The sequence below is a fragment of the Nannobrachium achirus genome (genome assembly GCF_963921795.1).
Source record: "Nannobrachium achirus genome assembly, chromosome: 6".
In the NCBI taxonomy this organism is placed as follows: domain Eukaryota; kingdom Metazoa; phylum Chordata; class Actinopteri; order Myctophiformes; family Myctophidae; genus Nannobrachium; species Nannobrachium achirus.
In genome coordinates this window covers 34,685,551-34,829,729 of record NC_137815.1, presented here as the reverse complement: position 1 = coordinate 34,829,729, position 144,179 = coordinate 34,685,551, and the positions used below count along the sequence as shown (strand labels likewise).

The 144,179-nt window shown below is 43.1% G+C and overlaps 1 protein-coding gene across 2 annotated transcripts; it reads right to left on the bottom strand.

The window, feature by feature from the left end:
* Nucleotides 1-26,520: 26,520 nt before the first annotated feature.
* On the bottom strand, nt 26,521-138,202 carry srgap3 (SLIT-ROBO Rho GTPase activating protein 3; the record flags this gene model as incomplete). Of its 2 annotated transcripts, none has more annotated exons than XM_080727508.1 (22): nt 26,521-27,021; nt 29,242-29,563; nt 29,950-30,096; nt 36,469-36,649; nt 39,392-39,465; nt 40,601-40,828; nt 44,370-44,475; nt 47,766-47,900; nt 48,831-48,908; nt 50,558-50,618; nt 52,902-53,004; nt 56,518-56,545; nt 60,165-60,249; nt 61,633-61,830; nt 63,238-63,339; nt 65,120-65,341; nt 70,426-70,554; nt 74,219-74,404; nt 85,934-85,996; nt 96,740-96,902; nt 115,601-115,796; nt 138,139-138,202. In XM_080727508.1, the coding sequence occupies 22 exons, from the start codon at nt 138,200-138,202 to the stop codon at nt 26,521-26,523; spliced, it is 3,372 nt and encodes a 1,123-aa protein (XP_080583634.1). The 2 variants fall into 2 exon arrangements, with proteins under 2 accessions (XP_080583634.1, XP_080583635.1); XM_080727509.1 differs by lacking the exon at nt 52,902-53,004 and adding an exon at nt 51,305-51,335.
* Nucleotides 138,203-144,179: the final 5,977 nt, after the last annotated feature.

Here is a 144,179-nt window from a genome sequence, read left to right as displayed (position 1 = left end):
TCAATGGGGGTGAATTTACTCAAATCAAATTTTTGTCTTAGGAATGTGACAAAAACCAAAAAATATTATGAACTCTAGTCTCCATGGCGTGACTAATCAATTGAAAAAGTCATTTGGAGGTGAACTACTCCTTTAATCCAAAGCGAGAACCATCAGTCTCTACTAGGCCCATTCCCACTATACAGATTTAAAAAACTGATATTTTCGGAGCTGTGTGGAACACAAGCTCCCTATACGTGGCCGTGTGTGTAGGTATGTATGTTTGTATGTGGGTCTGTCTGTATGTAGCCTCAAGCCTGTGGTGTAGTACCTTTTATGACCACACATGTTAAGGGAGGGGCGCTGTTTTCAACTGCAATACACACACACACACACACACACACACACACACACACACACACACACACACACACACACACACACACACACACACACAGCTCCACTTCGAACAGAGGTTCGATTTTTATCTGTATCTTACAACAACAGAAAAGAAAAAAAAAATCATGTGTATCTTATCAAAAAAAAGATCCAGCCATTTTAGTCCATGGGCCATACGAGTTGTCGGTATCAAAAAGGTGGCAAAGGTTACCATGCATTTTATAAAAGCTCTATATCTGTAGATTATATTTTGGTATGATAACCCTTTCTTTGACACAGCTAAATTGGTGTTATCAGCCGCTAGAGTTGGTGTCCCATTAACTTTACATTACAGGGAAAAAAAGCAAAAAATTAATCTGCTTTAAGTAGCATAAGAGGGGTCAAACTAGGGGGTTTTCATGATGCTGAACCCATTAAAAGCATCTGTTTTGCACGAAAAACATCCGTGGGGCTAAAACGCCCCCCACAAAAGTGTGAAAAGTGATGACTCATCACTTTTCATCACTAAACCATAGTCTTGTGGGACAGTTTTTAGCCCAAGGAATGTTTTTTGTGCAAAACAGATGCTTGCAATGGATTCAGCATCATGAAAACCCCCTAGTTTGACCCCTCATATGCTACTTAAAGCAGATTCATTTTTTGCTTTTTTTCCCTGTAATGTAAAGTTAATGGGACAACAAATCTAGCGGCTGATAACACCAATTTAGCTGTGTCTAAGAAAGGGTTATCATACCAAAATATAATCTACAGATATAGAGCTTTTATAAAATGCATGGTAACCTTTGCCACCTTTTTGATACCGACAACTCGTATGGCCCATGGACTATTTGTCCAGCACCTGGATGAGATGATTAGATTAGATTAGATTGAGGACACTCCTTGAAGACGAGTTCACCTGTGTCTTATTCCCTATAAGTGATGAGTGGTAGGCTACTCAGTTTTGCGACCGTTAGGTCGCAAGTTACTATGAAAAGCTCCACCGGCTGTCTGTCAGTCCGTCCGTCTGTCTGTCTGTCCGTCACGTCACACTTTTGGCCCTGCTCTCATCTCCGGCACCGTTTCCCCTATGGCAAACTTTGCATACACACTCCTTGGCTGGCAAACCACAACCTCCAGTCCTGATTTCTCACATGGCTCTCTTCTAGCGCCACCATGAGGCCGATTTTTGAAAAACACATTTTTGGACACTGCTCCTACAGATTTTGCCCAAAAATCACGCAAAGCGGTACACACTATCTCTAAAATAATTTCATCAAGTTCTGTCCAATTTCCCATATTCACTCCTGATTGGCTATGACTGCCTTCTAAAGTTTGTGAATGCGACCTGATAGTCGCTTATATCCCGATTAGGGAGTCTTACTGGTGTTAAACCCTAAGGAAGATTATCTTGTCGAAACGTTGGTTTCTTGATTTTCTTTGAATACATTTTGGCATATAGTGTCTGAGCGGTGGCGGGCTGGCCGCCCTACTAATTCTCAACACTGTAATCTGTCGGGGTCAGCAACTCATCAACCTTGATGTACACTCCCTCTACTGTGTTTGCCTAATATGGCACCATATTTTTTTGTCTATTCACTCTGTGTGCCAGAGTGCAACTTTATTTTATAGGTCTACAAAATATCATATTGGGGGTCCCTCGTCTCTCTCAAAGGGGTAGCCTATGTGCTGGCCTACAAAACATAGGCTACCAAAGATCCCTGAATTAAAGTGTTCAACTATTTTATTGTAGCCTGTGGGATTTACATTGGCATGCAGGATTAGTGTGTGTGTGTGTGTGTGTGTGTGTGTGTGTGTGTGTGTGTGTGTGTGTGTGTGTGTGTGTGTGTGTGTGTGTGTGTGTGTGTGTGCGTGTGTGCGTGCGTGCGTGCGCGTGTGTGTGTGCACATGCTATAGAGTGTGTGTGCGCTTGTTTTGTAGGCTACTGTACGTACGTACGTGAGTGAGTGTGTGCGAGACAGAAATCTCTGTCTCATGTGTGCCTTGTGCTTATCAAACCAGACAACATTAACCTCTTTCAGTCGTGACGATGATTCCTACAATGAAATCTGAGAGCGGAAAATTAGCTGTGTGATGGCTCCACCTTGACAGCCTTGTTGCTAATGCAGTTCAAACAGATAATGTTTGAGCTGTCAGGCTTGAGGACTGAAGGTTACTGCAAGTCTACATTGATTAGAAGAAGACTTGATGATAAAGCATTAAAGGGCCATTCCACATTGCTTAGTCACTGTGTGACTAGGATATTATGTCAAGAACAATGTCATTTTATTAAATCCACCGTGTGGTTACTTACACCTAAACCTTTTAGCTAGAGTATAAGGCTTTGAAGGGTCACACTCAAGGTCTAGAAGACTACAAAATTCCCCAACATAATGCTCTTACAAGTAGCCTACTGTAGGTAATAGTCTACTATCAGAAACCCAAGCAGTTGTCAGTCTGGGCGTGTCCAGACAGTGAGAGACATTTTGAAAAAAGCCGATCTACAAGCTCACAAGTTGTCACAACGCTCAAAAACATTTTATTTTGTATACAATACAATTTTGAGGCAACAGTTGCAAGGGCTGTAGACAGTCACACAGCACTGTTTTGCAGTTGGTTACTCAAATAAATTGAATTGAATAATGTTGTTTATAAATGCCTCCTCATTGACGTCATATAACTTTATTAAAGAAAACACATTATTTGATAACCTTTCATCGTGCCCCTATGGCCGCCGCTTGCCATTATGGCGTTTTACTTGTTCTATTACTCCTATCGTATTGCTGTAATATTCTACAAAACGCAAAATGCCAGACCTATCAGTGCCAAACTTTGTATGCACTCTACCAGTAGTAATCCACAGAACGATTGCCCAAATTTGGTGTCATAAGTCATAGATTTGTCATAGACAACTGATAGGCTTATAATATGACATCTGCAGGCTGGTTACATGAAATGTCTGAGATCCCCAATGGAGCCAAGTCAGAGGCTCCACTTTGGAGCCATGTCATTTCTGTGTGGATCACTAGATCAACATTACATTTTTAAAGAAAAAAAGAAATCTGCTTTTATCAAAATAGTTGGTTGGGCAGTCAAAACAAATCAGTCAGAATCAAAATCCAAGTTTGACTGACTATTTAAAGGACAACTTTGTTTTTTTTACAAGAAGGGTTCATATTTTAGATTGTAATTAGAGAAAAGAAAAAAATGTGTTAAAATGTTTTCATTTGCTTCGTTCTATTGTTTTATCATGTTTACCGTGCTAAAATGTGGGGCATGCGTACGCATGGGGGCATGCGTACACAACAATAAGCCAGCAGTTTCTTTATTGCTATTTGCAGTAACACTTCTAGCCCCCATAAGCCACATCCAACCATGAAAGGTTGCGTTGTATCTTGGGAATGGGCTTATTCTGTGTAAAATGACATATTTTGCCACTTTTACACATCCCCAACCACTGAAATAAGAATCTTTTAAACAATAGAAAGAAGTAAATTAAATCAATTTAACACTCATCTTTTATATTCTTTAATTACAATCTAAAATACTAGAATTTCGTCTAGTCGGCGCCCTGGCCAAATCGGGAACAATGTAAATAGGGGATGAATGCCCTGCCCTTTAATGCAAACCCCATTATACCTGTTGTCATAGGATCTGTTTTGACCATCTGTTTGCGTGTGTCCATTTATGCCCATATATGGGGATATCTGTCTGTCTACGTCCATTTTATGTCCATATATGGAGATCTCTGTAGGACCCGTTTTGACCATCTGTTTGCCTGTGTCCATTTATGCCCATATATGGAGTTATCTGTCTGTCTGCGTCCATTTTATGCCCATATATGGAGATCTCTGTAGGACCTGTATTGACCATCTGTTTGCCTGTGTCCATTTATGCTCATATATGGAGATATCTGTATCTGTCTGTCTGCATCCATTTCATGCCCATATATGGACTTATGGAGATCTCTGTATCTGTTTGTCTGTGTCCCTTTATGCCCATTATGGAGATCTCTGTATCTGTCTGTGCCTCTGACTGTGTTGCAGACACAGTGCTGGTTCCCCTTTAATGCAAACCCCATTATACCTGTTGTCATAGGACCCGTTTTGACCATCTGTTTGCCTGTGTCCTTTTATGCCCATATATGGAGATATCTGTATCTGTCTTTTTGCGTCCATTTTATGCCCATATATGGAGATCTTTGACCATCTGTTTGCCTGTGTCCATTTATGCTCATATATGGAGATATCCGTATCTGTCTGTCTGCATCCATTTTATGCCCATAAATGGAGTTCCGGAAAACCCTGATGTCAGACATCAGAATCCGAACCTTTCGTGCTGGTTCCAGAAAATCGCGTATCGGATCGGGTCGAGGCCGGGCACTGCACTACCTGCTACGGCGGGGAACGCGCGTGCCGAATTTGAAATAGGGAATGAATGCCCCACCCTTTAATACAAACCCCATTATACCTGTTGTCATAAGAGCCGTTTTGACCATAATATGTTTGCCTGTGTCCTTTTATGCCCATATAGGAACATCAGAATACGTAACCATGGCATTTTTTGTTGACTCATGTGGCGTACGTGATCTCAGAGCCTTTTATGATGTGATGTCACAATGAGTCAGCGCTTGCGCCGATTTCCTCCGGAACAGCCTGATGTCAACAATCAGCCCTGCATAAGGAGATTCCGAACGTTTCGCGCCGGTACGGGAAAACCGCGCGTCGGGTCGGGTCAAGGCCCGGCACTGCACTCCGCACCGCGGCGGGGAACGCGCGTGCCGAATCTGAAGCCGGTGGGACGAACGGTTCTTGAGATACGCGGATTACAGACAGACAGACAGACACACACGCAGACAGAGACTTCTCGCATTTATAGATAGATGAACCCTTGTTGTAAAAAACTAAAGTTGTCCTATAATAGTTAATTTCTCAACTTTCGTTTTTACATTCGTTCACAAATTCATTGTGTTTTTATATCTCAAAGAACACTTGGCTAATAAGAGACAGAATAGACAACCCACTTTGATATAATTTATGCAATTCTCACTGGTGGGCTCAATAATTCATCATTCATTACTCTACAACTGTATAATTATAGGTAGTGCTTAACAAAATCATAATTTTGATAGATGATAACAATCCTGCTGGCAGACATCTCAAGTGTACAATATAACAGATGTGGCAGGGACGTGCTGGCCATTGGGAAAAGCGGGGATTGGGAAAAATTGGATTGGGTCCATTTTGGGGGCTGGGTGGCCAACAAAGTAAATCGTCACTGTCGCACTATCTCCAAGTTTCAAATTTGAACATTTTTTCGCAAAGCAAAGCCCTGCTTCATCATACAAGGCCGTCGCACAAAAGTAGTGAAAACAGCAGATCTACAAGCAAGTTGTGTGCTTGTAGATCGGCTGTTTTCACTAGTTTAAATCATTTTTAAAATGATAAATACAAAACAAACGGACATTGGACAGGTTTCCACCTGACGACGAAATATAACTCATGTAATTGGCCCTCTGGCTTGTCACTTTGTCACAAATCTTTGAGTAGCAGCAGCGCTATAGAGAGAGATCTCTCTCTATAGCGCGCAATGAGGGCCTCTACAACTCTTTTTCCCGGGCTGAATCAGGGGCCCAGAATGTCCCTGAGATGTGGTATATAGACCTATAATCCTCGATGAGGCATCAGAAATGTTAAAAGCTTTTCTCTGGCCACAACAGCACGGTAAGTTCACATAAATCTCACATTTGGGATGGTAACTTGAAATGGGAAAATAAACGCTATCAAAGATATGCTCTTTTCAACTGACACAGGCCAACATATCAGTGAAAATGTGACTGTAGGAACCCTAGATAACACTGATCTCCTTATTAGGTATTATAGGTGAAGTTCTGTAGCCTACAGATGGAGGAGCCATGCAGAGAGAGAGAGAGAGAGTGATGAAACCCTGACCTGGGAGTGTAAGCAATCTCCACAGTTTACTTGACATGTAAGTGGAAAGATAACTAGGCAGCAGTCCAAAAAGAAAAGATACCAAGGTAAAGTTCTGCAGTAGATTAAATCGCAATTTATTTATTTTAACGTATTTTATCTTTTTTTCATCCCGGCCTCGAAAATCTTAACGTATTTTATATATTCTTTTCATCCCTCGACTCGAAATGTAAATAAACACAAAATGTGTGGTCAAACTATTGAGTTTCAATGGACTCGTAAATGTCAAAACCAATCTGCCCTCTCCCTGTTATATTTATTGTGTTACATCCATTTGATTAAATAGATTGCAGCCAAAGACAATATCTTGCTGAAAGAATTTGACCTGATTGAAGGTTTTATGTCGGAGAAACCACACCGGCCATGTGTTTTTAATCCCTTGCACTGTGTTTCTTCTATCTCTATAGATCTTTAATCAACTACAATAGCTTTGAATCCTGTAAAAAGTACTGTAATTTATTGTGTGTGTGGACTTAAGTGAAGTACATGCTGTTCCAAACCCATGCAGTCAGAACATACTGTAGGTAAACAGAAAGATGGACAACACACATGGACCAAATATACACAGTCATACTCCTACATGTACAGACTATGGGTCTGTTTTTTTTCTCAGATGTTGTAACTGTAGCAGGGATACTCATATAGCTGAGCCTGTGGATCACATTACAATAATGGCAAAGAGCCAGGGGCCAGTTGATAAAATGCCAACTTGATACTTGATAACTTCTGTCTTTCATTGATGCCTTACAGTATGTTGTCGATCTTAACAACTGTCACTGTTTCCTGGCAAATAGCGGTATTGAATTTCAAGAGATGGTAAAATGGAAGCCAAAGCATCCGTCCATTTTGGGTTAAAGTGCTGGTTTTCTGCAGCAATTGTTCAGCGCTTAATTGCTGAGGCTCATCTTTGCTGCTGCTCTGAATGAGTGCATGCAGTTTTCCCTAATCCTAATCCTGGCTGATTATTCATGTAATAGTAATGTAATTAGGCTAAAGTTAAGATAATAACTTCATTCTGTCCATGTTATTTGTTATTGTCTCCACCAGCCGAAGGCAGGGGGAGAGTGTGTGGTGTCTCGTTAAGAGGAAGGCCGCAAGGTAAGCACGTCACAGGAGAGAGTGAATGGGCGAGAGGCAGAGCCAGGCCCAGGGGACCTCACCTTCAGCTAGGAGGTGTGTTTGAGGGGCGGTACGTGCCGGCCTACCTTCTATCAGCCTGATAGATTACCAGCTGCAGGAGCTGAGTAATTTGGGGACACACCTAAGAGGAGCTCGCCTCTCTTCTCATTCACTCTCTGTATCTCTGTGTGTGAGAAGACCTGTGTGGGAGTCCTGTGCGTGTTGGCGGTAAGAAGCGATGTCACCACTTATTCCCTTCCCAATGTTTTATGTGTTGAACATGACAATGACACTGCGTTGTCCTTTTCTCATAGGCAAAGTATGGAGCACGCTAAACTAACCCCTTAACCCATGGCCAAAGTGAGGAGGAGGAGGAGAGAGAAGCCAAGGGAGAAAGCGCTTCTTTATAATGGCCCAAAATGACTGAGTAAGAAAAGCCACCGGAGCTGCTGGTTAACCGGGCCCGATTCTGAAACCCACCTGAGTACTGGGTCCTCCGCTGCTTTCTGGAACCCACCTGAGTACTGGGTCCTCCTCTGTTTCCGAAACCCACCTGAGTACGAGGTCCACCGCTGACGTACGCCTACCTGAGTCCCTGGCGCTCCGGTCCTCGTCCCATACTCACGTGTGCCACGGAGCCCCGCTTCCCCAAAGTCCGGTAACAAAGCAGCCCTGTGATTCCCCCTGAATAACCATGTTTGGCCTGTTCTAAAATACTTACCTTTGGCTACGCTAAATTACTCACCTGAGGCCCTATTCTAAGTTAAAGCCCTTTGCTAAGTTAAAGCCCTATTCTAAGATACTTACCGTTATACTCACCTTACCTGGCCCGGTCCTGGAAGAAGAATAGTCGGGGATCCACATGCCCAAAAGCTCAAGGAATAGGGTTTAACCTGTGATGTTCTGCCGCACTTTTTATTTCACATTCCTTGGGCTAGAAAACGAACCAACAAAAGTGTGAAAAGTGATGACTCATCACTGTGATGACTGTGAAAAGTGATGACTCATCACTTTTCACCCTTTTGTTGGTCTGAGTTGTAGAGGCCCTCATTGCGCGCTATAGAGAGAGATCTCTCTCTATAGCGCTGCTGCTACTCAAAGATTTGTGACAAAGTAATGTTTTTTGTGCAAAACAAATGCTTGCAATGGATTCAGAATCACGAAAACCCTTAAATTTGACCCCTCACATGCTACTTAAAGCAGAATATTTCTTTTTTATAATATATTTCCTTTCCTGTGTAGTGGAGTCAATGGGACAGTGAATATACAAATGGCCATAACTTTTTTTCGCGATGTTTCCGGCAGAGCAGGTCTCTCATTCTGTGGACCTTAATGACCAAACTAATAGATAAAACAGAAATAAAAAGTGCGGCAGAACATCACAGGTCCTATCCCATTTTGAGGGACTGGATCCCCGGCTAGAAGAAACGTTGGAAAACCTGAAAGAAGAAAAGACTATTATTATTATTATTTAATCCTTTGAAGAAAGTTGAATAACATTATTAAAGAAATGTGCTTACCTGCTGCTCCAATGCAACTCCTGCCCATGTAAACTCAACTGTTAATAAACGCGCCTGTTGGCCGCACTTTGAAACTGTTTTGTGTTGGTTTTGGGTCTTGACACCACAGTATGTTTTCGCCTCCGTCCGTCCGTCCGTCCGTCCGTCCGTCCGTCCGTCCTCCGGCGCCGTTGGCCCGATCGCTGCCAAACTGAGCACACACTCCCTGGATGCCAATTCAGAACGTCTGCCCCACATTTTTCAAATGGTCCTGTTCTAGTGCCACCATGAGGCCGATGTTTGCAAAACACATTTCTGTACACTACCCCTACAGATTTTGTACAAAAATCCTACAAATCGGTACAGTATCTCTACAGTCATGTGATCATCATGGATATGTCGGATTTTCCATATTTCATCCTGATTGGCTACAATTGGCTTCCAAAGTTTTCAGGATTGCTCCGTTTTGAACAAAATGCCTCAAATCATGAACACAGCGTGCAATCTTGGTGAAATCGGGCGTGCACGTTCCCATTAGGTAGAGGAAGAAATGCCACTTCTAATTTCTCAAATCAGCCTCATGGTGGCGCTATAATAGGGCAATTTGTGTTGCCTGGTGGAGAACTGTGCCCGGAAGAGCACTGCTTCTAGTTTTTTTATTGATTCATTAATTGATTGGTGGGCTAGTCAAAAATTGCCACAGTCCAGAAGTGGCCAGTGGGCCTGAGTTTGAGTATCACTGCTGTAGCATATCCACTATAGCTACTGTCTTATACTGTACAGTGAGATACAATACAATTCAAGAATACGTTATTCTGGTGAGGGGTTGGCAACAGATAATGTTCAATTACTCAACGCACAGCAGAGCACTAATGACCTTTCTCACATTAGCAAGGTGACATCCCGTACACTCACAATGTGAGTGCAGTGTGGGTTTGCAGGCAACGGAACAACCTGCTTTACCCTTAGCAGATAAATATGCGCTGACACACTCAAACACGAACAGCTGAAACTCTATCGCCTCTTGAGAAAAATACAGGATCTTCATGCAGGAGACTTGATTATTTCAAATTAGTCTGACTCCTTAAAGACCCAGTGAAATGGCTTTTTTGGGCATTTTATTTAGAAGTTTCAGTCTGAAACGCAAGCCTGTCTGTTTCTGAACCAATCAGAAGGGGCCATCCCTTCAGGTGATGGGACGGCTCACGTGTGCCCAATGTTTGTGTTTGTAGCTTCCATTAGCCTGCAAACGGCAGGCAGAGGGTCATGGCCAGTGGGCCAGTTGTACAGAATGTTTGTTAACAAGTTGCTTTTTATACCAACCTATAATGTTTACGGTTACATTTTATTGTGCTCATTAAGTTTACAATGAGTAATACATAGTTCAGACATCATCTTGAATGAGATTCAAAACAGAGTAGCTCTGTAATTAAAATCAGCTGTGTTTGGAGGAATGTGCAGCAATGGGAATCAAACAGGTGAATGTAATCAAGGTTCATTTATATTCAAGAAGACCTGTCTGTCATCGCGCAGCACGTTTCTGTTCACAGGAAATAATTAAGAGTGGGTTATTTAGGGACTTCTTTATATAAAAAATTAAAATACACAAAAAATGTTTATTGTCTCCACCAGCCAAAGGCTGAGGGAGAGTATGTTTTCCCCTCCGTCCGTCCGTCCGTGCGTCCGTCCGTCCGTCCGTGCGTCCGTGCGTGCGTCCTCGCAGTTTGTGAGCGCCTAATCTCAGTCGCTGTTGGCCCGGTCGCTGCCAAAGTGAGCACACACATTCCCTGGAAGCCAATCTAGAACCTCTGCCCTAAATTTTTCAAATGGGCCTTTTCTAGCGCCACCTAGTGGCCGATGTTCGCAAAACACATTTCTGTGCACTACTCTTACAGATTTTGTCCAAAAATCCTACAAATCGGTAGGCAGTATCTCGACAGTCATGTGATCGACACGGATCTGTCCGATTTTGCATATTCCATCCTGATTTGCTAAGATTGGCTTCCAAAGTTTGTGGGATCGAGCCGTTTTGAACAAAATGCCTCAAATCACAAACGCAAAGTGCAATTATCATGAAATCGCGCACACACGTTCCCACTAGGCCGAGGAAGAAATGCCACTTATTTTTTTTTAAATCAGCCTCATGGTGGCGCTATAACAGGCCGATTTGTGGTTTTACCTATAACTCCACCGATCAGTTTCAAACTTTGTAAGCGCACTCCCTAGAAGCTAAGGATAAACCTTTGCCCTGCATTTTTCACATAAGCCTTTTATAGCGCCACCTTTGGGCCGACTTATGTAAAACACATTTTTGGATATTACTCCTTGAGATTTTATCCAAAAATCACGCAAATCGGTACACAGTATCTCTATAGTCATGTGATCAAGTCCGATCCGTATGATATTTCATATGCCATCCTGATTGGCTAATATTAGCTTCCAAAGTTTGCAGGATTGCACCACCAGGACGCACAGTCTGGTGGAGACCTGTGCTCAGAAGAGCACTGCTTCTAGTTTTAATTCTTTTGGGCATCTAGTGGGAATGCCCATATCATGATTACCACGGATACGCTCTAAAAGTGTGAACAACATATTTTTCATTTCACTGGGTCTAAAGTTTGGAACAAGTGCATCATGCACATAATCACAGGGGGGTTGTTTAATAGGCCTTGGTCTGAGGCACTAGAGCAAAGAGAGCTGCAGTCTCCATAGTATCGACAAACTATATATATACCCTGCTTTGCCCTGCTTATCTTCTTCTATATGCATTGATGCTTAATGAGGCCGTTAGCAGGTGAGTCATACAACCCATTAGCATCCGGGGAGGGCCCCTCCTTGCACGCATTGAAGCCAAAGTTATGTACAGTACTGTATGTCAGGCGTCGTCTCCATGTTTGGAAGAGTCATTATTTATGGACTAAAATATATGATTCATGACCTTTTGTTCAGTAGGCTTTTAAAAATCCATCCAGTCTTTCCAGGGCAATCGTCCATGGCAAAGCAAAGCCTATATTTGTTCTAGGTTAAAGATCAGGTGTCTGTTTATCTAACTAAAGCGTGGCTACTTAGAGTCATTTGTCATGTACTTCCTTCCTTGGTGTACAACCAACTGCCAACTTTATCTATGCTTTTCTTTCTTTTCTTTTCTTTTTTTTAATCAAATCAGTGATTTATGGCAGAATTAAGCTGTCAGACTGTCGACTCAATTACATATAAATACACAGCTAGCATTCATTTTCTGACAGCTAAATTATCGTGTTCCATTAGCCAGGAACAAAACACTGAATGGGTTGTTTTCAAGATCTGGAATTATTATTTTCAAAACTAATTGCAGACTCACATATAGAATCTGAAGTTTCTAGTTAGAAGCATTTTCCACTGCATTACACATTGTTCATTACAATATGTAATATAATTTAGACTATAAGGGTCATGATTAAGATACATTTAATGTTAAGGGTTTTCTGCTCAATTAAACAGGCAATTAGAGTCAGACTTACTTAGAGCATCATTAACTTAGTGCACCTCGGGGGTCACTAATGGGGGCTAATAAAACAAACAATAAACAACTAACCAGGGGGACTTTAATATCATTTAAAGCTCAACTGATACTTTATTCTGTTACATTTTGGAACATATCCCAGACATCCTTCTGCATAGATTGCTATTAAGAAAGAAAACTCCCCATTGTCTACTTTGGAATGCTTATGGGATTTCTTTAATATTTAATTTTATTTTAACTATTATAGGCCCATGCCAGGAATAAATGTCCATTATAGCCGTATTTGTACCCTTTCTTTATAAAAAACAACTTATCAAAATCAGTAGGGTCCTGTCATGAAAGAAGTACACAAATGTTTTACTTGTAAAAGTGGTTACAAGTAAAAGTTCGGTATTCAAATGTACTTGAGTAAAAGTACAAAAGACTTGTCATCAAAATGTAGGCATACTTAAAGTACCCAAAAGTAAAAGTACTCATTGTGCAGAGCAGAATGTCCCATTTCACCTGTATTCAAAATCCACAACTTGTTGCGAGTAAAATGTATACGTTAAAAAAAAGTGTACTTAAGTACAGTACTTGAGTAATTGTATTTTCTACCACTGGTTGCGGCCACCATTCCATTGCCCCCCAGTATTCCAGAATTGGGGTGAAAATGTCAGGTGACAGTGTGGTAAATAACTTCAATAGCCCAAGGAAGCAATAGATTCTAAACATCAGATTTGTTGTCCCAATGTCTAGTCACATTTCATTACATATTTCATTACAATACACACTCATGCTGAACCTTTCATGTCACTATAGTGAGGTGGTAGAGTGGCTGCTTGGGAACCAGTTCAATCCTGGGCTCCCCCAGAGTTAGTGTCCTTGAGCAAGACTCTGAACCCCTAATTGCTCCCGATGAGCAGGTTGGTGCCTTGCATGGTTTCCTCCGCCATCGGTGTGCGAATTGGTGAATGTAATGCACAATCTATGTAAAGCGCCTTGGATACAGGCACAATATAAATACACCATTTACTATACAATACAGCTATTGTGAGTAAACATAATTAAAAAAAAGTTTCAAAGAGAAATGTAAGCTCCAAATTAATAATTTAACAACAAATAATTCCAGCAAACTGCAGTGATCTTCTCAGGGCCATGCATTTGTCTTTGTTTAGTCCGTTATTTCTTATCTAAAGCACCACAAATGTCACGGAAATAGTTTTAGTTGTAGTCTGACATGAGGTATCTGAAAGCTCCTGCTGTTGTGTTACAATTACATAACTTGGTGAAGATGAAAAGGGAGGAAAGATGTTTGGCATGAGCAAACATCTTTCATTCAAAGGCATGAAGTACAGAAGGCAAAAGATAAGCTCTCTGCCATAAGCAACAGCTGACATTTCACCAAGGTGGAAATCTTATACTGTTGTGTAATCATGGAAATCAGGGATGCAGCTATATGGAAATTATTGGCATTTACTGATACCGTGCACAGTTGTACAGTAGTTATATAGAAGGTTCATGTTTTTATTATCAGGTGCTTTATCAAAGAGAGTGTTCTGGCCTGGGTCTAGGAACCTAGGCTGGTAATCCAGCCCTTGCAGCGTCGCGGGGTCGAGTCCCAATCCTGGCAACCTTTGCTGCGTGTCCCCCCCCCCCCCCCCCCCATATCTCTCTCCCCGTTTCCTGTCAGCCTACTGTGCACCTATCAATAAAGGCAGAAAAAGCCCCCAAAAATATCTTAAACAAAAGAGTGTGTTCTAATTTGCTAATTATTAGACAACCCAAATAAAAGGGCAGTGTAATTTTGTTACACTGCATACACATTCAAAAGACTAAAGTTATTATCTTCGCCAGGCCACCAGGCTGTAGTTTGCCCGTGTGTGTGTGCGTGTGCGTGCGTGCGTGCGTGCGTGTGCACATTTAGGGAGTCATCAACTTACCGGTCAATCCCCAAGACCAATGCCACCCAACAATGGTGAGTGAAGGCTTTACAGTGGGTGATAAACGAGTACTGTGGTACACAGGCTATGTTCAGGCTGGCAGCCCAAGTCCAATTATTGACCAGACTGTCCCCATTGGAATGAGATTGTTTTTAGCCAGTCTGACTCTAAACAACAACAGAACACTTGGATTTGGAGACGGATTTGTATTAATTAGATTTAAACCACATTCCTAGATGGTTTGAGATGTAGCTCTAAGCTTAAAGTTATACTATGTAACTTTTTTTATAAAACAAATCTTAAAGTTGTCCTAACTATTAAATCGCTAAAGTTTTAGAACACCCACTCCGTTAATTTCAGCCCCTAAAGCCTTCTGTAAATATGTTTTCTATGATCCTGGCCGGGGTCCGGATTTCGCAGGGAAATTACATCATCTGCATCATCTGTATACGTTGTGTATACGTTGGCCAATCACATCGCGGATCATACACACATGATACACTACCGGCCAATCACAGCGTGTCTTGCCGTCTCTTCAGGAAGTAGCCTCCCTCAGCAACAGTGTTTACGATGGTGAAGGATTCTTGCCTCTAAAGGCCTGTCCATACTTTGACCGAAACCGCTGTTTTCGGTCAAAAGGTAAGGTTCGACTACAAAATGACATCACTCGCGACTTCTGAAAAGCATTAGACCGAATGAGAGTTTGGAAATTTGCACGTTGTAAAGTCCAACTCGCCGAACATTTCGGTCAAAGTATGGAGAGGCCTTTACTCCCCAAATCCTGGTCAGAAAATTACGTTCTACTCCTCTACGGATTCGTATCGGTCGCGGTGGGTCCCGCAGTGGTTTGCAGCCCCGCTCCGGTGGTCCGCGGCGACACCGGGCGAAAAACGGCAGAAAAAAGTAATACCGCTACTGACCACTAGTTTAGCAACTTACACAGTATAGCTTTAAGTTAAAAAAGGAAGATCACTTTATCACTTTCATCTTCATTGCTGGGGATGCTTCACAAACATCCTGCCATTCACAGTTTGGAGTGTGAGCACTTTTAGCCAATCTGCAGTCAGCCAATCAGGCGAATGGACTCTGCCTTTAAATATCACTGCCTCTGACCTTGTCATTCACTTTTCAGCAAGCAACAAACAAACCACCTCCATCCCAACTCCAGCGTATAATTGCCAAAATGTTTTATCTTTTATTCAATTAAACTTTTCGTTTGCAACGACTTGCACTCAAACAAACAAAAGCAGCACAGTGAGGGGCGATAAGATTTCTGACAAAGAAATAGAGAGAGGTCTCTTTCTATGAGTAATCACTATATGACAATTTGTCCTTGGAATTTATAGGAAAACCAAACAATGTGCAACATCAGCATCAATCATCCCCACTTTTATTGTTGTGCAGCACATTGTTGAAATGCTTTATATTTTATTCAATGACACTTTTTGTTTGCAACAACTTCATCTCTCTTTTTACTGAAATGTGATTAAAATTGAATTTGTCTCAGTCTGGACTCCTGAACACTGTCTGAATACAAACATGCTATCTGATCACTTGCAAATAATAGTGTGTACACTGGATCGTCAGTCCTATAAAGATCCTATTTCAGGAATAAATCAGATGTTCCTGCAGTCTGAACAAAGTCCCAGCCAGCGAAAGCATCTGTGTCCCCCAGGGGTCTGTTTAGGTTACAGCACTTGGCCCCCTCCTTTTTTCTGTCTACACCAGGGGTCTTCAACAGGGGATACGGGACACCTAGAGACAACCTCAGAGTTACTATAGGGGCCTAACCACTTGAACCCTAGAATTTCTATTCTGAGGGGAACATTAGACGAAGTGTTGTGCAGGGCTTGTAGATCGGCTATTCTCGGCCAAGAGGTTTGGTAAATGGTGCATTTATATAGCGCCTTTATTCAAGGCGCTTTACAATGATTGTGCATTACATTCACCAACACACACATTCATACACCGATGGCAGAGGAAATCATGCAAGGCACCAAAGGGAGTTGTATTTATAAAACGTAGGTTCAGGAGTAGAGGCCACCCTCTGCTCATCTCAACCACTCCCCCTCGCTATCACCTCATCACAATCACCTGCCCTCTCTTAGCAATCAGCCAATCCCCTTCGCAATCACCACACTATAAATACACCTGTGAGCCTTCACTCACTTGTTCTCACTGCATTCGTAGTTGAACAACCCCTTCCATCCACCCCAGCTCCTCCTTCTCCTCAAATTCGCCCTTCTCATCCTTGTTTTCTCTACTTCTCCTGGAACCCAGGGGGGCAGTGTCGGAGCAGAGACGACCGCTCCCCGAGCGAGCACCGATGGCCGTCCTCTCCAGAGACTACACCCCCACCCTGAGTCTCGCCCTACCTGGGTTCCTCATCGTCCCCGCATCCATCCATCCATCCATCCATTCATAATCATTGTTCAATAAAATCCGTTAAACTTGAGCAGAGGTGTGGTTTCTTACTAGTGAACCTGCTCATCGGGAGCAATTAAGGGTTCAGCGTCTTGCTCAAGGACACTTCGACGCTAAAGGTGGTTGCACTGCTGCGTTTTTCGTTGCGAAATGCGTTTTTCAGGGCAAGGAGAGAGAGAGAGATAGAAAGAGCAAGGGACCGAGTGGTGCGCGAAACGGGCGGCAGTGTGCAAACGTGACTGACATAACGTGAGGTTGATTTTTTTATTTGCGTGCTCCGAAATTCACTCCGATATTCGGCCCGAAAAACGCAGCAGTGTGCAACCACCTTAACTCTGGGGGAGCCTGGGATCGAACTGGGAACCTCCCGGTTGCCAAGCAGCCACTGTAGGCTAATCCTGGGCCACTGCCGTTTTGGTGTAGAGAGCAGACCAAGTACAAGTTTACTAAGCACTGAAGGTTTTCTGTGGTTAACCGTCTGAAAATACACATTAACATGAATCCAACACAACGCTACACAAGTCTACAGTATGAAGCTTCCTGTGAAAACTATGAAAAATATAATCTCAACACAATTTTATACAATATGTGGGGGGGTTCTTGCTTCATCTCTCTCAGCTAAGGGATCCTTGGCCTGAAAACATTGTAGACTGCTGGCCTACGCCAACGTTAGGAAGAGAAACTAACATATTCTTGTCTGGCATTAGAACAACAATATGCCGCCAAAAGTCTCATGTGTCCAAAGGGGTCCTTGCTGGGTGACATCATCATACTTCCCCAGACTTACCAAGACTGCACTCTCTTGAAATCAGCTGTGTTTGAGCTGAAATTAATTATTTTGCGTTAATTCGGGCATGGATGCCTCCCTAGGGAGGTCCTACTCGCTGCACGTCCCACTAGGAGGAGACCCCTATGGCAGACCAAGGACCAGATGGAGGGATTACATCTCCACATTGGCCTGGGAACGCCTGGGGATCCCCCAGGAGTAAGTGGCTAGTGTTGCTCAGGAGAGGGAAGACTGGAAATCTCTGTTGGAACAGTTACCCCCCACGAACCGATTCCGGATAAGCAGTTGAAGATGGATGGATGGACCATCTCTGTGGCCCCTGGAATGTAGCACACACTGCACTGTAGGTACAAAGCATAAAAGTGTAATATACAAAGGTTCCAATGATTCATGATGACCTGAGTTTAGTTGCCTCTTTTCTATAGTGAGCTTCAGTTCCCCTCCTATGGGGCCACAATGTACTATTCCCATGCACAGCAGGGGGCCACTCTGACAAAATTGGTTCAGTTGCTACTGTGTTTTTTTGTTTTCAATCCACCAAAAACGCCTCACATTGTGAGCTTGTAAGATCCGTTATATTCCAAAATAATTCTGAAACCTTTCATGTATATACCGGTAATGACAATAATAATACAAGCTCCTGTATGAGGAAATAAAAAGGGTGAGCGAGTAAATAGCAGCCAGGACAATGAGACTATAGCAGGACACTGCCAAAGTGTAAAAATGAGACATGCCAAAACAGGGATGCCAGAATTTAAGTGGTTAAAGGAAACAAAAATGTTTTTCTCTGTTTAATGACACTTGAGTTTAAAGGTGAAGTTCGATAGAGTTCCTTGAACTAGGGATAGTTGGTTTGAACCAATTAGGGGTAGGCCCCACACTATTTAAAGCTCCTGAAATTGAGTGTCAGTTATAATTCTTGTTTCTGTGAGGAGAGAGGGAAGTTGGGGGCACAATGTTCTGAGAACTCTGTCCTTAACAATGATATGGAAGTCAGTAGTACTTTTACCTTATGCCTGCTTTAGGTATGCCCTCGTCTATTGTTTTCATTTTTGGTATTTTTGTCTAATTTTTGAACTTAACAATTTTGAACTATATTTTGTCAACTATCTTCAGAAGAGAATAAATCTCAATTTTTAAGTTTTTGGTCTGACTTGTTCTGTACACCTGCCCTCATCGAAACAAACTCATTTAAAGGGACCCCCTGGAACTCCCTCAAGGGCCTCTGGGACCCACTTGAGAATGAGAACCACTGCCATGGTTGATACATTTTTATTTTTGTATGCCCTTGCAGCTTGACCATTATGGCTGTTTAGTGAAAGATGTGTGCGTGGGTCTAGATTACAATGTGGTGCAATAAAAGTAATAAACTTTTGCAATCCCTTGTTTCTAATTCAAATTAAACAAAAGAACTGCAATGAAACTGTCCAGTGTCTACTATGTTTGTGTGGTCCATGCTGCAGTTTCTCCATCATGTGGCCACATTAGGAATTACAGCATTCTTTCTAGAGTCTCACTATTAAGCTAGCTTTAACCCATTTAGGCCTGTCAAATATTATTCAAAAATTATAAAAACAAATATGTTGCTACATACTGTACATGTACTGTACTACACAAAAATGTGTTCCCAACTTCCCGGCCTGAATGGAAAAGGACGACTTCACCACTTCTTCATATAATTGGTCCTCACTTATGTTCATGATAAAATAGCAAAATAAATTCTACTGGGTCTGTGTCTGTCTCATAGGAGGGCTCTGGGGAGTTCAGAAAACTATCTACACTACCAGTGACATCATCGGTTGGATTTTTTTTACAAGATTAAAAAAATACATTTCTATTATCGCAGAGAACAATGGCTTCCATTATAACATTGTAACTTTTTGGGGAATAGAAAGCCTACAGTTTCTATTAGCTTATGGATTCCCCATGGATGATGTCACTGGATTTCTGCACAGCCTTCCTATGAGACTGAGTAGAATTATCTTAAGCTTTTTTATCATGAACATTTGTGAGGACCACAGGTTGAAAAGTGGTGAAGTCGTCCTTTAAGTATTTATAAATAGTAAATGAATTAAGCCTCTCTTGATTTGTATTGATAATACATGAGCACAATTACCTTTTGATAACTTCCTCTGTCCATTGTTTACAAAGATAAACTAGCCTTTACTGATTCAGAATCATTTTAAAGATGAAGTCATGGTTGTCATAGTAGGTGGTGACCCAGCTGAAGTTAGCCACACCCACAGTGTTGGGTGAATGGTAAAAGGGGAGGGGATGATTATATGATGTCATTTTATCTGTATTTTTGGATCGGCACTTTAGACCCACAAGGTGTCAGCCTCCAGGAAGAAATCCCAAATACAAGGGAATACATAATTGCTCATAACAACCACACCAGGGGGTCTAATGAAGACACATGAAAACCAGAAAAAGTACAAAACTATGGCACCGCCTCTTTAAACTCATGGTTTGTATTATCGTTGCTGTCTCCATATTCTTTTCTATTCTTTTGTGAATTTGTTTTTGAGCGGTGATCCTGGAAGGAGCTAAGCTCCAACATCTGGCTTTGTCCGTTTGTCCAAAGTTTGTTGTTCGCCCATACGTCACATTGGCCAAGCTTCGCAGGACGCTTAATGAAATTAACTCATAAATAGCACCGTTTACTTCACACTGGGTGTGATTTTTAATTAACGCCCGGCCTATACTTGATCATATACAGCGTCACACAAAATCATCAAAAGTAGCAGATCCACAAGCTCAAAACAAAGCGACGCATTTTGAGCCTATAGATCTGCTACTTTTGATGCGTTTGAAATTTGAATCCTGAAAAGTACATTTTGGACATAATGAGATTTCCACCGGACAGAGACCAAATACTATATTTATAGTGTGGTTGCCCGACAAGGCAAAACCCTGTAGTTCTGGGGAAACTTTATTTTCACCACTAGATAAACTCAGATACAATTGGAAATTGAAGGAAAAACATTTGAGGAGTGGTGCTAGCTGGAGTATTGGTCGAGCTTCACATGATAGTTAACTTGCTGCAGAATATAGTCACGGCAACCACACTTACAATTTCCAATTGCATCTTTATAGTGGTATATTACTACCGGTAACTACATTGGCATGGGCCTTTTAATCGTAACACAATGAAATATAATTCCTCAGCAGAATTGGATCATAGAGCAATTATGTTTTTATTTAGACAGGGAACTTCTCAACATCCAGACAGTGGTATTGTGTACGTTTTACATCACAGGGGTTTCCGACCAACCAACCAACCAACCACACACTCATGAAAAAACTAAAAAACTAAAAACGACAGCATCACTAGACAAAATGTTTAAAGATCGACAGTATGACAATAATAACCTCATCATACTCTGGATTCTCACGGCATATAACAGTCTCTGCTCTCTCTATGGTCACTGTTTCTGTTGAAGCTTGTATTCTTCTGTCATATTAATAAACATACAATAATGCACATAATCATCAGCATACATTCCATAAACAAAAACACACAATCCTTGTAACGTCACATGTGACAAAGAAAAAAGAAGATTGGACCAGCAGGTGCCTTATAAACCATGCAGGAGGTTATGATCCATTCTGTCCTGTTGATACCAACAATACTGCAATTATTATTATTATTATCATTATTATTTTAGGGGTAGGGGTGGGGGTGTCACGGCTCAACCACAGGACTGGCAGTTCATGGGGAAGAGGAAGAAGAATAAAGGGCTGAAAGAAGAGTTAAGGTGGTTGCGTTTTTCGGGCCAAATATCGGGGTGAATTTCGGAGCGTGTGAATAAAAAAATCAACCTCACGTTATGTCAGTCACGTTTGCACACTGCCGTCCGTTTTGCGCACCACTTGGTCCCTTGCTCTCTCTATCTCTCTCTCCTTGCCCTGAAAAACGCATTTCGCAACGAATAACACAGCAGTGTGCAACCAGCTTCACTCTGAGATGATTCTCTGGACCGTATCAGTAGCATGTGTAGTACAGTACAGTACAGTACAGTACAGTACAGTACAGTACAGTACAGTAGTCTTCATCATGTGAGGCCTTTTTTTCCGTTTCAACGAAAATACTGATAATAGGACCACGATGATGATGATTCCTCTGTAAAGTGACACAAAAACAAAATGTGTTTCTTAACAAAGCGCATACTGATTATTTCACGAGGGTGTTTCTTTATCCCAACAAAAATAAGCACTGGAGAATGAAAACAATCAATAATCATGAAAAACCTTGTTTTTATCAAACATGACAACTAAGAAGGGACAATGTACTGCAGTTAAAAAAAAAGGAAATATAAAAGTCCAATAAAAAATGATGTTGTGCACAAAAGGCACTTTGAAACATACTCCTCCTAGACATAGGGAATATTACTGTAAATTAATACAAATACCAAAAAACATCTCTATGTGAAAACAGTCGAGTCAAACATGATGCTACTTTTTATGTGCTTTCTTTGTAAAATAGACATATCGCTCTGTTTTTGATAACATTATTGTCATAGTTTGTCATCAGGTACACAACATCAGGTACAACCTTTTATTTCATATGAATAATTTTAGGTTGTTTTTTTTTGCCTTTAATTATAGGGGATAGTGAAGATATACAGGAAACAGGGAGAGACACGCAGCAAAGGTCGTCGGGAGAGGCACTCGAACTCACGACTCGCTGCAGGCTGCACAGAGCCCACATGTGGTAATATTGTGGTATGCACCTGGACCACTAGGCCAAACGGGCACCCCTTTCAAATGAAAGAGTTGAGTTTTATCACTTTTGATATCAGCTCAAGTCATCATAATGCCCATAAGAAAGGTTTCCATAACCACTGGCTTATCAAGTTATAGAAGTAGAAATACCACTAGGAACCAGACTGTGTTGTAACTGTACCGTACAACTTTAAATACAGTATCAGGGGTCATCAATATGTCCGTACACAGACAAATGTGTCTGTAGCAAGACTTGGACTCGTCCTTGGCAAATTATATAGCTTTTACGGCACCATTATAATATTCAGTCTCCAGGTTTTTTTTTTTCAGAATACTGTACGTGTGACACTGATTTTCTATGACACTATGTATGGCACATTAGGAGTCCACTAGGACAGCAGTTCTCAAATGTTTTATTTTCAAGGGCCCCCATAACGCTAAATGTACAAATGGAACCAAATGGACCCTTACAGGTCCATTTGGTTGCATTTGTAAATTCTGAGTTACAGACCTGTAATGGTCCTTTAGGGCTAGCTCTTTGTGTTTGTGTACTCATTTTGTATGTTCATGGCAAAGATAGATGACCCCTGTACAGTATTGCTTGTCTCTAGACAGGCATTCCCAGAGTCTGTATATTAGCTGAGCTCTCTATTCTTAAGAACAGAGTGTTAATGTAGCTACTGTAACTTTTAAGTTGCTGCACACATGCTGCTATAAATGCTTATTTCAACTAGCTGCTGATTCAGGCGGTTTTGATATTATGATTTGTCCTCTAAAATCATATTTTATAACTGCGACACAGGGCATCATTCATCATTCCCTAAATACCCGAAAGAATAAGCCCTCCTCTTTAAAAAAACAACAACAGCAAAGAGGCCAATAATTAAGTAATTTGTACCAAGGCAAGGCACCACATACAGTACAGCATGTTGCTTAACTGCCACATGGTATAAGTCAGATAGTACGGCACGAAACATGCAGAATCAGGCAGGCTCTCTTTGGGATGCTGAGTACAGGTCTGTGTGGCATATGGGCCTGAGAGGCAGCAGGCTACGCTAGAGCTACCAGCAATTCAGAATGAAGGGAGCTACAGTAGATATAATAACATTTATTACTTTGATATTTTAGCTAGCACTTCTCTAGAAAAGTATTGAACGCAAGGAGTAGGAGGAAACCACAATAAAAGAATGTCACATCTCTCTAGGTATCACATTTGAGATTTTTGAATACACCATGGCTGAAAAACCTACAGTACCTTCCAGCATATATTTTTTTGCACTAATGGCATTATATTATATAATGCAATCAAACTGGAACAGACAAGAGTTGAACCGAAGAAGGGCCATGGGTCAAAAAAAGCAATGAAGGGAACAGTTATACTCAGCTTTCTGCTACACTAAATTGACATGGAATGGTGGTTCAAGCTAAAACTGTATTATCTACAGTACAATTACAGAATGCGATCGTTACATACAGTCCAACGTACGTGGTCCTTTACACCAGTGGTTCTCAACCTTTTCAGGCCGTGACCCCCAAAATAATCATATTTTAACTGGGGACCCCCCACCCTGACGAGCACTAACAGTTGAGGCATTACATTTTGTATAACACGGTTCTATTGTGAAAATAGCCGATCTACATGCTCACAACGCCTCACACTGCGAGGCGTTGTGAGCATGCATATCGGCTATTTTCACAATATCTGCCTCAAATATTTGACAATTTGGCCAATGTTTAATTTGTCATTTTAGAGGTATTAAAAAGTCCTTAAATTGACACTTTAGAAATGTGTAGATACTCTCTCTATACACTTCTACTGTTGAGTGAGAAAACAACGTTGCACATTAAGTTAATCATCTGGTGACCCCCCTGGGGGTCCCGACCCACAGGTTGAGAACCATTGCTTTACACCAACGCAGTCAGGGAATGTATCTGCTGTGTATTGTAGCGGGTGAAAATAATACACGTTTTTTTGGGGTGTTGCTTTGAAACTTAAATACCATTCATGGTCTAATAAATCCCTTGCCTGTTTTGTGTTGTTGGCCTGTACAGGATTAACACTTACAAATATTAATAAAAAAGACAACAACAAAAACACAACCTACAAATAAATTATGTACAAGTTTAACTACAATTTCTCTTTTACCACAGTATTCCTACAATCAGTTGTTACATTAGTTTTTCTGCATTTTCATGTACAGGTTTATAGACACATTCTAAAGACACAAGACATAAATCCTCCCCCACAGTCCAATAAGTCCAGGTTCTGTGATGGTTGAGGATGCAATTTTGTCACAGTTCTGCCTATATTTATATTATGTCCACAGAGAATAAAAGTAGGCTTTATTCGCCGACAACAACCCAGATTAATCCTATTGTAATCCCCAAGTGTTGACCTGATGCATAACATAAAAGAACAAACAAAAAAACACAACAGCAATTTCAGTGACCTAATACGATACACCCAATACCGTAAGTATTACGGGAGGATCCTGGAATGGCTTCTGAAACAGCATTTACTCATTGTTTTTGTTGTGATAATTAAAGTTCAGGTGATTGCTTGGTAATGATGTTTGCAGTGATTCACACTGACCTTGTTCAATTAGGAGAAGATTGAATCGAAACCATGACGGATGAAATGGCATCCCACACCATTACCCATCTCCTGTCGCAGAGGGGAATCCTTTATAATCGCCCATATTCAAAATGGCTGCTATTTTGCCGTTATGTTATACTCAGGCACTGGGGAAAACCCAACCACAATGATAACAAGAGCAAAATGGCCCGCGTGTGAATATGGTCAATGGTGTTTTCATGTTTTTTCCCCCTCCTCCATACCCTGCATTCAGGAGTTTATAACATTCTCACGTTGTTACTTTGCTGAAAATCACTTACGGTATGCTACAAACAGAGGGCACGACAACTTCAAGTAAGTCTTTGTGTACACAGCCAGAAGGGCCCGACTTGCCATAGAGAGACAAACAGTATAGTCTCCTAGACTGAAGTGTTCCAAGTCGGCCCAGATGATGTCTTTCACCGCAGCCGGCATGGTGGGGCCGAAACGTCATCTCTAACCAGTCAGTGCAGGGAGAAAACGTAACACCAAAAAATATTGCTTCACTCGCATTCGACGCACGTCTGAAAGAAGAAGCCGGGCCACATATAGGATTTTTTTTTAGTTCATCTTGAGGTAAAACTGATTTTGTACTTCTACGCACACTCTTCTTCACGGCTGTATTTAAATCATGTTTCACGGAGGGATGGGCTGAGGAGGTGATATTATGTTATCAAACCCATGCAGCTTCCACCGGCTGCTCTGTCACCATGGTAACAGCAGGCTCACTTGAGGAGCTTCCTGAATTCACGAGTCAAATCAAGACGGGTAGGGGAAAGAACAAACGGCTGCTTTCTTTCCCACACACCAACCACCAGCGCCCAGCGTTTCTCACAATGCTTTCATCTCACTTGCTGTAGGAAAGCTGCACAGTCAAATCCTCAGTGTTAATTAAACCAGTGGTTCAAAAAACCTTTTCGTGTTAAGGACCCCCGGATTGATACAGTATATGTATACTGTATATTTGGGCACGGACGCCCCCATCTGAAAATAATTTGTACCAGGGAAGGGAAGATGTGTGTTGTTTAAAATGTTTAACCAAATTATTCCACATATTTAAAATAAAATAAAATAAAAAAAATTCAAAACATTTTCAAAATCAGACAAAGTATAAAATAGGGTTAACTGACTATGATGATAATGAACCCATTTTGCTGGGGATCTCCCTCCCGGACCACATTTTGAGAACCACTGAATTGGCCCTTGGCAGCATAAAAAAAGACCCAAATTGGGACCCTTAGGGCTGTATTTTGATTGTCTTAAGTACCAGCTCTTATGCCTTAACTTAAAGGCCTGTCAATACTCCGTCTCCGACCGCCAAACTTTTCGTTGGAGAGTTCCGACTTTCCGACGTGCAGCTTTTCGAACTCTAATTCGGGGTAATGCTTTCAGAAGTTGTAAGTTGAACCGGACCTTTCCGACGAAAAGTGCGGTGGTCTGAGAAGAGCTGGTACTTAAATACAATCAAAATAGAGCCCTTACAGTTTCAAATAACACTGAGGGCTTCACTGTATGTTTGCGTGTGCGTGCGGGAGTGCGTGAGTGTGTGAAAACCGTTTCCCCTCGCTACAGCTTCGGCCTTTGCTACATGGTACCAGACTTCTCGCCCGCGCCGTTGGCAGTGTTTGCGCCGGCGTTAGCGGCCGAGTTGTTGCCGCCGCTCGTGGGGAACATCTTCTCGGTGGGGGTGATGGCGGGGCTGCCCACCCCCGAGGAGCTGGAGCTGCTGGAGCCGCGGTGGTGCCCTCCGGTGGTGGCGGGCGGGGGGCGCGCGGGCCTCATGGGCGGGGGGCGGAGCTGAGCGCCCGCCAGCCGGGCGGAGAGCGCCGGCTTGAAGGTGGTCATCATCTCGCTGGTGGAGGAGCTGCTCCGCCGCATGGCGGCGTCCGGGTCGTGGCGGATCATGATGGTGTGCAGCGGGCTGGCCGGCTCCGAGCTGACGGAGGAGGAGGACGGGTTCTTCATGGAGGTGTTCTCCAGGGTGTCCAGGACCACGTCCGGGGCCTGAGGCTGCTTGGCCGTGTTCTGATGGCGCTCCAGTTCGCGCAGCTCGTGGAGAGCCGTGGTCATGGTCTTCTCTATGTCCTTGGGGGGGGGGGGAGAAATTCGATTTTAGGCATTCAAATACTGGCTATCAGTGGGTCTCAAACATTTTCACTTCAAGGACCCCTAAACTGCTCTGTATTTGGCCCCGAAACCCCATCTGAAAAAATGTTGTGCCAGTAGAGTAGATTTGTGTTAAAACATTTCTAAATTATTTTCACACCCAGAGTTATAAGTTAAAAACTGGCGATTAAATAATTGTTTAATAGCTGGCACTCAATGTGTTTTAATCGTCCTGTGAAGCTTGGCCAATGAGCCAAGTGTGGGACATACTGTACAGTATGTACAAAGCAATCTGGCTAACCATCGTCAAATAAAAGGGAATGCCCTCTCTGTTTGCTCCTCTTCATTTGACTGATAGCTATCAGAGTCTGTCTTGAGAGATTAGTACAAACAGACAAAGCCAGATGTACCGGTAGAAGCGGTTAGCACAAAAAAAAAAAAAAAAAAGTATAAGCTATGGTTAAAGTGGTCAAAATGATTTTGATGCTATATACTGTATATTATCTAATTTAGCTGGGAACCAACTCAAAGACCCACTGGGGGTCCCCAAACCATCTACTTTGAGAACCAGTGATCTACACAAGACATCTGAAAGAATGCACGATTAGTCCTCGTGTCCGCTAGCTAATGAAAAGAGAGCGGCGCACACGGCACTGCAGCCTGCGCAGCCTTCTAGGCTCATTAGCTTGTTATTCAGCTCCATGACCCCCATGTCCCGGAGGTGTGTCTGTCTCAGCTGCAGTCTGGCCCTGACATTTACAGCCTCTTCCAGCTGCTGCTCTCAGACAGTCAGACAGCGGTGGCAGGCAGCCAGCCAGGAAGCGTTCGCTCACCCCTCAGACCCACTCGTCATGGCTGCCTGCCATGATTGTCTCACACTTCTCAAAACGCAGCCACCGGGACGGAGATATTGGGGACGAGGGATATCAAAATGTGACAACTTCCATTCTGTCTGCAATCCGTTCTTTTGTGCACTTACAAACACGTTTGCAAAAACACACTTTTTCATTTTTTTTGTCTGGTGAACAGGTGGGTGTGGCAACATAAAAACATAATTTTAAGAGTTTCTGTTTCTGCAACGTTTCGGTCACATTGACCTTCTTCAGGCATCTCTAGTAGAATAAGAAACGACCAGATAAAACATAATGTTCCCACACCTCTGTCGCCTGAAAGTAAGATCCTATAGCTCTGCCAGAGACCACGCTGATGGCATAAGGCTCATCATCATTACAAACTCATCGTTCAGCCATTTCAGAACGTTCGTCGGCGGCCACAGAGTTCATAAAGTCATTATCGACGATCATTTGGCCTTTCTTAGTTCCAGCTGGCATTTCAGAACAGTCACATAATACTGTCTGGCTCATTGAATGACATACATTTTTAGACCTGGAAAGCATCTGTGTCATGTTAGATTTGAACCACTTTAACCATTATTTTATACTTAGCTACTACATAGCTATTCAAAAATAGCAGATATACAAGCTCATAGTGCAGCACTGCGCTATGACGGCTCTGTAGATGGAAGTATACCTTAAGGCAAAGTGGTGACCGACTTTTCAGCTTTAACATCACATTTAAAATGAGCTTGTAGATCTGCTATTTTAACATGTGTAACTCATCTTTCTTTCTCGTGGTCCCTGGAACAAAATACTTTGAGATAGGGGTCTGCAGTCAAATACATATAATTCTAGGGGTCCTTGACATTAACAACGTTTGAGCACCACTGATATAGAAACGTACGTTTTTCAGAAAACCATTAAGGATGAAAGGAAGACATTTTTAGAATCGGCCTCAATGGGTTAAATCCAAGCCCCCAGAACCCTGGGGGCGCTTTGAAGCAAAAAGTACATGGTGGCCGTTTGAGGTACTGCAGTTGGGTCTACTATTCATGAACCGTAATGAACGACGCGCGTTCATGAATTAGAGCCCGAGCGCGTCCATGAACACAAACTATGACGCAAAACGTGTCAGAGAAGTCAAATAGTAGACCCACTACGTCACGTTTCAGAGGCGTTTCAAACGCGGAAGTACGCTTCATGCGCTGGGTGAGCAACTCAATGCAAGTGGACGGGCGGGGATATCAGTTGCCCTCTCTATTCTTATTATAACTCTATGGTTAAATCCCTCCACCATCTGTAACAATGGCTATCAATCAATCAATCAATCAATCAATCAATAATCAATCAAAGAGAGCCTCACCTCAGCCAGGGCCTCAGCCTCCAGTGACTTGTGGTCCCCTAGGCTACTGTGCCGAGTGGCCCCTGGCACGGGCCTCAGCGGGTGGCCCTCGGGGTAGGTCTTCCTCTCCGGGTAGTTGATGCTGCCCGCACTTCCAAACGTGCCCAGGCGTGCCGCCTTCTTCTCCGGGCTCTCCATCCGAGCCTTGTTGATGGGCACTTTGTGTGGGCTGCTGGGACAGGCGGCCGCCCGGGGCGGCGTGTCGGCCCCCCTGGTGGGGCTGTGGGTGTCGCTGCTGCCCCTTCGTCGCGGGATTGCAGCTCCGTCAGACCGTAACCTCACTCTGGGTGTGAAAGATTGCACGCAAACGGGTCAAGCTACACAGCGACCGTGGAGATGGACGCCAAGCAGACGTCTAACAGTGGTACTACTATACTCGTTGTCGTCGGGTGGAAACCTTCTATGTCCAAAACCGTTCGTTTTGTATTTATCATTTTAAAAATGATTTAAAATAGTGAAAATAGCCGATCTAAAAGCACACAACGTCTTGCGGTGCGAGGCGAGGCGTTGTGTGCTTGTAGATCGTCTATTTTCGCTAGTTTTGTGCGACAGTCTTGTGTGATGAAGCAGGACTTTTACTTAACGAAAAAACGTACACATTTGAAACTTGGAGATACAGTGTTTCTTGCCCGACAGTGATGTACTGTACCTCTTGAATGCTGTACCCACCTCCCCATAACGCCAAAGTTGTAATCGGGTGACGGCTCGCACGGTGACGGGGCGTCATTTTTGGACGAACCCTTGTCGTCCAGCAACGGACCACTGCTCGCTTCACTGTCTGCTTTCTGGCTGAGGTTGTCTGAGAAAGCATCGTCGCTGAGAGGTAGGAAAAACACAAATGGAAAGTAAAAGACTGTACAAATTCATGTGTGTACACATTTTGGTAATGAAATTGGCCCACTAAGAAATAGTTTATCAATCATATCATTTCAGGAGACGATCACTTGGGTTAAGATATACTTTATTGACCAGAATGAAGGCAGAAAGCAAGCATCACACAGCATGGCATATTGAGCACCCTACTATAGAGACAGCATAGAATCTAAGCCTATATCTAAGCGCATAGTATTGGCAGCCTACCTTAGCTCTACTATAAGACAGCATAGAATCTATAGCCTAAGTTAGCATGGTTTGGCATGGGGTTCTGCCTCGGGCCATGGCTCGCTGAACCCACGATCCTCATGTTACCATGAGCATCGAGGGCATAATTTAATTACAGCGAGCCCTGGCCCGATACCCCCCGAGGGGGATCTAAGGCAGAACCTGAAGGTGGCGCTGGGGTGGTGGCGGGGCAGTGCTATGCAACAAGACTGAGTCCCACCATCTGACTTCCCTAAGAACTATGGGTAAGGGGGGGGGGCAGGACCTAGTGACCCACCCCCCTCCGCGCGCGCGCTCCCTTGGGACCGCCCCCTGAACTAGCTTTGATCCTTACGAATCGTCGCACTATTTCAGGAGACGATCACTTGGGTTAAGATATACTTTATTGACCAGAATGAAGGCAGAAAGCAAGCATCACACAGCATGGCATATTGAGCACCCTACTATAGAGACAGCATAGAATCTAAGCCTATATCTAAGCGCATAGTATTGGCAGCCTACCTTAGCTCTACTATAAGACAGCATAGAATCTATAGCCTAAGTTAGCATGGTTTGGCATGGGGTTCTGCCTCGGGCCATGGCTCGCTGAACCCACGATCCTCATGTTACCATGAGCATCGAGGGCATAATTTAATTACAGCGAGCCCTGGCCCGATACCCCCCAAAACTACAAACCCCCAAAGCACGCCAAAATCTCAGAATCCCATGCCAGTGCTAGCCAACTGCGAGGAAGGCAGCTCTGCTGTGACTCTAGCGATTAAGTTATCATTACTGCGGGGCAAACTATGAACTGCCTTTCCTGCTAACGCAAAAAAATAATAATTAAGCATATTAGCATCTGGCAGAGCGAATATTACTAAGGCAAAATACTAAGCAATGATATTGGCAGCTTGCCAAAAACGCTATAAGTACTGCTAAAGCAATTTAATAATTAAGAATGTTAGCAGCTGGCAGACCGAACCAACGGTGAGGAAGGTGGTACTGCTGACTATAACGATATACTGCAATCTGACTGAAGCCATACTAAAACACCCTAGAGAAAAGCGGGAGCAGCAACATGGACGTATATATATATAGACAGCAGAACCAGAAGCAGCGATGAAACCTTTAATTCATATAACTACAGCGCCATACAGCTTCACATCCTACCTAACTAACACCCCAGCAACCACCTAGCTTTTGCATGATAGAAATATTGGAGCGCGCAGCAACGGGCCACGCAATGCAATGCGTGGCCCGCAACCTATCAGGGGCGCATGCCCCGAGTAACGCAACAGAAGCAGCAATAAAACACGCAACCTATCAGGGGCGCGTGCCCCGAGTAACGCAGCAGAAGCAGCAAAATGAAACCCTATGGAACAACCCTGCCAATAGTGCCTGCAGCACTATTAGCATCAGCAGCAGAAGCGTTAACTGAAATGCGTCCAACTCCAGCTTGGAACCATTACGCTTCGGTCAGTCCTGTGTTGTGTGTGCTTGATAGCTTGGCGTGCAGGATCTTGAGTTAGCTGAGGGCACCAGAAGTGCTGGTGGTGTGGCTGCTCCGATCCGGAGAGAATGCAGAGTGAAGAGGGGCGGGCCGCAAATCTGGCAGCTCTCTCCGGGGGTCGTGTGACGAGGACGTCGGGCAGACAGCCCGGTGTTCAGCATGGACATGAAAGGACAGAAGGGAGAGTTAGTTCTGCGACTGACACTGGTGTACCTTCCCTGCTTAAACTGCGAGCTGCAATCTTCAGAGGCCATGTGCTAGTCGCATCTTAAGCCTGGCCTTGGTGACCGCATGTGCTTGCCGCAGAAATTACAATCTTAGCTTTAGCTGACCATAACAATGAAACCACGCCTAAGGTCGCTGACTTTTAAGATCACAGAGAAATTTTCGCAGCCCACGGAGCGCTCTGCTGCAGAGTCTGCTGCTGCACATATGAGAATCTCCACGAGATACCCGTCTTGACCTTTAAAGGCAAGCTATGCAAGCCTAGAGAGCGGCTAAAGCCCAACATTCAGTACAAGTAAGTCGCTGCTATGTAACTATGGTTGCCTATTATTAGCAAGCTTAGAGAGCGGCTGAACGCTCACAGAATCGAACAAGCAAATGCGTTGCTATTTACCTGCTAGAGTGAGGCTCCTCAGGGCATCTGGGAAAGCTGCAGCTGGCGCGAGGAATGGAGTTCCCACCGCTGGTGCTGGAACTGCAGCTTCCCATGTTCCCTTGCGACCTGGCGGTGGCGACGACGGTCGCAGCCTGACAGCGCCTCCGGAAGATGGGCCGGCACCACAGGCTTCCAGCACGACGCAGCGCTGGTTCATGCTCATGGTAGCAGCAGTAATAGCATTAACTGATGCTGTAGCGGGCGGGCGGGCAGCCGGACGGGAGGGCCGACAGGCAGGTGGGAAGGCAGGCGGGCGGGAAGGCAGGCGGCGGGCTGGCGGTAGGCCCTTCCGTCTGCTGAATATGGCGCGTGCAGGCGGGCAGGCAGGCGGGCGGGAGGGCGGGCGGGCAGGCTGGCAGCTCATGGTAGCGGCAGAAGTAGCGGAAGCTGTAGTAGCAATGCCCTCTCCAGTGCTAACCGACTCCTGACTGATCTCATGGAATTATGCAGTAATGGACGAAACTATAAAGAGAAACATGTTAGCAGAAAACACTCAGCCGCTGCAGCGCGACGCTGCAATGATGGCATGCTGTAGCAGCCGCTATGCAGCGGCTCCGGCAAGAAGCTGAAAGGACAAACATGATGTTAGCAGCAACATGTAGCAGCCGTGGCCCGAGCTATAAAGAAAAACGCGATGTAGTGGAACATGAAGCAGCTTTATCATGAAGCTGCAGTGCTAACCTGATGCCGTGGCAGGGGGCATGCCGCAGCTCCGGCCTGGAGCTGTAATGATAAATATGTTAGCAGAAAACCTCAGCAGCTGCAGCGCCATGCTGCTATGGCGACCTGCTGTAGTAGCAGCCAGAGCCCTAGAATGGAGAGTTGCGTCACTCCCGTTCACTTCGTGGGGCCAGGTCGTCTACGCACACATCTATTGGCGTATAGTGACAAACGGCCAACCGGAAGTTTACAAAATGCATTGAAGTCTATGAGGTGTAAAGTGACAATGAACCACGTGACCAGCGCTGTTTCTGACCCCGCGGTGACACCACTCTCTGATTATACTGCTCTGGTAGCAGCTATGCAGCATCTCCAGCACGAGCTGAAAGGATAGAAATTGTGTTAGCAGTTAGACATGTAGCAGCCGCAGCAAGAAGCTATAGGGTAAAACACGATTAGTGGAACATGTGGGCCTGCAGCCACTCCGGCCTGGAGCTGAAATAATAAACAGATGTTAGCAACCAACAAGTATTAGTTTTAGCATGAGCTGAAAGAAAACATGATGCAGCATTTTTACAAGCATCAGCCTTAGCTGTAATTATTAGCAGTTATGCTAGCACGCAGCCGCAGGTTGAGTGGAGCTAACAATAGCTGAAACTATAGGAGACATTGTGGTATCTGACTGTAGCAGCGGCAACAAGAGCCACTAGCACCATAATGTGACCATTTTTGCCTCCAAGATAGCAGCACAACGGATAAGGAGAAATCCTGGATATGAACATGATGTTACAAACGGACATGTAGCAGCTTAAGCGTGAGCTGTAACCAGCACTGAAGCCAAGTGCGGCGGCTAAGGAAACACTACTAGAAATACAGTGTGCTATGTGACCCAATACTATAACCATCCCTTTTACTTCTGATACACTGGTAGCAGCTTTAACATACAGCAGTACCGATAGCTTGATGGTGTAGCAGCACACTCGCAATTTCCCAAATTGCACATTTCTAGTTTAGTAACAGACGCGTGGGAGCTGAGCATGCACTGCCCAGATAAGCATGGTGTCAGCATCCTACAAGCGGTAGCATCAGTTTTAATTTATTTTACTTAGCATTTAATAAGCAGAACAACTGACAACTTAGAACTTATCAAACCCTAACTTAAAGCTTGCGGTGCGAAGAAAGCTGATGAGCTGCAGCTGATGGATGCTGAAACTGAAGAGAATATTTAGCTGGAGCTACCGAGCATTTAGAGAAGACTACGATTCCCTGCATGCACTAGCGAGTTCAACTGGTGACGTCAGGACAGACAGGCACGACCTGCGTTAGCGGAAGCAAAACATTGTTTGCACGTAAACTGTGGCACCTATGAGCTTGCTGGTTTCCTCCTCTCAGGAGCCCATGCAGACAGACATCCTTTATAGGCTTCTCAAAGAGAGGCGATTACTGTATTTAATAATTCATCCCGCGAGGGCTTCTACGCCACGGTAACTGGCAGCAGCCCTACTGTGGTCCAAGAAGCGACAGAAACCATTTAGCTGCTATGTTATAGCAACTAGCACCTCATAAGCAGCAGCTGTTAAGACGGCCAGACAGTGCAAAAAGAGGAAAACATACACATAACCCGAGGCGAGGCAGAAGCAATATAGGCCCCATACTAACTAGATTAAGCACGCTGCGGGCGAAGCTTGCTACTAGCACGACGCCGAGGCTTGGCATGATAGAGAACTACATTTCCCACACGCAGCGCTTAGTATTTGCTGCCGAACGTCATGCCGTAAATCACCGCTTGACGTGACTCGGCTAGCTCAGGAGCTAGGTGAACGCTGCCGTTTACAGACACCTGCACCCTACAAACTGAATCCTCCTAGCGTGATTCATTACCTGCTACGGGGCTGTGTTTTCACGCGGGCCGCCGCTCTATGCCTTGACATGGCTAGCACATTGATTTACCAGCTAACAGCATCCTTACCGAAATAGCCGGCTAGCAATAGCCACCAGCTAGCTCCTAGCTGACTGTACATTAAACCTGTTGTTCCGCGCTAGCCGATACGGCCCGCGCCGTTGCAAAGTACTGACATTGTTATCGACAAACCCAACGACTGAGATTACTTTAACTCATGGTAGCCCAGTAAAGGCCCACCAGGGCACGAAATAAGTTAGCATTTAGCCCGTAGCCACAGCCAACTTCTATGATACTGAGTTTACCTTGCAACTTTAGCAAGCCTGTAGCACCTTTGAAATAGCTTTAGCAACAAACAACTGAAAGTACAGAAATCAGCTAGGCACCAGCAACGATAGCAAGAAATCTGAACCTTGAAACAGCAGTTTAGAATTCAGCGATTACCAGAATAACAATCTCAAACTTCCCATACACCTGGCCAAGAACACAGCTTCTTAGTTTGGCAGCTAAGAACATGAATTGAGCGATAGTAAAATAGCAGAAACAGCCAGAAATACTCAGCCAAGTTAGACACCCTGTCCAAGCGGTGGGCAGCAGCACAGCTACCTGCAAGCAACAAGTGTGGCACTTGTGTGTGTACTGCAGCGTGGTAGCAGCAGCAGTGCTATGCAACAAGACTGAGTCCCACCATCTGACTTCCCTAAGAACTATGGGTAAGGGGGGGGGGCAGGACCTAGTGACCCACCCCCCTCCGCGCGCGCGCTCCCTTGGGACCGCCCCCTGAACTAGCTTTGATCCTTACGAATCGTCGCACTATGCTCTAAATCAGGGGTAGGCAACCTTAGGCACGGGTGCCAACATTGGCAGAGGGGAGGGCGATCACTGGCACAATCGCGTAAGTGTGAGAGAGGCTTTTTGTTTTGAAATCAAATATTTTAAAATATGTAGTCGGTTAAATTTGGTCCCCTGATATCTGTATGCAGATTACATCCTGCATATCATTCTACATTCATTAAAACTCTGACTGGGGAGAGTGCTGCGCTATGAGCTTGTAGATGCAAAAAAGCCAACATTTGTAACTCAAATCTTTCTTTCTCGGGGGCCCTGAAACAAAATATTTTGAGATGGGGAGTCGGCATGCAGGCAAATACATATGATTCTGGGGGTCCTTGATTTTAAAAGGTTTGAGAACCACTAATGTAGAAACATGTGTTTTTCAGTTAAACGGTTATGATTTAGAAGACATTAAATGTCTTCTAAATTTAGACCTGAGTGAGGACCCGATTCTATAAATTTTATAGAATCGGGTCCTCACTCAGGTCTAAATGAGTCAAAAGGTGACCGCTTGTGATCACTTCAAACAGGTCATTCACTCACAGGTCTTGTACCACGATGTACTGGTGTGGAATGAGTCCGTCGACGCCGTTGTGGCGGCCCTCCCACCAGTCCTCCGAGGCTCTGTGGTAGAGCAGCAGAGACGCTCCCTTCTTAAAGGACAGCTCCCGGGGGCTGCGGCCCACGTAGTCGAACTTAGCGATGGCCTCGATCTGCTCCACCTCTGCACACATGCATGGACACACAGACAGAGAGGCACAGGAATGTAGCCTACTGTAAGTATAGTCTATACTTACTATAGACCAGGGGTCTTAAACAGGGGGTCCGGGACCCCTGGGGGGTCCTCAGAGTTACCACAGGGGGGCCGTGAAATCTTTGTGATAGGATCATTCTTTTAAATTAACAACTTCATCCCTATTCTGAGGAGAACTGAGCCAAAAATAGCAGATCTATCGGCTATTTTCAGCAAATATGTTTGGTGTAGAGGTAAAGAAAAAGAGCAGACCAAGTACAGAGTGAAAGGTCAACTTAACTAAAAACACGAATCCAACATAGACTGTGCTGTCAAACAAGTCTATGAATCTATCTGTGAAATCGATGAAAATCTGCATCACGCATCTATAAAATATGTAGAGGGGTCCCTGCTTCATCTGCTTCATCTCTTTCAGTTAAGGGGTCCTTGGCCTGAAAAGGTAGAGGAGAAGAGAGGATCCTGTCTCATCCCTGTGCAATACCAGCTTATGTCCCCCAGGGTGGGCTATTGTTCCCATTGCTCTTTGTCATTTGCATCTTCAGCATTGATTCACGTCTCCCTTACATTATTGTCTAACGTCATGTACATAGAGTCATAATAGACTCTGTCTGTCCATTCTCACTTCATATAAATGGCACCAAGTGATCTTTATCCCCTTGTTCTGGCTTAACCAATCATGTCTGGCCAAAGTCATTTAGCAAGAAGCTCTGAGCTGCAGACGTCCCATGGGGCCTTGTTTACCAACCTGAACAAAGACACACTCTAGGGGGGAGGAGGGAGGGATGGAGAGAGCAAATCTTTTACTCCAGTAAAAGTATCTATACTGCAATAGAAGTACTCTGTTGCAAGTAAAAGTCCGGAATTCAACATTTAGTTGAAAAGTAAAAGCACTAAAGTACTGGTATTAAAGTGCACTTATAAAGTACCAAAAGTAAAAGTATTCATTTGGGAGAGTGTCCAATTTCACAAGTTCAAAATGTATGAAAATATTTTGAAAATAGGAGATTTACAAGCTCACAATGCATTGCGATGCAACGTAGATCGGATCATTTCAAATGGCCGAATATAGGGCTGAAGTGGTTACTGTATATTTTGTAATAATAATAATAATAATCAAAAAATAACTAGTAACTAGGTTTTCAAATAAATGTAGTGGAGTAAGAGAGAGAGAGAGAGAGAGAGAGAGAGAGAGAGAGAGAGAGAGAGAGAGAGAGAGAGAGAGAGAGAGAGAGAGAGAGATTGATGCAGTGAAAGAGGAGACAGTGTAGCTTGCCAACCGTAGTTTGGCTGACACGTCTTCATCTTCAAACACAATGAAAGCCTTTTCAACTGATGTGAGCTGTTGTTGTTGTTAACTACATGGCAGGCTCACTGTCAGTACGAAGTCCAGCCTTGAACGTCGGTCACCGCTTAACTTAAGGTATACTTTCATCTACAGAGCATTCTATGATCACAACACAAATAATATTCCCATGTGAAACCAACATAATCCTTTTTGTCACAACATAAACTGCTTGGATGCAAACGATCTAACAACGAGGTTCCAGTTATCATGCACTTGTTCTGTTTCTAACCGGTTTTTAGAATTTGCATCTCGACCACGGATGCTGTGACTGTAAATCCTCATGCGCACTATTCATATGCAATCTTTATGTCAATCTATAACGCTACAAGCATTATGATAACACTGGATTTAGTCTAAATGACAGGACAGCCTGACACATGGATGTGCAGTTCACATGGTCACCACCAGGGGAAGCTGATGTCCACTTACTGTACCACTCATGACCACTATACAAAGGCCCTTCACTTGAAACAACAATACCTGCATTTACATGGACACCTTTCTTCCAATCTGATTCAAACTAGAATTGACATATTGTCAATAATTGATCTGTGTTGAATCCAGATATTATTATTGTTCAGATATTATTATTGTAATTATTTTATTATTATGACAATTGTTATTGTTTTTATGTTATTATAAATTATTGTTAGGCCTAGTGATGCAACTGATACGGACTCCGGAGATCTCTATCTTTATCTATGTATCTATCTATGTATCTATCTACTGTATCTATGTCTTTCTCTCTATTGATAGATTTCTCTCTTTCTCTCTCTCTCTCTCTCTCTCTCTCTCTCTCTCTCTCTCTCTCTCTCTCTCTCCGTGCTTCTCTTCTGCCCACAACTAGCCATTCTACCACTTTTTGTGGTCACATGTTCAGATACTGGATTCTGATTGGCAATGATAAAAAAGGAGGGGCTGCTAGAAAGCGACTAGAGTCCCCCAAAAGAGGAGGAGCGCTGGAATTCATATCCTCTGTAACGCCGACGGGAGCGTTCAATTGAAACGAACTTGCTGTGAGCCTAGCTCCGCCTTATCCTCCGCATTCTGTCTAATTTATCGAGTGCTCCACGATCACGTGACTTTCAGGGCAGTTTCGCGAGCTCATATTGGATCTGTGTTTCACAACGCAGATCAATAAACCTGAAGGTTTTGTTTACATGTTGAGAAATCAATCTGATCTGGTGTTTGATCGGGTTGTAAAAAGGTGTAGACCACCCCTCTGCACCCGATTAGAATTAATTGAGTTCAGCTCGATCAGGTTTATTTAGGAGTATAATTTATATGGAGAATTCTAATCAGGTTTATTGTTATAGATAGAAATAGAAATAATATAAAGGCCTAGGATGAAGAACCAGGAGTATCACCTTCATCACTGGTGTGTGGTTCAGTTCCGTTGTCAACTTCATCAATAGTTCCTGGTTCACTGTGGGGACTATCACTGCAAGAGAAGTAGACACGTGAAGAGGATTATCAATCAATAGGTCAACACATATAGAGTCAAAGCCAACATGTGCCAATCGGGACACACTTCGATAAGATCCTAATACAGCATTCACTCGTCTGGACATGAGAAGCACTATCTTGTCTCTAGTTTCCAGAGAGAGGATTCATGTAAATCAAATCGGTACTTGAAACCTACAATACTATTGATCCATTCCAGATTTAAGACGTAACTACTGGCCTCAAGTAAGCTGTTCTGGTTGTATTAAGAGATCTATAATTATGCTATTATTTGTTTGACGAATATTAGCGAGATTAATCCATACGGACGGACGGACGGACAGACAGACAGAAAGATAGGCAGGAAGGCAGGCAGGCAGGCAGGTACTGTAGATAGGTAGATAGACAGTGAGTCATATCTATCAATGAGAATGTTGAGCTAAGAATGTACAACCAAATGTCTGTATGTCATATTATACGGACTATCAATTTTCTTTTTAAACTTAATTTTTATTTTGTCACATGCCAACATAATCACAGGGTCAACATTTTCATCATTTTCATTATCATATTACAGTCCTTTTCAATCCTCCGTTTTTGGACTATCAATTTTAAAGAACACTTCACTGTTTTTCACCCATGTCTGTACAATGTCTATACAAGCTCACAGCGCGGCTGTGAGCTTGTAGATCTGCTATTTTTGAAAAATCGTGAAAATGTGTGCAAGAAACCTATGTCAAGGACCCCCAAGATGATATGTATTTGGCCACGGACCCCGATCTCAAAATATTTAGTTCCAGGGACCCCCAGAAGCAAAATTTGAGTTAGAAATGTTCGCTTAAAAAATACATAATTCAAAGATTTTCACACATTTTCACAACTTTTCAAAAATAGCAGATCTACAAGCTGGCAGCGCGGCACTCGGTGCCGCGCTGTGAGCTTGTATATCTGCTATTTTTCAATAGATAAAGTTATTAGGGCCCCTCCACCTTGGGCCCCAGTAACTCAGTCCCACTTTCCTACCCCTTGTGACGCCCCTGCTTAGACCCCACCATTTACCCGCGCTTGATTACATTTCTTCACTTTGCCATTCAGAGCACTGGGCAGAAACCCATGACTCTAACCACTCTCACCAGTACTCCTCTCCCCCAGCCATGCACTTCTCATACACAGGGCCGTCCAGTTCACGCTGACCGGGGAAGATCGCCTCGTGATGGATGATGATGGTCTTGATGAGCTCGTTAACGTGCGCCTGGCAGGCCACGGGGTCCTGTCCGTCCGGGATGGGCATCAGAGTGGGACCGAAACAGATGGCTATGTTGTAGGGGTCCATCATGTTCTCATCACTGTACTGGGACAGACTGGAGAGGAGAGAGACAGAGGGGGCATGAGGAGGTAAAGGGGAAGGGATGCGGAAAACATGATGCGTCATGTTTTGATTGATTTATTGAATATTTCTTTCATCAGACAGAAATGTAAAACAGCAAGTACAGTCAAAACACTTAGAGCAAGGGTTTTCAACAGGGGGTCCGGGACCCCTAGGGGGTCCTCAGAGTTACTACAGGGGGTCCTCCAAATCTTCGTGTGATAGAAACCTTTTTCCTCCTTTTTTTATATTAACTACTTGAACCCTAGCGTCCATATTCTGAGAACTTTAGCCAAAAATAGCAGATCTACAAGCTTGTAGATCGGCTATTTTTGGCAAAGAGCTTTGGTGTAGAGGGGGAAAAGAGCAGACTAAGTGCAGAGTGAAAGGTCAAGTTCATTAAGTAATGACGGTTCAAGTGGTTAAATATCTGAAAACACAAATTGACATGAATCTAAAATACACTGATGATTGTGATGTCAAATGATGAAACTATATAGACCCCTGACTTAGAGATATATTTCCGTCCATGCCTTAACCCTTATCCCTAAACTTCTTTGCCTTTTTTTTTTTACTATTTTGAAGGGGAAAAAAACATTTTAAAATACTTCAAATAGCCGATCTACATCGACGTTGTGAGCTTGTACAGTAGATCAGCTATTTGAAATATTTAAAAAATGTTTTTCAAAATAGTAAAATGGCAAAAGAGTTTAGGGATAAGGGGTAAGGCATGGACGAAAATAGTGTCCTTGTCTAAAAGGATTACACCAAAAATGTCCTTGCTGTCTTGTTTCCATTGGGGTCCGACTCCTACCTGTAGGTATTCAATTCATCAACATATAAAGTAGGAAGTAGCTTCAATAACATTCAATATCATCACAAACACTGTATATATGTATGTACAGAGTAGGGAAAAGAAGGGTTGAAGTAAGGAGGGGGGGACGGGGGTGATCACTTCTCGCCTGTCTAAGGGAGAAGTGATGACTACCTCACCCTTTGGCCTCCTGAAAGGTGCATGTTCAGAGCTGTTTTGAAGGAAGCCAGTGAACCACATTGTTGATTATGTACAGTATCATGAACAGCGACATTCAACAGTCGCACCCACATTCATGTCACAAATACTATACAGTACGGGAGGCAATTGAAAAGGAATTCTACGCCTGTTAAATAACCCTGCTTCATAATTATTCCATTAAATAAATTCATCTGAGACCTGCCTATTATAACTACAGCGGTCCATTAACTACTGAGCAGTGTGTGTGTGTGTGTGTGTGTGTGTGTGTGTGTGTGTGTGTGTGTGTGTGTGTGTGTGTGTGTGTGTGTGTGTGTGTGTGTGTGTGTGTGTGTGTGTGTGTGTGTGTGTGTGTGTGTGTGAGCGAGACAGAGCAAATATGAGACCATAAACAGGTGTCAGAGGAGGAGCATCATGAAAATGCGCCGTCTGGTATTTTTATTTATTTTTTGTTCCTCAACGCTTCTGACAGCCTTCTAGTCTTGTTTTCATTACACTGCAGATTCCTGCAGACTACAGCTTCCTCCCGGCGTGGAGTTATTTCCTCTCACGCAGGAGAACAACAGCGCCATCAGCCTGTCTGAGTGTGTGGTGTACACAGCGGCATACACACACACACACACACACACACACACACGCACGCACGCACACACACACACACACACACACACACACACACACACACACACAAACTGATATCCCAACTTTAGCCTGGTCAGACTCAGAACAGAGAGGGCACTGTTTTTCCCTTTTTTTTTTACAATGGGTCTCCAGATTGTGCGGTCCTTGTGCACTGACTTTTTGCATCTAATCCCATGTACAACACACTGACGTTTTTTTTTTGTTCAAGCACCTTAACTAATGTTCATAAGTATATCATGCACAGTATACATCTGCTGCTATCTACGCACCTTTTATATCTTATCACAGGTCAAATAAATGTAGATATCTATTTTATTTTTCTTGCTTGATCTCCTTCCCCCCTACCTCTTCTTCTTCCATTTCTTTCTTCTATGGAAAAAAAACGATAGAATGGGAACAATGCACAAAAACTAATTTCACCCACTTCTTTATTTCTGTAAACCTGGGATGTGATAATAAAGCTGGTTCTGATTCTTCTGTAGCAGGTGGCGTATTAGGGGTCTTTATTGTATCATTGGCTTCAAACAGAGTTCAGATTTTGACATGGTCAATCTGCGTCATTGCACAGCTTAATTGTACATTATATAGAGAGACATATGGGGGGGAAAGGAAATAGCGAAACCTAGCCGAGCCTGTTTCATGCAACCATCTGTTTGGAGGAGAACTCAGGACGTCAGGCTGAGTGCATACATGCCAGAATGCCGGGGAAAGAAAGCGTTAGAAAAGCTACAGCTGGCATCGATCCAACACTGGGAGAGGCTTTAAAACATACGAGTAAAACCCGAGACGTGAAATCAAAGCCTTAGTTCTGGCCGTGGAACCCAAATAAAGGGAGTATTAATGTTATTCAGTAAAAAAAAAAAAAAAAAAAGAATAGGACAGGTACATTGCTTCAGTGAAGGATGAGATTGTGGGGCTTGTAAATTACACCTAAAGTAGGGGTAGAGAGATCATTAAAAAATAAGGAAATTGTGGAACTGTTCAATATATCTTCATTAATGAACTTTTCCTCTGCAGGTCTCGGAAGTTTTTCTTTTAAAATTATTGTAAGGTGATTCATCCCTAGAGATTGACGTTAATCTAAAAACTAGCCTTAAAGGGATAGTTGACCCGCAAAATGACTTTTTTTTCCCCTGATCGATTACCCCACCCCATGGAGACTTGAATTAATTTATATTTTTGTCGCATTCCTAAGCCAATCATTTGAGGAGACGCTTTGTGTTTCCATAGGGCAGGGGTTCCCAAACTTTTTTGTCTCAGGGCACCCTATAAATATTTTTTTAATCCGAGGCACCCCTACATTATAATTTTCACTCCCAGCACCTTACATTTATAGAATATCGTCGTTGTCGGGTGGAAACCTTGTACTGTATGTCCAAAACCTTTCTTTTTGTATTTATCATCTATAAAATGTACTAAACTATTGAAAACAGCAGATCTACAAGCACACATGCTTGTAGATCGGCTGTTTTCACTAGTTTTGTACGACAGAGGTTTCTGCCTGACAGTGACGATATTTTAGTGATTATGTTGCGAGGAAAACGTTGAGATAATTGCCAATTTGGTTAGAACTGACTGAAAATAACTTTGTACTTCAAGTTTAAAATGATACTAAATATTTCTTCAAGTGTCCAAATAAATTCCAATTTATCCAAATATTATCAAATGATCTCGCGGCACCCCTGGACTGCCGTCGCGGCACCCCAGGGTACCCCGTCACCCACTTTGAAAACCCCTGCCATAGGGAACAAATTATTATTATAATTATAATAACAAATTATGGTCATCAAATTATTGGCTAAGGAATGCGACAAAAACTAAAAAATACCCATGAATTCAAGTCTCAAAAGTTTGAGAGGTGTACCGTTAGTCAAGTACTCACTGATTGAGGAAAGCGAAGAGGTATCTCATGACGATGATGATGGTGCGAGGAAGAGTCACAGTAATCTGCTGGACGTGATGTGCTCTCTCAGCTCCAGAGTCCAGCTCTGAAACACAGAGGAGCAGGGCGTGTAAATCACCACGGTACCAATGTCGCACATACCGGTAGTACCCAACCCCAGTACCAATGGTGGAAAAGGTACACAACATTGCTATCAAAATGTACTTAAAGTACCAAAAGTAGAAAGTACTCATTATGCAGAATGACCCATTTCACATAATTTTCAAATGTATAAAATATATAAAAAATCTTTTGACATTAGCAGATATAGAATAGCAGAATAGCATCTCACAGCTCACAATGCATCGCATCGCAACGCATTGTGAGCTTGTAGATTGGGTATTTTCAAATGGCCGAAATGTATAGGGTTGAAGTGGTTATGTTTTGTCAAAAACAAAAAAAAAATCTAGTAACTAAAGTTTTCAAATAATTGTAGTGGAGTGAAAGTACAATATTTGCCTCTGAGATGCGGTGGAGTAGAAGTACTCAAAATGTTACTTATGTAAATGTACTTAGTTACATTCCACCACTGCTCTGTACTTATACCGGATACTCATGGTCAAAGCAACTACAAGTGAAAGTAGCTCAGAAATGAAACGGTGTAAATAGTAGATCTAACATGTCGCAGTGCAACGTGTTGTCCTTGTGTGAGCTTGGAGCTAGGCATTGTTTTGGTATCTACAGTATCATATGACAAAGGGTTAATGCATGAACACAAATACTGTAAGACTAATGTCACCTTCTAACATAGAACATTTTAGAAATGACCAAGATGCAAGCATTTTGCATGTCAGTCAAAGACAGGCTGAAATACTGAAGCTGAAGACATCGTCGTAGGGCTGTCTGACTGACACTTGATATTTTAATACCCCCCCCAGAACCTTACAGGGGGGGTTCTACAGATGTGTGGTGTGCTGCTGCCTGCACACACATAAGGCAGACTGATGTGGCCCTGTGCTCTCTTCCCAGAGGGTCTGTGTGCTAAATAACAGTCCTTACAGCCACGGCGTTGGGATTGTTTCCATGTGCCGTGCTGCTGAACTCCTCCTTCTCCATCGCTATCCCACAAATTATGCACTTTGGAATTTCTGAAGACACTGGAAGGTGCATCTGTGTCGATGCTGCACGCGAGACGCGACCACGACCAGTCCACACACAGCTCATATTTTATAGAGCACCGAAGTCTGATGTAATGTATACGCATTCCTACCTGGGCCAAGTTTTCCCCCCCATAGAGACATGTTTAATATCGCTTCATATAAGAACTGTGTTCCAAAAATAAACACTGACTCATAGCATCAACTGACGGAAAGAACTTTTTATTAATAATTATCATAAATTATTTACAAACACAACGATACAGAGCCATATACCTCCCTGACAATACCGCCGGGACAATTTGTTTATTTTTGGACCACAATGTTCAACGATTCTAAGATGACCCAATGTTATTCTCCATAAGGGAAAAACTTGGAACGAGTGACGTCAGGACTTCGGTGCTCTATGGGAGCATTAGTGGTTCGTATGTATACATTAGTATACTGTCCTTCATATACTACTGTCTGTATAGAGGGTATGCGCGTGACATCATCAATCATACCCGGAAGTTATGCGGGAACGCCTACTGAGTGGCAAAAAAACTACTTTCTGGCCTTGACTGCCCATATATCCAAAAAGGAAAATCCTATCTGATTGCATTAAACGACGTTAAACGACATTAAACTCACTTTGCCATTCACTTTGCCATTCACTTTATGCATATGCATACCCTCTATAAACACTGACAGTATGGCTAAGCAGCACCAAGGTTTTAGCATCCGGCTTGTAAGTTGAGGCCTTATAGGAAGTGACAGTTCATATGAATGGCTGCCAGTTTTGCTGTTTCCCCACTGCTGGTGTCAGAAACAATAACTCTCTATTCGAGTGGATTTGCCGAACTTTACTTGATTTTATTACCATAATAAAAATGGTCATATAATACTTTATGCTTCCAGTCGCTAGTTTAAAGCCTTTCAATCGCCATGAGTCATTTAGTTAAAGTATGGTCCCATTTATTTTTAAACTGATGATAAAGTATGCTGTGGGAGGGGCATGGCTAGCTTGATTGACAAGCTCCCAACCAATAGCAATTATTGACCCACCCCCTGCTCTGTCCCAACCAATAGCATTTATTTACGGATTTGAAATCGCTCCAAAATATGCTTAATTCACGGTCTGCAGAGTCTATTTGCTGTCCATGAACGTTTACGGCCTATGGTCAGCACAGGCATTGTACGTTTTTGGAGCTGTGTGGAACACAAGCTACCCTATACGTGGCCGTGTGTGTAGGTATGTTTGTATGTGGGTCTGTCTGTCTGTATGTAGCCTCAAGAATGTGGTGTAGTACCTTTTATGACCACACATGTTAAGGGAGGGGCGCTGTTTTCAACTGCAATACACACACACACACACACACACACACACACACACACACACACACACACACACACACACACACACACACACACACACACACACACACACACACACACACACACACACACACAGCTCCACTTCGAACAGAGGTTCGATTTTTTCCATACACCGAGCACGCAACCCTGTTGGGGAAAACCATGCAAGGGATAAATAAAAAAAACTATCGGCTGCAAACTGATTTCTCTCTTTGCCATCATCACACAGAATCTAAAACCCAGGCGGCACAGTGAGCAAAGAGAATCCCTTGTTGGGCGAGTTCAGAATGTGACCGTCCCATTGTCATTACCAGGGGTGTCGCACCAAATTCTGGGCCCTGGGTACAAGGATTCACTGTGGGGGCCCCTGTGCTTTAACTATTGAAAAATAGCAGATATACAAGCTCACAGCGCGGCACCGAGTGCCGCGCTGCGAGCTTGTAGATCTGCTATTCTTGAAAAATCATGAAAATCTTTGAATATTTCAAATCCTTCTGAGGTTTTTTGAAAAACCTATGTTTCTATGTCAGTGGAGCTCAAACCTTTTCATGTAAATTAAAAGGACCCCCAAAATGGTATGTATTTGGCCACGGAACCCCATCTCAAAATATTTAGTTCCAGGGACCCCCCAGAAGCAAAATTTGAGTTACAAATGTTCGCTTAAGAAATACATATATTCAAAGATTTGCACACATTTTCACGACTTTTTCAAAAATAGCAGATCTACAAGCTCGCAGCGCGGCACCTGTGCCGCGCTGTGAGCTTGTATATCTGCTATTTTCCAATAGCTAAAGTATAAAATAATTAAGGCCCCTCCACCACCTTGGGCCCTAGTAACTCAGTCGCACTTTCCTACCCCTTGTGACGCCCCATTGTCATTACTCACTGATGGTGGAGATGAGGTCCAGGAAGCGTTCCTTTGGGAAGATGGGGTTTTCCAATCCCCTGAAGTAGAGCTTCAGGACCCCCGCCACTGAGTTGATGTCATGCTCGTTCTGGTCGTCGACCAAGGGGTCTTCACCTGGTGAAAAGCCATAAAGTGTGTGGTCAGACAATAGGTGATCGAAGATCACAGTGATGCAGATGTTTGAGTAGGGAGAAAACATGGGTTTATCCCGCAATTAAATAAAGATGTACTTTAGTACAAAGGTATTGGCATCAAAATGTACTTCACAATTGTTCAAAATGTATAAAAATCTTTAGAAAATAGCCGATCAACAAGTAGATCGGTTATTTTCAAATAGCAGAAGTACAAAGGGATAGTGGTTAATAATAAAGTGGTTAATGCATGTTTTGTAATATTAATACAAATCTACAGTAAGTAACTACACTAAAGTTTTCAAGTAGTTGTAGTGAAGTAAAACATTTTAGATGTAGTGGAGTAAAATGTAGAGAAGTAAAAGTACTGAAAATGTAAAATACTCCAGTAAGGGCCCGGTCTGTCTATGAGGGCGGATTCGGCCAATGCATTTCAATGGGAATGGAGCTGTTTGCTGCCATTTGTGGATTTGCGGACGCAATGGCAGAACCCGTCCTCACTGGTAGAATAAAAGTGCACACCAAAGTATGGTTGCCAGCAGATAAACTCTTTTTGTGTGCGGCAGACTAAAAACGCAGAGAGCGCATTCTGGCCCAAAGCCTGTGACGCACCTGTCACTCACTTCCAGGACCCTCCCCGTATCCAGCACCGACTCACCCGATTGGACAGAGGGGGGAGAACAGAATCTGTGTGGAGAATTGATCTGCTCCAGCATAAATGCAGGCACGCAGGAATCCCCTACTGGCATGAAACCTCTCCATTCCCATTGAAATACATTGCGGAATGGGGAATCCACTGTCACAGGTACTTTGGTGTGACCATGCCCTAACAGAGTATGTCTATATTGCAGTATTGATACATTTACTTAAGAAAAACATTTGACTACTTTGTCCACCACTGACGATGACTCACCTCTCTCAAATGAGTTTTTAATATCGTTGACCTCCACCTGGGAGCCGGGCACCCGGAATATGCCCTGCTGCTGGAGTCCTGAAAGGAGGAGGAGGTAGGGAGACAGAGAGAGAGAGAGAGAGAGAGAGAGAGAGAGAGAGAGAGAGAGAGAGAGACAGCCCACAATTGAGAGATTCAGTGTTTAGCCCAACCATTATCTCCACACCCAAAAAGGCCCGTACATGAAAGCCCGCTGGAAACACACAACAGAGAGCAGGAAATGTAATCTAGTCATAAAGGGAGATACTTTTTTCCCTCTCTCTTGTTTTTTTTTTCTCTCTCTCTCCAGGAGAGCAGGGCCCCTCGGCTAGGCTGCAGCATGTGGTTTCAGTTAGAGAGCCCCTAATCAGTTTTCTGGAGTTTCATTAGGTCCAGATCCAGAGGAAAAGGCTCCAGGCTAACAGCGGCGGTGGGATGCAGACAGATGTGAAGGTAGACAAGGTGGAGGAATGAGTGGGGTGAGGTGGGGGGCTGTACTGATTAACCACACATACCCTCGAGCATGGGGTCTTCAACAGGGGGTCCAGAGCCCCTAGGCGGGTCCTCAGAGTTACTACAGGGGGTCTGGTGAATATTTGTGTGATGGGGAACATTAGCTGAAAATAGCCGATCCACAAGATCACAACGCGAGGCATTGTGAGCTTGTGGATCGGCTATTTTCTGAGAGTTGGTGTAGAAGTGGGAAAAATGTCAATGATCTTACCAAGTAGGCCTACAGAGCCAATGGTCAAGTTGACTAAATGTTGAGGGTTTAAAGGGTTAACTATCAGAAAATATATATGAAAAGGCTTAATCTGCAACACTATTTTATGCAATATGTAGTGGAGGTCCCTGCTTCATCTCTCTCTCAGCTAGGGGGTCCTTCCTTTGGCTGAAAAACCTTGAAGACCCCTGCCCTAGAGTACCTATTCTGGGGCAAACATTTCTGCGAAAATAACAGATCTGCAAGCTCATGACGCATTGCTAGCTTTTAGATTGGCATGTTTTTGGCAAAAAGATTTGGAGTCGAAGGGGGAAAAAAGAAGGGGGCCTAGTATAGACCCCTGGGTCACTCAAGTCAAGGATGTATATACTGTAGGGTTGAAGTGGTTAAACAAAGATCAACAGCACTGTCAAACCCTCCCACGTGTGATGGCTGCCATAACACGTTGCCATGCCTTTAGCAGCCAGCTGTGAACCCTGAAGCCTAATTTATGCTCCGTCGCACGACTAGGGTTGCATGCCGAAAATAACTACAAACTCACAATGACCAGCTCAGTGGCCTTGTGTTTAGAGTGTCCGCCCTGAGACTAGGAGATCGGGGTTTGATGGTATGGGTCATACCAAAGACCCCTGAAAATGGAACTACTTGGCACTCAGCATGCCTGCTTGGCACTCGGCATCAATTGGGATAAGTCCCTGTGACATACTTGGACATCATGTCCAGGTCATGTTCAAGCTGCCTCACGCAAAGGAAACAGGAAAAAGGTTTCTGCCCTGTGGGCCTGATGAGAGTATAGTAAATGGAACCAAATGGACCCATATGGGTGCATTTGGTTCCATTTTTTCCATTCTCACAGTTACAGACCTGTAAGGGTCCATTTGGAACACCCTCAGCTGGATGGTTCGACTAGACTTTAGCCCCTATAAAAAGGACAGGTTGGATGAGGGATTTGCGTGTCAGGGCCACTACGGGCCACACAACTTACCATACAGATTGATGTATCTAACACAGCTCTCTACAACAAGAGGAATAGGTTGGCCTGAATCCTGAGAGAAAATAGAACAAGCAATAAGGCATTAGAAACAATAAATTGCACCATAACTAATCCATAGATATTGATCACGTATTTAAAAAAAAAAAAATCTTGTCTTAAAGGTATCAAATGTATTGACCTATGCAAGCTAGTGTCTGTTACAGGCAGCACATTAAATGATTACATACTGTACATGTCTCAATGTGTGGTGAAAGTAAATGAGTAATTAAGCAGCACATTGAACATTTTTGTTCAGAACATTGAAAACGTTATAATTCACAGGAATGTCACAGTAAGCAAATAGTCATACAACAACAGAAGCATGCGAGTGTAGCTCATTAGTAGAAATGTGCAATTATTAGCAGAAGGCAACATTACTGCTATTAGTCTTTTGGCTTTTACACAGCAAAACCTTGAGTGCAAATTTAACTCTGACAGTGCAAGAGTGGACAATAAGTGGGTCAATTTGTACACCAACACTCTCAGATGGTAGTGATTTAAAACTCTCAAAGCGCAGTGACTTTTGGCAGCGCAGTGCAGTTATTATTATTATTATTATTCAGTAATACATTCTCAGAGATAGATCAGCACTCTGGACTTTAATGGTGTCGTTGGTCTTCTTCACCCCCTGAACCTGTCCTCCTCCCCCCTAACAGTACCTGAATACGAGCACGGGCATTCTCTTCCCCCTAACAGTACCTGAATACGAGCACGGGCATTCCTTCTCCCTCTGAGACAGTAAGGACGCAGAGCAATGAGCAGCGGAGGAAAGGGAGGCAGAGGAGAAGCACACAGTTAGAAAAGCTCAGATGACAGACAGACAGACAGACACCCCCTGGCCTCAAGGTTAGAAATGGATCTAAAGCAGGGGTTCCCAAACTTTTTTTGTCTCAGGGCACCCCATAAATATTTTTTTTTAATCCGAGGCACCCCTACATTATAATTTTATACTCCCAGCACCTTATATTTATAGAATATCGTCGTTGTCGGGTGGAAACCTTATATGTCCAAAACCGTTCGTTTTGTATTTATCATCTATAAAATGTACTAAACTAGTGAAAACAGCAGATCTACAAGCACACAACGCCTCGCGATGCGAGGCGTTGTGTGCTTGTAGATCGGCTGTTTTCACTAGTGTTGTGCGACAGTCTTGTATGATGAAGCAGGGTTTTGCTTTACCAAGAGACGTACACATTTGAAACTTGGAGATACAAGGTTTCTGCCCGACAGTGACGATATTTTAGTGATTATTTTGCGAGGAAAACGTTGAGATAATAGCCATTTTGGTTAGAACTGACTGAAAATAACTTTGTACTTCAAGTGTAAAATGATACTAAATATTTTTTCAAGTGTCCAAATAAATTCCAAATATTATCAAATGATCTCCCGGCACCCCTGGACTGCCGTTGTGGCACCCCAGGGTGCCCCGTCACCCACTTTGGAAAACCCCTGATCTAAAGCACAGGGACTGGCAATGGACTGGCTCGCCCTAAAACATGCTCGCCCCGGGTCTAATCCGATGTCCTCGCAATGGTCGCCACCAGATATTACTAAACGCAACCTCAGTAAAACTATGCCTAAACCTAGCTTTATTCCTAAACTTAACCTCGGTGAAACTATGCTTAACGCTAACCCTAAACCTATTCCTAACCTTAAAAAAAACCTAAATTGTAAAATTGTTCTGCAAACAAATACAGAGACAGCTCACTGCCATCCTGTCTGTCAGAGGCAGAGGAAAAGGGGAGCGAGATTATGGCTCAGAAATGCGACCATATCATACGATAAAAACTAAAAGATGCATTTCGTCGTTGTCGGGTGGAAACCTCGTATCTCCAAGTTTCAAATTTGTACGTTCTTTCGCAAAGTAAAGCCCTGCTTCATCGTACAAGGCTGTGACACAAAAGTAGTGAAAACAGCAGATCTACAAGCACACAACGCCTCGCGGTGCGAGGTGTTGTGTGCTTGTAGATCGGCTGTTTTCACTAGTTTAAAACATTTTTAAATGATAAATGCAAAACGAACGGTTTTGGACATACAAGGTTTTCATCGGACCACAACGATTTGTAAATAAAAGTTAATAGAATAGAGGTACTAAGCAGCACGACTTATTTCATTGTGCGGTCGTTCGACAAAGCGTGAATTTGTGTTAATAAACACAGACAGCATGGACACGAAAGGCAGCTGGAAGAGGAAAGAACAGAAGGCGAGAGCAAGAGGACAAGGGAAGGAGAGGACCTTTCTCCTCAAGCCTCTACAAGGCACAGGTCAGTCACACAGCAGCACTAAAGGGGGGTACCTTGATGAAGGTCTCCATATTGCCATTAAACAGCTTATGGTTATACATGGAGCGCGGCCTAGGCTTCCGCATTTTCTGTGGCTTAGGGGGTAGAGTGGGGGGCCTGGGAGATGATAGACAAGGGGAATGAGTGAATAAATAAAATATCAAACACACACTGCGAGACGGTAAAGACCGTGGCATGCTGGTGGTAATACAAGAATAACAAGTTTCACTAGAGCAGTGGTTCTCAACCTGTGGGTCGGGACCCCCAGGGGGGGGTCCACAGTTCTATTTTGGGGGGTCCCCCAGATGATAAGCTTAATGTGCAACATTGTTTTCTCACTCAACAGTAAACAAACCTGGTGGGTATCTGCACATTTCTAAAGTGGCAATTTAAGAGCTTTTTTAATACTCTAAAATGACAAATTAAACATTGGCCAAATTGTCAAATATTAGAGGCAGATATTGTGGAAATAGCTGATCTACATGTAGATCTGCTATTTTCACAATAGAACCGTGTTATGCAAAATGTAACTCTTAGTGCTCATAGGGTTGGGGGGTCCCCAGTTAAAATATGATTATTTTGGGGGTTGAGGCCTGAAAAGGTTGAGAACCACCACAATAGAGCACAGGGCTAGGGGGTCAAAACATCTTCCGTGTAAGTGCAGAATATGTCATGTGTGGACGGCAGCGCGGAGGAAGTGATATTTATTCAAACGTTGAAAACAAAATCAAAAAGGAGAGACGTTTATATCCTGCCGGCCTGGTGTTGTTTAAAACCAATTGGTCTGCCCTCTAATTAACCCTTAACTAGCGCTGAGGGATTTGGGGGCCCTGCAAAAAAGACTAGAGACTGGCTCTCTAATAAGCACTGCTCTTGACAGATTGAAAACACAGCACTGCTTAATGACTCCTAATGCATACCTGCATGAAAAGACATTTACTGTAGGCAAGGAAACTAAATCAAGGCCACCAGCCGACATATGTCATGTCCAGTGTTGAATTAGTCTTGGGCCCCCGCCGCCCCATATCTTTTCTAGGCAGGGGTCACGCCTCTCACACAAACAGACATGCATTGATGCCAAAACCCCCCAAGTTCACACCTCGCCAATGCTTTAGTGTCACAACAGGGTGTTTTAACAGAGAAACAAGCCTATATCAGGGTTCCCAGAACTTCCCACACATCTTTACCAATTAATTTCCAAAACTTTTCCAAGACTTTTCCAGAATATTTAACCAGATTTCCAGGACTATATAACAATAATTCGGCTCAATAACAAGTCGCTTACTCCTATGCGCAAATAATCATATTTGAACTGGGGACCCCGGCACCCTGACGAGCACTAAGAGTAGAGGAATTTTGTATAACACGGTTTTATTGTGAAAATAGCCGATCTACAGGCTGCATGTAGATCTGCTATTTACACCATTTCTGCCTCTAATATGAGACAATTTGGCCAATGTTTAATGTCATTTCAGAGGTATTAACAAAATCAATAACCAAAGACAATGCATAGCTATTTTTTCCAGGACCTTCCAGGACCCTTGATCAATTCCAAAACTTTTCCAGTACTGGAAAAATATTTTTCTAATTTCAAAATATTTCCAGGAATTTCATGACCGTGGGAACCCTGCTATATGCATATCAATACACCTGTATAGTAGGTGTCAGTGTAGTCGATGGTTTTCATTAAATGGATAGACTGCTGATAGCTACCGAATGAACCTATACAGTATTTCAACGGCCAAACTTTGAATGATAGGGATGAATTTCAAAAAATACACTTAAGTTCCCTGCATTCGTCTATACTACAAGATTCCCAGTAATGATATATACTGTACTATAGAATTGCCTATGGAACCCTATAGCATTATTTCTGTCTGCTCCCCCCCCCCCCCCCCCCCCTCTCCCTCTCCCTCTCTCTCTCTCTCTCTCTCTCTCTCTCTCACACACACACACACACACACACTTGTATGGCACACAGATGGCTATGTCTGGACAATGGTCAGGTTTCAGGCTTTGAGCCATGGCCACACACACACGCACGCACGTACGTACGTACGTAGCGCACACACACACACACACACACACACACACACACACACACACACACACACACACACACACACACACACACACACACACACACACACACACACACACACACACACTAATAACACCCCTGCTCCATCTGCAGTTCGAACCCGGTGACAAAGCAGAGTGGCAGCCATATTTCCGCCTTGCTATCTGAACTCCCTGAGCACAGAACCACATCCAGATACACAACTCATTTTGACAAGCAAGCAGCCTAAAAAAAAGAGAATGCTGCTCAGATTTGTGTTAACACAATCTCTGTGAAAAGCTACATTATTGCTTTCTGAACAGACGGCAACGATTGCAATATGGCCCACAACAATCACGCTGCATAGGTGTGATTATTATGCATTACTCATGTACGCCTGGCAGTCAAATATGTAGCGAAATGTAATAGTTTTGTGGTGTCTTCACGGAAACTTACATTCTGAAACTACATTCTTACATTCTGCTTTCAATCTGACTTCCTCCCTTTTTAACGGTAGAATTTTTACCACTTTTAAACCCATGGCGTCCCTGTTTTGGGCACATAGGCAAAAAAAAGTGAGTAACACTTGCTCAGTGCCATGTCTATAATGCATTGTAAACATACGTATAATGCATTATAATCTGCTTATTACACTGTATAATTATAGTTATAAGAACTCATAAATACTCCTAATGCTTCATAAAAATATCACATTATAAAGCATTCTATAAGGACTATAAGGTCATGGATAAATGCAATGTGATATGCATATCGTCGTTGTCGGGTGGAAACCTCGTATCTCCAAGTTTCAAAATTTGTACGTTCTTTCGTACAGCAGTAAAGCCCTGCTTCATCATACAAGGTCGACGCACAAAAGTAGTGAAAACAGCAGATCTACAAGCACACAACGCCTCGCGGTGCGAGGCGTTGTGTGCTTGTAGATCTGCTGTTTTCACTAGTTTAATCATTTTTTAAAATAATAAATGCAAAACAAACGGTTTTGGACATACAAGGTTTTCATCCGACAACGACGATATAACATTATATAATAATAACCAGTAGCAGGCGCGTGCACACATCTGCCTGGGTGACAGCAGACTGCCGGGGCGAGCGCTGGCGCTTTGGCATGGGACCAAAAGAAATGCACAGTTGTTTCACCACTGCTTGCTAAATTACGATTGCATTTATTTTAATAATTGATGATAAAGTAGGGTATTCTGTAGGAGGGGCGTGGCTAGCTTGTGATGATTTTGATTGACAAGCTCCCAACCAATAGCATTTTATTGACCCACGTCCGCCCTGTCCCGTCCAATAGCATTTATTTCCATGACTCATTTCAGGACTGGATGTAGAAAAATGGCAGATTTGATGTCTGCAAAATAGGCTTCATTTACGGTCTGTAGAGTCCATGGGCGTACCGCTGTCCATTCATTTTTACGGCCTATTGAACAAACGACTGATGGTGTTGATGGACTGTGGAGTGGAGAATTTCTCTACCCCTCTCTTTTTTCTTTTGGCACCCGTTGTCTTGTTTGTGAAAAAATAAAAAATAGATAAAAACATAACCTTACCTTGTCGTTCCACACTCTGCCCTTTCACCTGTGGACCAAAAAGAAAGGAAATATAAGGAAATATCATTAAACATGCAAGGGCATTTACAATGGTGAGAGGGGGGACACTCTAAACTATGAGGGCTGTATTTTGATTGTCTTAATTACCAGCTCTTATGCCTTAACTTAAAGGCCTTCCCATACTGTATCTGACCACCAAACTTTTCGTCTGAGAGTTCCGACTTTCTGACGTGCAGCTTTCCGAACTCTAATTCGGATTAATGCTTTTCAGAAGATGCAAGTGACGTCATTTTGTAGTTGAACCGGACCTTTCCAACAAAATGTTGGGTGGTCGGAGACAGTATAGACATGCCATAGGCATAAGAGCTGGTACTTAAGACAATCAAAATAGAGCCCTGAACAAAAGATGGACCCTGTGTCCATCTTCCATATTCCATATTATTCACACTCACTCCAAGTTAAATTGACATCAGTATTTTTAAATTGGGATAAAAAGGCTATTCATCAGCCAGTCGCTGTAGAAACCTCAAACGACCCCAGGGACCCCTGCAGGGAAAGGGAGTTCTGCTCAAGTGTTGCCAGGTCTGCTCCAGTGTTGCCAGAATCTTAGACAGAAACAGGTAACCATGGCTATGAAAGGTAACCGGCAGGCTCCACCCAAAACACTAGCGCTGGATTTGCCCCGGGTCGACTGTGTTTTGGGGCGACTGTTTCGGTATTCCTATGAAAACAAGCCCAAAATAAGCGACTACACCACATGAGCACTACCTACTACTAACATCTTGGGGAAAACAGACACATACTGTAAATATCTGGAATATCTTTGAAACATTTGAACTACACAAATCCTGTACGGGGATCCCTGGAACGAAATATCTTCAGTCGACGGTTCGCAGACAAATACATATAATGTATATTCATTTAAGGTCCAATTGACGAGAACAAGTTTGAGAACAACTGGTTTAAACAACATTAGGAGGATGGAAATGCCTGTATCTTGACTCCTGTACATTGCCTGTCTTTCGGGTGAAACTTGGCGCTGTATTTAACGGCCCATATCTAGAGAACCGATGGTTGAAATGGCTGCAACCTGCAACTACCAATATTTACAAGCAACTTTACAGAAAAACAAACCCAACGTCGCTTATAATAAGCAAGACCTGGCAACACTGGAAAGGGGGTCTGCTCCCAGAGCAAAGAATGGGGTGGGGGCAGACAAGGGGGGGGACGGGGGGTCATCTAACACTGGTGTCACTGAGTGATGTCTGCACTGGCTCACTGACTCCTTTGTTCCAATATGAACCACCACACATGATGCATATTGAAATGTGCACATAGAAATGCCACACACACACACACACACACACACACACACACACACACACACACACACACACACGTTTGTATTACCATACTTGCGAGGACATCAACATTAGGACGTTGCGCTGCGACGCGTTGTGTTGTGTGCTTGTAGATCTGCTATTGTTGGTGCACTGCAGGTTCACCCCCTAAACCTCTAATCTTTCCTAACCCCAGCCTGAATCTCTTCCTCGTTGTAAGCCTAGTTCTAAAAATGTAATTTAAACCATAAAACATCCATTTCTCTTTTGAGGAAAATTGTCCTCACAATCGATTTCTCAAATGTGTTCTTTTTCTTTTTTTGTTCAAAATCCTTTTATTCCGATTTTTCAGACAAAACGAGACCAGGAGCAAGAATATACACAGCATCATAAGTCACATAAAATATGAAAAGAAACACAATAAGAACAGCCCTCACGCATGGTATTGCGATTTTCAAATTCAACCACATTCAACAAAGACATTTGGACCTCACAAGTATAGTAATAAGACCACACAAACACGTACGTACGCACGCAGGCACGCACACATGCACACGCGCAGGCTTATGAAAATGCATGGTACAGTACAAAGACAGTGAATCAAACTCTACCACGCTGCGTTTGTTAGCTGGATATAATGTGTGCAAATCTAGGCAGTTGCTGAGGCCAACGACTTCTCTTTTCTATTTCTGATAGCACGCATTCTTACCAGCGTTTCCCCCCATTGAGAGAATAATAGCCATGCCTCTCGCAACCGCATAAATTAAGCCATTTCAAAGAAGAGCACAGCTTTATGAGTTAGGGCCTAAAAGAAGCTGCCTTTGTCCCTTGTCTATTGACTTGACCATTGACTGCAGTGCAGTCACTGGACACATAGTGCACAAAGAAGTTTAGAGCCAGCACACTATCCCAACAGTTTGTTTGAGTTCCGCTTTACAATGGACAAAGAGACTGAAGGCTTGACACGTTTCTCTTATATACATAATTTTGGCATTTGGGAAAAAGAGCTCTGCTGCGGTCTCTGGAGCGTTCATGTGAAGAAAAAACATTACATTTGCCACTTGTCATTCCAATGAGTGATAGTTCTCAGCACTTCCAACATTTACACTGGCTCTCTCAAGCAGAAACAAACACTGAGATGGCTTTTGCCATCATTTCAGTTCCCAGTATGACACACGCACGCACACACGCGTACACACGCACACACGCGTACACACACACACACACACACACACACACACACACACACACACACACACACACACACACACACACACACACACACACACACACACACACACACACACACACACACACACAAACACACACACAAACACACACACGCGCGCAGTGTACGGACACATAAACACCCACCGTCTATTTTGGTCTTGAAGCAAAGGGCTAATGAGCTAAACCCGCAGTCCCTGAATGATCACCTGAATAATTAAACACGGGCAGGAGCCCCACATGCCCTAGCTGTCCACACACAGCAAGCACTACGGTAATTCAAACCCATCTAGCCACTTACTGTAGGAGTCAGATTGATACAAACAGTGTTTGTGTATGAAACTAAGTAAGTATATATAACGAGCCCCGTTGCTTTCCACAGAATAAGAGAAAGGAAACCAAAGGATACTTGGGTTTGGAACAAAAGACCAAAGAGATTTGGAAGGCATATATACAGTCTTGTTGTGTCTGTCTGTGCACCTTGTCTGTCGTACGGCCTCAGCTGTCTCTGAATGCTGGCCTTTTCCATTAGGAGAACTCCTGGTGCTGGAGTAGAGGGAGCAGCTGCTGACATGGGCCTGGTCCGGGCCAGCTGATTGATTGGGCGTAACCCGTTCACGGATGAGGTGACAAGGGTTCCCCCCGGGAAGTGAGGGAGGGGGAGCCGGGGGGGCAGCATTTTCTCTTATGGCCTGGAAATGGGATCATGGCTCCGCGGGACCCCTCCCTGAGGCTATTCTATATCAGACACCAGCCAGATCATCCCAGCACCAGTGGACATGAACAGAGAGGGCTTCCAGAGTCCAGACCTCAAAGGAGATGTGTTTTGATGTGATCGCCTTCCTCCTGAATATTAACTCTGTCCCCCCGCACCCGCCCCAAACCACAAGCCTCGATAGTGTCCCATACCTCTATCACTGCTGCTCATTACGGTATATAGGAGCTAAATCATGAGCCTGAGGGCCATCTACTTTACAGACTCACTGATCCCCGGATTCTTTGGGTCATAATTAGAGGATAACACACTGGACTGGTCTGCATTAACAGACATCACAGAAAAACAAAGAGGCCCTTCCTTACCTTCACCCAGAGTCTGCTTCAGTAGGTCATGCTTGGCCTGCAGTTTAATGATGAGGTTGCTGCCGTTCAGAAACTCCTTGAATTTCTGCAGAGGACAAAATGGAGTCACGAGTGAGTGAGCAGCTCACTGTGACGACGTGAGAGCCCCACATAACTCGGCGTCACTCATAACGACAGAGGCACAAATTCAATTTGTTCCATTTAAGTAATTTGATTTTGTTTACAAATGATGTACAGTAGCAATGATGGCTTGATTTTTTTTTATATGCAGAGCATTGTTTCCCCCACCAGGGCCATAGTTTCTTAGTTGGTTCTGCCATGCATGCAGATCAGTTGCCATGTTGAGTTTCACCTATCTGGAGTCACTGTTCCATGCAGCTGTCAAATGGTCAGCTGTGAATGGTCTGAACAGGTACTGTGAGCTTTTTGGAGACTTTTTGGTCTCAGTGAGCTCACGTGTTTGTTGAACTGGTTGATTCATAACATCAAGAAACAGGTAAAGACCATAGAGTTATAAGAAGAATAGAGAGGACACCTGATATCCCCGCCCGTCCACTTGCATTGAGTTGCTCACCCAGGCCAGCGCATGAGGCGTTTTTACCCCTTCTTCCGGGTAGTAAAACCGTGACGTAGTGGGGCCACTGTGACGCATTTTGCGTCATAGTTTGTGTTCATGGACGCGCTGGGGCTCCTATTCATGAACGAGCACTTCCGGTATGAACGCGCGCCAATACAAAGAAGCCTAGTGCGCGTTCATGTGTTAGTGGCCCCAACTGCAGTACCTCAAAACAGCCACCATGTCCATTGCGCTTCAGGGCTCCACCAGGGCTTGGTAAAGACCATTTCTCCCATTTTTCAAGAAACAACTCTTCCTGTATCCTGAGTCTATGTGTAAATCTCTCCATTTCATACATTTCCTCCACAATGCACAGCCACTGCTCACAGGTTGGGGAGTCACTTCTATACCACAATCTTGTTATTGCTTTTTTGCTGGCTGCTAGCAGCACCATGACCAGATACATGTTGTCTCCATGTGTGTTTTCCTGTGTCAAGTTCCCTACATATAACACCGCGGAGGATTAAAAAGGACTCTAATATGATAATGAAAATGATGTAAATGTTGAGCCTGTGAATATGTGTGCATATGACAAAATACAAATTAAGTTAAAAAAAAAAAAAAAAAGAAACAGGTAAAGAATTGATTGCATATTACATTTAAATTTGACCCTGACTTCCCTTACGCATATTGGAGTCTTCCAGGACCAGCCAGGGAGATGGGCAAAGTCCATTTAATGTTTATTTTTCTTTCTTTTTTTATTACTCTGCACATGCTTCCACCGAATAACATTGTCCATTGAATATCTAACTAATGGATAATCAGAGCTCAGGTTGACAAAAATTAGCTCAATTCCTCTTCTAAAGTACACATCACTGTAGAGAGCATATAAAAACAGCAACATGAACTCACAGTAAAGTAGAAGACTTCAGTCTCCTGCTGGTTTGCTCTCCTCTTGGCGATGTTCATCTTGCTCATGTACGACTCCGAGGCCACTGACTTGATGGACTCGGTGGAGCGGCTGTGTGAGAAGGCGTCCGACACGTCGAAGTCTTCCACCGTCAGCATGTCCTGTAGCGTCTGCATGGTCGCATCCAGGGTCTTTCTCACCTGAATGACATTGTGTGTGAGTGACAGAGAGAGGAATGTGTACCACTTGACATGACATATTCTCAATGCACACGTCATCGCTTCATGAGGACTAGGGCCTTTAGTTTGGGGGGGCTTGAAACAAGGAGAAATAATAAGCCCCCTTTTCACAGAGCCAAAGTGCTGGAAGTATAGTGGAAATTTAGAAAACGGCCACTGATCTTGTGTGGCAGCGGTTTTGGCGTTCTAAGTTTTACGGCAAGCTACCTAGTAATTTTCTCCGAAAAGTACCGGGAGAATAAATATGTTCCTTGTTCAAAGTACTGGGAGTCACACACTGCGATAGTGTGACAACGTTGACTGAAGAGAAAAAGAGAGTGTCGGGTGAGAGAGTGTTCCAACAGTCATCGAGGTCGAGCCAAGCGAGCTATTGATTTGTTATTTGTCTAAATCAAATGAAGGTAGGCTACAGGAGAAATGTGACAATTGAGGCAGTTTTACCGTGAGGGACAATATGTAAAATCCTCAATGTTAATCTGTTCATGAACCATTTTCCTGTCAGCCCCCAAAAATATCATTAAAAAAAAGAAATAAAGGGGGGGTTAAAAGAACGGGAGAGTGTTTTTTGCAGGTCTTTCAGTCAGTCTGGGTGTATCAAAAAGGCAACTGGGTTAAGGCAGCGGAAGCTTGTGATTGGCTGCACGGAGGTGCCGAAAGTCGGGCGGACGGAGATACACCTAAACCTAACCTTAACCCTAACCCTAACCTCAGTAAAACTAATGCTGGTGAATGCTAACCTGGTGAAATGCTAACCTGCCGACGCTGGTGAATGTTAAACTGGTCGGACCAACGGGAGGTCGTCTCCACCTTAACCAAGGTGCTTTTTTGATACACTCGGACTGAAAGACCAGCAAAACACTATCCCTTAAAAGAACACTGTGGTTTTTACAATATTCTGTATCTCCCCAGAGCACATGCAGCAGGAGGGCCTTTACTGTACAATGCAATCTGTTCTGGCAACAACCAACTCCAATGACCCTCTCGCTCCACAGGAGCTGAGAATGTCTAGGTTGTGATGGCACTAATGAGGTGATTTCTCTAAAGACACATGCATGTATAGAAGGCCTTCTCAGCTGCAGCAGCAGCACCAGCAGGCAGGGGAGTAGAGAATGCAGGTGCTAATGGTGATAATAATAGCCTGGCTTGCCAGACCTGCCTTCTCCGATGCCTCTGTGTCCTTCCTATCTCGTCTGCCTGTTTCTACTTTCTGGTGGGTAATGGAAGAGCCATGCTATTATTTAAAATGGCCCCTATCAGTGTCTGCCTCAAAAAAAAAAAATTAATTCATGCTTGTCCATGAAACTGTCAACGACTTGAGCTCAAGTTCGTGGGAGGGGAAAGGATGCTGAGCCTCCGTGGGAACCTCACCTCCTCGTTCTCAATCTTCAGCGTAGCCAAGCGGGACTGCAGCTGGTGGTAGCGCATCAGCAGCTCAGTCTGGACGGGCTGCTGGGCACTCACCTGGCACACCTGGCATGGGAGAGAACCATTGAAGTGCGTGGGACTGGTCTATCTAGGGCAGGGGTTTTCAAAGTGGGTGACGGGGCACCCTGGGGTGCCGCGACGGCAGTCCAGGGGTGCCGCGAGATCATTTGATAATATTTGGAATTTATTTGGACACTTAAAAAAATATTATTTAGTATAATTTTAAACTTGAAGTACAAAGTTCTAACCAAAATGGCTATTATCTCAATGTTTTCCTCCCAACATAATCACTAAAATACTGTCACTGTCGGGCAGAAACCTCGTATCTCCAAGTTTCAAATGTGTACGTCTTTTGCTCTGCTTCATTCATACAAGACCGTCGCACAAAACTAGTGAAAACATCCGATCTACAAGCACACAGCGCCTCGCGATGCGAGGCGTTGTGTGCTTGTAGATCTGCTGTTTTCACTAGTTTAGTACATTATAGATGATAAATACAAAACGAACGGTTTTGGACATACAAGGTTTCCACCCGACAACGACGATATGCTATAAATATAAGGTGCTGGGAAAATTATAATGTAGGGGTGCCTCGGATTAAAAAAATATTTATGGGGTGCCCTGAGACAAAAAAGTTTGGGAACCCCTGATCTAGGGGTTTAAAGGGCGACGTTGCCTATTTTCAACCTTAATCCCATTGTTCTACTGTGTGTGAGGCGGAAGTGACGCCAGGCCAGCCTACATGAGATGTGGCTTATTTGGCATATTTTATGCAGGCTGGTAGAGTTTTTCCAGCATCTTTGAGAGAAAGCTCTCAAAACAAAGAAAGCATTTGCCGGTTTTACTGTACAGTACATGCCTTTGCGGCGCTGCATAAAAAATTATAGCTGAATCCAGTTGAAGCAATAACCCCTTTCTCATTACAAAGGTAAACATAACCTAAAAGCGAGACAAAAAAAAAAAAAAAAAAAACATATGCTACATTTACCTGGCCACACGATACTAAATAATATAGGTAATTTGTATTTAGATTATTATCTGCCAGTTTGGGACACACCTCAGTCCCAGTGTATACTGTAGCATTACTATGCAAAACCACCAAAGAGGAATGTTTTTGTTTTACAGTACTTTAAATAATTTTCACAAGTACTCCCAATTATAGAACGGAAAGTCGACAAAGTCGCAATTGAAAGAGCAAGGTTTGACACTAAAGTCTCAGTGGCACTTGCCCATCGGGCAAGTACAAGTCATGTTCTACTTTCCCAAAGGTCATGCATGCCCATATTAGTGGGTTGTTGATCTAACAATGTTATAATGATAATAATGATAATGAACGTTTTATTCACTTAACACTTAACCGTTAGTGTCAACCGCCGAAAAGACAGCGCTGGTTAAATCAATGTTCACTAGTTCAGTGTTCATGTATCGGAGCTGTAACTGTATATAATTGTCACTCAAATAATTGCGATTAACGATTTAATTGTGTTTTTGTCATTGACAATTACATTTCCGTTTGGCTTTTAGGCTTTGAATTACACATGGTAGATATGACACATACGCTAAATATACAAAGATATTACTGACATATTTGACAAGTTTATACTTAAAAAAGAACATTGATAGTGGAAATAGCCGATCTACAAGCTCACAACGCGTCGCATTTGCGACGCGTTGTGAGCTTGTAGATCTGCTATTCCCACTATTTTTGACATGGAAACGATTATGACGATTATGAAAAATAATCACGATTGACGATTATGTCCAAAAATCGCGATTAGACGATTATGTAGAAATTGTGACAGCCCTATGGCAAAGCCTCACTCACCTCGTCCGCCATGTGCGGCAGGTACTCGAAGCGCACGGGGGGACAGAACACCTGGTTGTGCATGTCCATGATCTTGTGCTTGTCGCTGCGGGAGTCCAGGTTGTCCACAGCGTTCTCTATGATGTCCAGGCCCTCGTGGCGCGACGTCTCCAGGTTGTACTCCGCAGAGAGGTAGGTCCTGAACGTGCGCGCCAGGCTAGCGTGGTAGCCCAGGTCACAGCACTGCAGAGGATGAGGGAATGAGTCATGGACGTTAGGGCTGTGCTCAATTAATCGATGCGGCAATAATCGTATCGTTTTCCTTGCCGATAATCGTATCGATACAGAGGCTACCATATCGATACAGCAGGAAATGCTGTGTGAAGTGGCTTTAAAAAAAACATCAGCTATGGTGTGTTTATGTGTGACTGAGACTCAGACATGAGTTGCAGTAAAAACAAATCAAGAGAATATTTCATTTACATTTATTAATGATTAAATAGTTTGCATTTATCCATCAAAACATTATTTATTTGAATTTATTTCCTTGCTTTTTTGTTTAAATGTTATCAACCAAGTTTTTCAAATTGATTTGGAAACTTAACCTTTCTGACAATACCGTATATTGGTCATAACATCGGCAATCAGCAGTCTATAAGTAAATTCAGTAGGACATGAATCAACGAGTGTGCCGATACATATTGCATCGTGGCCTCCGTATCGTGGTACGTATCTATCGTGAGGTTGTAGGCCATTGGTTCTCAAAGTGGATTTCAGGGACTCTCTAGGTTCTTTTATGTGGGTCTAAATTGACTCTTGCATGTCTGTATCTTTGACAGTGTACAAATGGAACCAAATGGACCTGTCAGGGTCCATTTGGTTCCATTTGTACACTGTCAAAGTTAAGGGGAGCCCTTCAAATGTCAAAGTTTGAGAACCAGTGTTGTAGGCAATACCCAGCCCTAATGGATATCCACCTTAACATTCTGTACTCTGCTGTCCTCATCTATGCCCTCATTATGCATGGCAGTCAACCAGTGGGTCAAACAGTCCGACGGCCCTTTTCGCAAGTACACAATTACGTTGCATAATTAGATTCCATTCCATCACCTGCCATTGTGTTGTTAACCTGACCTCAGCCATGAACTAAATTCCAAATTAGGTTGAATAGATTCTGCTGGAGGTTCCTGTTCAGAAGAAGCAGTGTACACTGTACACACACACACACACACACACACACACACACACACACACACACACACACACACACACACACACACACACACACACACACACACACACACACACACACACACACACACACACACACACACACACACACACACACACACAGCATTACAGGAGCTCCGCACAGCAGGACATCGAGGCTAATTACAGTGGCTTATCACAAAGCGTTGAATGAACTAACCTAATTAGGCTGCTGGGTGTTTAGAGTGAGGCTGGAGGCTACTGACAGTTAATCATGTGAATAACTTATTGGTCTTTAGCGCAGAGGAAGCTTCATTTTAGCATTCAAGTTGTCTTTCTCTTGCTTTTACATAAAGGAAAATGTGTAAAAAGATCTGAACAGCGCATTGGTAATTTCTTTATTTAGCAAAATTACTAACTTACACTGTACTAACTAAGGCCAAATTTTTCTCAGTTCAGTCAACCATTCCTGCATGGAGGGTCCCCTTTACGTTACTTTTGGAACTAAGTTGTGCATAAAGTGCAGTATTGTGTTCAAGTAATACAGGATACGCTGTCAAAGTGCACTAGACTATTAGACTATACATGGACACAGGTTTGGTTATCGAGTAACCTTTTTTTTGGAGCGGTGAAAGCGCTCCCAATAGACAGGTATGTCCGTGGGTGGCTATGTGGCTGGCTATGTCTGTAGCCTGGCAATACCTTGAGTGGCCACACAAGTTAAAGGAGGGGTGCTGTTGTGCAGGCACACACACACACACACACACACACACACACACACACACACACACACACACACACACACACACACACACACACACACACACACACACACACACACACACACACACACACACACAGACAGGGTATAGCTGCTCAGATTCACCGCTCCACTTCGAACCGAGGTTTGATTTTTTTAGATTAAACTTAAAGGATGGAAACGAAGGACAATCCCTTGTTGTTTTCCACACCCTCAGTAGGATCTGCTTCCCTAACATGATAATAGTCTGGATCTATTCAGCATCGTAACCCTTACAATGTGCCAGTAGCAGGATCACCCAACATATAAAGTCTATAGAACTAAAAACAGAATCGCTTCATTCATAATTTCACTTGTATAGCAGAGCAACACCACAACATGTGTTAAAGTGTACCGGCCTCTGCCATCTCACTCCTCCAGCAGCTTGTAGTGTCTATGCAATCTTGATGTTATAAATATCGATAAACACTCTCACAGTTTAATTTAAATTTCAATGATGCTGATTGACAGGGCTGACATCTCACTGGCTGCATGTGTGTTTTGTTGACTGGGTCTGGTATGGGTCTGGTATAAGGCTCTGACATGACAGAACAGGCCTCCTCCCCACTGCTAGTGGCAGGCCCAGTCAGTCAGGCTCACAACAATACCATTCACCACAGCCAGGGGCGTCACAAGGGGGGGAAAGTGGGACTGAGTTACTAGGGCCCAAGGTGGAGCCTAATTATTTTATACCTTAGCTATTGAAAAATAGCAGATTATGGCACCGAGGGCCGCGCTGCGAGCTTGTAGATCTGCTATTTTTGAAAAGTCGTGAAAATGTATGCAAATCCTCTAATATATGTATTTTTTAAGCAAACTTTTGGAAGTCAAATTTTGATTCTGGGGTTCCCTGGAATTAAATATTTTGACATGGGAGTCCGTGGCCAAATACATATCATTTTGAGGGTCCTTCACATGAAAGAGTTTGAGCACCACTGACATAGAAATTGACATAGAAGGATCTGAAATATTCAAAGACTTTTCAAAAATAGCAGATCTAGAAGCTCGCTGTGAGCGTGTACATCTGCTATTTTTCAATAGTTAAAGCACAAAATAATGCGTAATAATGCGTTCCCAGTCTAAATTGGAGAGCTCCCCCTATAAAGAACATTCATGGGGGGCCTGCAGTGAATCCTTGTACCCAGGGCCCAGAATCTGGTGCGACACCCCTGCCATTCACCACGGCTCAACAGGATTTGGGATGACGTGCCCTTTTTAGTTGCCAGACCCGGGAGCCATGCACTGCAGCCAGCCTCATCAAAGTTACTCTGTCATGGGGTTGGGATTTGGCCACCAAATCAGGGTGTCTCTGAAGTCAGATCTCAGTGTAGAGCTGCCCTCCAGAGCTATCAGTCGTCATAGTCAGTCTATAATGATCATTTAGGAAGCGTCAATCTCATTTCCACCTGACTGAATTTACTCACTGCTTTGCGCTGCTTATGTGCATGATGTAATATTTATGGTTTTACTAGTCAGCGCGTACAAGGGGATTCATTGAACCAACTAGCCCCTTAAGAGTTAAGACCTGAGGCAGATTCTAAAAACACCGTCTAAATCCTGTTTTCTGACAAACTTCTAAATCCAGTTTTCGGACAATCTTCTAAATCCAGTTTTCAGACAAACTTGTATTTTGGATTTAAGTTTTTATTTTATTCTTTAAAATCATGTTTCTATATATATTGTTGTTGTGAAAATTGCCGATCTACAAGTGCACAACGCCTAGTCGCCTCGCATCGCGTTGTGCACTAGTTTCACTACTTCTGTGCGACACTCTTGTATAATGAAGTATATGGCTTTAATTTAAAACAAAACCTTTTCGCTAGACAGTGACAACATATAGTAACAACTAAAATGACACAAATGCATCTAATCATCCTGTCAGTGGGTTACCTTTCAATAACGGCCAGCGCACTGACAATTCCTTGCTTATTGCTGTGGAAATGGCAATAGGTTGCAGCTTGGCGCCCAGTTTTAGGATTCTGTTGTTGCAAGTGGTTGCATACCTTTTCAGTAGATAAAAGCAAACAGTGACTGTGATCGTTTTCTATTGTGTGTGTAGGAAGGAATCGATGCACACAAGTTGTTTTTATTTGTCACAAAACACCAGCAGCAGCATCCTTAGTAAGGTTTACTTTACAAAGACTGTTTCCTCCCCACTTCCATGTAGTAGCATGAGAGTGTAAACCACAGTGGTGCAGAGGAAAAGAGAGAGTGTGTGCATGTGTGCCTGCGTGTGTGCGTGCGTGCACGTGTGAGAGGGAAATAGAGAGAGGAAAAGAGACATAGAGATACAGAGGGAGAGAGAGGTACTCTGCGTCATGTTTCCATATTGCCTTGCTTGCCACTGCTGTGTATTTTTCTTGGCTCAATCTTCTACAGCACTGAGTTGGTGACCGTGACAGGCAGACAAGCACAACACAATGCCAGCTCTGTGTGTCTCAGCAAAGATCCACAAAGCAGTGTTACCAATATATTGGATGGACATATATACCGGTAGGAAGAGGAGAGCAGAGGAAACAGGAGCAAAGCAGGACATGTTTCCTCCGTCAAGTCCCTTAAAATGAATTATTACGTTTTGGAAGAAAATACCAGCATTGTCTGCAGGGTACGTAGCACTCCACCACACCATCTGACTCACTACTGTAGGGCAGTGGTTCTCAAACATTGTTGGCTCAGGGCACCTTGGTAAATCGCTTTTTCATCCACGGCAGCCCTGAATTACATTGTTACTTCACAGTACCTTACATTTATGTCAAATATGTAAATATTTCCCCCTAAGATACGTACGCCGCAAGGAAAACTAGACAATATTTGTTTCCATTAGGACAGATCAGAAAGTATCTTTTATACTTGGTGTTTAACCACTTAAAACCCCAGCATCTATATTCCGGTGGGAACATTCACAAGCTTGTAGATCTGCTTTTTTGGATGAAGTGACTTGGCGTACTGTAGGCTGAAAAAGATTGCACCAAGTACAGTGCAACTCAGGTATAAGTGGTTAAACTGAAGTGATATTGATAAATTCCAAATGTTATCAAAGTATTCTGAGGCACCCCTGTATTCTATGTCACAGCACTAACCTGCACTAGGTTACTGTCAAATTCTTTCAGCCACTGGCGGTAGAAAACAGAAGAAAACGGGGTAAACACATTTAGTGGTAACGACTGAGCAGCTTGTTGGAAACAAGCCGCCAACAGGCTGAAACGGAGAAAACAGGAACAGATGGTGGAGAGTGTCTACAGCTCGTTGCAACGTTTAAAACAACATCAGAAAAATCCCAGCTGAGAGGCAAACAAACACATGGCTATCACATACTTACATCAATCATGTCGGAGACGTCGTGTATGTAATATTTCGCCACCACAGCATTTGTTGCAGCCAGGTTCAACAAATAGTCGTTCCGGGCCTTTGTGCATTTCAGCTTATTCTCTGAGTACTTGGCTTGCCTCTGGGGGAAGGGGAGAAGAAAGAGAGAGAGAGAGAGAGAGAGAGAGAGAGAGAGAGAGAGAGAGAGAGAGAGAGAGAGTAGATAAAGGAAAAAACATCAGTGTGGGAAGCAGTGTTGATTTTGACAGCAAATTTTGAAATAGTTTCAGTCATGTTTTAGTCACCCGAAAAGCTTTTGTTTTAGTCTAGTTTTAGTCGAAAAAATATCCTACGATTTTAGCAGATTAAGTGTACACTTAATCTGATCGGATCTACAAGCTTGGCTCTTCTCCACTAGTCCCTCTTTAGTCCACTTTAGCCCACATTAGTCATGCAGTTTTTATCGTCAGTGAAAAAAGGTAGTCAACAAAAACAAAACTTCATAGTTTTAGTCAACAAAATTAACAATGGAAGAGAGAGAGAGAGAGCAGATAAATGACAAACCATCAGAGTGGGAAGATTAAGCAATGGTGGGAGTTGGGCTATTTTCAGTAACATTTCAGTATTTCAGTAATAAGCCGGACTTGGAACAGGTCTTACACTGCAAACATATAGTCCAAGCGTGGCACTAGAGGTGCTGCTGTGCTAATAACATGTTAAATGGACACAGACAGGCTTGCATGCAGTCAGTCGCTCCAAGCCATTCTGTCTCTAAGCATGGGAGCACAACAGGCTGCCGAGCACAGATGTTAACAATGAAACGGCTATAAAAGATGGTTTCACTCCAGTGAGGTCATGAGAATCTCTCCATCTCTCCATGTGTGTGTGAGTGTGAGTGTGTGTGTGTGTGTGTGTGTGTGTGTGTGTGTGTGTGTGTGTGTGTGTGTGTGTGTGTGTGTGTGTGTGTGCGCGCGCGCGCGTGCGTGTAAATACGAGTAAGACGCCTCAGGGCGACATGCGACCTCGCCCTAAAGGCAGAGGTCGCGCCAATTCTTGGCCATCTGGCCAGTGATGTATGTCGGACCAGTTACCAATATATGGAGACCCCTGCATGATAGTCAACAATGTTATGTCAAAACATGTCCATACTGTATATGGGCATTACCAAATATGGGCATTCCCAGATATGTCCTTAATATTGATGACAATGGGACAGGGATCTCCATAATATGGGCATAAAACGTATGTTAATTAGTAAAGCCAAGCCTTGGCAAGTTAGGGCCTGGGTTTGATGCCTGGGGATCTCAATATATGGGCATAAGGGGTACCCTAACAGGGCATCATAATCTGGGAATGCCCATACTGTATATGGACTTTTTATTTATTTTATCCTTCATTAATATATATCCATATACATATATGGACTTAAAATTAACGTTTTCGGGGAAGGTAGAGTGTAAATCAGAGTTGAAAGAGCTACTGGTTTAGAAGGCATTTGTAGAGTCGGCCTCAGGTCTCAGTGGGTTGAAGCGCTGTAGATCAAGAAGATGTACGTAGTTTAGTGGAAGTCATGGCCAAACAAAGCGACCTATGATGACGGTACACAGAATGATTATAATTGCGGCCCGTCAGCAGCGCCTGCTGTGTTCTCTATCTGCTGCCAACTCCCTCTCCACACCATCAGGAAATCCCAGCGGGACTAACCACGCTCGCCAGGGCATTTCCTTGTGAACAGTGATGATATTATCTACATATTTTGTTGAATTAAAGTGTTGATCAAATGCTACTTTCTCTACATGTTATATTGCCTGGCATTCATCATTGTTCAAGGCTATCCAACTTCTATCCAACCAGAGCAGCCGTGTGTCAGTCGTGTACTGTACATTATATTATGGATATAGTGTAGTGTATATACACTAAGCCATTACATTACTACTAACAACAAACTCTAAACGTTGTAACAGAAGTTGCTGACAGATTCAGCTGCAGAGCGCTGAATCTGTCTTGAGAGATTAAATGAACACTGACACTCCATGGTGGACATCTTCAAGTCTTTTAGGCCAGTGGTTTTCAACCAGTGGTCCGGGGACCACCAGTGGTCCTTGAGGGGATTCCAGGTGGTCCCCAGATAAAAGATGGAGAGTCTGTAACCAAATGGACCCTTATAGATCTTTAACTCTTGAGAGCATAAAATGAAAAAAATTATAACATGGAGTTAAATTATTGTTAAACACGTTGTGCATTACTTAATTTATTTTACACTATTCTACACTGTTAGAGAATGTAGAAGAATTATTATTTTGATCAACGTTTGCCTGTTATCTCTCCTATGGCACCACATCAATATAGCATGGAATTGTAGACAAAATCCTATCCAACGACAACAAAGTCTTCTAAGTTTTGGGTCTGAGAGGCTAAATCTCATCAAATGGTGGTCCGTGGCTCAAATGCCGAATAAATAATGAAATGAAAATGGTTGAAAACCACTGGTTTAGGATAAAGCCCTTCAGCATTGTCTTCAAGACCTGGTATAATGGTAGCGAGGAGGCTTGTATAGATGTGGTCACAGTGCTGTTATGTGTGAGCACACACTCACACAGCGTAGACAGAGAGGGACAGAGAAGGGAACAAGACGCAGCAGTCTATAGACAGGTCTGCAGCCAGACACTCCTTCGGGCAACTGCAGAATTTCAGGTCAGTGACCGAACTGTGTGGTTCTTCTGGTTCCAGTTCACCATTCTACAGTAATTCATGTTAATCCTCTCTCTCAATTACTCCCCTCCCTCCCCCTATCCAGGACAACGAAGGGTTCTTGCTGTACTTCAGATTACACACATGTAATGCTGCATATTTCCATTTTTTGGGGGGATTTTCACCAGGAAGTTCCTCATGCAAATTAAGCTCCTTTTTATCCGTCAGGCACAAAGAACCAAGACAAAAGAGAGTCAGACCGGCGACAGGTTTTCCTCCTCAGGGCTGCCATGCAAGGAGACGTCGCTTGGCATGAGATGAGAATGGAGCACTATTTATAACGGCGGCTATGGATGTTCATTCTCTCTCTGTGTGCCTTGTGACCTGATTTTTTTAGGCAGTTGAAGGAGCAGCCATATTACTCCACATACACCTTCCAACAGGCTTAAAGCAGGGGAGGAGGACGCAGCAATGAATGAAAAAAGAATCCCGTCTTTTATTCTGACACGACTGCTGGAAATTAGCATCATAATGCCCGCTGTGAAATTGGAAATAAATTGCTCATGTGTAGTGTGTTGTGAAATAGCAGAAATGAAATTTCTGTACGAATTGCCTTAACATTACGGTACACTTTGATGTGCCTCCACCAATCATCAAATCAGTTTTGTATCCCTCTCACCATCAACGACACACACACACACACACACACACACACACACACACACACACACACACACACACACACACACACGCACACACACACACACGCACACGCACACGCACACGCACACACATACGCACACACACGCACACACACACGCACTCTCTCTCTATCTCTATCTCTATTTCTATCTCTCTCATATACGTATAGTGTAGATACAGTAGATTACACTTTCTACAAAAGTAGTATACTACACTAGCCTGATTATCAGACTGAACCGGCAGTCAACTCAGTGAGTATGAAGGGCCTATGTACTGTTTTTGAAAATGTTTTAAAAAAATGTAGCAAACAAAAAAATAAAGGGACCCATAAAAATGTGTCTGCGACCCACAAATGGGTCCCGACCCAGTGTTTGGGAACCAGTGCTCTAGAGGTTACACGAGGCCCCGCCCACCTTCTCCTTCATCTTCTCGATCTTCCTGACGGAGCTGCGTCTCTGGGGCCGGTCCTCGTGGCGCAGGAGGTTGACGTTGAGGTCTCCAGACTTGCTGAACTGCTTTTCCTCCTGCTTCTCAGCGTCCTTCAGCTTGCTCTCTGCACTGATGCTCTCTGTGTGGTACATGTGGTACGTCTTCATCACCTGCAGGAGACAGAGAGAGAGAGAGAGAGAGAGATGTAAACAAAGATGTGAGTTGAAAAAGATAACCACGGCTCACAGCTAGAAGGTCCTGGGTTCGATTCCCGGTGGGGGACGCTGTGGGCACTGGTGGCGTGTTCTCTCCTCCAGTCATCAGCGCCCACATCCACAGAAAGGGCCTTTCTGTGTGGAATTTGCATGTTCTCCCCGTGTAGGTGACCTCACAAAAAACATGCAGTAATCCTGGTTTCTATGATGCCTCCCCCTGGCCGCCCGGGGCGCCTGATGGAGGGTAAAGGAACTGGTTGGATAACGTGTTCCTTCCATGCACTGCATCTCCCTGGTTAGACGTAGTATAACTGGGGTAGTATTTTTATTTTAAACATGTTGATCCCTTTGAAAGCTAACCTGCAGCCTTGTTCATCATCACAAAAGGCTGTTTCAGCTTCACATTCAAACATACCGTCAAACATACCCTAACCCTATTATAAAATATAGTTATTTTATCTGTTCGGATTTTAAGTCCAACATACAATACCAATATGATGACCGATTTATTGTCCATCCGTACAGCAAGCATTCTTCAGATGTAATCAAAGCAAATAATGGGAGGGCGTTCCAATACCTTGATGAAATGAACACACAGGACCACAATGGAAACATGCCCCTGGGGCTTTTTGTGTTATCCTTTTAACAACCATTGTAAAATGGTACCTCTGTACTAATTGCAAAGTGCATGTCTGTCTAATTCTTCGACTCATTCTCTACACAAGTCCTTTATGTTTTCTTTGAAATCTTGAAAAGTGAGAGGAGACCCCTTCTGTTTCCGGCAGAAATGCACTGACGTGACTAATGATCTAGAAAAAGTGAGCACCCAGCCACCAAATGTCAGGTGCACAACTGCACATCATTAGTATTCTTATCAGGAGCACAGCCTGCCATGAATATGTATAGGAGGACCACTGCTGGGAACAGGGGGGAAAGTGGAGAGAGGATATTAACCAAGACTCTCCCTCAGGCAAATCAATACTAAAGCTGTCTGGAAGATATCCCTCAAAAACAAGAGTCGACATGTACTGTAAACGTGTATCAAGATGATGCAAAAAAAACAAAAAAATACATATATATACATATATACATATATATATATATAGTATACATGCGACGCATTGTGATCTTGTAGACCGGCTATTTTCAAATGGCACAAATGTATAAAGGGCTGAAGCGGGTAATGTATGTTTTGTAATAATAATCGAAATCTACAAAGTAACTAGTAACTAAAGTTTTCAGACTGTTATTGTGGAGTAGCCTCTGAAATGTAGTGGAGTATAGAAGTAAAAGTACTGAAAACTGGAAATACCTCTATATAAGCAAAGTACAAATAACTCAAAATGTTACTTAAGTACAGTACTTGAGTAAATGTACTTAGTCACTATCCACCACTGCTCACAGAGGCGCCGTTGGCCTCCATACTGAGGAAGAGTTCATCACCCAAGGCTTTCGCCTCTCCAGTCTTTTTGTGTGGCACGGTGACAACATTGTTCTCCACATCCTTTCTGGTCATACATTTCTACTCCATACCCACCCTAGGGTGCAGAGTGCAGACAAAACGTGGGCGACATGAAGACCTGGAAAGGACTTGTTAGCAGGGACGTGCTGGGCCCCTGATTCAGCCCGGGAAAAAGAGTTGCATGCCATAGAGAGAGATCTCTCTCTATAGCACTGCTGCTACTCAAATATTTGCCATTTCAGATCATGACAAGTGACAAGACAGTGGGCCAATTACTGTACATGAGTTATATTTCGTCGTTGTCGGGTGGAAACCTTGTATGTTCAAAACCGTTTGTTTTGTATTTATCATTTTAAAAATGATTTAAACTAGTGAAAACAGCCGATCTACAAGCACACAACGCCTCGCACCGCGAGGCGTTGTGTGCTTGTAGATCTGCTGTTTTCACTACTTTTGTGCAACGGCCTTGTATGATGAAGCAGGGCTTTGCTTTGCGAAAAAATGTATAAATTTGAAACTTGGAGATACAAGGTTTCTGCCCGACAGTGACGATTTACTTTGTTGGCTGCACAGCCCCCAAAATGGAACGAAGGCCGACATTTTATTTTTTCCTAATGGCCGGCCTGGACTGGCCGGGAATGAACCGGCCGTTCGGGAATTGTCCCGCTTTTCCCAATGGCCAGCACGTCCGTGCTTGTTAGACATATTATTGTACCACCAGTCTGGTACAAAGACGAGAGACACCAGTTCCCTCCTGTTTCCTGTTTAACACCTCCCAGGTGCTCGGAGAGAGAGAGACAAGGCTGTTACAATTCCAAATGTAGGGCAGAGGCATCCAGGACAGCTGTCCCCACTGTGTGCGGGTTCGAGCCTTCCCCCCAACGGACTGGCCTGGGCGGGCGGCATGTGCAGCCCCCCATTCTTAATGGCCGTTAAAAGAAAGCCCAGATGTGGCCAGTCAGTGTCTTTAAATGCCTGAAACGCTTGGAAGCTAGAGTGCATTCACAGACCGTCCATGAACACCTCAGGATGTTGCACAGCCGGCATAAATGCCAGTTTGTTTGTTTGTTTCCCCCCTGCAACCCAGGTTTCCGGTGGTTAATGTTCACTTGGAACTGCATTTAAGCAGCAGGGTTTCTTTTATCTCTAGGAATATATAACCCAGCCCAGGAGCATCCCACGAATGCAAATGGGCCAGGGTTATTTACAAGAAGAACCTAGGGGAAAAAGGCCAATTATTTCCAGTTAGGGTTAGGTCAGATCTACAGCAGCTCTACAAGATCACAACACTTAGCGACGTGTGCTTCTGAGCTTGTCAGTTGGTTATATATTCACTATTCACAGTGGTGTAAAGTAACTACATTTACTTAGGTACTGTAGTTTTTAGGTATTTGTACTTTATTTGAGTATTTCCAATTTCAAATACTTTTACTTCTACTCCACTACATCTCAGATCCAAATAATGTACTTGTACTCTACTACATTTAAACTCTTCATCCCTATATACATTTCGGCCATTTAAAAATAGACGATCTACAAAGCTCCAAGATTTTTATACATTTGAAAACGTGTGAAATGGGATATTCTGCACCACGAGTACTTTCTACTTTTTCTACTACTTTACGTAAATGTTGATACCAATACTTTTGTACTTTTAGACAAGTAAATGTTGAAATACGGACAAACAGAGTATTTCTATATTGCAGTATTGATACTTTTACTTAACCCATTTAGAACGGGTACACATATTGTGTATCATTATTTTATGCTTTAACTATTGAAAAATAGCAGATATACAAGCTCACAGCGCGGCACCGAGTGCCGCGCTGCAAGCTTGTAGATCTGCTATTTTTGAAAAATCGTGAAAATTAGAATTTTTACCCAATTCTATAAGTGTCTTTTGAATCCTTCTAAGGTTTTTCGAAAAACCTATGTTTCTGTGTCAGCAATCTGGCCAGCCATCGTCAAAGAAAAGGTCCTTCACACTTAACTGGAGCTCAGTTAGTCGATTCTTGAGAGACTACTATGTCAGTAGTTCTCAAACTTTTTCATGTGAAGGGTATTTATTTGGCACGGACCCCCATCTCAAAATATTTAGTTCCAGGGACCCCCCAGAAGCAAAATTTGAGTTACAAACGTTCGCTTTGAAAATACATATATTCATAGATTTGCACACATTTTCACGACTTTTTCAAAATAGCAGATCTACAAGCTTGCAGCGCGGCACTCGGTGCCGCGCTGTGAGCTTGTATATCTACTATTTTTCACTGGTTAATAAAGCATTCAATAATTCTAGGCCTAAATTGGTTAAGTAAGAAATGTGAGTACTTTTTCCACCACTGACTATTCGTCGTACAATGAGGCGTATCAGGCGTAGGTGGTTAAAAGGCTGCAGTAGGCTCTTTTCATCTTACAAACCCTTGGCTTCAACAAATACTTTCCACCGTCCACACTGACACTTTGGGAACAGCATAAAAAACCCCATCATAAATATTGGTACAACAAACTCTCTACTCTGGTTCAGTTCATACCTCCATAGCAGAAAACAATGTGTCATCATACAGGACAATCAATCTGATCTGGTAGTACAAGAACGAGGTGTGCCGCAAGGTTCAACCTTAGGCCCACTCTTGTTCACCATTTTTATCAATGACCTTCCAAAAGCTCTCTCTGGCTGCAAGGTGCAACTTTATGCTGACGACACAGTTATTTATAGCTCACAACCAAATCTATTACAAAATCAATCAATCTTGCAAATTAATTTCAATAAACTTGAATCGTGGCTCTCAGCTAATAGACTTGTCATCAACAAAACCAAAACCAACACTATGCTTTTTGGAACAAAAAATAATCTCAACAAACCCGAAATTCTAAACCATTCTTTTAACATTACCTGTCTGGATGGTACACACTTAAGTAGAATAGATCACACCAAATACCTCGGCCTTTGGCTTGACTCAGAATTATCATTCAAATGCCACATAGACAATATTGTAAGAAAAATCAATTACAGCACAAGTGTACTGTACCGCAACAAAAATTGTTTCACCTTCACAGCCAGAAAGAAAATAGTGCTACAAGTCACATTACCCATCATGGATTACGCTGATATAGTCTATCAGTCTGCTACTAAAACCAATCTCCTACCTCTAAATACCATTTACAACCGCTTATGTAGATTTGTTCTCGACTGCCCTTACATGACCCATCACTGCATATTGTATGAAAATCTCAATTTACCATCTCCCACAGTAAGACGACAGCAGCACTGGTTACAGTTCATTTTCAAATGTATTCATTTCAATTATCCTCAGTATTTAAAACAGTATATGGACCCATACACCTCTGATCACAATCTTAGACATTGTTCACAGATTTACTTTAAGGTCCCACCAAACATATCCAATGTAGCTGGCAAAAAATCATTTATGTTTAAAGCTCCCTCTGACTGGAACAACCTACCTGCTTACATTCGGTCAATAACTTCATTTAAACTGTTCAAAACTGCGCTGTCCTCTTATCTCGAGATTACCTGTTCGTGCTTTGAATAATTTATCATTATAACTTTATAACCATATGATCCATCATGTGCTCTGTACTTTGTGCACTCTGTACTTTTCTATTACTGTTGTTGTGTTGTCCTATTTGTAGTATGTTTTGTTTTGGTCTTGTTTTGTTTTGTTGTTGTTGTCTTCTTGTCTTGTTGATGTTTGTCTTTACCTATATGTGAAAGTTCTATGTGTATATGTATAAAATGGATGATGTTTGTCAATCTGTGGGAGCTCCTCGAAAACGAGATGATACATCTCAAGGTGTTATCCTAATAAAGAATTTCTATATAAAGACTTCAAAGTAAAATGAATAAATATAAATGTATATATTTATTGGTGGTCAGGGCTGACAGTGGAAGTAGCCACTCCAGTAAAAACTAGGCTAACTCTACAGGCTGTCAAACATTTTCTCTCCAACTCCCTGAGTAGCTTTACGGATGGCGACACTTTGAGTCGTGTCAATGTGTAAATGTACAGACTCACAGCCAAAGACACGAAGTCATTCGCTGTAGTAGTGAGTCCACCTCGTAGGAGGTGAGTAGAATGGGTTTGAGTCGATGAAATAAACCCCAGCCACAAAATATTTTCTTCCTGGAATAATGCTTACTGTATAAGCAGCTGTGAGTAAGTTCATAATCAGTATGAGCATTCTCTGACTTTGACTCTCATAAAATCCCACAGTGAACAAAAAGGGATTGGTAATAAAACATAACAGGCCATATCTTCCGCCCGGCACAAGCCGCTGCGAAGGAGCAACGTATTTATCATTGCTGTTTTCTGACCGACGCAGTTATCATTTTTAAGAACGGCGCCGGGTGTTTCCCAAACAGTGGGTCGGGACCCATGTTTGTGCCGCGGACCAATTTTTACGGGTTTGCGAGAAAATATCTCCAGGTGAGTAGAGAGCTTTCATTTCCCCCGCGTCTCCTGACATCATTATATGACGAGGATATGCATTTGATATGGTCGAAGGCAATTTTCCTCAGCAGAAAACTGTTTGTGTCTCTTCCAACTTGCTAAATCTGTCATTTAAATAACATTGCACTATAATGAAGGCGCACCTTCTTCTTAAAGGTAATGAGAGCTGACACTCTATCTAGAGCTGTCAGCTCTAGATAACATGCCGTCTAAGTAGCAAAGATTGGCGGGGAGTGGGGAAACACCCACAACGCACACCCCTGTGTTCTATCTATCTATGTATCTATCTGTCTATCTATGAATTACAGAATAAGATTACATCTTGACCTTCTGTATTTCCTCTGTTTTTTAATCACCACCGCTGAGCTAAAGTGGCGCTTGCCTTTACGTTAACCTTTTGTATGAGCCATGCATCCTGAATGAACGGACCTCCTGTAAATGTACATTATGATAACATACATCAATGGAAGAGACGTTCATTTAGCCATTATTACACCAGAAGACAGAGCTGCACTGCATCCTGACAGAAGAGCTGAGCTGAGTAATGACTTAAAAGTGTCCATGCAATATTAATGGGTGTGGGGGGACCCGACAGGGGCGTCAATTGGGTATGGCAGGGTATGCAGCTGCCATACCCTGGATCCAGGGGGGGAAATAAAAGTTACTTTTAAATATAAATCCATGAATGTCTCTTTGTCTATCTGTGCTGGTTATTATGTTGCTAAATTACAGTAAAATAACTACAAATGCAAAATTTAACAAAATCGTCACTTTAATCTCCACACTTTTATTCTCCCCATCTTGACAAAATGGTATATTCCCAGGTTCCGCAGGTCAGCTGCACTGGTGCAATGCATTAATTGTTTACTAACATGCCAAGTTTAGCTGCACTTGAACAACCGTTCCAGGCTGCCATATCCAGCCCAAGAAACCGTAGAAACAGGAAAGAATTTTAATGTACTTCTTAAAATAAATTTGTATCATGCCTTTGCTAAGATATGGCGAAGGCGCGCGTGCAAGACACCAGTCATGTTGCCATACCTTAGCTTTTGCTGAACTGACGCCACTGGGACCCGATAGCCAAATGGTCAATTGCAATCAAACTATAAACCTTACAGAACCATGTTTTGAGGAAGTGAGGAAACAATCATCTAATCTAGATGAGGGCCAGTTGTTTGTTTCCATTTTTGTCCATTTCAATTTAGTGCACATAATTTGGATCACAAGCTTCAGGCTACTTGCTCTCAAATCAATTAACGCAAGCAGCAGCCCACAATAGCTTCCCACAACAGCTTTAACCCATTAAGACCGGGAACGCAACTGTGTCACCTAACCACTTTTTTATCTTTGGCTATTCAAAAATAGCAGATCTACAAGCTCATAGTGCGGCACAGAGTGCCTCGCTATGAGCTTGTAGATCTGATATCTTTGAAAAAAAAACATGAATATTGGTGCAAATCTTTAATATATATTCTTTTAAACATTTTTAATCTTTGCTTCTGAAGGGTCCCTGGAACAACATATTTTGAGATGGGGGTCCGCGGTTCAAATACATATAATTCCATATGGATTTTAACCCGGTTAAAGTTAAGTTATATTGTATTAATACTCTGCCACACAGATTGGACAGAATAATATGTTATTCACACAAAAAAACTAAGTTACATAGTGCCGCTTTAATACTAACAGATTTAAAGAAATCATAAAGTATTCTGCAGCATAGAGAGGCTGATGTGTGAAACAACAACAAGACATCGGTTGGTTGTATAACATCAGAGAATGCTGGTTCAGGATCAGGAGTCAGGACACAGCTCTATTCCCCAGCGTATCCGACGACCTTGAAACACACACCGCCACCACTGCTGGAACAACGAGCCCCAACGGACCCAACACGCCACACAAGGAGAGGCAAGCAAAGGCAGGCAGGCAGGCAGGCACCAGCCGACAGAGAGAGAGACAAAAGGCAAATGTCTGTCTGCCTCATTCATAAACATTACATCCCGGTCCTCATAGCAGAGGAGGAAACCTGTCAAGAGTCAAGGGCAGTTGGAGCCACCAATAAACCAAGTATCTCCGAATTGTAACGCAAAGTAAAGCCCTGCTTCACCATACACGGCCGTCGCACAAAAGTAGTGAAAACAGCAGATCTACAAGCACACAACGCCTCGGCTGTTTTCACTCGTTTGAATCATTTTTCAAATGATAAATGCAAAACGAACGGTTTTGGACATACAAGGTTTTCACCCGACAACGACGATTTGTGAGCTGTCACATAATGGGCATGTCTGATGTATAACGCCGCATACAGGAGAGGGTCAAAGGGCACTGTGCAGACCTTAGATTGACATGCCAACTTGCAGTGTTTGGTCGATCAAATGTATCAAAAAAACAACCATGAATCTAATTAACATAATATTAATTTATTGCTAATTATCAGCCCCTGCCCTCCCCAGAACACTGTTCTGTTGTGCTAGCCAAATGGACAGATGGCGCGATCACAGAGAGATGGCATCTGCGCCAGGCATTGTCCTTTGGTAGTTCCTCTCTCATGACATTGCTGAGATGAATAAGTCATATAAGGTTGCTTTCTGTGCCATCATCTCTCTACTGTCTGTCCCTCCTATGGGGGGCAGCAGAGTCACTGAAGTTCCCTGGAGCCTGGAGCCGGTCCAGACCTGAGCACCACCGTGCTTACGCAGGGATTAAGTCTGTCACAGCGGGGCACCGGCACAGTCAGTCCTCCTCAGCCCTGGCACTGCAGATAGCGTGCAGTGTGCGACGTTACTAAAAGGCCACAGTGAGAAGAACTTAATATACAGCCGTACTATCCAGAGAGAGATCATGTGAAGCAGACCCGATGTACAGGACCAAAGCGCTAGAGGAGCTTACATTCCTGGGACTGTGGGTCCCAGCCACTGGCACCAGAGCAGCCTTCAATGTGGAAGTGATTTCAGCCTCACACAACTAGCTGGCCCACTTGGAGAGAGAGACGCAATGTTCCATTCCATCACATAACAATCGCCCTACAGTACCTCGTGCTTCCCTTATCGTCATCATCATCGTCCGTACTAAACACAGACACAGCTCTGCAGGAGAGAAAAAGAAGGAGAGATGAGGCGTGTGTGTGTGTGTGTGTGTGTGTGTGTGTGTGTGTGTGTGTGTGTGTGTGTGTGTGTGTGTGTGTGTGTGTGTGTGTGTGTGTGTGTGTGTGTGTGTGTGTGTGTGTGTGTGTGTGTGTGTGTGTGTGCGTGCGTGTGTGTGTAAGAGTGAGCGAAAGCAAGAGCGAGAGCCAAGCGCGCGCGCGCGCGCGTGCGCGTGCGTGTGCGTGTGTGTGTGTGTGTGTGTGTGTGTGGCATGCGTGCACATGCACATACATGTCTGAAAGAGTAAAGAGTTTTGAGACTGAAAAGCAAGGGGAGATATACATGTACAAGTGAAATGAATTGAATCGTTTTTTTTATTGAACTAATGCAAAACATACGTACACAGACTACACACTGAATCAATTCATAAACAACCCAGGATTACATCAACAAGGCCTTTCTCCTACAGCAGGGGTCTTCAACAGGGGGTTCGGGACCCCTAGGGGGTCCTCAGAGTTACTGCAGGGGGTCCTCCAAATCTTTGAGTGATATATATATATATATATTTGTTTTATATTAACCACTTGAACCCTAGCGTCCATATTCTGAGAACTTTAGCCAAAAATAGCAGATCTACAAGCTCACAACGCTGTAGATCGGCTATTTTCGGCAAAGAGGTTTGGTGTAGAGGGGAAAAATAGCAGACTAAGTACAGAGTGAAAGGTCAAGTTTATTAAGTATTGACGGTTCAAGTGGTTAAATAACTGAAAACACAAATTGACATGAATCCAAAATACACTGATGATTGTGCTGTCAAACAATGACACTATATGGAATCTATGAACAGGTTGTGGGGGTCCCTGCTTCATCTCTCTCTCAACTAAGGGGTCCTTGGCCTGAAAACGTTGAAGACCCCTGTCCTACAGTGAAAAAAGCAAGCCAAATCCCAGGGTTGAAAGGCAAAATGTGCCGTCATGTATTCTAGGATGAAAAACCGTCCGCAAGCTGGCCATCAGTCTGCTGTGTGCAGCGAAATCCTGAGTGTTGACCACTCTGACATGAAGCCTATTTACTTCAGCCACAAATGATTTATGAGAGATGAGATTGGCCGGCCGGTCATCGATCATGGATGATCAGCTGAAAACGGTCCAGCTGATGCAATTGCTTTGGTGCATCTCTATAAAAAAAAGGTTTCAAGGCTGTAAGTCAGCCATGGGGAATGGGTTATGCTTCCATTGCTATAGTCTGGAATCCAGACTGAGGCCTTCGTTCACCATTTATTTTTTATTTTTTTCACTTAGCTACTGAGTCTGGCAGTCTTTCATTTGAGCCTGATTCTCTAAAGTAACATTTATGTAGGCACATCATTGCTTATTGGGTGGTGCCCTCCGAAGAGCAACGAATAACAATAAAACTAGGGTGCCTACGCACCTGCGGGCATTAAAAAAAGATATAATTCATCATCCCGCCCTAACCTAAATCTAAAGAAGCATGAGACAAAGGTACTGTAGCAGGCAGCAAAGGAGGACCTATAGTACAACATTTAAGTGAGCAAAGTGGAGAAGGGAGAAAATGTAAGCAAACGAGGAACAGTTCAGAACTGTTAAATTGTGTTAGGAAGAGAGGGAAAGTGTGAGAAAGAAAGAGGAAATGGGAAACCTGGTTGAAAGATAGGATGTCGTCGCTGTCGGGTGGGAACCAGCTTGTACGTCCAAAGCTTTTCAGGAAATGGCAAAAAATAAACCTGTGTTCCATTGTTTCCAATGTAATTATTATTTAGTCACAAGCTTAGCGGGACACACTTAACCAACTTTCACAGATCCACTGTCAGGTCGCAGTTACTATGAAAAGTTCCACCGGCTGTCTGTCAGTCAGTCAGTCTGTCTGTCTGTCTGTCTGTCTGTCTGTCTGTCTGTCTGTCTGTCTGTCTGTCTGTCTGTCTGTCTGTCTGTCTGTCTGTCTGTCTGTCTGTCTGTCTGTCTGTCTGTCTGTCTGTCTGTCTGTCTGTCTGTCTGTCTGTCTGTCCGTCACGTCACACTTTTGCCCTAGTCATATCTCTGCCACCGTTGGCCCTATCAATGCCAAACGTTGCACACACACTCCTTGGATGGCAAATCACAACCTCATTTCTCACATGGCCGATTTTTCCAAAACACATTTTTGGACACTGCTCCTACAGATTTTGGCCTAAAATCACACAAAGCGGTACACAGTATCTCTTCAACATGCATCTGTCCCATTTCCCATATTCCCTCATGATTGGCTACAATTGCCTTCTAAAGTTTGTGTATGAGACCTGACAGTCGCTTATCTCCCGATTAGGGAGTCTTACTGGTTCAGTCACAAGCTTAGCGGGACACACTTAACCAGCTTTCACAGATCTACAATGTCACAACACATCGCATTCGCATCGTGGTGCGTTGTGAGCTTGTAGATTTTGTGAGGCTTGAGAGAGATTAGTCGTACTTACAGTGTACAGTTCATTTGTCACTTTCACCAGCTCCTCGTGCATCTGGATCCCAATGTCCTTACTCTGGAAGACAAAAAACAGAGAGTGGAGGAGTGAGAACGCAAGCCAGCAGCTGTTGATGAACACTGTAAGTCATTGGTCTTCAACGTTTTCCGGTCAAGGACCCCTTGGCTGAGAGGGAGATGAAGCAGGGATCTTTTTTTTTTACCTCTACACCAAACCTACAGTATTTGCCAAAAATAGCCGCTCTGAGAGCTTGTAGATCTGCTATTTTTTGGCTAAAGTTCTCCTCAGAATAGGTTCAAGTTGTTCATTTAAAAGAATTATCCTATCACCCAAAGATTTGGCAGCCCCCCTGTAGTAACTCTGAGGACCCCTTAGGGGTCCCGGACCCCCTGTTGAAGACCACTGCTGTAAGGGTTTTGACTATGTTTGACCTGTTATGATGATGAGTGTACGCTCCACTGGAAACATGTGATGACACTGATAATACAGCCGACGTACAAAGTGTCATTTAGTTTGGGACGCTTTTGTCGAACCAAACTAACCACAATTCCAAGTTCATATAGGGCCAACATAAACATACCAGACCAGTGGTTCCCAAACGTTTAAGCTCAAGATCCAAATGCAAAATTAGATGTTTGCCCGGGATCCAAACAAGTGAAAATGGCAGATCTACAAGCTCTCGAACGGGTACACATTATTGTGTATCATTATTTCATGCTTTAACTATTGAAAAATAGCAGATATACAAGCTCACAGCGCGGCACCGAGTGCCGCGCGGCGAGCTTGTAGATCTGCTATTTATTAAAAATCATGAAAATTAGAATTTTGACCCGATTCTATAAGTGTCTTTTGAATCCTTCTAAGGTTTTTTGAAAAACCTATATTTCTATGTCAGCAATCTGGCCAGCCATCGTCAAAGAAAAGGTCCTTTTCACTTAACTGGAGCTCAGTTAGTCTGTTTTTGAGAGACTACTATGTCAGTGGTTCTCAAACCTTTTCATGTGAAGGACCCCCAAACTGATATTTATTTGGCCACGGACCCCCATCTCAAAATATTTAGTTCCAGGGACCCCCCAGAAGCAAAATTTGAGTTACAAACGTTTGCTTTGAAAATACATATATTCAAAGATTTGCACACATTTTCACAACTTTTTCAAAAATAGCAGATCTACAAGCTTGCAGCGCGGCATCTGCTATTTTTCAACAGTTAAAGCATTCAATAATTCTAGGCCTAAATGGGTTAAATAAATACTTTACTCTCAACCCCTGCTCCGCGACCCACACATGGGTCCCGAACCACAGTTTGGGACACAGCGCACACTAGACTTCATCATCAGCAGTCTGACTGAGCCTGTTTGCCAGGCTGCAAGTTTGGGTTTAAAGGTCCAATAACCCAGTTAGAAAATTCATGTTAAAATTCAATTAAAGTTTGAAATCCCACACAACCCAAAACGTCCGACCACTTCCTGTGTGTGTGTGTGTGTGTGTGTGTGTGTGTGTGTGTGTGTGTGTGTGTGTGTGTGTGTGTGCATTTGATTGACAAGAAAAAGGGAAGACCACAACTCCAGTAATTTGCTCATTTCTAAAATGCTCGAATGAACTACTGACATTATGAGCTATTTTGCAGATTTCATGCAAAAATATGTATTAAAAAATCCTCTGCCTTTGTCAGCCTCTTATCCTAGCTCTGCATGTGCAGATAGGGGTCTGTTTGTGGCAAACCATATAAAGTTTTCATTATTTGTTATTTCAGTTGTTTGTCCTTGTCCTTGTGCGTGCGTGTGTGCGTGCGTGGTGCTGAATGTGTGATATCATCTTACCAATGAAAAGACACAGAGGATAAAAATCAGCAATAATACTGTAGCAATGTGAACAACAAGTTCCCTCTGCTAGCTCCACTTTTGTGTGTAAGAATCATAATTCTCCTTTGCCCTCAATTTCCGTTGCTTCACCCATCTAACATATAATTCACCAAATGTCTGAGTGAGTGTCTGAGTGAGTGTCTGAAACAGCGTTTCTCCTCAGTGGCTGGAGCAATTGATCTGAAATCGCATCACCATTAGCATATGAACACACCTGACATAACTGTGAAGCCCGTTTGTCACTTTCACAAATTGGCCTCATGGTGGCGCTATAACAGTCCACTTTACGTTTCGGCCTGTAACTCTTGAACCGTAGGTCGGAACATTAAAATTCTTTTTTCCCTGGATTCCTTGGGTCAATACGCATCTCCCGATATAGGCCCCGCCCATTTGCGTCAGGATAGATTTTCCGCCATTTTGAATTTTCTCCAAAACACACTTTTTGCTCCTTTTCCTACATATTTTCTTCAAATGTCACGAAAATGGGTACACATGATCTCTGAACCCATGCAATGAACATAGTCAAGGGATATTTTGATAGTCCATACCGTTCGTTCGTAACGGGCCTCCAAAGTTAGCGGGAGGGGCCCGTTTTGCAAACAATAGCCATAAATCACAAACAAAACGTCGAGTCAACACTGAATTTCTGCCACAGGTTGCGGGTGGCTTACTCAACGAATCCCCAGAAGCATTTCCAATTCGACCCGTAGAGGGCGTCACAAACGCGCAAAACGTAACCGTTTTGTTCCAAAACGCGTTTTTCAGGCGGACCGACCCTCTCAAAAAGAAACACAGACCACTCTGCGGATGGTCTCACGGTCCAAACCGCTGCACACACACACACACACACACACACACACACACACACACACACACACACACATAGCCATTAAACGAAACGGGTATTTCTTACATTGATGCTCCTACATATTATCATGCAAGTACCAGTTAAAGTTACTTTCCATCCCTCATATACCGTGTGCACAGTGCACATCCCATAACCCACACACTGCACATCATTTCGGAGCTCATATCTTTGAACGGGTAAGGACTAGTAATAATATAATTTAGTGTTGAGCCTCAAATGAGACGGTGATGCTCCGTTCCTTCTCTTTCCAGACATACAATTAGGTAAGATACAAAATCGGATGAACTGTTGACTGTCACTCCTCATTGCCTCTCATCGGTTATCATCATTAAAAACATAACTGGGGAAGTGAGAGAAGTGAGAACAAGTGATTGCAACAATGGAAGTGTGACAGAAAGCAGCTATTTGGAGAACAAAAGAAGCAGAACAACATTGTGTGAGAGAGCGTAACCAACAAAAACACACAGCATACAAACATGTATGCAGGAAAGTTGAGGAAACATAATGAGGATCTGTGCAAACTGAATGAAATGGAAAGATAAAGATATTTCCACTAGTGTGACTAAAGTCAGTTTATTAGTTTATTGATATTTACCAATGCTGTTGGATGATGGGGGATAAGTGCGTATGTTACTCAAGAACAGATGGGTGGATTTCCATGAAACTTGGTGGGAATGATCATTAGGCTGCCTAGAGAAGAGTTGATCGTCTTTTGGATAAAAAGGTCAAAAGAGGCACCTATAGCCAGACAATCCTGACAGACTTTGCTGCGTTTGTCACTCACCATCTCTCTCCCTGTTTCCTGTCTACCTACTGCACTATCAATAAAGGCATAAAAAGACAGAAAATAAATCTTAAAAAATGGTTAAAAGAGCATGATCAAGGTTCGGAGAACGGATGGGTGGATTTTCATACAATATTGTTGAGAATGAAACACCGCCTTGAAGAGATTATTAATATTGGGGTCAATCGTCATCTGTCCTCCAGCATGGCCGTGTTACAGTGAAATTGGTGATCTGCCGAAATATGTGACTATTGTGTAGTGACTAGACATGACGTAACCTCAGTGTCTGAATGTACAGTAAATGCGGTGTGTTTATTAGCAGAGTTCAACCTAGTGGTATTAAGGCCATGTATTTATAGACCTCCATCTAAGTTAAGTACACAAGATGGTCACATATTTCGTCAGGTCACCAATTTCACCGTAGCGCCGCCATGCTGGACGACAGATGACGGAGGAAGCGAGGAGGCAGACATTTTAGTACTGGAATTTGGCTTAGAATCAATCATCTCAGGTGCAGTGGTAGAACAAGTACTTAAATGTTTTACTCAAGTTAAAGTATCAATAATGCCATATAAAAATACTCCATTACAAGTAAAAGTCCACAATTCAAAATTTACTAGAGTAAAAGTACAAAAGTGTTGGTATCAGAATGTACTTAAAGTACGTAGAAAGTATTCATTATGCAGAATGTCCCATTGAAAGTTTTCAAATGTATAAAAATCTTTTGAAACTAGCAGATCTACAATCGCCACGCATTGTGAGCTTAGACCGACTATTTTCAAATGCCCGAAATGTACAGTATGTTTTGTAATAATAATCAAAATCTACAAAGTAACTGCAGTAATAACTAAAGTTGTCATATAATTGTAGTGGAGTAAAAGTACAATATTTTCCTCCGAGATGTATCGTGGAGTAGAAGTAATTGGTACTGAAAACTGGAAATACTCCTGTAAAGTAAAAGAAAATACCTCAAAATTGTACATGTACAGTACAGTACTTGAGTAAATTTGCTTAGTTACTTTGGTAAAGATGTCACATCTTGAAAATTGCATGAGGATGATGGGGAATGCAGCACGAAGTCTACTGAGTGCAATGTTTCTAGTTTCTCTCTTGCCTTTTTCCTTCGCACTCTTTTAGTCATTTTGGCAGGATAAGGACATTCCTCCCAACTCCCCTAAGTCCCCACCGTCTACCAGAGTGTATTACTACTACTGTACACTGGCGCTCACTGTACTGTACTGGTCATGTATTTTTTAGCCAGGTCTCCTTGGCCTGATGTTTGTTAAGGATTTATTACAGAGCCTCCCATAGTGAGCATTTCTGCAGATAAATCATAATGAGAAGCATTACTCTTCTAAGTCGGATCAATAAGACCTCTCTCTCTCTGGGAGCAGCAGCAGTCCTGCTCAAACCCAATCTCACCGGACATAAAGTACAGACTAGTACAGTATACTGTACACACAATAAGGATCATCTCTGAGCACACACACAAACAGTGGTGGAAAAAGTACTCACATGTTTTACTTACCGTAAGTAAAAGTGTCAATGATGCAATGTAGAAATACGCAAGTAATAGAACGGAATTCGATATTTACTTGAGTAAAATCAAAATGTGCTTAAATTACCAAAAAGTAGAAAGTACTCCCATTTCACAAGTTTTCAAATTATGTAAAATGTATTAAGAATCTTATCAAAATAGCAGATCTGCTATTTTCAAATAGCCGAAATGAATATAGGGCTGAAGTGGTTAATGTTTAAGTATACTATTTGCCTCTGAGATGTAGTAGAAGTAAAAGTACCTCGAAACTGCACTTAAGTACAGTACTTGAGTAAATGTACTTACTTTACACAACTGCATGCATGCACGGATTGCGCACGCACGCACGCACGCACACACACACACACACCAAAAGCTCAAACCAAAAGCTCAAACCACACCCTAGCCAATGGTTACAGACAGATTACTGGATACTGTGTCCAGACAGAAAGATAGATAATACAGTATTGATAGATGAAAGCAAAACATTCTTTTCTTTTTATCCTCCACGCCCTTTTAAACCATAATAACCAAGCCTGACGGTGCATGCTTTATAATGACTCACTGAAAATCAGCTAAATCAGCAAGGAAGGAGAAGCTCATAAAAACAAAGATCAAGGGAGGGCTGCATTTCCTCACCAGGCCACAACAAACCTGGGCCAAGAAAAAAAATTAAAAAAAATAAAAAGAAGACAGATCCACAGTCACAAACCGCAAGGATGCAGAAAATACTGCTTTTTCCACTATTTTATATCCTAAATATTGATTGGGAACACACTATAGCGAATAAGTCCTGCCCAAAGGAGCGTTTGAATGACATGTGATAAATGAGAACTCCTCTCTCTGCCAGCTGGTGAATGGATGGCATCAGTGTGCATCAGTGCCTCTGAATTGTCACACAGACTGCAGAGTAGGGCTGCCAGTTTACCCCTAATCCCATTCCAATTTAAATGCTTCATTATTCTTAAAATATATATTTCATGTCCTAATTAAACTAACTTCTGTCATCAAAATCTGTTGCCCGGTTCCCCTCAGTGGCTGGAGCAATTGATCTGAATGTGCACACAGATATTGGACATTAGCATATGCACACGACTGCGACACCACAGAACTACATTCAAATGACAATTTTAGCATTCGAATATATATATATTCTTTACATCTATTCAAATCATGAAATTGGTTCTGGCAGCACTATTACAGTACAGAGCGTACGGTACAGTATGTACTGCGGCAGTGGCTCAGGAGTGGCCGGTAGAGTGTCCGGATGGGAACCGTGAGGTTCCCAGTTCGATCCCGGGCTCCCCCAGAGTTAGTGTCGAAGTTTCCTTGAGCAAGACTCTGAACCCCTAATCTAAAAAGACTCTGAACTCCCGATGTGCAGGTTGGTGCCTGCTCACTGCCTTCCACCATCGGTGTGTGAATATGTGTGTGAATGGGTAAAGCCCCTTGGATAAAAGCGCTATATAAATGCACCATTTACCACTTTACTGCAGAGGCTAACATGAATTAAAGCAAAATAAAATCTCACGACTGATAATGTATATATTTTCGCTGCACAACCCGCTTCCGTAGAAGACATGCTGGCTTCTGGACGAAAAATAGCTGATCAATATGCTCACAAAGCGTGGCAGATGCCACATGCTGTGAGCTTATAGATCAGCTACTTTCGTTCCACCACGGCGTAATACAACAAAATATAAATTGGGCGTCGGGGGGTGGTGGTGGGGGGGGGGTCGGGTGTCAAAAACTGTGATGCAACACACAGCAAGAAGATGAATGTGATCATCCTACAGCTATTTGTAGAAATAGCCCTGAAGATTCATCATGAAAATATGAAATTCTCTATCCATGAAAAGCCAACATTAATACTGTACATACTACATAGTACCACCTAACTAGTACGATTACTTTGTAATTCTAAAACTACAATTCCTAAGTAACATTTTTTCACAACTCCTCCTGGCTCGCTCTTCACTATAATTAGCCCTGGGTCTTTCTTGATGACACGCACACTCACCAGCTTTCAAATGTTTTGACAAACGCTTTGCAGTAACACAAACACACCTGTAAAACCATCAAAGGGACCTCTTAAAAAGCCTGGAAAAAGAAGGTTGGGAAGAATGTTCCCACAGCAGCTCTGTAAAAACCAGTGATTGTCCTTCCAGACACACTGTCTAGGAAATCAGTGCTGGTTGACCGGACCAGAGCTGGGGTTTCTTATTTCTTCATGTTTTAATCCTGATAATAAGCCATTACACACTGACACACCGATTGAGATGCAATTGTCGATTTCGCAAGAGATAACAAAATATCGATGTACTGTTGGCATGTACAAAGGGAAACCAAAACAGCCAGTTACAATTCAGTTAAGAATGTATTTTATTTTTTGAAAGATTGCGTTGATTTCAATTCATAGTAAAGCACTTGAACTGCAAGTGATTGTTACCCGTGCTCACAAGAAACTACTAGTAGTATACTTCCAATCGTAGGCAAAATCTACCCAAGATACCTTACTTCAAAAAGGAAGAACTGCTCTATCTGTTCTACAGTGGTGGAAAAAGTACTGGAATTCATAATGTACTCGAGTAAAAAAGTACAAAAGTATTGTCACAATTATTACATAATCGTCTAATCGTGATTTTTGGACATAATCGTGATTATTTTTCATAATCGTCATAATCGTTTCCATGTTGAAAAATGTTCATATATTTAAATAAAAAGGTCAAAAATAGTGGAAATAGCAGATCTACAAGCTTACAACGCGTCGCATCGCGACGCGTTGTGAGCTTGTAGATCGGCTATTTCCACTATCAATGTTCTTTTTTAAGTATAAAGTTGTCAAATATGTCAGTAATTATGTGTCATATCTACCATGTGCAACTTAAAAGCAAAAATGTAATTGTCAACGACAAAAACACAATTAAATCGTTAATCGCAATTGTTTGAGTGACAAATAATCGTCATGTAAAATAAATGTCATTATCGTGACAGCCCTAATTGGCATCAAAATGTACGGTACTTAACGTACCAAAAGTAAAAGTCCAAAATGTTTGAAAATAGCATAGTTAGTTTGCAACACTGCTGTTCTGAACGGTGGAGCAGCTGCCAGTCCCTGTTTCAGACGGACAAACGGACGGACAGAAAGATAGATAGGCCTTCATTAATCCTGAAGGAAATTCAGTTGCCATGGCAGCGGCGCAGAAAGGATGAAACCAAGACACAGGTAATGGTAGAGAATAACACTAATTATAACAGAACAACAAAGTCACAGAATCTACTGTACACTGTACGTGGTATCAGTGGTATGCACACAAGTGCGCACACACAAATACACAAGCCTTCGCGTGCGTGCAAGACACCAGTCATGTTGCCATACCTTAGCAACAGGCATGATACATTTATTTTAAGAAGAAGTACATTTAATATATAATTATATATAGGCCTACCTATAATATAATACTATACTTGTTAAAGCGACCATTCTTAAATTTTGCATTTGTAGCTATTTTACTGTAATTTACCAACATAATATCCAGCACAGATAGACAAAGAGACATTCATGGATTCATATTTAGAACTAACTTTTATCTCCAGCTCCCCTTGGATGGGTCCAAGGGGACCCATGGCAATGGCAGCTGCATACCCCTGCCATACCCAATTGACGCCCTTGCTCTCACGCACACATGCATGCACACACACGCACATGCACACAAACGCACGCACGCACACACACACACACAGGGGGCAAATATCTTAAGTGTAGGCTAGCTGGCAGCACAGCAGGGCTCACCTACAGGAAGGCCTGCCAGGTGAAAACATGGTCCTGGTGTTTGGTTAAGACCTCAGTCATCTTGGCTATGTGCTGACAGTGGGCCAAAACACTGCACGCCTTGGAAAGGGGTTATGGGGCCGTCCAGAGGGGGTTCAGCCTCACTTTGCTCCCTTACAGTGGTGTAAAGTAACTGAGTTACTTTACTGAAGTATTTCCAATTTTCAGTGCTTTTACTTCTACTACACTATAGCTCAGAGGAAAATATTGTACTGTCTTTTACTCCACTACAATTATTGGACAACTTTACAGTAGTTACAAGTTACTTTGTAGATTTGGATTACTATTACGAAACATACATTAACAAACTCAGCTCTGTATACATTTGAAAATAGCCGATCTACAAGCTCACAATGAGTTGTGATATTGGACATTCTACATACAGTAGTGAGCACTTTAGAAAATGTGTATACCAATACTTTTGTACTTTTACTCAAGTCAATTTTAGACTTTTACGTGTAACAGAGTATTTCTACATTACATTCTTAAGTAAAAAATAATAATACTTTTTCCACCCTTACTACTTACTGCTGCTCTTTCTCCACAGGCCAGATGGAACTCATATAGCAGGGCCCTGACATCTTGTACTTAATCCATGTGTGCTAGTAGGGCGTATAGGGAGGCTCTAATATGACAACTGAAAACACCCCGGTACGCAGGGCCGAATCAGTCTCCGTGCTAAGCCAGGGCGAGCATGGGGTGGCCGGCGTTTATTTAAACTAACTGGTAATACTATAGGCATGCTTAAGGCAAGGCGATACTTCATCTGGTGTGTTGTATATCAGTAGTATATCAGTAGTTCACCACCTTTTCAGGCAGCGACCCCCCCAAAATAATCATATTTGAAGTGGAGACCCCCCACCCTGATAAGCACTTGGAATTGTAGGAGTTGCGGCATTACATTTAGTTTGACTCAGTTCCACAGATACATATTGTGAAAATAGCCAATCTACAAGCTCTTGTAGCTCCAACATCTGGCCTACGTCTTGGCACAAAGCGATCCAAGTTTGTTGTATGCCCAGGGTCACATTGGCCAAGCTTCCCAGGATACTTAATGAAATTTAAATAGCACCGCTCACTTCACACTAGGTGTGATTTTTTTTAGGTATCAAAAAGGTCTTAAAAGTCCTTAAATTGACACCAAACCTGGGGGTCCCCAAGAATCACTGTTGTTTATGACCAGAGACTCGCCAGCCAGGATCCCGGCTTTGGCCATCTAAAACTCCTGGGAAATACTTTATACTCAGCAAACGAAAACTCTAAAGTGAACCTGCTCACTCGTCCCATCTTCCCTTGGCTACAGTATGAGCAGCAGCTGCATGCGGATGATAAGAGAATAAAGTCCCAAAGGAAGGCAGTGATAGTTATTAGTCGGTCTGAGTCTGATGTATACCCAGGCACGTCACAATGGGGGGGAAAAGTGTTACTAGGGCCCAAGGTGGAGGGGCCTGGAATTATTTTGTACTTTAGCTATTGAAAAATAGCAGATATACAAGCTCACAGCGCGGCACTCTGCGAGCTTGTAGATCTGCTATTTTTTGAAACGTCTGAAAATGTGTGCAAATATTTGAATATATGTGTTTTTAGGCGAACATTTGTAACTCAAGTTTTGCTTCTGGGGGGTCCCTGGAACGAAATATTTTGACATGGGGGTCCGTGGCCAAACACATATCATTTTGGGGGTCCTTCACATGAAAAGGTTTGAGCACCACTGACATAGGCTTTTCAAATAACCTTAGAAGGATTTGAAATATTTTTGAAAAATGCAAAAAAAAAATCAAGATTTCTCAAAAATAGCAGATCTACAAGCTCGCAGCGCGGCACTCGGTGCCGCGCTGTGAGCTTGTATATCTGCTATTTTTCAATAGTTCAAAAGTACCCAGGGCCCAGAATTTGGTGCGACACCCCTGTGTATACCTTCTTGAAGAGCCGGATCACGTCCTCACTGATCTGGGCCAGGCGGACGATGACGTTGTTGGTGTAGATGTCGTTGAGCGTGGCGTGGTCGCGGCTCTCGCGTCTCGTCTGGTTCAGGACCAGGTACCAGCAGTTTACCGAGGACAGCAGGTGCTGGTCTTTCCTGGAAACAGGATGAATATCGTTAGCCTCGTAGCATAATTGCATGGTCATATTTTGAAGGATTTCAGGAAAGACATTTTTTAAATTGACTACAAAACAACAATGATTTAGTATAAGTCATGTTTATATGCCTTTATTTGTAACTGCCTGACTGTTTTGTTGCAAGGAGTTGTGACTAGTTACACTGGCGTGGTTTGGGCTTTACTCTACTCCCCTAAGCCCAAGCCACACCAATGATTCGCCTTGCAACTACTTGCAACCATTATCCCCAATGGCACTTGCATGGCGAATAAATGGTGTGGTTTAGCCTCATATCATAATTGACTAAGTCATTTTTGGAATGTAGCAAGCATTCTGATAGGCTGAGGACATACTGTAGGCAATAAGGCACAATGAAGCAGCAGTGTTAGAGGAGCAGTCAGAAAATTACTTAAGCAATTATGCTATGAGGCTAACGATATGGGAAAAGTGGAAATGTCTTTCAGAGCCCATCATATCGACTGTATTCAGTTTATCACTGTCATACTTTAATTTGATCCCCTTGTGGTGGGTGTGTGTACAGAATTATATATATATATATGTGTGTGTGTGTGTGTGTGTATGTGTATGTGTATGTGTATGTGTGTGTGTGTGTGTGTGTGTGTGTGTGTGTGTGTGTGTGTGTGTGTGTGTGTGTGCGTGCGTGCGTGCGTGCGTGCGTGCGTGCGTGTTTTACAGTATACTGTACTAGTGGTCATTACATATTAGTGATGTAATTTTACATACAGTAAGAATAATAAACTCAAAACTAAAATGAATCACGGTGGAATCCCATTATATTTGCATTCATCCTCAAGTCTGAGTCTGACCCTTTACATATTTACCCGTCAGATACATTTCAAACCTTCTGCAAGCAGAGACTTAATGCTGACAAGTGACAGCTCATTCAACAACAGTCAACAGAATGAAAGGCTTTAGATTTAATTGGTGAAGAGGCAGCGCTACAATGCTGCTTATTATCCACAGCAGATACACTGCAGAGAAGGGTTTCTCTGAACAGCAACATCAATCTTCACACCAGAGTGCTTGTGTAAAAAGCAGTATGCATTCTCCATGCTGCTGTATGGATGTGAGGCATGGACCATCTATTCTACAGCAGGGGTCTTCAACGTTTTCTGGCAGAGGACCCCTTAGTTGAGAGAGAGATGAAGCAGGGGGCCCCACAACAACCCTTTCATAGATTCCATATAGTTTCATCGTTTGACAGACAATCATCAGTGTATTTTGGATTCATGTCAATTTGTGTTTTCTGATATTTAACCACTTGAACTGTCAATACTTAATAAACTTGACCTTTTACTCTGTACTTAGTCTGCTCTTTTTCCCCTCTACACGAAAGCTCAACGCGTTGTGAGCTTGTGGATCTGCTATTTTTGGCTAAAGTTCTACAGCCACCAGCTCAGAAGCCTGGAGGCCTTCCATGCCAGATGTTTCCTGGAAGATTCTCGCCATCACTTGGAAGGACAGAGTGCCACACACACACACAGAGGTGCTGGAACGGGCAGGCAGCTGCAGTGTAGAGTCGATCCTGATCAACTCGGGTGGCTCATCTGTATGCCCAGCCATAGACCGCGCAAAGTCCTCTACGGCCAGTCAAGGTCGTTGCACACTGCTGCGTTTTTCGGGCCGAATATCGGAGTGAATTTCGGAGCGCGTAAATAAAAAGATCTCCATCACGTTATGTCAATCACGTTTACACACTGCCACCCGTTTTGTATTTATTTTTGGACCAGGGTTGATTTTGTACCGATTTTTGCAACTATCGCCACTGGGTCCTTTGCTCTCTCTCTTCTCTCTCTCTCCTTGGCCTGAAAAATGCTTTCGAGAATTTTGGATTTCCAAAACGCAACGAAAAAACGCAATGCAACCAGCTTCAAGTTCACACCATGGTCAATGCAGTGCTGGTGGGCAGAAGAAGCGGTTCAAAGACAAACCGAAGACCACACTGGGCCGGATTATCAACCTCTCTTCACTGTAGGAACTTGTGTCCTGTCGCAACATCTGGCATTCTCACTCCGTACAGGGAGTGGAGTATAGGGAAAGTCAGCACACACAACACCCTGTTCCCCTCAGCAGGGCGTCACAAGGGGGGGAAAGTGAGACTGAGTTACTAGGGCCCTAGGTGGAGAGGCCTTAATTATTTTATACTTTAGCTATTGAAAAATAGCAGATATACAAGCTCACAAAGACTTGACCAAATTTTCAAGATATAAAAAAAATAGCAGATCTACAAGCTTGCTTGTAGATCTATTCAGCCTATTCTATTCAGCCACCAGAGGACTCACAAACAGGAGAAGATTCTCATCATCGGACACGATGGTGTGTATGTGTGTGTGCGTGCGTGCGTGCGTGCGTGCGTGCGTGCGTGCGTGTGTGTGTGTTTTGCTGTAAAATCTTATTTGGGGCACCAATTTTGTCCCACATCAGATAATAGATATGTGTCCCCAGGCAACTGATTTCAAGTCCAAAACATGTCCTAAAAGCCAAAATGTGGCCTAAACACACACACACACGCGCGCACACACGCGCGCACAGCCGCACACACACACAATCCAATCAGAACACTGTAGCCTTCTTAGTCTGGATCCTATATATCTCAACACTGATCAATCATCAGACTGTGGAGAAGAGGAGGATTTGAGTGACAGAGAGGGAGAGGGAGAGGAAGAGGGAGATTACGGTGGGATAGGGTTTCATCGTTGAGCACAGAAAGGGGTGGGGGATGAGCAGTGTGTAGCCAAACATCAAAGAGTCTTCCTTCACAGAGCTTCCGTAATGCTAATCACAGCTAATGAAGCTGATATCTGGCTGCTCCAGAGCGCAGCCCCCATTATTCCCCCACTTAACTCAGCCCCTCTGCACGATTATGCACCATGGTAGTTCAGTCTCACATCGGCACAGCTGACAGACACACAATGAAGGCACATTGTGGTTCTTAAGTGTATGGCATGCGTGTTCATTATTTGGATGGAGGGTATAGGATGTAGAGTGAGTGAGCCCTTTTGATCAATGTTTCACTGGAAAAACCTGTCCTGACACGTACTCTGTCTGTCTAATAAGCGAGGCCCGTCCGTGCCTTTGAAAAATGTGCTGGTAATTTCAAAACCGCAGAGAAATAAATTACTGCAATTAAATATCACAGTTCAGTCCAGAAGTCTGTCCTAATAACAGAATGATTAAAATGAATATTCAATTGGCAAAAAGCCACAGGGTAGCAGTCCAGGCACCTACAGGCTGGTAATCCAGCCCTTTCAGCGTCGCAGGTTCGAGTCCCGATCCTGGCGACCTTTGCTGTGTGTCACCCGCCGTCCCTCTCCCCGTTTCCTGTCGGCCTACTGTATATATCGATAAAGGCAGAAAAAGCCCCAAAATATTCTTAAAAAACAAAAAATGAATATTCCATTGTGTGAGTGTCGACCCAATAGAACACGCAAATCAAAGCAGAGATTTTATAATGTTTACTAGATGTAATGTTACTGTAACTAGATGGAATTTACTGTGCACAGTCATGCTCGGCAGAGGATGGAACAGACTCCATGGACATTTCTCTAGCGACACCCTTAGGCCAAAATGTCCAGCTGACCATAAGATATCTCCAGATCTAAAAGGTGATGCTTGTTGAGTGCATTCATCATGCCCACCAGAGGATGAACCCAAAAAAAAAAACATTTGAGTGACCCTGTGGCCTTGGCTCCAGCAACAGCATCAGGCCAAAATGTCAACTTTGCATTCAAGACCAAGCTATCTTATAATCTAAGTACAGTGGTTATCAAGCTGTGGGTCAGGGACCCCCAGGAGGGTCCCCACAGGATTATGTGAGCTTGTAGATCTTAGAGTCAAACTAAATGTAATGCCTGAACTACAATGAGGTACAGTACAAATTATTTTGTTGGGGTCGCTGCCCCACCAAAAGGTTAAGAACCACTGATATAACAGGCAAATTGCAGGATGAAACCTTCTGTTTTTAGTGACCCTTTCCTTTACTATAGCACCTCATATGCCAAGTATGGTTAAAGCCATTTGAGTCTGCATCTGTAAAGAGGCAGTGCACTCTCTGGGCGTCGCTATAGCAGGATATTTCAAATCTGAGGGCCCTATGTTTTGGAATCATTGAACAAGGTAATGATTTGGCCAGACTGGCAATAGACTTTTTTTTTCCTTTCTTTTTTTTTATCCCATGATTTTGTAACCCATTTTTCACACGGTTCAATTGCCTAATACTCCTGGGCGCTACTCTCCCCCTGCCAACCTGGAAGAGCCCCGAACTGAGATCATGCTTCCTTCAATGCATGAGGAGTGAGCAGGCCGCTTCTTATCACCTGACAGGGGGACGTTTCCCTGGTAGGACGTAGTGCGTGGAAGGAACACGTTATTCCAACCAGTTCCTTTCCCCTTCATCAGATGCCCCGGCTGACCAAGGGGAGGCAGTATAGAGACAAGGATTAATGCATGTTTTTTGTGAGGGTACCTAACCTTGGCGACACGGGGAGAACATGCAAACTCCACACAGAAAGGCTCTTTCGCCAACCCCACCTAGGGTATGGGCACAGACTTGATATTTTTAGGATCGGAGAAGGGCGGAGTACCTGCCCGCAGCCAGGCCAATCGAATGATCGGTTTTCATTAGTGCAACGGCTACTGGTAATTTCCACAGTGATAAAAGAAAAGCCTCAGAACTGTAATTTCTCCCAAAGGTAAAACTGATGACCTTGTGCGGGAGGTGCATAGTCATCAACATCCAATTTACAGCAAACTTAAACAGGTCACCAAGAGCAGATGATGTAGAATGCTCTTGGGAGGAATTAACACATACAGCTAATACACCTGGCAATGGTCCTTTGACAAGCTGTTCTTAGTGTAAGAAATAGTTCAAATATGTCCATCAACGAGTCAAACGGTAAACTGGCATGAGTGATAACCTGTAGTTGACCAATCGCAATCAGTGAGATGGAGAAACCCAGAGATGCGCCTTAAATATTCTCTGCGTGTCATGAATGCACAACAAATCCGTCCATTGGATACAAGCATTTAGCGGCTTAACAGCATTTAACACATGTGGTTTAAGATTTTTTTTTTTTCCTGTGGGTGCACCTCCACCAAATTTTATGAATGTAAATACATTCATTATAAGATCCAGATTATAAGATCACACCAAGTTTTCAATTTCAGCACCAAGTATAAACCAGGCATATAACTTGCCCGAGCTGCTGGGCGGATGGCGCTAATGGCCATCCTTGTCGACTCCAAGACTGCAGTGCACTCACTGCTGATTAGACTAATGCCAGGCCCTCTGCTGCTGCTCACCTCCTCCCACATTGGTGCACGACGAGTCCCCAAAATATCAAACGCAACGCAGGCAAAGAGAAACGTACTGCAGCGCCACGGGAAATCATCAATTTACCACCCGTCCCTTGCGCGCCTCACACCAATGAACCTGACCCATAAAATAGCCATTATTAGTTTTGTTCCAACAATAGAAACCCTTAAGTGGACCATATTCTTCTCTCTCTCTCTCTCTCTCTCTCTCTCTCTCCCTCTCTCTCTCTCTTGTGAGACGGTCTATTTCTACGGTCTCTGTTCTGTAGCATTTCTGCTCGAGTCTTTCTGTGAGAGCTCCTTGGTATTGTTATATACTGTAACTGCTGTTTGTGAATAAGAAAGACCCAGGGAACAAGTACCTCCTGCCTCAGCAAATCCCTTGTGGTTGGAGATTCCTAATCACATCCCTAAACCCAACCAGGCTCTCCCTCCTCACATGTTGTGTATCTGCCCTAACCTGGCCCGGCTGAAAAATATCTCAATTTCTTTTGCAATGGCAGATTCGTCTGGAACCAGGCTATATCTGTCCTGCACCAAAATAATAATCACTGATAAAAACACTCATCTCCAAGTAAAATGTCTTTTCTCTTTGATGATTTGAATCAAGCCAGCTGTTTGTTTGGGAACAGCGCTGGTTATTTGTTGCACATTGTGCAAGACACAACACAGACTGACAACATGCAAAGGGCGTGCAGCGAGCTAGCTATATGAATCTTACAACTCAAAAGATCCTGTACTATTTGAATCGCTTGGGCCACTATAACCCCTTTAACCCCAAAACTAACTATGGAGCATTTATTTCCATATTCAAAGCTGTCCGTTGTCAATCAAACGCTGGATTTGTGCGAGCAAAGCAAATACACTCAACGTTATCAAATAAATAACGGAGGAATGCAAGGAAATTAAACCCCTTTGTGAAAGTCTGCAATCACTATGACTCAATACTGTGGGTCAAAGGCTCCTCCAGGAGAGAGAGACACACACGCACGCACGCACGCACGCACGCACGCACACACGCACGCACGCACGCACGCACGCACGCACGCACGCACGCACGCACGCACGCACACTATGAAGCTTTTTTAATGCCTTCTGAACGTTGCTACGCATCTTGTGCAGCATGGTTTTTGTTTAGATATGCATGCGTGTGTGCATGCGTTAGTTCTGCTCCAGTGGCACTCCGGCGCACACGATTGCCCTGCATTGGTACGCGTGGACACGTCATGTAAATGTCCACTATGGTTCCACTATGGTACGCGTGACCCGTCATGTAAAAAAAAAAAAGGATGGCACTGACTGGAAAAAAAAAGCCCTTCTATTTTTGCAAAAGCAATGCGCGGCCGCTGCTTCTATAAGCGAACGATTCAGCTGTGCGTAGAGCGGCAGTTCATAGGGGTGGAAGAAGAAGAAGAAAAAAAAGGAATGAGTTTATGTGCATCTCCCCCCATCTCTCTTTCTCTCTTTCTTTCTTTCTTTCTTTCTTTCTTTCTTTCTTTCTCTCTCTCTCCCTCTCTTTCTCTCTCTCTCTCTCTCTCTCTCTCTCTCTCTCTCTCTCAACGCAATCTTGTAACGGCCTAGTATTATTCCTGTACTTCAAGCTTGATGGTTTGATGGAGGGACAATTAAAGCATTTAGGCCTATATACACTGTATTCAGACACTTCACAGATATACAGTACTTAAAATTAGAAAAATCCCTTGAGAATTGACCGAGAAATAAGGCTTTGTGCGTCCACCGAGGCGGCGCCAACACCCAGGCAGCATCGGAGCTTCATCCAGTGGTCCCCCGGCCCCGCGGACCACCGCCTGTCACCCCGCCGTTCAGTGGGCACCTGGGCCAGCCTGCCAGGCCCACCGGAGCCCCGGGGAGCCACGGACAGCAACGACGCGCCATTCCCCGCATTAATGATTGAATAATATCCTACAGAACAGATGAAATCACGTAGCTGTAATGTAGGCTATATTGCTGGCTTAATTTGTTAATTATTAGGAGCAATAAATATAGTCTATACGCCTACTTGATTTAACAATAGGATCAAAAAAGTTGCCAAATTACAATGGGTCACTGTGACATGGCTTATTTAATCTAATCTAATCAAAGCTTTATAGTATGCCTTGGGGTAGCTCACCAGATCTGCAAACTCGCAAGCATGCATGTTGTGTAGTCTGTAGACACACCTCGTTGTGAGCTTGTAGATCGGCAATTTTTCGCAGTTTGGCTGGGGTCTGTCTTGTTATCAAATGATAGCCTATCGTCGGCCCAAAACTGATGGACATGGAATATATAGCTACTGACAAGTCGCACAGTTGTGCACGACGCTGTCTGTCTGTCTGTCTGTCTGTCTGTCTGTCTGTCTGTCTGTCTGTCTGTCTGTCTGTCTATCTGTCTGTCTTTATTTAGATCAGATTGGTCAATGAAATGCACCTATTGTCGCGCTGTTGCATTAGTCCTATTCCTATATCATTATCATCATCACATAAACAATCCATATGTGTGCGCCTGGCGGCCCATGGGCCTATAAGATAGCCTAATAGGCTCCAATCGCTCCATATACAAGTGCTTAAAAAGGCTTAAATAGGCCTACTTCTAAAATGGACAATTTCTTATATCCCTTTACTCCAGTCCCCTTAATTTATCTGATGAAGGATATTTTGCTGTGGTTTCGTTATTCGTAGGCTATTTATGATCGCAAGCCAAGAAGACAATTAAGGTGGCTTTTCCAAAACGTTTCTGGACACACACGCACACACTGACACACACACACACACACGCACGCACACACACGCACATGCACACATTTGCGCTAAGTTATGTAGGCATATTGCTGCAACCAAATCGCCCCTCTGGAAAAACGAATATACACGTAGGCCTAAATGAACTCTGAGTGGATCGATCGCCGCTCTCTCCCTCTCTCTCTTTCTGTCATTTGTTTCTTTCTATGAACCTCTCCCTCTGTCGATGAGTAGTTACTGGTAGTCTGGTAACTGTCGTTTCCATTCTGTGTAGAGCAATGGTTGTGCCAAAGTGCACCAAAAAATGAGAGAAAAAGAAAAAAGAATCATGATCATCATAATAACTCATATTTTCGCCGCCTAAAAATAATCACGGCATGCATGCATGCATGCAAGCAAGCATGCGTGATGCCAGATCAATGGTTGTGATGCCTGCTCTGTTTAATTCATTTGATATGTGGGTGGTGCATTGAAAAAGCGCGCAGTCGGGCACAAAATGGGTTGCAGCGGCGGCCTCTCTCTCTCTCTCTCTCTCTCTCTCTCTCTCTCTCTCTCTCTCTCTCTCTCTCTCTCTCTCTCTCTCTCTCTGAAACGCAGCTTACTTCTCGTTCATGCGTAATTTGGGGCTCTTGGACAGCTCTCCAAAAACCCATCAACATTCAGAAGGCCTTTTCTCAAATTCTCAATGAATGTCTGTTTTACTAATTTCTAATTCTCTCCCACCGTCCCCGTCCCCTGTGACCCAACACACACTGTGCGCACATCTACCACATAACGGTATTCGAAACTAAGTTATGATGCCAGACAGAAAACATCCAACAGCAGCTTTCATCCCAGAGGGACACTTTACTTATATGCTTTTTATACATTGTATTATCTTATATCGTTTTGTCTACGCACTAAATTAGAAACCAAATTAAACAAAGTCCAGGCTTAAGATGTGATCTTTCACAGCTGAACTGGCATATTTCTTTCAAAGTATAGACATGAGATTTAGGTAAAACAAAAAAACAATGGAATTATGAATGATTATTAACATAAAAATGTAGGTATAACAACGGTATAGGCCTACTGATGCACAATGTTGGTCCCAATTCAAGTTTTCAAATGTATACAAATCAACAGTGCACCCCAGCAAAATTGCGGCGCTTATCGCGGTCGGAAACGGGCGATCAAAAAATAAAACCAGCGGCGTTAAACCCTGCAATAAACCAGACAAATTATATAGAGCCTATACTTAGTTTAGCAAGATATTAATGTATATTCAACGTCTCTCTCTATCTTAACCTGGCTGTCTCTCCTCTCGCCCTCCCTCTCTGCTCTATCAATCTCTCCTCGCAGCCCAGGCTTTCGCTGCGCGTAAAACGTCTCCATTTGCCACGATTTGGCCTGCAATATTCTATTTTAGGCATAGCCTATAGGATACATACAATATTTCTCCTCACTCCAGTGGCACTTTCCTTTTATCTGACTCTGTGAGCAACTCCTCAGAAAATAGTCATCTCTTGTCGAATCCCCCCCCACAAAAAAAAAAACTCCACTCATAAACCTCCAGACACCGAAATCCTCGATCACCACAATTGCCTTTGCTTTGATCCTTAATTGGTGGACCATATTCATTTGATGTCACAGCAGAGAGAGAGAGAGAGAGAGAGAGAGAGAGAGAGAGAGAGAGAGAGAGAGAGAGAGAGAGAGAGATAGCCTGATCAAGTGAGAAAAAGAGAGCGAAAGCGAACAAGATTAAGAACGACAGAGAGAAAGAAACAAACCCACAGCTTGTTCGTGGGATGTTTAAATTCCCTATACTTGGCAGTTATGCGTGAGGAATCTATGAATGAAATCTCAACTTTTTTAGCGCAGGGCAACCACGGAGGTGTAACGAGCGCGACAAGTGGTCACAGGCTCGCAGCTGTTTCGTTTTACTGTGGATTGGAGCACTGGGCATTGCCTCATCATGACAATTTAACAAATTAGACAAATAACACACTATTTAACAGCAATATTAGCCTACTAGTGATCTGTCCGCTGGACCGCTGCGTAATAATGCCCTGATCTTTCTCCATTCTCCAGCTCTCCTCATGAAATACATGGCTGCAGTAGCCTTACATTAAGAGGCCTATAATGTAGTATTGGAAGCTAATAATTAAAACAGCGGCGAGACAGGAGGAGAACCACGTATCTGTCTGTCTACACCCCCCCCCCCCCTCCTCTCTCCTCTCTCTCCCTTTCTATCTCTCTCCGCTCCTCGCTCCGTGCGTATCATCCATTTGAAACACACACAGAGAGAGAGAGAGAGAGAGAGAGAGAGAGAGAGAGAGAGAGAGAGAGAGAGAGAGAGAGAGAGAGAGCCTTTCATACACAGCGAGCAAAACGATCTCTCTCTCTCTCTCTCTCTCTCTCTCTCTCTCTCTCTCTCTCTCTCTCTCTCTCTCTCTCTCTCTCTCTGGAGAGTCCCAAAAATCCAGCGCTGGGCGCAAGGCCGCGCTGGGAGGCCGCACCGCCGCAGGGCGCTCGCTCCAGCGAATAATCCAATCAGACAGCAAGCAGCTGAAATTAAATAAAATACATTTATAAATAAATGATAAGATCACAAGAGACCAAGATGACTACATTCTACGTTGGCCATTGGGTATATATTGCTAACAGTTAAAGGCTAGGAGGCTGTAGGCCTACTCACCGATCTTATAAATTGTGACGAAGAAAAGGCCGCTGCTCAGAGCTGAAATTAATAACTAAACAAAACAAACAAATAACGAAATAAAGGTCTAAACACAACATAACTGAACAGAACTAAACTAATAATAAATAAAGCAATTTAACTGACAACATAACCAGAAGGTAGCCATTCCGAAGGGCTCAACTTAGGAACACCAAACAAAACAAAAACAGTTAAATAAATAAATATAAATAAATTAACGAAATATGTATAGTCTCAATCAGTCAGGACCACCAGGACCACCAACTCACCAAAGGACCACCGCGGTGGTCCTTGAGGGTCTGTATTTTATCTCAATTCAAATAGGCCTATATAAAGCAAATTTGCTACGCCAGCCCTAAGGAGCACAGAGAGCATGCAGCCCACAGTGACAGACCAACGCATGCTCGCATGAACGTCTGGAATCCAGACTCTGGATGGATGTTTTATTTGATATACACGTCTACACACACACACGCAGGTTTAGCGCTGAGAATCAAATGGGTGGCACACAGCTCACACGTGCGTCCCAGAGCAGAGCAACAAGTCAATCACGCGTACAGTTCATGGCGGCGCTGCATTTGACCGTGTCGTCTCACGCATGATGGCCACATGACCAAAAGATGTATGCGTGCGTTAACACATGCGTTCGCCACAAACGCCTAATTAAACGCGTCCCCGTGTACCCCGCCTGGCCACTTAAATGAAGACACACAGCTACGCGTGCCAGCGACGCCTACGTGTAAGCTATTAAATGCCATTGAAAAACTACAGGAGAAGTCCATGCGTTCAGTACAACACAGATAAAATCGAATGCGTGCACGCGCACGCACCAACGTCCCCGTGTCACGATTCGAGCCCCATAGTGTCACACACACACACACACACACACACACACACACACACACACACACACACACACACACACACACACACACACACACACACACACACACACACACACACACACACAAAAGGCAGCTGCCGTCCTCATTTTCACAGGAATTGGGAGCAGAGGGTAGGTAATTATGCCTGTGTGCCGGCCACATCTCTGGCAGGCCAGTATTTTCACACTGTAATAAATTGAGCCTTTTGGCCGTGTTTAAGCGAACAGAGGCCTATAGCACTGGTTCCCAAACACTGGGTCGGTCAGGACCCATCTCTGGGTCACGGACCAATTTTGATGGGCCACGACTCCAGTAAAAATTGCATTTTCTTATTCTTTCTACATAATCCCATAAATAAAATCTTTATTATAATGAAGTAGTGAAAATAGTCGATCTACAAGCTCTCAACGCGGCGCGAACTTGTAGAACGGCTATTTTCACGACTTCTTCATTATCCAACTCTTGTGACTGCTTCAGAGTAAGACAGAACATCTGACGCCTACGGTAAGTAGGCTACTTAGCAGGTTAAACAACGACCCATTGATTGACAGACCTGGCTGGATGCATCAGCCAGGTCTGTCATTCCCGTTAATTCACGCTGTGTGACACACACAGCTTTGGCGGCTTTTGGAAGCGAGGTGCGAAAACTGCGAATAGCATAGGCTACTCAGGCCTTCACCAGCCTCATAACACTGCACACGCCTCCCTGGCCCCCTTTCCACAGGGGGTTGAACCGGTTCAGTTCGCTTTTTCCACTGAAAATGAATTGGTTCAGAACACTAAAAGTTGGTTCAGAACCGGAACCAAAATGTTTTAGAAGGGAACCGGTTCTAGAACCAAAGTTATTTTGGTGTGTCTCAGTGCTCCATCTCTTCTATTCTGATAACCACACCAATTTTGAGGATTTAGGACGTTCTCAAATTCCATGACCCACAAGGGGGTTTGGACATCACTCGCTGGTGAGTGTGCAAACTACCTGGTTCCTCAAATTCACTGTCACACAATGCACCAAGCTGATACCATGTGCTTTAGTATGTGATGATAGCTCATTTAAATCAAACGTGAGGGGTGCTAGTGGAGAGTGTAATATTATTTCTATTTTTTTGGTTACTTTTGCATGACATTGCTGTACAACAAAGAAGGATATTCATTTACGAATGAATATCCGATACGTTGTGAGCTTGTAGATCTGCTATTTTCAGTAGTTTGCGTCCCATGGGGAGACATGACATTTCTCATTTGGGTCTGGCAGCACATCAGGACACACTCTTTTCCCTATACCACTGTCACGCCACAAAGAACAACACAGAAGCTAATCTGGACACTCTTCCGTGCACGGCAAGCTTTGCCTTATCTCTCCCAGACAGGTTATAATATTTCCTATCAATATTACATGAGTTTCTTCCCTCTAATGGTCCTGTTATTTTTGATTACATAGTAATCCTTTCCCTTTTGATGGACAGATAATATCCATCCATTCAAATTTAATAGGGCACATTATAAATCCTATCTGTGATAAACCCTGAAACGTCTGCTCAATAGCATGTCATTATTAAAATTAAGTTAGCTTAGTCTCTGAGGCAACAGACAACTACTACATGGAAGTAGAAGAAGCAGTTAAATAGATAGTCTAAAGTGTTAATAGTGTCCACTTATACCAGAAGAACAGAAGAACCATGGTTGGCTGTGATGTTAAGGAAGAAAGACAGATGGAAGTGATTGCGTCGCAAGGATCCCTCCTTGCATACTAATATTCCCAGACTCTCCCCCTCCCTTACCCTGGGTGCAATCGGAGTGCTGTGGGGTTGTATTGATGTGCGTGCGTGAGTGCGTGCGTGTTGGTGTTCCTTCCAAGACTGTGTAGTAGTCGGAATAGTCCTGAGATATTTCCGCTCATCTTAATTAGCCTAAAAGGAGGGCAGGCACTAAAGCTGCCAAATAGTGTGTGTGTGTGTGTGTGTGTGTGTGTGTGTGTGTGTGTGTGTGTGTGTGTGTGTGTGTGTGTGTGTGTGTGCGTGCGTGCGTGCGTGCGTGCGTGCGTGCGTGCGTGCGTGCGTGCGTGCGTGCGTGCGTGCGTGCGCGTGCGTGCGTGCGTGTGTACTATACAGACAGGAAAAAAAAACTACTGTGAATTTACAGACCACTTGTCTGTAAATTCACAGCCACCACAGTACAGTAGCCATGAATTACAGTGGGTTTTAGCTTGCTAATAAAGCTGTGTTAGCAGCACTGTGTGGGCTAAGAATACAATAGGCTAAAGGGCTTATTATGTACTGTAAGACCCAGCAGAATGTGTAGGATTTCCCTGACCAATTGATTTTTGTTCTACTGCTCCGTTCTGAATTTTTCACAAAGCAATGCCAAGGGACCACTTAGGTCCGTTGTAGATCTGCTACACACACACACACACACACACACACACACACACACACACACACACACACACACACACACACACACACACACACACACACACACACACACACACACACACACACACACACACACACATGAATGAATATGGCACAGGGAGTAAAGAAGAAAAAAAAGAGAAAAAGAACACTTTTGTCAGGCAGAGTCCTAATCTGCAATTTGTGAAACAGTGTGAAAAGCCAACAATGGATTAGCCAACAATGGATTAATAATTGAATCGATCATTTCCCTATAGCATTAATTGATTCATCATTGATACATATAATGCTATATGCATCTGAACTGAATCTTAGGCGGCATTCACACAGGCACATTTTATTACGATTAAAACGAATCCTATAACGTATTGTTGGAAAATACACAACGGTTGGGCATGTGTGAAGACGCATCCGTATTCTTTTTCGAATAAAAGAAACAAATGCAAATCCACAAAAAAACTGTGGTTTCGATGCGCTACCGCAAACGCTTCCCTGTTGGTGTGAATCCATCCGTCTCAAATACAGGCAATATATAGAGCCATGTGCGGGTTAAATCCATAGTTATTTATAAAAGGTTAAATCCCCCTCCAGACCGTCTGCTCTCATTAGATTTCTGACGATTCTGGCCGCCTCCTCCCCTCACTGATTTCATTTCTGATCACCGCTCCCTCGATCGCACATAGTGTATTATTTGTGAGGAGTTGCTCACAGTTAGATGAAAGGAAAGTGCCACTGGAGTCACTTGTATATCATATAATATAATATAGGCCGATGTGTGGGTCTCTCGCGCTCGCGCGCGCACTCTCTCTCTCTTGCTCTCTGTGCAGTCATGTCCAAATGGAGACACAAGAGAGAGACACGTTGACGTTGTCCTCTTCGTAGATATTCATATCTTGCTAAAGTAGGCCTATTTGCTGTCTCAGTCTGGTTAGATTTTGCGAGTCCCTCCCGCCGCCGCATGGTTTTATTTTTTGATCGCCCGCTTACGACCGTCGACCGCAGATAAATATTTGCGGGGGTCCTGCGGTTACATTGTGAGTTGAACTTGAAGAATTATTAAACACAGGGAGATGGAGGAGGCATTATGCAGCTTGGATACATGTCCCGTGGACAGACATGGACTCCTTGTTTCGGATGACAATGTGCAGTGTGAGGGCAACCGTATCAATTAAATATGCAAGAATGTGGCAACTTCACCCCTCCCATTCGCACGACTAAATCGAATTATATTATGAGAATGTGGCCTAAGCCATTGTTTAGAGTCAAGAAGTAATTCTAGAAATTCAAGCAATTCATTTCTGATTTTGCAGATACTAAATCATTACTACAAAGCACAGCTGTCCCACTTTTATGTCCCATAGTACACAAAATCCCCACACTATAGGATATTGTAGAAAATAAAATAGACGTTATTAAATATCTGTGACCATTAGGGTTTTTATGGCAGATCATGACTTCTGAATTATGTACAGATTAGAAGCATGTATTCTATTGCTAGTTTGACCAATAATTAAAATACTGTTCAATCTTAAAATAAAACGAATCTATTATTAGTTTAGTGTAAGGCTACATACACTATCAGTCGAATGGTGCAGAGCAGCAGTGTTAACGTCACAAAGCCAAGAGAAAGATATGCTGGCCTCTGTGGAATGGAATCCAAATGACTGAAATCAATCGTGGCAACTGAGAAAAGTAATCCATGATCCACTGTCTCGGGAAGAAATCTTGTATCTCCAAGTTTAAATTTCCGCAAAGTAAAGCCCTGCTTCATCATACAAAACACAAAACTAGTGAAAATAGCCGATCTACAAGCACACAACGCCTCGGCTATTTTCACTATTTTAAATCATTTTTAAAATGATGATTACAAAACCAACGGTTTTGGACATACAACAAGGTTTCCACCCGACAACAACGATACGTCCGATCGGAGGAGTCGAGCTGTCTCCGGTTTGTTTAAAGTAAAAAAAAAAAACAGAAACAGCTAAAAGATCAGGGGATCAATAATAATTGTGCAGACAAAATGTAATTATGCCGAGCGCAGAGAGAGAAACTGTACTGTATGTGCGTGTAGCTCTTTAACGAGTCCACAGTCAAACGAAATAATTGGTGGGACATCTTTAATCCGTCTTCTATTTAGTGAAGAGTTCATGGAGTCCAGAGGAAGCCGGTAGCACGAGGCCTCATAAAGAAGTGTGGGCAATCCAAGTGTCATACATTAAGTCATCCACTGTCTCGGGCAGAAATCTCGTATCTCCAAGTTTAAATTTCCGCAAAGTAAAGCCCTGCTTCATCATACAAGACTGTCGCACAAAACTAGTGAAAATAGCTGATCTACAAGCACACATGTGTGCTTGTAGATCGGCTATTTTCACTATTTTAAATCATTTTTAAATGAATACAAAACAAAAAATTGTGGGCAATCCAAGTGTCATACAGTAAGTAGTTTTTTGTTAACTCGCACATCAGCTCTGGTGTGGGTGCGCCTGTGTGTGTGTGTGTGTGTGTGCGTGCGTGCGTGTGTGTGTCTGGGTGTGCATGTTGGGGGCATCCAAGGACCTGCAGTGAGGGACATGACTTCTTGCTGTAGTACACAGTGGACCACAACACGCGCAGCATGCAAGGTCAACTCCAACGGTTAAAATGTGCACGCTTTAGCGCGACTCAATGCTGTGGGGATCTGTCTGCATGTCTGTCTGTCTGTCTGTCTGTCTGTCTGTCTGTCTGTCTGTCTGTCTGTCTGTCTGTCTGTCTGTCCAGATATAAGATCTACTGTACTGCACATTCGGCCCTCAGTCCTGAGCCTGCAGCAGTAAGACGGTCTACTCTGGGACAGGCCTTGGGGACCTGGGTGGAGCTTTCTGCCTGTGTCTCCTTTAGAACAGCTGCTCTCAATTACCCCTGCAGTCCAATCCTCATCCTACTCCACAAGACCTCAGCATAGTGGACACCGTGCACACACACACGCACACGCGCGCACACACACACACACACACGAACAAACCTTAATATTAACTTTAAGCTCAATACAAATCCCTACCAAACTCCAGAAGATTTCAATACATACTGTAGGACAACAAATACAGCACAGCTGTCCTACTGTACATACAACGAACACTCTACAGCCAGACAGATATGTCTGCCATCATTTGATGTTTTTGACGACATCGGTATCGGCAATTATGTGGCCGATTTGTCACAGTTTGTAAGCTCTTTCAAAAATCAAAAACCATGGTCATTATTTTCTTAATGTTTAGACAAATTAAGAAACATTAACTTTACAAAATACCAGTCAAAACGTCCGTAATCAGAGAGCGGGCTAGGACTCTCCAAAATCGGGATCGATAAAGGACCCCAAAAATCTGGCATCAGACACACACACACACACACACACACACACACACACACACACACACACACACACACACACACACACACACACACACACACACACACACACACACACACACACACACACACACACACACAATAAAAAACTGAGACACACCGTCCATGCTCAGCTGTGCGTTCTCATTATTACCAGACAACCTTTAAAATGTCCTACAGATGTTGAGAGTACTTCACACACACACACACACACACACACACACACACACACACACACACACACACACACACACACACACACACACACACACACACACACACACACACACACACACATACACACACACACACACACAGCTTACATAAACATAATGGTTGAGTATTTTGCCGCATAGAGCTGCACTGTAATCAAACAAGGCATGGTGATTAGCAGTGAGGGTTGGGTCCAGCATATAAATCTATGCTTGGCAAGCCTTCATGGGAGTGAATCAGAGGGGATCAGCCAGAGGTTCATAACCTGGCTGCATCCAGTTCTCAACCTTTCAACCTTTTCAGGCCGTGACCCCCCAAAAATAATCATATTTGAAGTTTGAACTGGGGACAAGCACTTGGAATTGTAGTGAGTTGTGGCCAATACATTCTGTTTGACTCGGTTCCACAGATAAATATTGTGAAAATAGCAGATTTACAAGCTCACAACCCCTCTTTTTTCGTTTCTTTCTTTCTTTCTTTCTTTTGGTGTTAAAAAGGTCTTAAAAGTCATTAAATTGTCACTTCACGCACAACACACTAGAGATGGGACTATACGCGATATTATCGTTTGTCGTGATAAAAAACACTCACGATAATTGTATTGTGGAGTTTTAATTTATCGTGAAATTGTCCTCCGTCATGCAATCAATTCACCTTTTATTTGCCGAGTTGCATATCCGGTACCATTTAAACCCTCTACTGGTAAAAGGTACTTATAATATACAGTACGTACTTAATACAGTCTTTTTTTCCCACTCTCTATCAAATGTCTTTGCCAAAAAATAGCTGATCTACAAGCTCACAACGCGTCGCAACGCGACACGGTTGTGAGCTTATAGATCTGCTATTTCTTGGAAAATGTTCCGCCCCAGGATGATAATGGATGTTTGGGATATTTTGATTATCGCGATAATATCGTAAATCGCGATTTCTTTGGTCACAATAATCGTGATATGAAATGTTCATATCGTCCCATCCCTAGGACACACCTGCAGGGACGGGGAAGGACGACTCACCTGAACTGGTGGTGTTCCCTGGAGCTGCGGATCTTGTTGGAGAACCTCTCGGCCAGTTTCTCCAGGCTGCGGGAGTACTCCAGCTGGAGCTCCGCCTTGCGTCTGAAGAACTCCTGCAGGTCCTGCAGCAGCTGGATGCGAGAGTCAGACTGCTGCTCCAAGCACTTGAACTGCTCCACCAGCTGGTTACGGATCTCTGTTGATCACACAGGGGCGTCACAAAAGGGGGGGAAAAGTGGGACTGAGTTATTATAGGGCCCAAGGTGGAGGGGCCTTAATTATTTTATACTTAAGCTATTGAAAAATAGCAGATACACAAGCTCACAGCGCGGATTGTAGATCTGCTATTTTTGAAAAGTCGTGAAAATGTGTGCAAATCTTTTTTAAGCGAACATTTGTAACTCAAATTGCCTTGTCCCGCCCTGGTTCTGCCCTTTTTATGTTGAATTTACTAAATCATAATTTTTGGAGAAATAAACACATTTAAAAACATGCCCAGTCGCATACTGCACCTGAGAGGCTCCTTTTTACTGAAACCAAGTTAAAATGAGAATTGAATACACAGAATAACAATAAGAAGCAACTGTATTTCAATGGTAGTGGATGGAGAGAGAGGACTTTTGTCCCACCAAGACACAGCAACCAATGGGTGCGAAGAAGGGCGGGACACCGGGCGGGACTTGACAAAGGGTGAATTGCGAAGCGAAGCTTGAAAAGTGATACATGTTTTCACTAGCTTGGGTACAGAGCAAAAGTCTCATTTCTCTTTTGGGTCACGAGCTAAACAGTTTGAGAACCACTGTTTCAATGTGCAGATTATTATAGTCTACTGTTAAACTGATGGTACTGTAGGTTCTTGGTTTACCTATGATCCTAGATTACTATTGCTATGCATTTTACTTATTAGTGTTTTCCTTGCTTACTGTGTGTTAGCAGCATGCCATTGCTCATTATGTAAAAGGGACCGTATGAGCTTTAGAACTTTTCAACAGCGATTCATTTTTTGAAGGGCAAAACTACGGAGCCAACGAATGAGGTAATCTGTGTGTGTTTATGTCCTCGTACTGTATGAGATGTTACAAATCAAACTGAATTAAATAAGTACACAATAAAATCCTCAGTGTTAATTAACCCTGACTTTTGTGGTTCCATTTTATAGGTATTTTGTAACCCACCTCGAACCCAGTATTTGAGAAAAAGGAACCTGACTAGGGATGGGACGATAAGCGATATTATCGTTTATGGTGATAAAAAACACTCACGATAATCGTATCGTGGAGATTTAATTTATCGTGATATCGTCCTCTGTCATGCACTGGGATCAATTTGCCTTTTATTTGCTGAGCTGCATATCCGGTACCACTTAAACCCTCTATCAAATGTCTTTGCCAAAAAATAGCCGATCTACAAGCTCACAACGCGCCGCAACGCGACGTGACAAATTTTTTTGGCAAATGTTCCGTCCCAGGATAATGGATTTGATTATTGCGATAATACCGCGATTTCTTTTGTCACAATAATCATGATATGAAATGTTCATATCGTCCCATCCCTACCTGACACTACAGCTGGCTGAAGGTCCTCTGTCTCTGGCAGTGGAAACCCCTGACAGAAACCTGATTCTGCTTTGTATTGTCATTATTAGCAGGATCCTGCCTCTCTCTACTCTACCCAAGAACAAAGGATGCCCTATTTGGTGAACATAACAGAACATCTGACACTGCTGCTTCAGATCCCGGCTGGAGGAGTTACAGTACCTACGACAGTAACTTAGAATAGGACCAGACGTGTCACTACACTGCAGTGGTTCTCAACCTGTGGGTCGGGACCCCCCCCCTGATTTTGAGCAACATGGATGTTGGAGTTTGAAAGCACACGTTGGAAATCACTCAACGGTCTTGCGTACCACCTACGGTATGCAGTTGGTTGCGCCGTTGCGTTATTGAAAATGAGCGCTTACAAACTCCACATTTAGAAAAACCCTGCACGGAATATTTGACAGAAAGTAGCTCATAACTAGCCTGGCATTAGCCAGACTGATAATGTGTTTTCACTCACACATTCCTCCAGGAACGCTCATAACATGTCTATGGTGGATTTTTATGAAACAAACACTTTGCAGATAGAAAGAGGATGATCCAAGCTTTCCGTACAGCTGCAATGTTGGTGAGTTCAATGTTGTTTAATACAATCAGATAGGAAGGAACCCCATTTGATAGCCATTTTATCTCCAATCTGCACTGTACAACCCGTGTTATTTAACTCTGAGAGTGAACAAACGGAACCATCCCACTTATACTTACAGACCCATAAAAGTCCATTTGGTTCCTAAATATCAATCATTTAGCTGGGTCCCCCCTGGAACCCCCTCAAGGATCCCTGGGGTTCCCTGGACACCACATCGAGAACCACTGGTACTGAACACACTATGATTTTTTTTATTTTTAAGTGCAGGTGCCATGATTTCCCCCTCTATAAAACATGATTATCTACTATTATGATTATACTAGGAGGAAGAAATTTTCTAAAAAAGTGTACAGAAAGAGTTAAAATGATGTTTTTATGTGGCCACACCCACCAGTTCATTGGTATGCGTGGTTGTCATGGTGGGTGGTGACCCAGCTGGAGTTAGCCACACCCAAGTGTGTTGGGTGAATGGTAATTAGGGGAGGGGTTGATTCTATGATGTAATAAGTATGTGTGTCACGTCTGACCCAGCAGGTGGCATCCTCCAGCTAAAACCCCAAATAAAAAGAGAATGCATAATTGTTCATAACAACCACACCAGGGGGTCTAATGAAGTACTGTCAACCTCCTAGACACATGAAAACCAGACAAAGTACAAAACTATGGCACCAACTCTTTAGGCACAATTTGAGCTTGGCCCCCTGTTGGGCTCCACTGACAGGAACCTACATGCAGATCAATGGCCCCTGGGGGAGTGACACTCTGCTATAGGCAGGTGGACTGTTGTTAACTGCATGGCATCACGAGCACAGCAGTGACACCGGCCATGTTTCCCTGCAGCTCAGTGTGTAATTTGGCCATGCCAAGCCCTTCCCATGTATATATATACAAGCTCTGAGCAACCAGGTCTATGAAAACAAGCCCAAAATAAGCGACAATAGAATCCCAAAGAAGCGAGCACTTTAAACCTATATACATAGGCTATTTGAAAATAGCCGATCTACAAGCTCACAACGCGTCACATCGTTGTAAGCTTGTAGATCTCGGCTATTTGCAAAAAAAAAGTGATACATGTGGAATATATTTGAAACATTTTAACAACACAAATCTGGTATGGGGGTCCCAGGCACAAAATGTTTTCAAATGGGGATACGCAGACAATTACATATTAATTTGGGGAGTTCTTGACATGAAAATGTTTGAGGACTACTGATTTAAACAACATTAGGAAGCAAGCCCAAAATGAGCAACTACACTTCAGAAAACAAGGCCCCCAAAAAATGCAACCCGACATTTAAAAGCATCTTTACAGGAAAAACAAGCCCAAAGTTGCTTATAACGAGCGGACAAACATGGCAACACTGCTTCCACAGGGCGAGCCACTTGAATTTAGCACCAGCAGCAGCAGCGACGTTGTGCAGCCAGGGGAGAGCCTTTTTTCCTCCCCCCTGTGAATGTGATGTTGTGCCCGCCTGGCCCCCGGCCTCAAGTTGCACGCTACAATCTGTGGTTAACCATTGTCCCAGCCCTTCCCTTTATCCAGGGGCCTCTCCCTCCCAGCGACGCTGCCTGCCTGCCTGCCTGCCTGGGGGAGGCTTAAGTTTTTTTGCGAGAGCCCCGTACAGCCAGAGGTCTCTCCCCGCAGCACTGAGACTAACCAGGGAGAGACGTCGCTTCACACTTTTTACGACTCATAGCTTTTTAACCCCACCCCACACGCTTTCATTTCTCATTTCATTTTTTCTCAGCATAGTTTTCCCAATTTTTTGTTTTGTATTGTTTAAAAAAAATAAGAAAGAGAAAAAGCCCCTGGGATTTTTTTTTCTTTTGCATGAATGACTGCAAAAAAAGAAAAAGGGGAAAAAAAGAAAAACACTGTTTGACAAAAGGGAACTCTGAACCAACAGCTGCAGCCGAGCGCTTGACAGATGAGTTTGGAAAAATAGGTCACGCGCGCCAGAAGTGTGTCTTCTCTTCTTAGAAACCATGAGCAACTGGAGAATTATTCCCTCAGTGTTCCCGGCTCCTCGCAAAGGAGCCCCCATTCCATGTGGTTTATTTAAAGTGTCTGAACCCTCTGCGGTTCCTTGCAATCTGTGAGCAGGAGGGAATGCTGTGAGTTTACATCTGCAGCTAACAATGATGATTGTTTGTCTTTTTAAACAGCCAAAATAAACACACAAAAAAATTTGTTCTGAAAAACCCCAAAAGCGCTGGCAACAGTGCTATGAGCTCTTTCAAAATTGACTCTTTAATGAACACTCAACACTCAACACAATGAAACGTGCTACACATTTAATAAACATTCATTGTTTTTTATCAATTTAATACGGGTCTCTCATGGCATCTAACGTCAACCGTTTAATTATCGGTAACGCTAGTTCTTTGAAAACAAAGAAATCAAGGCATGAATGAGTGGCATTACAAATGTTACTGTTATTCATTTTCATTTAAAAAAGAAAATAAGCATTAGTACTCTCAGTAGGAGCTTGGTTGCAAGGGAAATATAGCTAAAACATACAGAACAACACTTAATAATACCAGTAAGACGCCTAAGGGTGAAAAGCCATCTGTCTTGGCCATATATGGATTCTGTTAGTGTGGTTCTCCTAACAGGGCATCATCTGGGATACAATCCCTTTTATGCCCATATACGGAGATCCCTAACATAATCCCTTTTATGCCCATACAGTATATGGAGATCGCTGCTCTGAGTATCTATCATCACTGTGATGTCACCTGTGATGTCACAGTAATGTTTCAGGGGAACCACAGTGTCAAGCTGTGGCGGTTCTGATAGTAAACTGCGACCTATGGTCGCAATAATATGTGAAATGTGTGTGTGTGTGTGTGTGTGTGTGTGTGTGTGTGTGTGTGTGTGTGTGTGTGTGTGTGTGTGTGTGTGTGTGTGTGTGTGTGTGTGTGTGTGTGCATGCGCGCGTTCGTGTATGTCCGTGTGTAGCTATGCATACTGTATGTGTTTGTGTGTGTGTGTGTGTCCGTGGGTAACTATGCATACTGTATGTGTTTGTGTGTGTGTGTGTGTCCGCGTGTAACTGGTATGCATACTGTATGTGTGTCCGTGTCCGTGTGTAACTAGTATGCATACTGTATGTGTTTGTGTGTGTGTGTGTGTCCGTGTGTCTAGTATGCATACTGTATCTCTGGAAACTTCTGATCGATTGACTTCAAACAGCCGTTGGCGACTGAGAAAGTCTTTAATCCATGCATCTGAAGCTGGAAGGAAGCGTCTGCTTGTTGGCGCGGGGTAGGAGAGGCATGAAGGGGGATAATATAATGGGCCTGCCCTTCTCAACACCAGGATGTGGAGAGCGGTTGAAGAAGTGAAGAGTGGTAAACCTCCTCATCACAGCCTCCACGCCCCAGTGGAACCCAACAAACAAATGATAACTGAAACCACAGATTTTATAGCTAAATATAACCTTCAAAGCTTTAAAGTAGCCTATCGCTGGAGGACCAAAGCATAATTATGGAGAGACCAGCATGAAAGAAAAAGAGGTGTGAGCGAAAACAGCCGGTCTACAAGTTCACACCCCGTCAAGCCCACTTGTTTCACAGCACACCGCTATGTATTATGAATCAGCAAGCACGCTGTTTCGGACAATAGTAATACAACAATGTTTCACATCTTGTCATTCCTGTATGCCATTGGTTCTCAAAGTGGGGTCCAGGGACCCCCAAGGGTCCTTGAGGGAGTCCCAGGGTCCCCAGCTAAATGATAGTTAGGATTAGGAACCAAATCCATTTTGTACACTCTCAGAGTTAAATTAACATTGATTTTACAATATAAATTGGGGTCTCAGAGATAGAAATGCCATTAAATCGTGGTCCGTAGCCTAAAATGCATGTCAAACTGGGGGTCCTTTAAATTAAAATGGCTGGGAATCACTGCAAGAGAGTTTGTATCTATTCTGTGCAGCAGCAAACATCAATGCACAATGATTGTACTATTCCTGTATCTATATGGAACTGCAGCCTTTTAGAACAGGAGCTAAAGTGGTGAAACAGTACCACAGTGTCTCTTATATACTGCATCTATTGGTATATCACTTTGCTCTGGGCACAAATGGGCTATATAATCTTTCAGATGCATAATAACGGTCTATCCATGGCAATAACTTCTTAGCTAATAAAAGGACAAGTACTTAAAGGGTAAAATGTTCTAGCTATTTTGCATATTATTGTGTTATGTCTGCAAGCATGCCTACTACTGTATTGCTGTGTATATCGTCACTGTCGTGTCGGCCAGAAACCTCGTATCTCCAAGTTTCAAATTTGTAGATTTTTTCGCGAAGTAAAGCCCTGCTTCATCACACAAGGCCGTCGCACAAAAGTAGTGAAAACAGCCGATCTACAAGCACACAACGCCTCGCGGTGCGAGGCGTTGTGTGCTTGTAGATCGGCTGTTTTCACTAGTTTAAATCATTCTAAAAATGATAAATACAAAACAAACGGTTTTGGACATACAAGGTTTCCACCCGACAACGACGATATGCTTGGTTGTTTGTCAGTGAGACTAGACCTTTTTCCTGATAAAAGAAGAACGGTTATCAGCTTGGATTTGATATTCTGCATCCCCACTGCCTAGGAATCGCAGAGATCTTCATTTATCGTGAAATTGCCCTCCGAGGATGAATAAGGTTTTGTTGAGCTGTGAATTCACGACCACTTCATACTTGATAAAACGGTCCAGTAAAGAGCAAATTTGGTACATTCTTATGTCACTCTACACAAATCGATTCGCCAAAAATAGCCGATCTACAAGTTCACAGCATGTTGCAATACTACAAATTTGTTGCACAGGGTTATGTGCAACGAACATCATTCAATCTACATGTACACATGCTGAATCTGTATCCATCATGGGGGAAGGTCAACAGTGCTTCTCTGCGTCGTCTCTCGTCCATTTATATCATGGAACAGTTTAGCGTCAGAGTGACACGTTTAACGAGCTGCTGAGAGGTTATGAAGCTTTAAATGGACCTGTGAGAGAGCAGATGGCATCGTTATGACAAGGAGGGACCACTCCGGCCCTGACCTTGAGACAATATATCATCGCTATTATCTGAGACACAGCCCTGCCTTCCACTGGACACCTGCACCACTGGACAGGACCAGGAACTGAAACCCCAAGTGGATGGTTTTTTGTCACTCAACAAACGAGGAAAACTGAAAACAATACATGGATGTCCTGAGCTTTGACACAAAATACTCTCTGGACCAGTCCAGGGGTCTTCGATCAACAGGGGTTCTGTCAACCAACAGAGGGCCCTCAGAGTTACGGTACTACAAATCTCTGTGTGAAAAGAACCACTTCGACTCTAGCATCCTAGTGCCGTTATAAAGACGTTTTTAGAATAGTTTTCATGTTTGTTCGTTGACATACCGGTATAGGCTACAGTATATACATTTTCAGAAAAAAAGAAAACACTTCTCAATCATTACCGCTGACACCTACAATAACAGTTCAGCATTGACTGACTGATTGACTGACTGACAGGAGTCAGCTAAATATTGTGTGCGTGCGTGCGTGCGTGCGTGCGTGCGTGCGTGCGTGCGTGCGTGCGTGCGTGCGTGCGTGCGTGCGTGTGTGTGTGTGCGCGCGTGTGTGTGTGCGTGCGTATGTGTGTGTGCGCGAGTGCGTGCGTGCCTGTGTGTGTGCGCACACAGAGTACATTTGGCTGCGGTGAAAGGGGTTGGTCTGGTCAGGTTATGTGGGGATGCAGACTGGCTCCTTAAGAGGAGCAGTAAAGATGGTTCATTTCCCTTGAGGGTTACCACCGATAAGCCATAATCACTTCACAGGCGGTGAAGTTTGATGGCGGGTCGGGGGCATCGCCTCAGCAGCTCATCTGACCCATGATATGATGAATACCTAAATCAATGCACGCTTCAGTTCATGCACCCTGTGTGTGTGTGTTTCACTCAGTGGAAAACAAGGAGGCAACCACAGTCCGTCCATGACACTGAATTCAAAGGACAATGGAGGCATTGGAGAACAAACAAGAGCTCTCTGTTGTAACTGGGGAGCATTATGTGAAATATAAACCGTCTCTAAAGAAGGAATCAACCTCTTTGCAAAAACATCCATGGATTGGATACTAGGGCATTCACGAATAGTGATTTTTAGTATTCGAATTATTCGACCTCAAAGTATTCGTATAGTCGAATATTCGACAGGACTGTCCAAACTGTCAAATATTAAGTAAGCAAGAGGCGAACATTGTGAAAATAGTAGATCTACATGCTCACAACGCCTCGCAACTGCTATTTTCACAATATTTATCTGTGGAACCGAGTCACATTAAATGTAATACCTACAATTCCAAGTGCTTGTCAGGGTGGGGATCCCCAGTTCAAATATGTTTATTTTGGGGGTCACAACCTAAAAAGGTTTGAGAAGCCCTGGTATAGAGCATTAACAAATTCATCCACCAGGGACATTGACAGCTCATTCTTATGACTTCCTATCTAGCCAAGCTTTATAAAGTATATATATATTTTTAAAGAGAAAACAATAAAAAAAAAAAGCGAATATTCGACTTCGGTGAACAACGTTGAATAGTGACTTTGATATTCGAATATTCCAATATTTGGTGAATGCCCTATTGGATACATGACATTGTCACTGTTGTGCTTAAAAACAGGTGCACACACTCACACTCACACACACACAATTGTACACACCAAACTAAAAGTACCTCATCTAATCCCTAAAACCCAGCTTCTGTATCAGTATCTGGACACTACGCTGCAGCGATGACCGCAATGTGTGTCAGCCTTAATGCACACAAAAACCAGACATGCACAAATGCAGACTGTATTGCAAAACTCAATTCAGTCTAATGCCCTCTTCTCTTCCATTCCACTCGGATATCTTAACACTTGAACAAATCCCATGCTACTCGGTTCCATGTTTAATCCCCTAATGTACTTTTGCAACTGTAGCATCTTCCGTACTATTCATGTGCTTACAGTCTTCACAGATGCAGTTCTTTTTTCCTTCTATCCATATCCCCTCCCTGCCTCTGACACAAGCGTTTGATGATAAGCAAAGATTACTGTATTGGTGAGAGCTTCCTAACTGTTCCTGCAAGACCGTGTCACTTCTCGGACAGCTGCAGCAATTTACAGCGATATGAGAATACACAGATGACAAAACGGATACAGGGATGAGAAAGCCGTAACCAAGACTAATCAATATGGAGCGAGTAATCTGACATATCCTGAAGCAGTCTGACATCTGTCATATCAGCCCTTTCATCGTTCAGTAATTACAGTACAGTACCGTACCTCCATATTTGTTTCCATATTGAATTAACTGTCAAACTGAAACCTACACACTGTGTGAATTTTAGTACTTGCGGCTTTCCACCCAAACCACTTCCAGCTCACTGGAAACAAATGAATGGCACCTTTGCTGCTACGCATTTGCCGTCTGACACAAGCTCTGAAAAGGGTTTGATGATTTGCAAGAGTGTTACTGTAGGCCTATTAAGGTGAGAGCTTCTATTCTAAAACTGTGAGAAATCTTTAAAATGTTTAACAATAGCCTTAGATGGTATCTTTCCATCATTTGTGACAAACTCGAAACAAGGTTGTTGTTCTATTGGGAGGGGGGGTATCTTCAAGTCTTACTCCGTTGTGTACAGTGTGTCAACAATTCATTTGATAAAAGCTTATGGAGGTATATGACCAAATTCTAACTTTGTCAACTAGTGAAATAGCCTTCAGCGTTACTGAAACACTACCCATATTCATAGTGATAAAATATATTATGGGGAATGATGACTTGTACAGTATATAACGGTTAGGCCTATATCATATTGATGTGGAATAAAAAACATGAGAAGCAAACTGGTCAGGTTACCAGAATAGCACAGAATGGCACAGTACTTGATAAAGCATAGCTACAGTAACTATATTCAATGGGAATTACAGGTGGAATAATACATATTTTTAACAAGGAGATTGCTTGAAATGACCTCTTGTATAAGAAATAGAGCTGTGAGTGGTGGGATATCCATGGCTTTTTTTCTGATATGAGTACATTATACTGTCAATTAAGATCACAACACTTAGAGGAGAAACAGACAGAAGTATAATGAGGTGTTAAAACAGGCTTTTTTTTTACCATAAGTATGGGATGAAAATGACAAGTCAAGCACTTCAAAGCAGCCCTTCTACACAGACAGCAGTATGGGGAGGTGGAGGTGAGGGAAGGGAAGGGAGGTTCATGTCAGATAGCCTCATCTCTCCCAACATTGATATTCCTGCTGGTCCTTGTATCATCATCACAGTGTCAGCCTTTGCGTAACACTAGTCTGACGGCTTAAGGGGAGCAGCCAAGGCTCCCTGGACTGGACTGCCAAAAGGAGACACGCCCTTTTTCCCAGATCCTGGCTGTCTGTCATCATGGCTGTATCCATGCAGGCACCATGCCTTATGCAGGACCACAGAGAACAGGGAACAGGCTGGGAAGAGAATCTCCATGGCAACACGGGCGTGCTCCGACAGTCCCCGGGGGAGCAGCTTATTGGAGAAGAGGTGGAGTGTTGCAGGATGTTGATAGGTGGCCGAATGGGGTGAGAAGAGAAGGCACGTTCCATGGGATGAATGAATGCAGGGTGACTGACACAGCCTGGATATATGACTCTAAAGATGCCTATAGTGTGGTATGTATGATGACATTAGACTGTAAGAATTAAATGGCATTTCTATAAGAATTTTACATTCACGAGCAATGAAGTGGATGATTTATTTTTGCCTATAAAGTATTATATGACTATTGCAGTCCCTGTGAAAAATTGCTAAACTTTAAGACACTGAAAGAAACAGGACAAATAGAGGTATGATGAGGTATTAAAAACAACAAACAGGCTTTTTGAGCGGTGCCTCAGCGCTACAACAGAGAGGTATGTGGCGGATAACTCTATAAGCATTTTATGATAAATCACACTTGGATAATATTCTCCTAAAATGTGTTTAGCCTTGGTAAAACATGAGCTGCTGGCCCGGGCTCTAATGCCTGACAGCGCATTGCAGGTTCGAGTCCCGTTCCGATCTTTGCTGCATGTCTCTCCCCATCTCTCTCTCCCTGTTTCCTGTCCATCTCCACTATACTGTACACTATAAATAAAGGCAGAAATGCCCAAATATGAGCTGCTTCTTGGTATGTCTTAATAGGCGAACATTCTGTGAAAATGGTAAATGGACTGCATTTATAATATAGCACTTTTCTCTAAAAACTCACTTAGCCAGGAGGAGCCGGGTAAAAAAAGAACTTCTGGGGACTCGAACATGGAACCTTCGCATTCCAAGATGTCCACTCCACCTTCTCCACCTCCACTGCCGCCCCAAAACAGCAGTGTAAAAGCTGGACCTATCCACAGGTTTCGTCAGTAGTACAGTAGGCCCTGTCTTCGATGGGGAAAGCTTGCGTAAGTGCTGTTAACTCACTCAACAGCTGTTCTTATTCATTCAGAAGAAGCAGCGACAGTTTGGGTACAAATAACCCAAAGTCACAAGTTTTGTAATCCAACGAAAACCCCAAGAAGGACAGAAAAGTGTTTGAAGTTAAATCTGAGTTTTCTCTGTTCTTCACACAGTCAGACAATCCCTGTGGGAGTGAATCCCACTCATATCAGGACTCTTGCTAGTAATGCTTTCAACTTAGCTACTGGTATTATTCAGTCCCTTCAGTTATCACTTGCGCGATGCATTCACTCCACGGTACAATGTCACTGTAGATCAGGTTGGGTTCCTAGGCCTAGGGTGCCATCACTGCCATGACACAAGTCATCGGTCTACAAGCTCACAACGCGTCACGTAGATCGGCTATTTTTGGTGAATGTTCCCTCCTGGATATGGATACTGGGGTTCAAGCAGGGGTTGACACTAAGGTCTCAGAGGCACTTGCGTGTTGGGCAAGTACAGGTCATGTTCTACTTGCCCAAAGGTCATGCCCACTTGCCCGAAAAGTGAATCGTCCGTTATAAAATAGGTAAAATATAATATTTGTAGAACAAATTAATGTGTCTGGCTGGTTCTACAGACAGAGATCTCGATGTATGGGCATAAAAGTATTGTATGTATGATGTCAGATGTCATAGACATCATAGGACTTTCACATAACGAATAACTGAGTAAGCATGTTTGGGCTCTCAAAGCATATCTCCATATACAGTACATGGATTTCCATATATGTGTACCAGGGGTCTCCATATATGGGTAACTGGTCCGATATACATCACTGGCCAGATGGCCAAGACATGGCGCGATCTCGCTCTTTACTGCGAGGTCGCATGTCGCCCTGAGGCGTCTTACTAGTATTTAATTAAGACTGAATGCACTTGCCATTTGGGCAAGCCATAGCCTATAGCCATTCCAATACCCTTTTTTCAAAATGTCCACCATTAGTGATAGAAAATCTTGTGAAACAAATGTCGACACGAATGATCACGATGATGATACACGAAAGAAGAAGTGATATATAAGGGGTTTTACATGTGTAACAAATATCTACTTTGACATCGTTATTGCATAATAGGCTATAATACACCAAGTCATTATAAAAGTCAGCGCCATTTGTGCAGCTTAGTGTTATGCAACTGTCCTCACTTCCATAGAACTGACACTCTGACAGTCAGTCAGAAAGAAGCCTGTTGTTTCACGGTCACTGGTGAGTCAGGAGAAAAGTGTCCTCTGGTGTCCACCAAAACATGTTTTACTTCCTCTTTTATAAAAATGTTACTTTTGTTTTTACATTGTAACGGCGCAATCACACCCAACTGGAATGAGGTGGTATTCTGCCGATGCTTTTCCTAACCCTAACCCTAAGCCATTCGCAGATTTCGTAAAAAAAAACGCTCCATTCCCTTTAAAAAGCTTTGGCAGAATCCGTCCTCAGGTCAAATTAAATTGTGCCCTAAAAACTGTTTTTAAACGTAGGGCAACAGATAAGGGACAAGTTCTGATATTTACATACAAGTCCATATCTAAACAGTAAACAACAATCTTAAAATATATCGTCACTGTCAGACAGAAACCTTGTATCTCCAAGTTTCAAATTTGTATGTTTTTTCGCAAAGTAAAGCCCTGCTTCATCATACAAGGCCGTCGCACAAAGGTAGTGAAAACAGCAGATCTACAAGCACACAACGCCTTAAATCATTTTTAAATTGATAAATACAAAACAACGGTTTTGGACTTACAAGGTTTTCACCCGACAACGACGTTATAATTATATGGAACCTAGAAAGATGCAATTGGAAATTGCAAGTGTGGTTGCCTTGAGGCGAGTCACACTTGCAAATATATCTGTATCTGTCAGTCCTTTGTTCCTATTCGAGTGGTGCTTAGTAACCATTCCGTCCTTGTTCCTTTTATGCCCATATATGGAGATCCATGATGTCATCAATATTAAGCCCATATCTTGGAATGCCCATATATGGACATACTGTGTCAGTCTCTGATGTCATACATCTATGATGTCAGTCATCTCCATATTTGAGAAAAGTTTAATTTTTAATTTGAGTCAATGGAGAAAATGTATTTACAAATACATTTATATAAATTAAATAATATATATATCTCTTAGCAAAATGCAAGAAATCGATTCCCGATGAAGCCGGTCGATTTAACATATGGCCCAAGTGCGCGCCACCAAAACTGTAGTAAATCTCTAGCATTCAAAACCAGATACAATATATTTGCAATGATCTTTGAGCCTCTCTAAAGGTTAAATTGCTCAATTTGGGATTATTGAATGTTGGTAGATATAGCTGTTCAAATACCCTTTTCCTACATTTAAATAACATGTCTGAAAAGCACTTGGATATTCATGGCTCATTGTTAAGCCTTTCATTCTCTGCTCCACTGGCATTATGAAAAAAGGGAACAATAGTGGAAGGAGATATTATTGGGCAAGGGCTGGGTGGGGAAGTATGACAAGATACTGAATCACACCCTTGCCTCAGATCAGGTCATTGTAGCCAAAATAAAACTATCTCACGACTGAAAAACGTTGTGAAAACAGTGTGAAAGGAGCCCCTCACACTAGCACCGATTCATAAACAATGAATGAACACAATATGTAAAATAATGATGTTTTAGTAATATCGTTACTGCTGTTCTACAAACTGCCAACCAGGTGAGGAAATCCCAGACTGAGGCTTTATCCTTTGCTTTCTTTATGAAATATCCCAGACTATGACTTTATGGAAGATGCTTCTTCTGGACATGTTGCAAGTTTGACGACTTCAAAAGCTCTAATCTTAAAATAATCACTGAAAACTTGTCTGCGTCGCATTGACAGCTTGTAGATAGGGTTTGGATTCGGAACCGGAGGAACCGGGGGAAATACTGTAGATCCAACATTGAGGAATCCTAATCGGTTCCTTCACATTTGGAGCCATTTCCAGAACCGGTTTTATCACACTGCCAAAGCTGGCTATGTGGACTTCACCTCTGCTATATAATTACAATACCGATTGGTTCTCAAACCTTTTAATTTCAAGGACCACCATAACTCTGAGAGTGTACAAATGGGTCCATTTGGTTCCATTTATACACTCTCAGAGTTACAGACCTGTTAGGGTCCATTTGTAACCCCCGATAGGAATCATGAAGGGAACCGTCGACATGCTTAGTTCGTCTACGGTTTGTGCGTGCCGACCCGCTCTCTGCTCCAATTCTGTTCCCGTTGTGGCCGTGTGCCACATTTGCACCTTGCAGCACAGAGCACACGAGAGATTCTCAGCGCGCCCGACCAGGATTTCACTCTAATGTCATCCACACAAGTCTTTTTATATTATACTTTGTGTCAGTTAACGTTATATCACCTGCCAGTCAAAGGATATACAATTCGAAATGCAAGTGAAACGTTTTTGTTTTTTTTTTTTTTTTTTTTTTGGCTGAATGAACCACACTCGAGTAGCCCCCATATCTCGAATCTGGTGATTAGCTAGATCAATACATAGATAGATTAATCAATAAGAGAATGGTGTTCAAGCCACGGAGCTTTCCATGTTGGTATAGGAACGACATCTTTTCACTCGTTTTGCAGAGGAAAAGTTATTTTCTTCACCACTGCCCCCACGGTTTGCCACAGATAGTTCATGTCCACTAGCCTACGGACAGGGGGAAAGAACGGACACCAAACGGACCAAAAGGAAGAAATCTCTCTCTCCCTCCGTTTCTAGACTTGCGGTACTTTCCCTAAGTATGCATGGTACTTAGGGAACCAGAATCGTTAAAATCTAAAAGGATCCCAACCCTACTTGTAGATTTTCGCTGTGCAACATGCTTCCATAGTCAAGACATGCTGGCTTCTATGGAATCCAAATGACTGAAATAAATTATCGACCAGCATTGGTCTTACTGTAGAGCCCTTGTTATCCAATCTCAAACACATGCTGCATCAGCCAAGCCATGTGTTAAGCCAGCCATCAGTTGGATTACCTCAGGCAATGACCAATGCCCGGGTGATCGCCTATATTTATTTTCTGCTTCACCCATAGGCTCAAGAAACTGCAGCTAAAGTATCATGTGTATATATACATTATTTCTGTGCAGTGTACACACACAGATCTAAAGCTGCAAGGAATTAGGGAAGGTCACATTGCTTTAATGTCAAACAATTACAGTTTTCTGCATTAATCTCTCCTGAATGACATGGTTGCTTCTAGCCTGGAGGAGCAAAAACAGATGGAGACTCTCTAGCTTCCCATAATTCCCACCACTTTCAAAATGAAACTTCAGATATTTCAAGAGGAGTATACAAGACAAGAGAAGGCTAGTTTCATAATTTCATTTATTTAGCAGTCGCCTGGGGGACTCGGGGGAGGCATGCAAGCATCAACACACACATCAGACACCGATATGTTGATCACTTATGCCTTATATACCGGTACTTCTTCTCATGCAAAGAATAGCAAAAATAGCCTATAGTACTTTAGTTCACAACATCAAACTAAATGTAGACTATTTCTGACAATATAATGACCCAAAACTGCAAGATTATTTTGTGCAACCCCCAACCTGGTCTAGTAGGAGCATACATGCATGCAGTACAATGAATGAATCACAGTCCTAATGAAAAGTTAATTGAATCACTCCCCGGGTTTTATTATGTCAGCTGAGCAGGTTGAGCTCAGTTTGCTTGTTCTGGCTCTATCAGCAGAAGGTAACCTGCAACAGAGACCAGCCTCCTACAGAAGAGTGGTTTTCAACCCTTTTCATAATAAGGTCCATTATTGCGCCAGTGATAATGGACCGGTGATTTTGTATGTGGCGTATCTGTTTGTGTTTACGCCCATAGCCAATCAGGGACCAGCATTCTTGGTGACGTCACCTTTAACAGCCAATGGGGGACCAGCATTATTGGTGATGTCACCATCAACAATTGCAACCTGAAATAAATAACAAGGCGCACTCTGCTGGCGCGCATGTAGGCCATACATGGCCAACGAGTGTACAAGGAGCAAGTTGGCACCTCGATAGAGTGCAGTCTAGTTTATTCGGCAATTGAGCCACGGACCACCATTTGATTTTAGAGATTTCTAAAATCAAGAGATTTAGCCTCTCAGAACCAAGACTTACGAATATTTTATCATTGGATACAATTCTGTCCACAATTCCATGCTGTATTGACCATAGGAGAGATACCAGGCCAACGTTGATCAAAATAACAATTCTTCTACATTCTCTAATTGTAAGTAATGCAAATGTTTAACAATAAATTAACTCTTGAGAGTTAAAAGGTCTATAAGGGTCCATTTGGTTACCAACTCTCCATCATTTAGCTGGGGACCACCTCGAACCCCCTTGAGGACCATTCGTGGTCCCCGGACCACTGGTTGAAAACCACTGCTGCAGAGGGATACATGCTTGAACCCTGAGGCGTCAAACTATTGCTTCCTCTCCAACAATACACTGTGAAATAAATCCAGAATTTCTTTTAACTCTGAGAGTGCACAAAATGTAACCGAATGGACCCTTACTGACTCTCAGTAAGGCTTACAAGTGGATAAGTTACCACCACTCAGGATGTTGCTGTGTAAGAAACTATTGACATTTAATAATTTTGTAAAAAATTAGATGTAGTTTATCTAGTGGATCTGCTATTTCAGCTTTTTTGTATTTGAAAATGTCTGAAAATGTTTCAACATGGAAACGATTATGACGATTATTCAAAAATAATTGAGATTTGACGATTTATGTAATAATTGTGACAGGCCCAGATTGAAGGGGGGGGGGGGGTGTCTGATCAGTGATCATGAGCGTTTTCCACTGAGCTTAAAGTTCTTAAACTTGGTTTGATACGTTCAGCCTCACAGTCACTCACACAATGATTGTTTCTTGTGTTAAAAGAAAACTCTTTAAGCAAACCCATGTGACAAACACACATCATCATGGCATATGTTTTCATGATACAATAAGTGTGTCACTCAGTATAAGTAACAGTGCCTCTGCCATGCATGATACTACACACAGACACACGCACGCACGCACACACGCACGCATGCAGGCACACACGCACACACACACACACACACACACACACACACACACACACACACACACACACACACACACACACACACACACACACACACACACACACACACACACACACACACACACACACACACACACACACACACACACAGACAGAGAGACGGTGACAAGCCGAGACATTTCTCATGGTAAACTGCGACCTTCAGTCGCAACAAAATACCATACCAAAGAGCAAGGCATCGTTTTGCCGCACTCTCCTACAGAACAGTACCAGAGCTCAGGTAGAGCACAATGCGGTGTTGGAGCCAGGGAATGCAGCCAGTGGAGCGGGCAAACTGGCACCCCACCAGGCAACGCTCAGCAGCACAGAGCGGGTCAGCAGAAAGGAGCCAGGCGGCACAAGATGAATAACAGACTAATTTAATGAAAACAGGCCATTCGCAAGATAACTACAGCATAATGCTCATTCTGGTGGTCCAGTCAGTTGGTTCAGAGTTACTTGTATGTTTACTTGCTATGTTACAGAATCAGATTAATTAAGTTGTGCTCACAAAGTCCACTACACATACAGAGTTAAAATATAACTGTAGTGGACTTTGTGAGCACACCTGAATCATCAGTGTTAAATTAACACTGATGATTTAACCAAATGTAACTTTGATTGTTCAAATCTAGACAAAATGGTTACATTTGTACAGGTTAGTAAGTTGTAAGTTAGGATTTTACTGTGTAGTATACAACAGTACATACTGTAGTGGGTGTACATCTAATTATGACCTCTCTCTATATATCTGCCCCTGTTGTAACTACAAAGCCACTAAGCTTGTTTATTAATGAACTGCAGGAACTCTGAAGCAAGCCGTTTTGCATTTCGCAGTTGTGGGCCGTCCTAATTCTCTGCAGGCCCGGGAAGCACCATGAAGTTGGGTTAAAAAGCCGAGTTATATTCGCTGTCACTGTTCAACTCAGCTGTTCATCACATTCACACATCATATACCAGAGGAAGTTCAGCTGAATTCAACCTTGTCATCCACAAGATGGTACTCTTATTAGCTCCTCATTCATTCTTCTCTTTTTCTTAAGGTGTAGTGTATGAATGTTCTCTATTGAAATGCTAATGTCCAGTTCTGCCAGCTGAACAGCTTGAATGAGGTGAACACCATCTCCAAGGTTTCCTCGGAGGCCTTTCCTTGGCAGCATGCCACACTAGTCCTCAACAAACTGGTCTATGCCGGTGGGGTGATATTTCAGATGGGTAGCCTCTAGCCTGCTCCGGTGTGACTGAGCAATGAACTTCAACAGAAGGACCCAACTTTGTTTGACATCTTGTGATATCTGCTTTCTTACTTTAGCAGATCATATATGATGGCCTGACACATATTAAATCATTGTGTTTCTTGTGTTTCTTTGCGAGCACAAACTTCTGTTAAGAGCCATGTGCTGATTTATCAACCAATCTATCATCTGCAGCGCTCATAAATACTAAAACAACTTTACAATCGTGTAGTGCCACGATCAATGAGGAAGCAACTGATGACCCCCTCCCCCCCTGCTTCTATGTACACACATTACCCAAAAAGCAATAACTCACCAGTCCAGAAGACAGGTGCAATTTCCAAACTGAATCTCATTATGGTTAGATCACCGCCTCTGCTCACCAGAGACAATCAGCCGAGCATGGGCCATTGTTATGAGGCTGTGGATGGCTAGGCAAGGCAGAGCCCTCGGTTTGTCTCAAACCTTCCAGGCGTTGTGTTGCAGCAGCAACTGAGAAAGACAAAGCAGGCTGATTCCTCATCAATTAACATGTTATTATGTTTCCCCATCATCATAGATCTCAAGGCCATGCTTTATTATTATTGCAAAGCTTTACGTATTAAACAAGAGCTTTGGTCTTGTGGCAGTCTCAAATATGAGCTGAATAATTTATACTTGAATAAAGGGCCGCAGTAGAATGAACAAAAAGGGTCAGTATATTGAAGCCGTCATTCAAGCGCCACAGCTGAGGAGAGATGCAAGATAAGCTAGTAATAGGCATTGACGTGCTAAAAAGACAAGAGATGTTAACATCTCAGCATTGTCCTCTCCGTGACCAGGACATGCCAATGGACAAGACCGGGTGGAATACAGATAAAGGTCAGGTTAGATGGTAGGAAAAGACAACACGCTGTTATCAGAGAAGTGCAGTCTCCTACACCAGCAGTTCTCAATCTTTTTTGTCTCAGGTCACCCCTGTAAATAACTTTTTCATCCCAGGCACCCATTACTGTACATTGTTACTTTATAGAGCCTTACATTTTATGCCATATTATGGAACGTAAACATGTAAATCTTTCCCCCTAAGATACAGTACAGTACAGTGTATGTGTCACGAGGAAAACTTGAGAGAGTAGTAGTTTCCATTAGGACACAGAATGAAAATAACGTTATATGACATTTAACCACTTAACCCCAGCATCCCTATTCTGGGGGGGAACATTCACCAAAATACGCGATCTACAAGCTCACAACGTGACACGTCTTACTAAGTATAGAGGGTTTAAGTGATATTGATAAATAAATTGCGAATGTTAACAAAGTATCCTGCGTCATCATGGCACCCTAGGGTGCCCGGCACCCACTTTGAGAAACCCTCATGTTCAAGAAGGAGAGTTGTAAACTGTCAATCAATCTTGCTGTAATCCTTGCAGTGGATGTTGACACATTGACTCCTCTGAGCATCTGTGGTCTGGTCTGGACTGGTACACAGTACAATGACTCGGGGGATCGTAAGCCAAATAAGCCTCTGAAGCGTGGCATTACTGAAAACCTCTGGGAGTGTGAAAGTTGTGTTAGTAATGGGGGCAAGACCTTGAAACTGAACTCCACTTAGCAGCAACATGGATGCTCACCATAGACGCCCACCATTTGTCGGAAGTGGAGGCAGGGGCGTGACGGGGGGGGGGGGGGGGGGGGAGTGGGACTGAGTTACCAGGGCCCAAGGTAGAGGGGCCTTCATTATTTTATACTTAAGCTATTGAAAAATAGCAGATATACAAGCTCACAGTGTGGCACTCGGTGCTATTTATCTGCAATTATCTGCTATTTTTGTAGATCTGCTATTTTTGAAAAGTTGTGAAAATGTGTGCAAATCTTTGAATATATGTATTTTGTTAAGCGAACATTTGTAACTCAAATTTTGCTTCTGGGGGGGGGGGGGTCCCTGGAACTAAATATTTTGAAATGGGGGTCCGTGGCCAAATACATATCATTTTGGGGGTCCTTCACATGAAAGAATTTGAGCACCACTGACATAGAAACATACCGGTAGGTTTTTCAAAAAACCTTATAAGGATTTGAAATATTCAAAGACTTTTTCACGATTTTTCAAAAATAGCAGATCTACAAGCTCGCAGTGCGGCACTCGGCAGATCTACAAGCTCGCAGTGCGGCACTCGGTGCCGTGCTGTGAACTTGTATATCTGCTATTTTTCAATAGTTAAAGTACCCAGGGCCCAGAATTTGGTGCGACACTCCTGAGTGGAAGTCACAAATTTCCGCTCGTTTTAACTCAGAGCAGAGCAAAGTGTCATTTGTGGTCTCTTGGTAGGTAATTTGGGTGCCCTGCACTGTTTGAGGTCTCAGAAGTATGCAGCGTTTCCTTTTAAGCCCTTGCTTTCAAGTTTCTTTTTTTTTCTTTTTTTTTTGAATGACACTTCCACCAGTGTTTCAACTTTATCATTAATCTACTTCTACTATTATTATGGCTCTATAATTTACTCATACAGAACTGCACAAATGCAGTTGCACACAAGATCAAATGGCAACAAGGCTCAGATTACATCAGTCATAAGGTAATTCTAACCCAATACTGACTGTGATAAACATGGTGAAGAGAAAGGCGTATACTGTAGATATGTGCAACCACATTCATTGCCTGGAATGCCAAACCTAGGCGTGTGTGTCCATGCAATAAGGGTGTAGTAGCCTCAATGCCACCATATAAACTGGTGTATCATGTCAGAGTGTTAGCCTTGGATCATAGTATCATACATGTATTTGTCTAATTTTACTTTTGTATCTAGATATGAAAGAGAAATCAGACTCGATAAAATACATCTGTGACTGTGATAGTCTTGATCCAAAGCGAGTCAGGGTGGCTATATGGCCTTAATAATAGCATATTGGGGGGGCATATATCCACAATTCACCAATGAAGGTTTTTTTTTTTTTTTTTTTCAGTCTCAGGGAGCAGTGCAACTGGGATTGATATGTAAAACTGTTCTCATATCGTATAGCCATATGCTTGCTTAACATTTTTAAAGAAGAAGTACGTAAGTAAATAAAACAGCCTCCTTCTCCATCCTGTGCCAGTGCCTCCCTCCAATGCACAGTACAAAGGTTATTATTCTGTGCAGTCAGAGATCATTCTACCCAGCAACAAAACGTGCAGATCTGAGGAGCCAAACAGCTTTCTATAAATAAACAAGTGAAAAGTCAGAATCTAATAACATACAGCTTCAGTCTCATTCATTCTTAATCTCATAGCCCCACGAAAGACAAAGAGGAAAAGGAAGTATCTAGACTATTCTTGACATTGATTGTCACAGCTAAGCTTAGCTGTCAAATGAACAGACAGTAAAACGCATGGATGAATGCTAAAGTTTGTTTACTGCAAGTAGCTATGCATAAACACATTAATATTGTGTAGTAGATGTGTAATGATTAGACCCAGAACAATGGTCATTCTCAGCAGCAGCAAGCAGAGACAATGCCCATCAGAGAGATCACACAACACAAGACGACTGATGTGATATTCATAGTTACCCCACCTTTGACTTGAGTCTCATATTCAGCAATGATCTCTTTATCCTTCTTGCATTTTGTAGATGACATCGTTCCAGCTGGCAGGGGTTTGAGGTTGAGACCCCAGCAGTGAGTTGGAGGAGTCTCTACTCTGATTAGAGAGAGAGAGAGGGTCTGCGGTGGTGATGATCCTCCTCTATTAGAGTTGCAACGTTTTTTACCCCGTCTTCTTTTCTTCTTTTATTTCAACGTCTGTGCACTCATGGGAAAAAAGAAATCCTCTGGCAGACGCAGTATTATAGGCCTATTATTCATTCTCTTTGACAGTTTTGTTCAATATTAAAACGTTCACAGTCTTGTGGAGTCTTTCCGATTTAACCACCTGCATTGTTTTCTTGTCTTTTCTTGCTACTCTTTGCATTAGGGTCGCTGCATGGTTCGACTATCTGCTGGTATCCAAACTCAAAAAGCTTCTTCTGAAAAACAACGATACTCAAAAAACCTATAACCTTACTATGAACAACGATGAGGATTTAAGACGACTGCAGCCATTTCTGGTGGTCCTTTATTTCACCCAGTGAGTGCCCAAAAATAAATAACAGCGATGGATGGTTGCTTGGGGAGGCAGGCTGTGCAGGCTGACCGTTCCGTCACCGTGGCTCGCAGGCAGCGAGGAGGACTGAAACCCAGCGCTGCAGGGAAACACAGGAATTGAAACGAACATCACGTGAAGGAAAGGCCAGTGAGAACACTTCTTCGCGCGACGGTGTGGCGCGCCAAAAACAGACGACCTACAAGCGCACGACGCGTGGGCTTGCGACGCGTCCTGGGCTTGTAGATCGGCTGTTTTCTCAGTCTCCTCCCTTTGTCAGTCCCCCGGCACTCCCCCCTCCACTCCAAATCCCCGCCCTTAATACACACACACACACACACACACACACACACACACACACACACACACACACACACACACACAACCCTCAGTATTAAAGCATACAAAATGTATCATTAATAGAACCCTTTTTTCAATATTATGACATTTAGATGGAGCTCTTTTATGTGATCTATTAAGACTATAGGCTACACACACCACAAGGTTGTTACTTGATTTAAAGTGTAAATCTGCCTGCATTAAGTAGGCTAGGGGCCTAGGGCTAATTGTTTAATTCGTTCTTGACTAATTGGATTTCCACATACTGTATACAATAGCCTAACTTGTTGGTAATTTGTCTCATTGACAAGCCATGTAGCCATACAACAGCTATCTTTTTTAGGAAGTAACAATGTGCACCGTGCATGATCAACCGTCTCTCTGAAGTTTATTAATCACTCTTAATCAACTCTTCCATGGTGCAGACAGTATCACAGGAATAACTTGTGTAGCCTACATTCATTGTAAGAACATTTTCCTTCACACTCAGGTTTTATATAGACCTACTTACAATTGCTGTATTTGCTTCTTTTACATTTTTATCCCACGATTTTGTAACCCATTTTTCACCCAGTACCAATTGCCTAAGCTGTAATCCTGGGCGCTGCTCTTCCTCTGCCAACCTGGGGATAGGGCCCCGAACTGAGCTCATGCTTCCTTCAGTACATGAGGAGTGAGCAAGCTGCTTCTTATCACCTGACAGGGGGGAGCTTCCCCAGTTGGACGTAGCGAGTGAAAGGAACATTTTATTCCAACCAGTTCCTTGTATAGGAGTTGAGGCGTTACATTTAGTTTGACTCGGTTCCACAAATAAATATTGTGTAAAATAGCTGATCTACTATCAAGCTATTTTTTATTTTTTATTTTTTTAAGATTTGTTTTTGGGCTTTTTGCCTTTATTGGATAGGACAGTAAACTGACAGAAAATGGGGGAGAGACAGGGAGCGACATGCGGCAAAGGTCGCCCAGATCGGGAATCGAACCGGCGACGCCGACAGGCATTGATGCCAAAATGGCAATGCCTATATGGTATGCGCCTGGTCCACTAGGCCACCAGGCGCCCCCTATCAAGCTATTTTTGAGCCGTCGTAGCTACTGTAAGTGTAAGCTAGCTCCAACATCTGTCTTTGTCCGAGCCCCAAGAAATGTCTGGGCTCTGAAGTATGGGCTACATCTGGCCTACATTTGGCCTACATCTTGGCACAAAGTGCTCAAAGTTTGTTGTACGCCCAGGGGCACATTGGCCAAGCTTCACATGAGGCTTAATGAAATTAATTCATAGTTTACCACTCACTTCACACTAGGTGTGATTTTTAAACAAGGCTTAAGCGTTGGCAAACTCGTCTCATGAAATTCATTGCATGGTTAATTCAGTTTGTTGGTTTCATGTCATCTCCTTGTCAGTCAACAACATGTAACATATATTGACCTGAGAATATGGGTATGATGTCAAAACAACACAACACTGCGTGTGCATTCATTTAAAAAACTTGAACAACCTTTTTTGTCTGGGAACACTTTCAGTCTTTGTAGCTACACAGGGTTTTCTCAGGATAAACCTGTGATCATTTCAGAGACACATTAAGAATATATGCACAAGGGGCGCCTGCTGGCCTACTGGTCCAGGCGCCCACATAGGCTTTGGTGCCTGACGGCGTTGCCTGTTTGATTCCCGATCCGGACGACCTTTGCCGCATGTCACTCCCCATCTCTCTCCCTGTTTTCTGTCAGTATACTGTCCTATCAATAAAGGCATAACAGCCCCCCCAAAAAAGGGTTAGGGTTAGTATGTATGCACAAAACGTTGTAGATCAGACATTTTCAAGATGATGATAATCATGTCCCCGACCCACAGGTTGAGATGAGATGAGAACCACTGCAGTAGGCTATACCATTAACTTGAGTGTCAGTTAAGTTATAGAGAGCCTTGTCATTTTTGTAGCATGCATCATGACAGAGAGGTTGCATGCATGCTCTACATTTGGCACCAAGCTTCAGAAAACCCAATTTACATGGCAGACTGCATGTTCTTCAAAACACTACCCCCCTCTATTGACCATCTTTGGTACATAAGCCATGAATAAAATACAGATAAACTGCCCTAAACTATAATAGTATAATACTAGACCTTACCCGTCCGAAGGTATGTGCTGCAAAATATGTGCAGAGTGTGGGTTATGGGGAAAGTAACTGTAACTGGTGCGTGCGTGAGAATATGTGGGAGCATCATAATGTAAGGAGCAGCCCATGGAGGAGTGTATATTTATGATGGATACAAATAATTTAACAGCAAAATTAGGTGAATAGAAGTATGGGGATGTATGTGCTTGCTCCACATCATTTTTCCATACCCGTTGGAAGATGAGACAGACATCACCCGGTGCATAGCTGAATGGTTAGTGTCCATGCCTAGGACTCCCAGAGGTCCCAGGCAGGGGCGGCCTTATCTGGAGGCCCGTTTCAAGAGCTATTGATGAGGGCCGCCCCCCTGCGCCGCCACCGGTGCACCGAGGCCACAGTAGCCGTGCAACAATCGCACACAGAAGTTGACTTATAGTCAATGACTGGCTGCTATGTATATATTATTATTATATTACTACATAATGTTATAGCATTGACCCAAATGGCATTATATTAACAAGGTTATATGATTATTAAAAAGTGTTATAAGTGTGTTGCAAGTTGAACAAGGCTTGCTGGCTAGCTCTTGGAGGCCCCATGGTGGCTGAGGCCCGTTTCAATTGAAACTGGTGAAACATAGCTAAGGCCTCCCCTGGTAGGTACGATTCCAGCTCCAGCTATGCGTCAAAGTGTCCATGAGCAAGACACCTAACTGCTCCCCTCCCCCATGCTCCCTGTGGGCAGCACCCAGCTGGGTTATGCTGAAACTGAATTTCCCTCATGGGAGAGTATAGGTAATTATTATTGTGTGTGTGTGTGTGTGTGTGTGTGTGTGTGTGTGTGTGTAGGGATTTGGAGTGGAGGGGGGAGTGCCGGGGGACTGACAAAGGGAGGAGACTGAGAAAACAGCCGATCTACAAGACCAGTGTACGCGCGTGTGTGTGCACCTTCAGTTGTTCATTATACCTTTACCATGGCTAGTGGCTACCGTTAAAGCAATGTGGTGCCGAATAACAATAGACAGGGAGAAAGCTGTAAAAACCTGATTAAAGGGTGTACCAAACTTTTCTCATTTGATTCTTATGTAATCTTTCCTGTAGAATCCATTTCTGCAAAGTATATTGTTGTACTGTGCATAATTAATGAGATAATTAGCATATTTAGTCAAATATGCACAATATAAAAATGTATATTGCAGAAATTGATTCTCCAGGAAAAAATACATAAGAATCAATTGAGAAAAGTTTGGTACACCCTTTAATCAGGTTTTTACAGCTTTCTCCCTGTCTACAAGTAGCACAGAGCAGAATCAGACATTGTCCGTCATACATTTTCTCACTTAGGGAGGGACCCTGAGTGAGAAAATGTATGACGGACAATGTCTGCTTCTGCTCTGTGGCCTTTGACGATTATGGGGAGAGGTTTGTTGTTGCAGCACACACACACACACACACACACACACACACACACACACACACGTGCGCACGCGCACGCGCACGCGCACACACACACACACACACACACACACACACACACACACACACACACACACACACACACACACACACACACCCTTGACAAATTACTGACAACTGGTTATTTGAGTTATTAAATGAATGCACACGCAGTGTTGGGATGTTTTGACATCATATCCAATACCATTCTGAGGTCAATATATTCAACATGTTGCTGGCTGACAATGAGATTGAATAAAACCAACAAACTGAATTCATCATGCAGTGATTTCCATGACACAAGTTTGAAATCATCGCTTCAGCCTTGTTTAAAAAATAGCTGATCTACATAAAAACTTGTAATGTGACGCGTTGAGCTTTTAGATCTACTACTGTTTTTGAAACATTTAGAAAAAATAAAATATAAATATTTGCCTATAATGACCTGCCCAAGATATGGACACCAGGGTGAAAGTGGTCAACTGGTCATTCACTCAGGAGAGTCTAATTGTTTGTGGTGATTACAGAGAGAGATCTACAAAATCCTGCTAACCACCTACAAGGCACTCAATAACCTGGCTCCCTCCTCCTACCTATCTGATCTTATTGATCCCTACGTCCCAACCCGATCCCTCAGGTCCAGTGAAGCCAACCTCCTGGAGGTCCGCACGGCTAAATACCACACCTGGGGGGACAGGGCCTTCTCTGTCTCTGCCCCCACCCTCTGGAACGCTCTCCCCAACCACCTCAGAAGCGCTCCCTCCCTCCCCTCCTTGAAAGCCTCACTCAAAACCCACCTCTTCAGGATAGCCTATCCCAGCTGAGGTCTGGAAATTATGCCTCCTGAGTCCCTGACTGACTTTTATCTTTTTAATTGTTGAATTTACTGTTTTTATTCTAATAAAGTTGTTTTTTTCCTTTGTTGTTAAGCGCTTTGGGTACCTAGAAAAGCGCTATATCCAAGCTATTATTATTATTATTATTCTATAATCCCCTGAATGGCCATTCATGCACACCTAACCTGCCCTTGATATATGTTCTCTGGGGAAATTAGAGGTTTTCTTCCCAGGTCCAATGCAGAAAGTCTACAGAATGTTCCTGACTGATGAACATATGCCTGAGGTGCAAATACAGAATTCACAAGAGAAATGGTCTGTGTGTGTGTGAGAGAGAGATAAAGAGAGAATCTTACTGCAACATTCGCAAATAGCACAGAGCACTGGTTCTCAGCGTATACAGGTCCGGGGACCGGGGACCCCGAGGGGTCCTCGAGGGCATATCAGGGGGTACCCTGCTGAATAATTGATAGTTAGTAACTAAGGGCCCTTATCATTCACTGAGGATTTTACAGTGAACACCTGCAGTAACTGTTACCTGGGGAGGCTGGAGGTAAGAGAGGACATTCAACCTAGTCAATATTGATTCATTGAACACTTTATTAGAAGTTTGCAGAAATGTGTTAGAGATCAAAACAAACAGAGGGAGCTTGAAATTAAAAAGGTAACAAATCACTATCTAGTACGCCCAAGGGGTCCCCACAAGATATTTCGGGGTGGGGTCC